The following is a 144179-nucleotide window of genomic DNA, read 5'->3' as shown; positions in this document are numbered from 1 at the left end:
TGGATCACCTCGTTCCTCACCGGAAGAACCCAGAGAGTCCGCCTCCCACCATTCAAGTCCGAGGCCTCTGAAATCATCTGCGGCGTACCACAAGGATCCTCACTCAGTCCCACCCTCTTCAACGTATACATGAGCCCCCTCGCGGCCATCGCCCGCCAACACAACCTCAACATCATCTCTTACGCGGATGACACTCAACTGATCCTATCTCTCACCAAGGACCCCAGCACCGCCAAAACTAACCTACACGAAGGAATGAAAGAAGTCACCGAATGGATGAAAGAAAGCCGTCTGAAACTGAACTCAGACAAAACAGAGGTCCTCATCTTAGGTAAATCCCCCTCTGCATGGGACGACTCCTGGTGGCCGGAAGCCCTCGGAAAAGCACCCATCCCGACAGACCACGCACGGAACCTTGGCGTCATCCTGGATTCTTCACTCTCAATGAACAGACAAGTCAACGCCGTATCCTCTTCCTGCTTTAACATTCTTCGCATGCTCAGAAAAACATTTCGCTGGATCCCCTCCGAATCAAGGAAAACAGTCACCCACGCGCTAGTCACGAGCCGACTGGACTACGGAAACACCCTCTACGCAGGTACCACCGCTAAACTCCAGAAGAAATTACAACGAATCCAAAACGCCTCAGCCAGGCTCATATTAGACATCCCACGCAACGAACACATCTCTGGTCACCTTAAAGACCTCCACTGGCTACCCGTCAATAAGAGGATTACTTTCCGACTGCTTACCCACGCACACAAATCACTCTACGACATCGGACCAGATTGCCTCAACTCTCGACTGTCCTTCTACACCCCCTCCCGCCAACTGCGCTCTTCCAGCCAAGCCTTCGCCACTGTACCTCGCATCAACAAGACCACCATGGGAGGCAGATCCTTCTCATACCTGGCTGCCAAAACATGGAACTCACTCCCCGCTTACCTTCGCCTCACCCAGAATCACCTAGCGTTCAGAAAGCAGCTTAAAACGTGGATATTTGACAAATAATCCACCTCCCCTTCCTAAGCGCCTTGAAACCCTCTGGGTATGTAGTGCGCTATATAAGTGTTATGACTTGACTTGACTTGACATTGATTCCTATGGGCTTCAAGGCCCATAGGAATCAATGGGGGATACCGATTCGGTGTTTACAGAATCGGTAAACACCGAATCTTACAGATTCGGTATTTACCGATTCTGAAATACCCACATCTCCCCCCCCCTCCAATTTACCACTTCTGAAATACCGAATCGGTATGATTCGGTATTTAAGAAGTGGTAAATTGGAGTTTACCTACATCGGGCCCTCAGTCAGAAAATTAATTCATGCACTCAAAGACTGAACTTCAGACCAACTGTTTTTGAATCAAAATATTCTTTTAGGTATTTTATTTCTTAGAACCAAGCAAGCCTGCCACAGGTAAGTGATAAATAATTTGCAGTAAATATACAGGTGTAATACAGTTTGGATTGTAATTTATATGCACTTTGTTTTAACTTACAGTATTGTTACTGAGAAATGCAATGCTTTGTAAATACAGTACATATATGTTGAATGGGCTTTTTAGTAAAATTACAGGTAAGTTACTTTTGAGATTACTTTTCTTACACTGTGTAATATACCTGGATACTACACTGGGACATTTCCTGTAAACAGGTATGTAAAACCGTTTTTGTTAGTTAGGGCAATTTTAAAGAATTTCTTTAGGTTTCTAACTCCAAACTTTTCATGGAAAAACAGTCAATGTTATCCTATGGGGGAAAATAGTGTTAACGGTTCAAAGGTAAGAACTTTGTTGTTGGAGGTGGTATTCTGGAGTTAGACTCAGGGGACCCCCAGGGTCAAGGATGCACTCTTGTTACACCCTCAGCGGCACTAGGGCGGCCGGGTGCAGACTGCTGAGGCCCAATGTTATCCAATGGGGGATAGGAGGCATCCAGTTGGTGGCTGCTGACGAGCAGATCACTTAGTTGTGGGAGCAAAGCTCCTGGACTTAAGCTCAGGGCAAATGGGAGTTTGGTCCAGCACAAAAGATACACCCTCAGCGCCACTGGGGCGGCTGGGGTGCAGAGTGCTGTTTTGGCATTGGAAGCCATGGAGCTTTCAATGGGGAGTCTCCAGTTTGCAAAAGCACTGCAGGCTCGGGACAAAGGTCTTCTGGGTGCAACCACCACTTTGAGAGGTAAGTTGGGGATATTGGGGGTTGGCTAGGCACCGTAGGTTGGGCCACCCAAGGCCATGGGGCGTCCGGTGCAGCAGTGCCTTTTAGGGTCGGATCTTCTTACCAGCTGCTGGTCGCAGTTGGGGGGACCTTCTAGATTTAGGCTGCAGGCGTCAGCTGGAGACTTGAGGCAGGTCAAGGGTTGCCAGATCTTGGGCAGGATTGCTGGGAAGACCTCCTCATGGTGTTGGCGCACTTGAGCTGGGGCTGTGGACCGTGGGTGCAGAATGGTACGGATTTGTGGTTTCCAGCCGGGGTCAGAGGTTGTTGATGAACAAATCCATTGTTCAAGGGAGACACAGTTTTTGTGGTTGAAGCCAGGCAGGTCCTCCGGGGTTTTCTAGGTTGTAGGCTGCAGGACACACCGGGATTTCGCAGGAGCAGGTTCGAGGTGGAGACAGGCCGGTAGGGGTGGGGGCAAGTCAGTGGGTGACTTCCTTTTGTTAGTTTCGACACAACTGTTTGGCCTTCTTCTTCTCCTGTAGTTGGTTCTTGTCTGAGGAAGCAAGGTTCAGGGGTGCCCCTAAATACTAGATTTAGGGGTGTTACAGGTAGGTAAAAGGTTGGGGCCAATGGGTCCCTTCCCTGGGGTGGGTATACCCCCTATTATACCACCCTCCAGTGGGAGGGGGGCATAAGCCTCACCCTGGTTGGCTGGGTCTCCCCACCTGCAAGATGGCGGGGACTGATAGTTGTGCTTCACCTCACCTCCCCCATCTGAGGGGTGGAGTTGGGAGAGGTAGGTACACCTCTCTTCCTCCCTTGTTTTTCCCACCTGTCTCCCTCCCAAAGTGGGGGTAAGAACCAGTGGGGACCATTTGCTGAAAGCAGCAACTGGCCTAGGGAAGCTCACAAAGGCAGCAAGCCTTTGAAGCTTCCCCTTCGTGGACCCTGCCCATCCTGGAGGAAGAGGCTTGGCACCTTGTCCCAGGATGTGCATTGTTTCAGGCCCCTAAGAGCAGCAGGCTCTCAACCCAGGGGTCCGGAAACATGTCTGGTGGCGTCAGCTGGGGAACATCCACTCAGCATGGACACTAGTGGTAGGTCGTTTTTTAGGGGGCATCTCTAAGATGCCCTTGTGCGTATTTTTCATTAAATCCCACACTGACATCAGTTTATGGGAGCCATTATGGTGCTGTGGAGTTTGTAATGACAAACTCCCAGCACCATGCCTACCTCTGTAAATTCTAGTTTAGCTAGGGCAAAGCCCAGCTAACCCACAGCGGTTACCCACAGTGTGAGCAACCCCACCATGACCAATATGGTCAGTGGGCCTAACTTGCTATTTCGCAAGGGGTTAGGCCACCATTCCAAGGACAGTGCTGCCATGGAGGCTAACACCATGCAGAGGTTAGTGACAGCTGTCAGTGTCCAGAACCACATGTTTAGACCTTCACTGGTAGGTGAAGTTGCTAACTTACAGGGTTCTTTGGGTGCTAGTTTTAGCGTAGGGGGTCACTACCGTTGGTAGTGGACACCCTTTTTCCACCCTCTGCTCTGCCAGCTGAGGAACCACCACCTCAGGCTGGACAGTTGCCTGACTAGTCAGGTCTTTTTGTTGGCTAGGGGGGGCTTCACCAGTGCCAATTTTGGAGTTCTCCCTTACTGGAATAGAATCTCTTTGGCCCACTGGAACTGTGGCTAACAGTTGTCCACCTTTCCTACCTGTTTTATTTATTTTTCTTTTGGGGCTTAGCTGTACCAACTACAGGTTGAGCCACCACAGGTTTCTTGGGTGAGGTCTGGCATTGGACTAGTACCTCTCTTTGGCCCAGACCAACATCTGGGTGGTCATTCCCAAAGAGACAATCAAGGGTGAGGTCTCAACTGACTTCCACCTTTCTCAATCTAAGGGACCCAGCTATTTCTAGGAGCACTACAGCCACCGGCCTAGCAGTGACACCCCCCGGGACAGCCCTTACTCCTTTTGTTTCCCCTGGGACATACTGGTTTGAGAGAACCAACCTGTCATGCACCACAGTGTGACTGGCACAGGTATCTCTCCGGGCAGTGGCTGGGATTCCATTCACCAGTAGGTGGTGGAAGTGTGTACTCCCCCCTGGAATCTGAAAATCACCTTTTGGGTCCAGTTTCCAGTTGAAGGCTAAGAGGACTTCCTCATCTGAGGAATCAGCCTCCAAAGCTACACTGGCAACCCCTGGAGCTACACTAGGGGTTGTAATGTTTTTAGGACAGCTAGTGTTCTTGGTGTGGTATCCTGTCTTTTGACAGTTGTGACACCATACCTTGTTGGAATACCAACTCTTACCTTGGTAACCAGTTTTGTTTAGTGAGGTGTCTTTGGGCCCATCCTCCTGGACAGGTTTTTGGGGGGCACCCTGGGACTCCTTACGTTTATCTTTAAGAAGCTCAGTGTCTTTCCTCTGGGGAGGTTTTGTAAACCCTTTCTTTTGGTCACCCCCAGTGGATGTCCTCGTTACCCTTGTCTTATCCCAATGGTCCACCTTCTTTCCCAATTCTTTGGGAGGAATTGGACCTAGGTCTACCAGATACTGATGAAACTTTTCATCAATGCAATTACTTAATATGTAATCCTTCATGAACAAATTATAAAGACCGTCATAATCTTGCACTTCACTTTCAGCCAACTAGCCATCTATTGTCTTAACTGAGTAGTCTGCAAATTCCAGCCAGGGATGACTCTGGGTTTTCTGAGCCCCCCTGAATCTCATTCTTTACTGCTCAGTTGTGAGTACAAATCTCTCAATCAGAGTTTTCTTCATGAGGTCATAAGACCCAGCATCTTCCCCACTAAGGGTCAGAAGTCTGTCTCTGCACTTACCAGAGAACAGGTTCCAAAGGAGTGCACCCCAGTGAGTTTTCTTTACCCTTCTGGCTTCACAAGATCTCTCAAAGGCTGTGAAACGCTTGGAGATATCATCAGCCTCTTCAAATTTAGGGACAATCCATTTGGGGATTTGGGGATCAGAGGATCCTTCTTTTTCTATATTTTTTTAATTGCTGCCACAATTGATGGGTCCTAGGCCCATCTCTGCTCTTTCTTTTTCTAGACCCCGGAGTCTGGTCTCTAGGTCTAATCTCTTGGTCAACATGGCTAGCAGGATGTCCTCCTCATTGAGGCTGTCCTCAATGTCTTCAGTAGTACCTGATCCACATGTGTGGGTTCTAGCTAATGAGACATTTATTCTTGGAGTCAGGGGCACTTGGGCCCTTTTCTCCATATGAAGTTGGGGAGGAAGGCTAACATCCTCATCCCCTCCATCTTCTTCCTCATCTTCACCATTTTCAGATGGGTGGTCCTTATCTTACCCAGCCAACAGCTCCTGTAGCTTTTGTTTGGTGCGATGGGAACCTATGGTTATGCTTTTAATTTTACATAGGGACCTTACCTCCTTGAAAGACAAGTGAAGGTAAGGGGTGAGGTCAAGCTCCTCAACTTGGTCCTCTATGTCATTGTGGTTATCTTCACTAACAGCTGGGCTCTTATTAAGAGACATAGTTTAAATAAAGTTCTAACCCCTCGTATCCATAGCTAAAGTGACCTTTTATTTTTCTAACATTCCAAAGGGACTTAACCAAGGCCCTAACAAGACTTTTAGTAATTTTGCAAAAATGCCAATTGGAAAAAATCAGAATTCTAAAGAGAATTTAAGAGTTCTGTTGTGTAATCAGGTGGTAACCAAGTAGGCCAGCAAATGCAAAGTTGTATATCCCACCGCTGATCCACCAATGTAGGAACTTGGCTCTGTATATATTATTCCGAAGTGAGATATAGTGTGCACAGAGTCCAGTGGAACCCCAAAGGTAGGCAGAGGTAAAGCTAGATAGCACCTTACTCTCTATTTGTGGTAGTGTGGTCGAGCAGTAAGGCATTATCAGGGGACAGTATTAAGCATTTGTTGTACACATTCAGTCAGCAAACAAATTCACACACTCAAAGACTGAACTTCAGACCAATTGTTTTTGTATAAAAATAATAATTTAGTAATTTTATTTCCTAGAACCAAGCAAGCCTGGCACAGGTAAGTGATAAATACTTTGCAGTGAATACACAGTTGTAATACAGTTTGGATTGTAATTATATATGCACTTTGTTTTGGCTTACAGCGTTGTTGCTAAGAAATTCAATGCTTTGTAAATACAGTACATATACGTTGATTGGGCTTTTTGAGAGTACTTTTCTTCCACAGTGTAGTATACCTGGATACTACACTAGAACATTTCCTGTAAGCAGGTAACTAAAATCATTTTTGTTAGTACAATTTTTAAAAAAATCTTTAGGTTTTCCAACTCCAAGCGTAGAAACTTTTCATAGAAAAACAGTCAATGTTATCCTATGGGGTAAAATAGTGTTAAAGGTTCAAAGGTAAGTACTTTTTTGTGGGAGTTGGTATTCTGGGATTAGACTGAGAGGTCCCCCAGGGTCAAGGATGCACTCTTGTTACACCCTCAGCAGCACTAGGGCAGAGTGCTGAGGCCCAATGCTATCCAATGGGGGATAGGAGGCCTCCGGTTGGTGGCTGCTGGCGAGCAGCCTACTGGGTTGTGGGAGCAAAGCTCCTGGACATACGCTCAGGGCAAATGGGGGTTTAGTCCGGCACAAAACATGCACCCTCAGCTGCACTTGGGCGGCCAGGAGCAGAATGCTGTTTTTGCGTCAGACGACCTGTAGCTTTCAATGGGGAGTCTCCTGTTTGCAAAAGCACTGCAGGCTTGGGGACGAAGGTCTTCTGGGTGTGACCACCACTTCGAGAGGTAAGTTGGGATGTTGGGGGTTGGCTAGACACCTTCAGTTGGGCCACCCAAGGCCATGGGGTGTCGTGTGCAGGGGTGCCTTTTAGGGTCGGATCTTCTTACCAGCTCCTGGTCGCGGTTGGGGGAACCTTCCGGATTTAAGCTGCAGCCATTGGCTGGAGACTTGAGGTAGTGGAAGGGTTGCCAGATCGCGGGTCAGGATTGCTGATGAGACCTCCTCATGGTGTTTGCCCACTCGAGCTAGGGCCGTGGACTGCGGGTGCAGAGTGGTGCGAATTTGCTGTTTACGGCCCGGACCAGAGGTTGTTGATGAACAAATCCGGTGTTCATGCGAGACACAGTCTTTGTGCTTGAAGGCAGGCAGGTCCTCTGGAGTTTTTAAGGTTGCTGGCTGCAGTACACATCGGGATTTCACAGGAGCAGGTTCGAGGTGGAGACAGGCCGGTAGGGCTTGGGCCAAGTCAGTGGGCCTCTTCCTTTTGTTAGCTTTGGCACGGCTGTTCGCTCCATCTTCTTCTCTTGTATTTGGTTCTTGTCTGAGGAAGCAAGGATCATGGGTACCCCTAAATATTTGATTTAGGGGTGTTACAGGTAGGTAAAAGGTTGGGACCAATGGGTCCCATCCCTGGGAAGGGTATACCCCCTATTATTCCACCCTCCAGTGGCAGGGAGGCATAAACCTCACCCTGGTTGGCTGGGTCCCCCCATCTGCAAGATGGCGGGGACTGAGAGTTGTGCTTCACCTCACCTCCCCCATCTAAGGGGTCGGGTTGGGAGAGGTGGGCACACCTTTCTTCCTCACTTATTTTTCCCGCTGGTTCTCCCACCCAAAGTGGGGGTCAGAACCAGTGGGGACCAGTTGCTGAAAGCAGCGAGTGGCCTGGGGAAGCTCACAAAGTCGGCAAGCCTTTGAAGATTCCCCTTCATGGACCCTGCCCATCCTGAGGGAGGAGGCATGGCATCTTGTCCCAGAATGTATACTGTTTCAGGCCCCAGAGAGCAGCAGGCTCTCGACCTAGGGGTCCAGAAACATGTCTGGTGGTGGCAGCTTGGGAGCAGCCACTCAGCCTGGACACTAGTGTTAGGTCATTTTTGTAGGGGGCACTCTAGGATGCACTCTATTTTCATTTTTTATTAAATCCCACTCTGTCATCAGTGTGGGTTTAATGTGCTGAAAAGTTCGATTCCAAACTTCTCAGTTTGTGGTAGCCATTATGGTGCTGTGGAGTTCGTAATGACAAACTCCAAGCACCATATACTCGCAATGGCAGTGTTAGATCTGGAACCTTTGGCGTGGGTCTCCCTTCCATTTTTTGCTGTTGCCTCCTGTGTGTTTGCTATGTTTTTGCTGGCCTAGATTCTTTGGGCATTTTGCCACTGCTATTCACTGCCAAAGTGCAAGTGCTCCCTTTTGTAAATTGTTGTAATGGATTAGTGACACCATGATTGGCTTATTTGCTCCTGACGAGAGGCCTAGCACTTATTTTTTTTTATTACAAATTAAGTACTGCACATTTGCTACCTCTTAAGGCCTGCTCCCCTGCAGGTCTACCACTGGTGCAGGCAGGCACCACATGCTAGTCCACGCCCTGCCTGCATGTACACCAACCTCAATGACAACTCTCCACCCAACACGAAAGGGCCCAACCCCAAGATGCTTTGAAAAAGTTCTTCCTAAGGCAATCGCACCACATACACACATTTCAAATTCATAAAACACACAGAAGGTATACCACGTTACCAGCACAACAAGGTATAATGATCTCTCAGCACACCTTATCAAAACCCTGTCCGTGTGCACCCAAAGTCAGACGGTGGGGCACCTCTGTACAGAGACAAAAGCTGTGGTGTCACACTCTAAATGTTGCTAAACTTGTGTGTCAATGCACATTCCAGACAGCCCACATGACATTACCACAGGTTGTTCAGTTTTGTAACATATTGTTGCAGGGATTCTGCTCAGACACAGAACTGTGCACAAAGACTCAGGACCTCAGTGAATTAGGGTGTGCCAAAAACTCACCTTAGTACCCCAAATCCCCTACCAGACTAGCATCAGTGTCTCATTAGTTCTTTGTCCTATAGCAAAGTTACCAATGATTAGACAAAACAAAACAGACTTAGGATACCTCAGGTAAGGTGGGAAACATGAGCACTCTTTCATTATACTCTCACACTAGTCCAGAACAGGGAGTAAAGAGAGACACGAGCAAGTTTTAAATGTTTATTATAACGCCGTGTTCTCAGGTGCAGCATCTTGGCTAATACAAGCAGACATATGATAAGAAATAAGATTGTCAGCATAGTTACTATTCCATAAAATACAAAGGGATAAAGCATCTTATAATGCTAAATGGAAACAGGTTAAATATATACCTATATTTCACCCTCCCTTGCTAGTAGGTTATTTTATAACTAAAGAAGGTCTCTTAGGCTTGCATAGGCGACCTCATTCCTCAGATATTAGCAGGAGTGAATCACATCAAGTTCTGCACAAGCTCTCAGCATATTAATGTTCTCCAAGTGTGTTCAATCATGCCTACACAGTGTAATATTAAAGGCGCCAGTATCTGAGCTGTCCACAGCTGCATATAAGTTATGTCTAGAACGTGCGCTGATCAGTTCGAACAAGAGCAACAGTGTTGATATAACCTTGAAGGCCTCGGCACTCACTGTTCAGACTAAGCTTACAAAGCAAATCTAGCAATGTAGAAAAACAAGTTAGTCTCATGTAAAGCAAAACTCTCAGTCTAACTCGAAACAATATCTGATGTGTGTGCCGTGTGCAAAAGAAAGCAAAAGGTAACATGTTGTTTAAACTTTTAATAAGCTCATGCTAACTTAACACTGTATAAATGCAAGGCTCAGCCCCACTACAATATATGTAGTGCTTACTATTGCTTTGTGGACTCTGAAGCTCTCTCTTACATGGGTAACATGGTACAGTGTGTAGTGTGTGGTTGGAAGTGTGTTGTCTGTTTTGATCCTAAAAGGGAAGCTTTTCCGCGTTGTGAGTGAAGAACTTCAAGGTGCGTGATGGTGTTATGAATTGCAGTGCTTAGCAGTGTGAGGGGTGAAGGTCTGTGACAGGCCCATAGTGTATGGTTTTCTGTAAGGTGGCAGCTTGGACAGCTTTGCAGGCCCCTTAGGATCAGAGTCCACTTGGCTGGTTACTGCACTGCTTGCCCATTCTTAGATTTCTAGTTTAAAGTTCATGGTTCTGAGCAGGCATTGGCCGGAGCGAGAGATGGAGGGGGAGGGGGCTGTTGGGGTTGACATTGTTATTATCAGCCCATATATGACTGTCATTATGAGATGCCCTGAAGTGGTCATAATATTCAGCTGCAGTGAGGCGCTAAGCAACTGCGTACAGCCCCACGCCAGGTCTGTGTGGAGGGGAGACTTTCCAAAATAGAAACTTTTGGAAGTGGGCTTGCTTCATATTTTAATTCTGGGGTCAGAGGTCGCCTTGACTGCCAATTCAGACACTAAGACAGGCATTGAACAGACGAGGTTGGAGAGCTGCAGTGTACCTTTGTGCAGGGCTTTAAGTGGGCCGGGTCTCAACGGTGCTGAGCATCGGCAGCTTTTTAAAGGGGGCCTCGAAACGGGCTCTGTTTTGTGCCCTGGCACAGACAGTCTGTTTTTTCCAGACTGCGGTAACAGCAGGTACATGGATGTGAGCGTGCTCACACTTCTCACAAGCATTGTACGCGAAGGGAAATCCTTTAAAGATAGTCATTTTCTCTCTGGATTTCCCTTCTCTTTTTGAAACTCGGGTGCAGCAACAATGTGTGGTGTCACCAGGGCTTTAAGTGGAAGCTTTTTCAATATTATATACAAGCCATATTTTCTGCTTATTTATCTGATGCAACTGACAACCATTGACAAAGCCAATAGTCCTGACTTGTTGTAGGTATGATGTAACTGGTTGTATCAAGATTCAAGATTGTTTATTGTTTCAGTTAGTTAAAACCACTACAATACAATTTGTATAATAAAACTACAGTAAAAGTATTTTGTCTATAAAACCTAAAAAGTCGTAAAAGAATCTTTTGACAGTTATTAACACTCAGTTTTGCATGGAGATGTTGTAATTCAATTAGTAAGTCTCTTAATAAAATACACATATTTTCTAGATGCATTATTAATAAGTCTTTACAAGAGTGAATATTTCTCTAAATGTTCTTGCCTTATTCACCATTGTATCCCAGAAGCGAGTGCAATCTCAGGGACGGTCAGTCTTGTTTGATATTAACGAGCAATGCTCCACAATCATTTCCCCTTTTTTTTTTAATTATTTTAATGCTTGCATATGTACGGAAAGGAACTTTGCTAGTTTACAGTTCAGTGTAACGTCTATTGGGTCCAAAGCCACTATAATTGCAGATCTGCAAGTCCTTATACCTCTGGTGTACATCGCTTGTTTTAATAAAGAGATTTGGAGCATATGCAGACTAGGTGGACAAAATCTTCTTTACTACTTCCACATAGTCTACAATCTTTCAGCCCTTTGTGAACCCATTTTGGCTGATCGGCAGTAGACGGCAGATTGCCTAATCGCAAAGCCATTAGTTGCAACTTTTTGTAGACCGAGAACGAGATGTTTAGGTATGGCGCTGGGGTAAGTGTTTTATAATTAGTTATTACCATCCAGGCGTGTTTTCTCTTACTGAAGATGTTTTTATCGACTAACAAGGAATGAAAGTTAGCTGATTTATTTATGGCTTGCTTAACCCCTTAGCTGCGGCGGCTATTCCGCCGCAGCGCTAAGGGGGAGGCGGGGCCGCGCGGCGCTCCCGTACTAATGACGGAACCGCTCCGTCACGGCCTTCGGGTGGGCTGTACTTGTGACGGAAAACTTTTATTGCAACATTCAGAAAGTACAAGTATGGGCCTACAACCGCTGGGGCCAGCCGCTAGTCATAGTTGGAACCAAACCTATAACAGCATAACACAGCTCATCAGCCAACATCCCTGAGGTCCGGCAGCGAAACAGAATTAAACTTGTACTGGAGCGCAGGAGTAGGTCACAGGATATATTAAAGGTTTGATTTTTTTGTTTTTATGATATATATTTTCAGTAAAGAGTCGAGAGTGGCATTACAAATACAGGTGTCACACATAAGATACAGTACAATAGTTGGTGGGGGAAGGTAGCTTCGCAAACCATCAATTATGGGGAGACATGCGACGTCATCATAATTACGCAGTAGTAACGCATACGAAAAAGGATAAGCAACTTGTAGGCGATATAAAGCGAGTACCATCCACAAGTCCCACCCATCGAGATACAGAAGAATGAAATCCTGTGTAGACACCAGGAGGGTAAAGAAATCAGTGAGGATAAACAGCCCACCTCCCGAAGAGAGAAAAAGGAAAGAAAAAAGGAGCCATAGAACAAAACAAAGGCAAAATAATAAACCCCCCCTAGTCCCCCACCCTGCACCCCTGCAATAGCTATGGCCTACCCCACTAACAGCGTGCCTGTCACCCAGAAACTTACCCTAAAAGAAAGAAAGAAAGTCAGTGGAGGAGGAGAATAAAAACACACTCCCGGTCTCCCTTACCCCCCGTCATAAGCGACCTCCCCATAATATATCCAATACAGTATGAGGCAAAGTACGGAATCCAACCGGGGGAGGACATTAAAACCACCCAACTCCCGTTACGTTATAGGACACAATCCCGGCATCAGATCAAGATATTCTATCAAGCCCTAACAATCAGATTCAACCCTGGCCAGTACGATTCTTTATAAGAGCCCTTATAAAGGGAGAAGTGTGGCTCAATGCTTAGAGCGGCAGACCTTGATGCAGAACGCTGGCCAGGGACCAGGGTTCGATTCCCGCCTCGGCGGGTTTCGGGCTTAAATTCCTCTGACCGGATATTCTCGCCTCAGTGCCGATTCTAAGCATGGGTCCCACGCTGCAACTCTGGGCAATAGCTTGCTTAGTCTCCACAAAGGCCCCCTGATACACAGGGGATGCCTGGTTTCACCATGGGATGCCCAGGAGTGGACACCCCACAAGGAAAAGCCAGGAGGGGTTCCCTTGTGGTAGGAGTACAAGCGCCGGGATGCCTCCGGGTCACTGTTCGCGCTATACAAATACGCCACATTTACATTTACATTTACATAATCCAGACCACAATCACAATGGGGGAATTGAAGCGTTCATAGAAGTTCAAGTCAAAGGAATCAGATCGAAAATAGGATAAAAGTTCACAATATCTACAAAGTAGGCAAAGAAAGGTGAAAAAGGATGGCAAATCTCTCCGATAGTCACTGAGGAACTTGTTGTGGCACTTGAGACTGTCCATGGCGATATTCTGCAGGATAGGGTTCGAGCAGGGAAAGCTGATGATGATCACAGGCGTGCTATCTGTTACGCGAGAGTCAACAAAGCATATGAAATCAGGCTTCCGCACAGGGACCTCAAATTCAAGCGTACAATACTCCACGGGTACCACAGCTTGCTGAAAACGTGTTGAGGCGTTGTCGTCTGGTCTCAGACAGATATTGTCCACTGTTACAGACAGTTTCTGGAGCGATGGTGTGCCGTCCGCCCCCTCCATCCCCTCTCATGAAGCAACAAAGCAGGACCTGAACCCCGGAGGTCGACTACTCCGAGGTACCAGGCACACACGGAGCCGATGACAACAGTGGGCGCTCTCCGCCTTGCAATATTAACACCGTCACCGCTAGCGGGGGCCAAGCCCGACCACCAGGGTAACGGAGTCTCCGGGCGTCGTACCCCCGACCACAGCAACCGGTGCGTCACTCTGTTGCGTCCTCGATGTAAACAGTTCACAGAGTAGCCAATCAGAGAAATAATTGTATCCCAGTCCGGGAGACAGGACGCAGCTCAGGTCCCGCAGCCGATGTTGATCAACTCTAACCCGGATGGGCTAGAAATCGAGGCCCCGGCTTCCACACTGAGTTAGGCCGAGAATGGAACACGGCATATCTTCGTGACCCGAGAAGCTTGAAGTTTTGGGATTGCACCTTAAGAATCAGGAACGCCTCATGTGCACGGGAGTCCGGTGCGAGGTCAGGATAGATTGCAGGATATACGAGCTGCTGGCGGAGGTCGGCAGAGCCTGGAGCTTATGCGGCCATCTTGCTTGGTAGCGTAGCTCCTCCCCCCCCACGCCCGCTCTTTAGAACGTCAGCGCAGGTGCAAAATTCATGCCGCGCAGGCGCGGCGAGCGGGCCGTGATGGAACCGTTCTGTCACCAGCACAGCCCACCCGAGGCTCGTGATGGAACAATTCCGTCACGAGCACACAAAGGGTTAAAGGATGAGTAGGGCAAATTGGCAGTATCATATATCTGGATGCAATGACAAAAACAGCAAAATACAAGTTGGGTGGCTCACTATGCTAAGCACAGGTTTTTAGCATAAGTGTTTTAAGCCACGCCCTTAATTACACTGACCACGCCCCTTTGAGAGATCCCCCAGTTTTTTCAGCCCACTTTAAACCCTGCCTTTGTGTGAGGTGGTTTCAAGTTAGTAAACCCCAGTGAGGTGGGGTAAACTATCCATACCTCCTAACGGAGGTGATGACGGGCGGACTGCTCAGTGGGAGGCGTTACTATTTAGAATTAGTTCCACGTAGTCTAGCCACGCCCCTATTCTAAGACTAAAGCGGAAGTGGTGAGATTTACAGACCAGGCCTATAGGAAGCGAGGAGAAGAGGAAACGATATCGCTTCCGGCCTTCTCTGAATGGTGCTCTCACACCAGCCTATCTCTGGCCACTTCCGGACTCTTTATCGGGGCCTCACGTCGTTTCTTCTGCGCCTCAATTCTTTCTCTGCATCGTCCTGACTCTGTGCGTGTTTACAGAGCTGCAATTATTGATGAAAAATCAAAGGAAGTTGTTTTGACAATAATGAAGCTCATCTTTTTCCTCGAGCTGAAGATGGGCTGGAGGAGACATCAGGGTCATTTACACCAGGACAGGTCGTTTAGGCTCTCGTTTTTCACAGGGTTCTACATGTTTACAACCATGTCAAAAGCGTCACACTAGGTCACCTTGCACTTTTGTTCACTTTTCTTTCTTTTCTTTTTTTCCGTGGTTCATATAGTACCTTTCACATCACATTTTTGTAAAGCCGCATGTCTGGTCATAGCATGCATGAATGTAAAATAATTAATACTTCCCTGCTCATTGAACTTATGTTATATTAAGATTGTCTGTGTTAAATTTTAGATACTACCCCTGAAGAAGGGCTCACGGGCCAAAAATGCATTGGGCACAAGCAAGAAATGGATTACCTGCATTGTATTGAACTGTATGTTCAGTGTTGATAACAGTTTTAATGACTTTTTCATTCAGCAACAATTTGTGTAATATACTCCATGTATTTTGTTAAGTCAATGAATGATGTGTATATATTGGAATAAAAAACAGAGGTTTAACGTTGTAGTAGGAGCACAGGCACCACAGATACAGTGCACAGAGGTCAGTATTGTACTCGAAGGGAGGTGCGCATTAAGTAGACATCATTGACAGTATGTCAGCCTCGGTTGCACGCTGAATTAAACAGATTACCACGTTAGTCACAAACCAAAGAAAAGGGAGTGATCCACCTTTTCACATTATTGTCATTTTCACCAGTGCCAGGCAGTCGTGCACTGTCACTGGGGACTGTTGCACCAGTCTCCACCCAACATTTGCACCGATTGGCCAGTACTAAACGAGTTTTTGAGAGTGGCCAGTCTGCTCACATGTTGTGTTTGAACGTGTCAGTGAAAATGCCACTCTCACATTACCGACACGGTGCAACGTTGCCCAAACACAGTTCAAATCTGCTCGTCACGACGGAATTTACACGATCTGTTCTCATACCCTAAGCCGGAAGTGACTCGTGACAGCGCCGCAGATTCTGATTCGAGGCGTAGATTCGCCCTCCAGGACACGCATGTGCTCAGCACTATTGAGCGATAAGATCACTTGCTTCGGAGGCACGTGGCGGGCGTGAAGCGCTGCGGCAAAGGCCTCGATGCGCTGTAACAACAGATGTGCACTGAAGTGCACATAGCGCTCCTGTCTCACAGGTGCAATCCGAGCCTCGTCTTCTAGCGCCTTAAAGTAAGCTGTGGCTAAACTAAAGTCTAGCTCTGTACGCAGCCCGAGAGCCATGAGGGTACCCGTGCCAGGGAGAGTCACACCTCCCACGGCAGGCAGGTCCTGCACAAACTATCCCAAGTGGCACCAGGCCGAAGCAAAGTGGATTATTGCAATCAGGAAGTGCTGCAGGGGCTGGTTCTGGAAAGAGTGGAGGCGGAAGCGCACGGTGTGTGCTTCCGGTGCCAGAAAGCGCCTAAGACACAGTCACGAGGCGCTGGCAGAGGCTACCTGCAGAGCCTCCGCAGACACGTCACTGGAGGCCTCAACAGATGGGTCGGCCGGCAGGAGGGACAGAAGTGGTAGAAACAGCCTCATAGTACGTGCACACGTGCAACTCGCCCCACATTCGCTCACTGCAGTGCTCAAGAACAGTGATTAGAACTAGTTTTTTTTTGGGGGGGGGGGGTTTCACGGCTTAGCCTTTTCTTTATTCAAATCAACATTTAAAATGGCTTGTAAGCGAAGTCCAGAAGGACAGGTATTCATCTAGAAAGCATTCATTTCATAGATATCAAAGCAAGGTGGAAGATGAATGCACAATTCAAATGTCATATTTCACATTCCAAGAACACGCAGAACACAGAGTCTCGAGATCCACTATGCGCAGTGTGCCAGCAGGCCCCACCTTGCAACAACCCCCCCAGGTTCCACCCAGGGGTCCATGCACCATTCATAAAGGAATTTATAGAAAACACCAATGGGGCCACTTCACCCCATCTCCATCTCCTCCAACCCCAGAGGAGAACCACAATCTTGAAACCAGGGCACCACATAGGACATCGGCCCACCAGGATACCGGAACACAGGCGTAATGCCCAATTTATTTATTTATTAATTTTATTATTTATTTGTGCATTTTTATATAGGGCGGACTTTACCCGAAGGTGTCAGAGCGCTTCACAATAGGAACAGGGGGATAGGGTGTGAGAGTCCAGGGCCGCCAGCAGGTCAGTCCCCCCTCCCGCCTGCCCAGTGCCTACACAAACCATACATACCCCAACAAGGGGTCAGTCCATTCCCAGAATCAGAATTCTTGTGTATCCCCCTTTATTATCTGTCAGGGACACCGCCAGCGCAGGGGTGGGTCAAGTACAAGTTCAAGAATTTATATAGCTCACTACTCACCCACAGGGTCTCAAGGCGCTTGGGGAGGGGGGATTAATATTGGAAAGGGGCGACCAACTCGGTCCCCCCGAACTTATGGCAGAGTGCCTCGATCCCCCCGGGAAGCCATTTTTGGGCGGGGGGCGCGTCTCGGCTGGTATGCCCGAAGCGGCGTAGCTGGGGCGCGCCCGTTCCCGCCCTAGAGTGGGCTGGCCTAGACACTGACGCAGCCAGCCACGCCCTCGGGGCAGGCAGGGGCGGGTATACGCCCGCCCTGAAGACGGATAAAAAGGGACGCAAGACCAGAAGACATCCTCTTGTTCTTGTGCCCTGAAGCTGCACCTCCTCGCTGCACGTGAGCTCGGGACAGAACGAAGAGCCAATTTTGAGCGTTTTAATCTTTCTTTTTGTCTTCTAGATACTTCGTTTGGAAGATGCCCAAGAAAGGCGCGAAGAGAATGACGACTGACCAGATGGTTCGGGTCCTCATGAAGGAGATGTCCGAAATAAAGAAGCGGTTGGCGGAGCGAGACGGGGAGGAGGGATCGGGGCATCCACCGGCTGGAGGGAAGCCAAAGAGGCCGAGAAGGGGGCCAGCCGGGGGAGATGTCCCGGTCCCCTGTTCCCCGCTCGAGGCGCCAGCCCCGGTACCGGCCCCGGTACCGAAGGAAGGGAATCCGATTCCCGTCGTAGTCACCCCGACATCCACTGAGGATATGCCTCCTGAGTTGGCGGCACAGTTAGCAGCGTGGTTGGGGGACAGTAGCGAGGGCGCCACGGCTGCTGAAGCGCAAGCACTGATGAAACAGTTGCGCGAGAAACGTGATACAGCCAAGGTACCCGCGCCGGCTGCGGTGATAGACAAACCACGAGTGGCGGAAGCAGCGTTCGGTGCAGGTAAGCGGCCATTGCCGATCGCGAGGGATGAGTCAGCACCCTCTCGTAGAGAAAAATTGGGGCAACATGTTCCTTTGGCAATAAAGGAGAAGATTTGGGCGGGGGAATATGTAAACATTTTCTCCTTGCTTGTCGATCATTATGAGGTTGAAACTGTTAAGAGTCAAAAGGATCTGATGCATCCAAGTGTTTGGCGCGCAAAAATGGCCGCCTTTAAAGTAAATGAGAATATTGGCAACTGGGGCAATGCATGGGGAATTTTTACGTCAATTCTGGGGGAACGTAGGCCTGAATTGCTCCCTGAGTTTCCAGTATATCAGTCACGAATTATGGGGTACTCGACATCACACCAAGGTAACCAATGGTTCTGTTATGACAACCTTTTCAGGAAAGCGATGGAGCATAACAAAAGTTTAACCTGGGACTGTTATGATTCTTTGACATGGGATAAAATGAAAGAGTCAGGGATGTTGAAAATGCCGTTGGTGGGGAGTACTGTTGGTGAATCCTCCCGCCAATATGGGGGGACGCCCTTTCGGTCGGGTACGGGTACCGACGATTACCCGAGACCCGCCGGCAATGCAGGGAAGAAGGGTTTCTGTTTCAATTTCAACAAAGGTAAATGTACTAGGCCCCCGGGATCGTGTAAGTTCAAGCACGAATGTAGTGGTTGCGGGGCACCCCATCCTGAGTCCTCGTGCAGAGCCAAAACGGGTGAGAATGGGGGTAGAGGAGGCGCCAAACAGGTCTAATGTAGTCCGAGGGGCGCCTTTACCAACCCCGATTGATACCTTGGCGATGATTCCTTGGCTCAGCGAGTACCCAGATCGTACTTCTGCTGGGGTGCTGCGGAACGGTTTTTCATATGGTTTCCGCATCCCGGTGGGGGACTTTCAGGGTGTCGGGACGTGCAAAAATCAACTTTCCGTCTTGCAGTATACAACTGTAGTGCAGGATAAGATCCGGAAAGAGGTTATCCGAGGTCGGGTTGCCGGCCCGTTTAGTGTTCCCCCGGTACAGAATTTTGTCTGTTCTCCTTTAGGGGTGGTCCCCAAGAAGGACCCAGGTGAGTTTCGATTGATCCACAATTTATCAGCTCCTCATGGCCTTTCTGTGAATGATGCAATTGATCCAGAGGTATGTTCGGTGCGGTACGCATCATTTGATGAGGCCGTAGCCATTTTGAATCGCTTGGGGCCCGGGACGCTGATGGCGAAATCAGATATCGAGTCAGCGTTCCGTTTGCTCCCGGTACACCCGGACGACCAACGTCTTCTGGGATTCATGTTTCAAGGTTCGTATTACATGGATAGGTGTATGCCGATGGGGTGCTCTATATCTTGTGCATATTTCGAGAAATTCAGTAGTTTTCTACAATGGGTTTACACGAAGGAAACAGGTTTTCGAAATGTGATGCATTACCTTGATGACTTTCTGTTCCTTGGGGCCGCTGGGGATGACGAATGTGCCCGGGCCTTGACTGAATTTTGTGTATTAATGGATCGATTTGGCGTGCCATTGGCACCAGGAAAGACTGTGGGTCCCACGACTTGCCTCGAGTTTCTGGGGATCGAGTTGGACTCTAGTGAGGGTTGTTTTCGTTTACCAGCTGCCAAAGTGTCGAAATTCAGGGCAGCCCTGCAAATGTGTATAAATGCATCTAAAGTTACGCTGCATCAATTGCAGCAATTGGTGGGGAAGTTGAATTTTGCCCTGAGGGTGATCCCAATGGCCCGCCCCTTTTCCCGTTCAATTGCTCAGGCGATGGTCGGCCTAACCGAGGGTCATCATCGCACGAGACTATCGGCTGAGGTCCGCCAAGACATGCGTATTTGGTTAGCATTTTTGGCGGATTTCAATGGTCGAGTCGTCTGGAACAAACCAGCCTTGTCCTCTGAAGAGCTTGGTCTATGGACGGATTCAGCGGGAAGCATGGGCTTTGGCGCCATCTTCGGTACAAAATGGTCGGCACAAAGGTGGCCAACATGGTGGCATGAAGAGGGGCTGACGAGTAATATTGCTTTCCTTGAACTGTTTCCCATTTTGGTGGCCCTCAGAACCTGGCCCGATGGATTCAAAAATCACTCTGTCATATTTTGGTCTGACAATATGACCGTTGTAGAATGCATCAATAGTCAGGCAGCACGTTGTAAAATGATTTTAAGGCTGCTTAAAGAAATTGTCTTACTGTGTATGCAACTGAACGTGGTATTCAGAGCGAAGCATGTCCCAGGGGTGATGAATCAGGCAGCTGATGCACTGTCTCGTTTTCAAATGCAGGCTTTCTCGGGTTTCCTTCCCTCAGCGGACCCAGAGCCGGCACCCTTTCCCGAAGCTCTCTGGTCTCTCGGTGCCCCGAACTTCGTTACCTCGTGGGAGAGAGTCTAGCACCAAGGACGAGGAAGGCATACGAAGGGGCGTTTCGGGCCTATTTAGCCTTTTTGGGGACTGAGAGAGGGGGGTTTTGGGGGCATGAGGATTGGGTAGTGCATTTTCTGATGTCCTTGCGTAGGGCTGGGAAGTCGGTGGCTACAGCCCAGAGGCATCGTGCTGCCATTTCCTTTGTTGCCAGGGCTCATAATATCCAGGACCCGACAGCGTCTTTTGTGGTACAGAAAGCGCTGCGTGGGTGGCAACGCCTTGAGGGTCGCAGAGTAGATGAGAGGCGCCCGATAGGTCTGGATAGGTTGTCCCAGTTGCTGGCCACACTCCCCGCCACATGCTCGTCTCAGTTCGAGGCCTGTTTGTTCCGAGCTGCTTTTACGCTTGCATTTCACGGGGCGATGAGGATAAGTGAGCTGGTGGCAAGGAACAAACACGATGTGGTGGGGGGTTTGTGCCGGGAACACGTTCAGATCCGGGGTGAGACGATGACTGTATCCTTTGTCAAGTCCAAAACCGATCAAGGTGGGGTAGGGGACTGCATAGTCATTCGCAGGATTCCAGGGTCCTCCATGTGTCCGGTAAAGTGTTTAGAAGACTACCTAGCACGAAGGGTGGCATCATGGGGAGGGACATTGTTGAGACACGCGGACGCCACCCCACTGACGAAATTTCAGTTTCAGCGGGTGCTCGTGATGTCAATTACCGCAGCGGGCTTGGACCCGGGCGAGTTTGGGACCGATTCCTTTCGGATAGGGGCTGCCACTGAAGCTACAGCCAGGGGTCTCAATGTGGAACAAGTGAAACGTGTGGGGCGTTGGTCCTCCAATTGTTATAAGAGGTATGTGCGGTTGCACATGTTGTGAAGCCATGATAATGTACTCACGCTTCTTGTCTTTTGTTTGGTTTTCAGTTACGCAAGCCTTCGAGGCGGGGCGGACTATGCAGTCGACCCAACACCAGGCCAGCGGTCAGACATCACCGGCTGTGAGGAAAGAGGTGTGGGTCGTGGGCCACTCATACGTGAGGCGTGCCGCTGACGTATTCAAAGCAGGTGACATGATTCACGTAGCTGGGGAATACGGGTACAGGGTGTCCTTCCACGGAAGGGGCGGTCTCTGTATTGACCAGTTTCAGGCATTCTTTGAGGGTTTGTTAGGGCGGACGAGGTCACCGCCGTCTATAGTCATAGTACATTTAGGGGGCAATGATTTGGTCACCACCGGTAGACGACTTCTCCTGGAGGCAATGCTTTCCACTGTAAGTTGGTTGGCGAGGAAAGTTCCGGGGTGCATAATTGCGTGGTCTCATATGATCCCACGAAAAGTGTGGCGGGGGGCTGTTTCGATTCCTGCTTTGAACCATTCTGTTAGAAAACTTAAGAACAAAGTGAGTAGGTTGTTCCGTTCCAAGACATTGCATTCTATCTCGCATGGTTGTATTAATGACGACAGTATGTATCTAGGGGATGGTGTGCATTTGTCTCGGGTGGGAAATGAGTTACTCATAGGAGACTTCTTGGCATGGTTAAAAAACGTTGAAACATGACCTTTAGGTAGGAGTTTTGTGGGGGTCCGGATAGCCGGTCAACTATCCGGCCTGTGGCGGTAAGGTCATGATCGGTGAGCACTAATTGGTAGATCCCTATGAGTGGGCGTCACCCAACACGGATGGGAGCGCTCGGGAGAGGTGGCCATTGGCCCCTCAATGGGGAGGCGGTCCCTTCTAAGGATGGGTCGCCGGAAGTAAGGGAAAAGGCGGTCAAGGCCCCTTCCTTTGTAGGAGGGGTTACAGCCCCCTCCTGGGGAATTTCCCGGGGCCAGTGACATCTGCGACGGCAGATGCGGTAAGTTGTGTGGGGTTGGGATAAGGTCTACGATACCTTCTAGATACCTCACACGAGTATTCGAACGACCTTTAACTGGCGTCGAGTCTTTAGGTGCCCCCGTCAAGTCAAGGGAAATTGGTAGTAGTTGCACTTGAGGTACGCCTCCGTGCTGTCGCCCCTCCCAAGTGGGAGGGGTAAGTCGGGTTAGGGATCTTGACACCGGTTATGACCTTGCCGTTGGCCCTTAAACGTTAGGATGTACAATTTCAATATGTCAAGAAAATGTTTGTAGGATGCTAGTTCGGCTAGGAGAACCTCTGTATTAGAGAATCTGTTAAGGATAGCCAAACATCGTAATGTGGTAATGAAATTGTACATAACATGAAACGTTTAATGTTTTAATTTTGTTTTAATAAATACGGCCGGGATGGTCACTCCATCCCACTTCCAAAAACTTCAAGAACTGTTTCCGGTTTCCCTCCTTTTGGGGATTGTGTTGAGAGGGGGTGGCGGGTATCTCGGCCATATGGAAAGGGGCGACCAACTCGGTCCCCCCGAACTTATGGCAGAGTGCGTCGATCCCCCCGGGAAGCCATTTTTGGGCGGGGGGCGCGTCTCGGCTGGTATGCCCGAAGCGGCGTAGCTGGGGCGCGCCCGTTCCCGCCCTAGAGTGGGCTGGCCTAGACACTGACGCAGCCAGCCACGCCCTCGGGGCAGGCAGGGGCGGGTATACGCCCGCCCTGAAGACGGATAAAAAGGGACGCAAGACCAGAAGACATCCTCTTGTTCTTGTGCCCTGAAGCTGCACCTCCTCGCTGCACGTGAGCTCGGGACAGAACGAAGAGCCAATTTTGACCCACCCACCAGCCCCTGAAGACAGCCAGTTGTTTGTAATAAAGTTGATTAATTTTGCTTCCATTTCGTTTGCAGGTTGTGGAGTCATGTTGATGTTGAGTATAATAAAGAATAGTCGGTTTGAGTACGTTTTGCCATTAAAGAGATGCAGATATAGTGTTGAATCTTAAGCATGCTTTTTCGGTCATAGTGGCCAATGTATTCTTAGGTTTTGTTAGCACTGTCTTTGTTAGCACTGTCGTATTTAGTTTGGTAGGCTGTAAGGTCATGATCGGTGAGCACTAATTGGTAGATCCCTATGAGTGGGCGTCACCCAACACGGATGGGAGCGCTCGGGAGAGGTGGCCATTGGCCCCTCAATGGGGAGGCGGTCCCTTCTAAGGATGGGTCGCCGGAAGTAAGGGAAAAGGCGGTCAAGGCCCCTTCCTTTGTAGGAGGGGTTACAGCCCCCTCCTGGGGAATTTCCCGGGGCCAGTGACATCTGCGACGGCAGATGCGGTAAGTTGTGTGGGGTTGGGATAAGGTCTACGATACCTTCTAGATACCTAACACGAGTATTCGAACGACCTTTAACTGGCGTCGAGTCTTTAGGTGCCCCCGTCAAGTCAAGGGAAATTGGTAGTAGTTGCACTTGAGGTACGCCTCCGTGCTGTCGCCCCTCCCAAGTGGGAGGGGTAAGTCGGGTTAGGGATCTTGACACCGGTTATGACCTTGCCGTTGGCCCTTAAACGTTAGGATGTACAATTTCAATATGTCAAGAAAATGTTTGTAGGATGCTAGTTCGGCTAGGAGAACCTCTGTATTAGAGAATCTGTTAAGGATAGCCAAACATCGTAATGTGGTAATGAAATTGTACATAACATGAAACGTTTAATGTTTTAATTTTGTTTTAATAAATACGGCCGGGATGGTCACTCCATCCCACTTCCAAAAACTTCAAGAACTGTTTCCGGTTTCCCTCCTTTTGGGGATTGTGTTGAGAGGGGGTGGCGGGTATCTCGGCCATATTATCGAATAGCCAGGTTTTAAGTTCTTTTCTGAAGGAGATGTGGTTCTGTGTAAGACGGAGGTGAGTGGGGAGTGAGTTCCAGGTCTTGGCCGTGAAGTAGGAGAAGGATCTACCTCCCATCGTGGATCTTTGGATACGCGGAACTGCGGCGAGGCCTTGATTGGAGGATCTTAGTTGGCGGGTGGGTGTGTAGAAGGATAGTCGAGTGTTGAGGCATTCGGGTCCTAGTTTGTAGAGGGCCTTGTGTGCATGGGTGAGGAGACGGAATGTTATTCTCTTGTTGACGGGAAGCCAGTGGAGGTCTTTCAGGTGGCCGGTAATGTGATCTTGGCGAGGGATGTCCAAAATGAGTCTCGCTGATGCGTTTTGGATGCGTTGGAGTTTTTTCTGTAATTTGGCTGTAATTCCGGCATAGAGGGTGTTTCCGTAGTCTAGTTGACTCGTAACCAGTGCGTGGGCGACAGTCTTTCTTGTTTCGGCGGGGATCCAATGGAAGATTTTTTGGAGCATACGAAGTACGTTGAAGCAGGAGGATGAGACGGCGTTGACTTGTTTGGTTATCGAGAGTGAGGAGTCTAGGATGAAGCCAAGGTTACGTGCGTGGTCTGTGGATATGGGTGCTGAGCCCAGATCCGAAGGCCACCATGAGTCGTCCCAGGCAGAGGGGGATAAACCGAGGATGAGCACTTCCGTTTTGTCTGAGTTAAGTTTTAGGCGGCTGTTTTTCATCCATACGGCTACTTCTTTCATGCCTTCGCGAAGTTTCGTTTTGGCGGTGTTGGGGTCTTTGGTGAGGGAAAGGATCAGCTGGGTGTCGTCAGCATAGGAGATGATGTTAAGGTTGTGTTGACGCGCGATGGAAGCGAGTGGACTCATGTAAACGTTGAAGAGGTTGGGACTGAGTGATGGTCCTTGTGGTACACCGCAGATGACTTCGGTGGCTTCTGATTTGAACGGGGGAAGTCGGACTCTCTGAGTTCTCCCAGCTAGGAACGAGATGATCCAGTCCAAGGCTTTTTCTTTTATGCCGATGTTGCTGAGGCGTTGTATGAGGGTGCTGTGACAGACAGTGTCGAAGGCGGCAGAGAGGTCGAGTAGAATGAGGGCCACTGTTTCTCCGTTGTCCAGTAGTGTTCGGATGTCGTCTGTTGTTGCGATGAGGGCGGTTTCAGTGCTGTGTTTGGCTCGAAAGCCGGACTGTGAGGGATCGAGGGAGTTGTTGGATTCAAGGAAGGCGGCGAGATGGCTATTGACAGCTTTCTCAATGACTTTGGCCGGGAATGGGAGGAGGGATATGGGGCGGTAGTTTTTAAGTTCAGAGGGGTCTGCAGTGGGTTTCTTCAGGAGGGCGCTGACTTCGGCATGTTTCCAGCTTTCTGGGAAGGTAGCAGAGTTGAAGGAGCAGTAGATGACATCACGGAGATGGGGTGCGATGATGGAGTCAGCTTTGTTGAAGATGTGGTGGGGGCATGGGTCGGTTGGCGAGCCAGAATGGATGGAGTTCATTAGGTGGATGGTGTCTTCAGTGGTGATTGGGTTCCAGGCACTGAGGTTGTTAGAGGGCGGTTTAGGTTCTGAGGGGGGTAGAGAGGATTGTTCGTTGGAGCTGTTTTCGAAACTGTTATGTATGTCTGCAATTTTGTTGTAGAAGAAGGAGGATAACAAATCGCAGAGGTCTTGGGAGGGAGTGATGTCGTTTGAGGCTGCGGTGGGGTTGGTGAATTCTTTGACGATGTTGAATAGTTCCTTGCTGTTATGGGCGTTGTTGTCGAGTCGGTTCTTGAATGCTGATTTCTTGGTGGATCGAATCAACTGGTGGTGTTTGCGGGTGGCTGCCTTGAAGGTGGTCATGTTGTCGGTGGTTGGGTTTTTTCTCCATGTTTTCTCGAGAGTACGGCATAGCTTCTTGGATTTCTTAAGGTCATCGTTGAACCAGGGGGCCTTTTTGCTGTCTTGTTTGGTGTGATGGTTTTTCAAGGGTGCTAATTCGTCAGCGCTGTGAGTGATCCATTGTTTGAATTTGATGGCCGCTTGGTTTGGGTCCGAAGAGAGGGCGGGAGGGTTTTGGTTGAGCGATGTGAGGAGTTGGTCGGTGGTGATTTTGTTCCATTTTCTTCGGGGAATAGGCTGTGGGGGTTGTGGGTCAAGGTGGTTTTGTAGCTGAAGTGAACACAACTGTGGTCCGTCCAATGGAGAGCTGTGGTGTGATCAAAGGAGATGTGTTTGCTGGAGGTGAAGATTGGGTCGAGCGTATGTCCGGCTAAATGGGTGGGGGTGTCGACAAGTTGTTTGAGGCCGAGATTGGCCAGGTTGTCAAGAAGGGTGGTGGTGTTGCTGTTGTTTTTCTTTTCCAGGTGGAAGTTGAGGTCTCCTAGTAGAATGTAGTTCTCGGAGGCGAGGGCATGTGGACTGATGAAGTCAGTGATGTCTTCGCTGAATTGTTTACGGGTTCCTGGAGGCCTGTAGATGAGGGTGCCTCTGAGTGTGGTCCTAGGGTTGGTGTGGATCTGGAAGTGGAGGTGTTCGGCGGTTGTAAGGATATCGTTGGAGCTGGTCGTGATTTTGATGGTGTTCTTATGGACGATGGCGATGCCTCCTCCTGTTTGGATGGTGCGGTCTTTTCGGATGATCTTGTAGTTGTCCGGGATGGCTATGGCGATGTCGGGTGTTGATGATGCGTTCATCCATGTTTCAGTGAGGAAGGCGACGTCCGGTGATGTAGTGTCCAGTAGATCCCAGAGTTCAGAGGCGTGTCTGTGGACCGAGCGGGTGTTTAGCAGAATGCACTTGAGGTGGTTAGAGTCGGAGCTGTTTTTGGGGTTAGTGGATGTGGTATGGGTCTTGATGCTGGTAAATTTGCAGGAGTGGCAGGTGAAGGGACCGTGGGTACGTCCCGGGGCAGCTTCGTAGCAATGGGGTGTGCTTCTGCTGCAACTGCCCTTTCCAACGCTGTATTGGGTGTTGTGATTGGTGCTGTGGTTCCTGAGATTACCCGCCTCAGAGGTTTGGGCTCTCTCTTTATTATATTAGTATAGATTGGATTTCTTTTTGTGTTTTGTCAGTCATTGTCATGTGCGTGGCAGTCAATATATTGGGTAGTTCCTGTGTATTGGTTTGTTGATTTTTTTTTGTGTGTGTGGGTGTGCTGTTTCTGTCAACTGATATGTCTTTGCCTTGCCTGTGAGTGTGGGCTACATGTCTGTGGATATGTTGGTGTAGAGTCTGTGTGCCTGTCTGTTGCCAGTTTGTATATTTATATGTTGGTGTGCTGTTTGTACCTTGTCTGTCAGTGTGCTGTTCCTGTGAGTACATCCGTGTATCTTGCTTTGGTTGTGTTTATCTATATGTGTGATATCTAGTCTGTCGGTGTGGTGTGCCTGTCTATCAATATGTTGATGTAATGTCTGTGTATTGGTTTGTTGATTTGTTGTGTCTGTATGTGGGTGGATTTTTTATGTCACCTAATAAGATTGGCAGTCAGTGTGGTGTGCGTGTTTGTCAATATGTGGTGTCTTCCTTGGGTGTCAGCGTGTCTGTCGAGGGCTGTGTGGTGTGCATGTCTGTACACTGTTGATGTCTAGTCAGTCTTATTCGTATTATTTGTGTTTTGCATGTCATTGTGGTGTGCGTGGCTGTCAATATGTTGGTGTTGTGCCTGTGTGTCGGTTTTTTATTTATTCGTAAATGTACATGGGTGTGTGATTTCTGTCAACTGATAAGTTTGTCAGTCAGTGTGGTGTGAGTCTCTGTGAATGTGTTGATGTAGTGTCTGTGTATTGATTTGTTGATTTATTTGTGTCTGTATGTGGGTGGGTGGTTTCTGTCACCCAATAAGTTTGTCAGTCAGTGTGGTGTGCGTGTTTGTCAATATGTGGTGTCTTCCTTGGGTGTTGGGGTGTCTGTTGAGGGCTGTGTGGTGTGCTTGTCTGTACGCTGTTGAAGTCTAGTCGGTCGTATTGGTATTGTTTGTGTTTTGTATGTCAGCGTGGTGTGCCTGGCTGTCAATATGTTGGTGTTGTGCCTGTGTGTCGGTTTTTAATTTATTCGTGAATGTACGTGGGTGAGTGATTTCTAGCAACTGATATGTCTGACTGTCAGTGTGGTGTGCGTGTCTGTGAATGTGTTGATGTAGTGTTTGTGTATTGGTTTGTTGATTTGTTTGTGTCTGTATGTGGGTGGGTAGTTTCTGTCACCTAATAAGTTTATCTGTCAGAGTGGTGTGCGTGTTTGTCAATATGTGGTGTCTTCCTTGGGTGTCGGTGTGTCTGTGTGGTGTGCTTGTCTGTACACTTTTGTTGTCTAATCTGTCGTGTTGGTATTGTTTGTGTCTTGTCTGTCATCGTAGTGTGCCTATCTGTCAAATTGTCAAAATGTTGGTGTAGTGTGTGTGTCGGTTTTTGTGTATTTGTGAATGTGCGTGGGTGAGTAGTTTCTGTCCACTGATATGTCTGTCTGTCAGTTTGCCAATATGTGGGTGTGTTCGTGTGGCTGTCGGGGGCCGTGTGGTGTGATTGTCTATCGTTGTCGGTCTGTCTCTCTGAGACTACCACGAGCCCAGCTTACCATCAGACTGCCTCGGCCACGCCGCCGGAAGAGAGAACCCGGCGCGGTTGTGTTTTTTTTATTGCTTCCCCTTTCCCTCCTCCTCCTTCATTCGAGTTTCTCCCTGGCTCGCACCCAGGGCCTCTTGAAGCGCAGTCACCGCGGCGCGGAGCCCAGTCCGGGGAGGGAGAGGCGCTGTGACTGCCAGGACGAGGTCAGCTCAGCCCGGACCGGGGCTACTCCTCCGCCAGGTAAATGACCACACGCCGTTTATCGCTCTCCTGTGCTGGGGGGAGAGGGGCGGGGTTAGCAGGGCAGGGGCTTAATTTTCAACCCACGGGTCATACTCTGGCAGTACCGCAGCAGGTGCATTGTGTGACCTTGTACAGGTATGACTCTTGTACTGTGTTTAATGTCCGAAAATACCTTACTTTGCTATCTGTCAGAGTACTTTGCTTAACTTACTCTGACTTCTGAATTCTCCATTACATTTGGCGTTAGGCTGCCTCTGACACTCTTAAGCAGAGAACCCCTCAAAGTGATAAAAGTGTCACTGCCCATAAGCGGCGGCAGCTGCTGCTCTTTCTATCTGCCCAGCCCTCGCTTCTAACACATGATGGGTTCTGGGACGCACGGCATATATTGTTCTTGGGCTGCACTTCAATCATCTATTTGCCCTCTGGATTCGCTCTCTTGTCAAAGTCTCACGCGCGTTCCTACTCTTTCATCAATAATGCAGCCAAACGCGAAATCCGCACAGGTGCATCCTGGGATGAATGCATTATGCAAATGACGGTCAACAGGGTGGGATTAGGTTCCCGTATGATTGGACAGATTATAAACTTTTTGATTTTCCAGTGAAAGCTCACTGGGCTCTAGTGGGTGGAGAGTGGCTCGGAAAGGCTGGCAGGGCTGGGGCGCAGTGAGTTTCATGGTCGGACGCCTCTGACAGGTTGCAGGCTAATACATCTTGACGACCAGCAGGGAGCCGGGCTGGTATCGTGGGAGCCTGTCTCCTTAATATTGGGCTGGGTCAGAGCAAGTGATGCAGCAAGCTCTCTAAAGGACAGCGGGTCTGGGACAGTGGCCAGTGCCTCGGCAGGCTGGCCGGGATGGGTCAGGGTGAGCCACGCGCCAGGCTGGTGCCCGAGAAACGCTGGGGGACGGGTAGCCACATGCCAGGTTTACCTGTGGATGGACACGTGTGTCCTGTCAGGCAGTCACGTCGGGCTCGTATTGAAAAGACAAGTGGGTTGGGGTAAAGTCAGTCAAATTGGAAGGGCGTCAGAGGAGCTGACTGATACCTTTACAAGGCCGAGAGGGGTGGACTCGAGCCAGGCACGTTTCAGGGGGATGGCCGCCCCCAGAGACTCAACAGGGCGGACGGGTTGAAGCAGAGCCAGAGACCCGAAGGGCGTCAGTGCGAAACACGTTTCTAATCCCGCGCACTGCCGCACCTGTGGAAGACCACACTCGCCGACGCAGGAGCGCCACGAAGCAAAGCGCCCGCCTCTCAGCACAAAACACGCACGTTTAGTTCACACCAGTAACAGGCATTGGTAATGCATCGGGTTCGCCTATGTGAGGAATAAGGAGCTGGGTCGGAGTCCGGGCCGAAGGGACGAAGAAAGGGGCCGCTCCTGCCATTTTGGTGCGTTGACACCCATGGATGAAAGGCTGAGTCAACCCTGCTCAGACGAAGATGACCGTTGTTAACAGGTCATTATCTGTAGAGGGCAGACTTACTGACACGTCCATCTTACCGGGACCCTTGCAAAGTTGTACAAACATTGAGCCCATGCATTATATGGGTGCAACGCTCCGCCTCTCCAACTCTGCAAGTGGCCCGCTCCATGCGTGAGAAAACCACAAAGAGACAGTTCCCTGTTCACATGAAACAGCAGCGATAACAAAGCGCGTACGGTATGGGTGTTCTATAACAAAGCGTACATCATGGATGCTCTGAACGGATTGATCCTTGTTGTAACTGTTAAGGGTCTGTGTTTGGAATCCCGACTCTACTCTGACGCATGCCTGATCTTGAGCAGATGCACAGATCTCCTTACCTATAAGGCTCCTGTGGTTGGTTCGGATCATACCACTGCCGCTCGTGATACCGGCTGGGCGGATTCATCTCTCTGTGTGTTTCAGAAGTGTGCATTTTCACACATCTGAATAATTGGATTTTTCCTGGCTCTCCCCTCGGCCCCACCCAGATAAGTGTACCTTCCCCCTGAAGCCGCTGCTTCCAGGAATGCACAGCTCCTACAACACCCACCGTCTGGATATTAGATAAACTCATAAACACGTCACCATTTTTGGATAAAAGAAACCGTATCCCGCCCACTCTAGAGTGCTCATGAACAGCCCAGCTGTTCTTGAGAGAAACATTTTTGACCAAGTTCCAAAAATTGGGAACGATACCCTGAAACAGCCTGCGCGAGGATAGGAAGCTAGCAACAAATCTGACCATTTCATAAAGTGCCCGCGAAACATTTACTGTCTGTTGAGGCGCTCGAGACACTTACTTAATACACTGCGGATGGAACGCAGAGCTCAGATGGCCGTGACAGCATGTCACACAAGCATTGGCAAGCATTGGTTTTGACTATGTGATCGATAATGAGCTGTTTTTATCAATCATCCTCCGGGACGAAAGAAGGCGCTCAATGTAGAGGATGGGGCGCAGTGGCCAGAGCTGCTAACAGCGAGCTGGGGATCCGGTTCGAGTCTCTGTGCGCAACATCCTGTGATTCTATGCAAATCACTTAGGGCCAGATGTAGGTAGGCATTTACCAGTCGGTAACGGCCGAATTCGGCCGTTACCGACCGGTAAATGCAATTTGAGATGTAGGGCCCTGTATTTTACAGAATCGGTAAATTTACCGATCGGTAAATTTACCGATTCTGTAAAATACCGAATCTGTATTTTTTCCGATTCGGTAAAATTGATATGTAGGTGGGACTCTTCTGAGTCCCACAAGCATTACAGAATCGGTATTTTACCATCAAATACTATTTGATGGTAAAATACCGATTCTGGTGTGCATGCACATGTGTGCATGCACACCTGTGCCATATGACAGGCAGACCTGCCCCTAGGGCTTGTATGCCTGCCACATGGCACCCAATCCTGTTTAGGGGGTGTCAAAGTGACACCCCCTGCACCCTTGTGAAATTCGGTATTTACCGATTCGGTAAATACCGAATCGGTAAAGCCTATTGATTTCTATGGGCTTTGAAGCCCATAGGAATCAATAGGCATTACCGATTCGGTATTTACCGATTCGGTAATTAAAGAATTGTTAAGGATTCGGTAACGAATCCAGATTTTGGGACCTACATACCATTTACCGATTTTGAAATACCGAATCGGTAGGATTCGGTATTTCAAAATCGGTAAATGGGATTTACCTACATCGGGCCCTAAATCTCTCTGGGTGGTAAATTGTTATATACATATTGTGCAAGAGTAAAAGGCAAAACTTAAGGAGTAAACGCTGATGTTAAAAGTATTTCGCAGTGGAAATTGATGAGAAAAGCAGAGGGGTAACAATCATTGGTAAATGCAGTAAAATATGCTACAGCCATTAGAAATCTTGGGAAGTTAAGTGGCACTCTCAGGAACCAATGAGAGCCAGGAAAGAGAGGAGGTGGGACGTAAGTCCCTTTAAAGTTTATATTAAAAACAATAGATTTGTCGAGCACAGAGCAAACCCTGTGCAAGCAAAACCTAAAAACACAGATTGAAAAGGCAGCCCACAATTAGAGGTGGCCCCTGCCACTGAAAGCTCGAGCTAGGCTCGAGCCTGAAGCCTGGCTCTGGCTGAGCTCGAGGTCCTGCTGGAACCTCCAGCCCATAGCGAGCCCAGCTTTCATGTGGCTGCTGACTGCCACCCTCTGCTCTCCCCAGGATGTGGCGTTGAGTCCTGAGCTGCAATGTTCCGCAACAGGGGAACCAGGTTTGAGCCGTTGTGGGCTCAACATCCTGTGATTCTGGGCAAATCACTTCACTTGCCAGTGCCTTTAAAAGATGAATGTGCCCCTGCGTAATCTAACTTGTGCGTATGTAAAGCGCTCCAATACCTACGGGTCGATTTCGCACTAGGTAAAAACTGTGGAAAATGCACAAATGGATAAAAACAAAGAGTTAAAATAAAAAGGAGAGAGACAGAGTTACCCATTTAGAGGATAGTTTTTACAAAGTGAAACTAGAAAACCAGGATATATCGCGGATTTTCCGCTTGCTTAAATGGTGTTATTTTAGCCAAGTATTTTATTTCACCAGAATTAAGGTTTCTTCATAATCCCGCCTGAAATCCTTTCAAACACAAGTCCAGAACACCAGCTGTACCAAACCCACCGAGTCTGGTTTAATAGACAGGGGTGCATGGGCGTCCGCAGGGGGGGGCAAGGAGTGGCGCTTGCCCCCCCCTGGTGCGACCCTCCTTGCCCCCTCTGCGGACGCCCATGAAAACCGTGACTTCAAGACGGGGTTCTCACTCTCTTTCTTCTCCTTTATTTTATTTGCTTCCCTGTGAAATGGATCCAAAAAAGAAACACGCTTTTGCTGGAAATGTAGTATTTTTCTGACATTTCAATTCCAAAATGCAGCATTGGGAATAAAAGACTAAAAATATGATAAATAACTAAATAAAGTAAGACCGAGTGGTAGCAAACTGGCCAAACTGATTTTATTCACACCGAAACACATTAGCGCCACTTTTACAGAGTTTGCCAGTGAAGCGCTATTTTTGTTTTCTTGTCTTTGTTTTCCCTGGACTTGGAACTAGTGCACCAATGACCACCTCTGCCCATGGACTCCCTCACTACCACCCTTTAACTGTGCCCCCAAAGTCTCCATAACCACTCTCTCTCAGATGCATTTAATTTGATTTACAGCACCACTCATACCATTGCAGGGTGTCAGAGCACTTTACATCAAAATGTGTGGATTGGAAAACAAAATGTGTGCTGCGGCTCTGCGTCCAGGGATGTGGTCTTTTTACCATACTGCTTACGTTTTGTAGGATATAAGCAATGGCCATTGAAATGGGTCCATTCAGGGCCCTGTAGTTGTGTCCTTAACTTTTCAGGCAAAAGCACTCACTGATTTTCTCATTAGTGAGTGTAAAAGCATTAAGGTAACCATGTTCCTGCTTACATTTCCCATGGTTTGCTAAATTTTGCATTCCCTATAAGTGTTTGCTTCTTTCAGGATGTTGTTCCTTTTTTTTTGTAGGCCGCATGTTGATCTTGTCTAGTGCGTACTTTAAATTGCGCATCCAGGTGTTTATAGCTGACAACAATTGGGTTGTAGTTGAAAACAGTGGGAGTTTTTCTCAGTGGGGCAGTACGGTGTTTAGTGGGGGAGAGGATGTGGCACTATGGTCAGAGCTGCTGAATATGGAACTGGTAACCAGGTTCAGCCTTAATAACCAGCCCACCAGACCACTCTCCTGCGAGAGCGCCATCACATGCTAGACCTTAAAAGGCTTCACAACACCTTAGAAGTCCTGGTGTCTTCGTACCAGCAGGTGGACCCTAGCATGACAAATGTAGGTTAACCTTCGAGGCTTGTCCACCACTATCCATACTGCAAAGAACATGCGCCATGCAGATCACAAAGTGCACATAATGTAAATAGGTCAGTGGGCTACTGCTTTTGTCAGAGATTCTTTTGTTACTTGCAATTTATAAGTTAAAATCCTAACTTAGAACAGTGAGCTATTAACTGTCATCTAAGAGCTGCAAACAAACTGCAAGGTATAAATTTGAGTGTTATGTTCCCCCCCTATCCCCCATTCTTTGATTATTCTAATGTCCCAAAAAGTGTTCTTTTGGACAGAAATCAATTCTGATTATTAAGGAGAACCCCCAACCATGGTATTACGTTTTAAATTCCGGGTATTGTGTTTCTCCAGACCAATCGCTATAAAACTATTCGGGCTACTAGTATGGTTGTCATGTGACTCCTACACCTTGTAGTCCTTAGTCTTATGTAACATTTTCTATACAGTGATTTACACATATTGATTGTCTCTGTGTAATGTGTGTGATGTAAAGTGCTCTGACACCCTACAATGGTATGAGTGGCGCTGTAAATCAAATTAAATGCATCTTAGAGAGAGTGGTTATGGAGACTTGGGGGCACAGTTAAAGGGTGGTAGTGAGGGAATCCATGGCAGAGGTGGTCATTGGGGGGCACTAACAAACATTAATGCACAGGACACCACCACTGCTATGGCTGGCCCTGCCCTTGAGGCCAGTCTGCCTCACCTAATAGTACCTCCATTGGCCTTGTTTCAGCAGCAGTAGCTGCAATTCACCAGGGATTGGCAATGCAGGATTTTCACATACCAAACTAAGTTTGCAACCTTCACAGTCTCCCTGCTTCATTCACAAGCACTTTTAACATGTGGTGCCTGCTGTGGGGCCACTGGAATTAATTATGCAGCAAAGGATGACAACATTGTGCCGTAGTGTTGACTAAATTATGCATTAAAAAAAAGTCTGCAGCGTAACGCAGTATATTTTCAGATATTTTATTATTTTGACGTGTGTACACATGCTAACAGTCTCTGGAAAGATTTTGCCTTATTAGTACCAGTGTAACATACAAATGCAGAAGTGAGAAAGGTGACCAGTCAACCTTTGCAATAGGCCATCCACTCTGCAGCAACACAAGTAACATTTTATATTAACTTTTGATATGTTTGAGCTGCAAACAATTTATTAGTTTAAATGGTCAGATCATGCAGCAGATCTTGCATTATGAGGCAAATATGACAGAGCCATAATTTTAGAGAAAACATTTGCAAACTAGGATATTTTGCCATTCACGTTTGAACTGCTGTTGTTGAAAAAGGGTGAACTGCTGATGACAGAAACTCCATGGTTCTGAGACAAAGTGCTTGTGTTTCCACATTTTATCATATAATTGAATGTGTGTAAAATTTAGCAATGCCTGGGGAATTCTAGTAAAGGGGGCACCCACTGTCAAATCACTAGCGTGTGTGATTGCTGCATTATTTATTACTAACTTTGACGTTGTGCTTTAACTTTGGATAAAAGTTATTATGAATTCTAGCACCAAGAAGCCAATATTGGTAAATATGTGTGCTACAAATTATCCCTAACACACACTGTCCATACAGTATATTTAATCTGGTGCTTTAATCATAGGCTGTTTAAAAGTATTCTGATAAAAATCGAATCGTGCTGAAGACAGCCTTGATTGGTGTTGGATCGAGGACCCAGAAGTCTGCACACCTAGCAGACAGAGATAAAGCACCTTGTCAGAAAGTTTAGCGTTTTCCCTACAGGTGGTGTTTGTTGGCCCGTGGCAGGGTCAGTCACATGTCCTGGATTCCTGGCAGTTAATTGAGTCTATCCTAGTTCTGCACCCCAGTGTTTCGTGTGCCCCACTTGGCACACATCATATCGGAGGATGGTGATGACGTTAACATTTTGCCCCCCCTGGAAAAATTTCTGCGGACGCCCATGCAGGGGTGCGCTGGATCATGACCTGGCCACATACATGGTGCAGGTGACAGCTGTCCTGCCTCTTAGTTCACTAATAGCCCTGTCACTAGTGTGTGTGGGGAGGAAGGGGGGACAAGACTGGTACTAACTTCATGCTTAAACCGATCACTTTTTATTAGATACTTCTCAGTGGATTTTTATATTATGACGTGTTATTGTAAAAAGAAATACATTTTTAAATACATTTTGAAGAGACTTTGTCATATTTTATGTTTTTTACGTTAGTTGTGTGCTTCACATAGCTAACATCTCCAGGGCTCGGCTGCTGCGCGGGCTCTAAGAGCCGAGACAGACCCTCGGGCCGGCTCTGGCTCGGCTCTCCCATGAATGTGACGCTCGCCCACATCTACACAGCTCCTTAGAGCAGCAACAAGGTCTCAAATGAGCTTTGGCCACGGGTCCTAGTGCAGGGGGTCTTGACTGCTGTATATTACGTCATTTCACGCCGCTTTCCGTTTTGTGTGTGTGTCTTATGCTGTACATACTTTATTTCTGAAGTTGTATAAAGTGCAGACTGGGCCCATTGAAAGGGCAGCAGCGCGGTGTGCTTGGTACACACAAAGCCTTAAAGTTCACCTTGTCCACAAAAGACACAATAGACAAAAAAATCAGTACAAACCCCTCAGGAGCAAAGTGAGAGTCAAGTTCTGTATTGCAGCCAGTAATGAAGCACGTTTGTAACTAGAACACGGGGTAAGGCGCTGTATACTACTCTTACGTTTGGGCATACTCCCGTTAGCAACATTTTTAGGTAGCTAGCTAATTTTGGGGTTGGTACAAATAACCCCAAAGGTATATGTGAATTATGCAAAGGTGACCGCCAAGATTTGCTTCACGTTTTACTAATCTGTCCTAATGTGAGTGTAGTAGTTGCACAACAACGTTATATAATCCCAATTCAATTAAAGTGGAATGCCCTTTTGGCCCAAGATGTAATTATGTTGTGTAACTCTCCAGCAAAGGAATTTGAATGCCATAACTTGTAGACGTTTTTAAAAAGCTTTCTGAAGCTGTTCTAAAGGTAAAATGCACAATTATAAGATTTTATCTTATTCTATTCAATGTTGTATGGGTAGGCACACTGTTACTTTTTCATTTAATAGTATGTTTTAAAAGTAAACGTTTTACCATCTGAATCATTTTAAACTCAATAATAATAATTTTATATCTGTATTTGTTGATCTCAGTCGAGGTCTAAATCAAAAAAAATATCCAGATTTACTGAAGCACGGAGCTTAGATTGGGGGATTGGGAGGGTGGGCGAGGGACTAAGGGGGTGCGGATCACTCCAGGTTGGAAGCAGGGGATAAGGATATTTTCATCGGGGGTGCGTGGTTAGGAGGGGATCTCTCAGTGAGTGCCTGGAAGCGGCCAGAGATGCTGCAAGGCCTTCCAGGCACTGTGAGCTGCCCTGGGGCATGTGGGTGAGGTGAACCGGAAGGCCTTGGATGCCAGGCACGTTGTGTTACAGAGGAGTGACCAAAGGGGTGCTGGGGTTACACCAGGCCTGCTGCAGGGGTGGGGCACCACCGTTCGGGTACTGTTCGTTCTTGGTGGGGTGGTCACTTGACTTACCTGATTTTATATGTTAAGTTATATGTTACTCTTGATATATATTGATGCAGTATCTGTTTCAGGACACACTGTCACGAGTAAAGCAAAACACAAGATGGTGCGTGGATTGCTAGAATTAATCTCAACCATTAGTAATTACTCGGGGTTCAATTCCTGTCGATCGTTTTTCTGCCCACTTGGCTACTCCAGACACAAACTACCATCATGAAATCAGAGTTGGTTCTGTTACAATAGAAACAACCCAACTAAAGTGTGTGAGGGGGCACCGCAAAGGCCCTTTGTGTCACTTCACCAAATCGGGAGAAGGTTTTGTCTCTGTCAGTTCACCAACCCAGGAGAAGATTTTGTATCACTTCACCGACACAGGAGAAGATTTTGTGTCACTTCACCGACACAGGAGAAGATTTTGTGTCACTTCACCGACACAGGAGAAGGTTTTGTGTCACTTCACCGACACAGGAGAAGGTTTTGTGTCATTTCACCGACACAGGAGAAGATTTTTGGCACACTTTACTAACCCAGGAGAAGATTTTGTGTCACTTCACCGACACAGGAGAAGGTTTTTGGCACACTTTACTAACCCAGGAGAAGATTTTGTGTCACTTCACCGACACAGGAGAAGGTTTTGTGTCACTTCACCGACACAGGAGAAGATTTTGTGTCACTTCACCGACACAGGAGAAGATTTTGTGTCACTTCACCGACACAGGAGAAGGTTTTTGGCTCACTTTACTAACCCAGGAGAAGATTTTGTGTCACTTCACCGACACAGGAGAAGGTTTTTGGCTCACTTTACTAACCCAGGAGAAGGTTTTGTGTCACTTCACCGGCCCAGGAGAAGGTTTTGTGCTAGTTCACTAACCCAGGAGAAGGTTTTGTCTGTGTCAGTTGACCAACCCAGGAGAGGCGCTACACTACACTTTTTCATCCATTTCCTGGGTTTGTGTTTTTAAACATTTTATATCGTGTTCATTTTAAAAATGTCGTAGTCTCTCTGCTCTTCGTATGCAAGACAACAGTTACCTTTAATGATGACACTAGCATCCGCCAGATACAAAACACGGATTGCTGCTGACCCTCATGCGCAGTAACAACAGGTCTCACATTTAGCTGTAATGGCCGCGCCCCGGTCACCTGAAGCACGCGCATGTGGCCAAAGTGAAAAGTCTCTCTTGATGTCAGGGCCCTGTACATTGGGTACATTGCGAAATCTCATCTTTACAGTAACCCCACAATACTGTGGCGTTGCTTGGCTTGCCTCTCAGCAGAATACAGCTGGCTATAATATTGATTTTCTGGTTTTTGTAATGGTTCTATAGGCTATTCATTAATAACTATTAATTTTCCACACTACTCTCAAATACCAGACTTGTTCATAGTTATCCAATATGAATAATCGCTGACATTGTATTCTAAGCATGAGCAAATACAACCTCGTGGAAAAACCCAACACTTCAGGGAATGCAAGAGTATATGAAACATGTGAAATCTAAAGGGGAACTAAACTGCTGATGTGGATCACTGTAACGTTCTTTACTTTCATTTTTCATAAACAGATCAGTGTTTTTAATCACTACCGGGTGTAAGGCCCGGAGGGACCCTGCTCACTTAAAGCTTTGAAAAGCAGGACCGTAAACAATTGGCAAAGCTACTAAGTCTGGCGTTGGTTTCCAACCTTTTTCGCTTTGACAATACTTCATTTGTTTCGAGGTGCTTTTTTGTAAAACTTTACTGTTGTGGATCTAGACGGCTAACACCAATAAGCATTGGCAAAGGCAGTAGGCTTGAGCTGGTTAAAGTGAATGTTTTGTGTGATTCGTGTTGATGCAGGTTGGAATATGGAAACAGAGAGCAGCTGGAACTCAGAAATTGAGTGAGGGTGGGAGTGGGGAGGGGCGGGGCTAGGGTGGGCGGAGCCAGTGACAGTTTGTGCCTGGCCTGCCAGTACATATGCCTTCATTACAGAAACCGTTGGCGAAAGAAATTGATAAGGACAATATTGATAAGGAAAAATGTGGAGAGAAAATCTATTCTACCTGTGCTAATTGGTCAAATGATAGATTTTAATATAGCTTAATAGGTAAAGGACCCTACTGCAAGCATCTCTGTGTGTGTCCAGTACGCCTTAGTATGTACGTGAGGCTGGTAAGGACGCTCATGTAAGTAATGCAATGCTGGAGACATCTGTGCGTAATCCCTGCTCACAGGTCTGAGTCATAAAGGAAGTCAGAAGCACAATCTACTCATTGCAAAGCACTGCATCTCATGCTTGCTTCACCAGTGCGTATTTTAATTCAGAATAGTGTGGTGGCGCCGGCGGACTGTGGTAATTACAGAGTCTTATGTAACACAAGTTGAGTCTGGGTAAAGTAGCTCGGTAGGTTGTGCACTTGCTGCCAACGTGTGAATTTATCCTGCAAGGCAAGTCGATCCTTAGATATTGTAAGGCTCGTAAAACGGCTTCTCATTGGGGGTATCAACACTTCCTATTAAGTGGTTTGAAAGGCTCCATGGCTCAGTGAGTTAAATCCTTGATTCCATAACACGCAGGTCACAACTTCAATACTTTAGACTCTGTCTTCCATCCTTCCCAGGGCAGGAAATAAAGTATCTTTAATTTAAAAACGTTAATATGTGCTATATTATTATTATCACAATTCACATCTTCCATTTTGAACAAATTAGCAAGTGGACAGTTGGTACGTTAATTATTTAAGAAGTAAAATAAAATGTTCTCAAATGTCGTTGGAAACGGCAAGCATCGGGGGTGTGCTCTGAAAATGTTTACATGTGACGACTGCATTCATGGAGTTTTGAGGTGCACAGTATTCGATCCAGACACCCACCCAGCTTCCTGCAGTGGCTCAGAACTTCAGACACCCTATCACTAATAATTAATACAGTAAGAACACTGTAGTAGTGTGTGGACCATATTTGACATACAGAAGCCCCCGAGTGTCAAGGGCAAGACCTTGGAGACAGCCACAGCTTGGCTGACATGCGGTGTGTGTCTCGTGTGGTAATTCTTGTCATACATCCTGCAACGAGATGATGGACGTTTTAACTCCACCCTCAACGGGGTTCCGGACGTCTGGCATTTCAAACAGTGCGCCTAGCAATTATTACAAAAACTGTGAAGGGTAAATTAAATATTCACTTTCAAAATATAAGGATACACACTTACATTAATGTGACAAAAACATATAATTTTGACGTGGCAGTACAAAAATAGGAATGTTCATAATATAATGTTTAATGGCCGCATGGAAAGTTAACATGTTATTTATAGCGCGTGGGGAACAAAGTCAGCATGCACGTCTGCTTTCTCCACAATTATTAACGTTTCAAAAACCCGTGTACAAGTTCTGTCCGGAGCAGAAACTCGTGAAGTTTATTTCTGTAAATGTTTGATGCTAAAAGAGAGGGGCGCGTGCGTTGCCGCAGAAACAAACACTCCATCATCAGCTGGTGTCAGTCGCAGCCAATCAAGACGGGGGCCGCAGACACAGCACCACGCACTCCTGGCAGATTTACAGCTTGTTTTTAGCATCAGCTGATTCAGTTGGAAAGAGAGAGCAGGCGAGATCCTTCCACCCGACAGAGGCTACAGCACTGACAGTGTTTGCTGCACGCTCCGTGGCAGGGGCGGGGCCTCGCTGTGAAAAGTAAAGAAGGACTTGTGGGTTGCCATCATGAATGCCATACCTTTCAGAGTGATACATTCGTTTTAATTGTGGATTCTGTGTTCGAAGAAAAATCAATAAATTAATGACATCTGATCTCCATCATCTAGGGGACAATGCCTGCAGCCTGGCTGTCCGTGCTGCACGCACAACTTGACAGGCCCATCAATATAATGTGGTCAGAGAGGATGCTGAGTGAAAGCGGACTACTTTGCATCGCGGCGGCACATTTGCACTGAGTACTGACGAAGCACTAAACGGTGAAAGTCACCACTGAACTTTTGAGCATCCAGTGGCCTTGAGGTGGACTGATCTACAAATTGACTGATACGGCTAGTAGGGCACTGGCTGAAGTGGGCTGGCCTAGTACCCCTACTGTAGGCTGTAGTGGGCGGAAGAAATATGTAAATGACACAAAAACTCAAAAATAATGGAAAAGATCAGGCTAAAAACTGGCCTAGATTTACTAAGCCTTTGAGTAAGCCCGGACGGAGCTGGCGTAGTGTCTCTACGCGGAGTTCCACGGAGTTGGAAAAAAATTCAGTTGAAATCTGCTCCGCTCCCTCCCCCCTCCCTATTTAATTATAAGTTTTTTAAAAAGGCACTTACCTGTTGTGGCTGCCTCCTCCTCACCACGGCTGCTCTCCTTTCTCGTCCTCACCGTCCTTGTCTATTGAAAACCCCTACGTTGTTGATCTTGCGCATGCTCAAGACCAACAACCTAGGGGTTTTCAATAGACAATAGACTACACTCGACGTTCGCAATGGAGTGCGGAGTAGGCAAAACTCTGTAAACTCCACTGGCGGAGCAGAGTTACCCGCCCGGGGTTACCTTTGAGTCACCCTTGCATCGTGCAAGTTGATGCAAAGCAAAGGCTTATTTGTAATTTATGAAGCCACACAAGACCTGCTTTGTGTACCCCTTAATGGCTTTGTAATTGTGTTATGTTACATTTTGACTTGGGAGGCGTTCCATGGGTGGATATCAGGTGTCCCGATGCAGCCACCCGCAGATTTTGGTGCATTCTCCGATTTGCTAAAGAAAGACTTGGGAATGTGTCAAAATGCTATTCCTTCTCCAGTAAGACATAACAAGGAGAAATATTTTTATTTCTTCTTGTTATTTCCTCTTTCCACATGTGCTGCACTCTAGCAGCACACATAGAAGGAGAAAAATGCCTTTAAGGATTGTTTTTGTTCAGGAAAATGAAAGAGTACTAGAAATACCTACTTTAGGAGTTTAAAATATGGGAATGTGGAGCTGTCCATGGTCCTGTAAGGGTATACTATAGGAGTCTAGAATATGGATTTTATGGAGCTACACAGAGGGCTGTACACACAGACTATGGGAGTCTAGAATATGTGTGTTTAGGGTCTGATCTGAGTGCTGTACACACAGGCTATGGGAGTCTAGAATATGTGTGATTCTTGACTGACCAGAGTGCAGTACTCACAGACTATGGGAGTCTATAATATGTGTGGTTAGGGTCTGATCTGAGTGCTGTACACACAGACTATGGGAGTCTAGAATATATGTGGTCTGGTTCTGACCAGAGTGCTGTACGCACAGACTGTGGAAGTTTAGCATATGTGTGGTCTGGGTCTCACCTGAGTGAGGTACACACAGACTTTGGATGTCTAGAATATGTGTGGTCTGGGTCTGACCAGAGTGCTGTACACACAGACTATGGGAGTCTAGAATATGAGTCTAGAATATGGGTGGTCTGGGTCTGACCAGAGTGCTGTACACACAGACCATGGGTGTCTAGAATATCAGTCTAGAATATGTGTGGGCTGGGTCTGACCAGAGTGCTGTACACACAGACTATGGGTGTCTGGAATATGAGTCTAGAATATGTGTGGTCTGGGTCTGACCAAAGTGTTGTACACACAGACTATGGGAGTCTAGAATACGTGTGGACTGGGACTGACCAGAGTGCTGAACACACAGACTATACACACAGACTATGGGAGTCTAGAAAACGTGTGGACTGGAACTGACCACATTACTGTACACACAGACTATGGGTGTCTAGAATATGAGTCTAGAATATATGTGGGCTGGGTCTGACCAGAGTGCTGTACACACAGACTATGGTAGTCTAGAATATGTGTGCTCCTCGTCTGACCAGAGTGCAGTACACACAGACTATGGGAGTCTAGAATATGTGTGGTTAGGGTCTGATCTGAGTGCTGTACACACAGACTATAAGAGTCTACGAGTCTAGAATATGGGTGGTTACGGTCTGATCTGAGTGCTGTACACACAGACTATGATAATCTAGAATATGTGTGGTCTGGGTCTAACCGGAGTGCTTTACACACAGACTATGGGAGTCTAGAATATATGTGGTCTGGTTCTGACCAGAGTGATGTACGCACAGACTGTGGAAGTCTAGCATATGTGTGGTGTGGGTCTCACCTGAGTGCTGTACACACAGACTATGGAAGTCTAGTATATGAGTCTAGAATATGGGTGGTCTGGGTCTGACCAGAGTGCTTTTTCACACAGACTATGGGTGTCTAGAATATGAGTCTAGAATATGTGTGGGCTGGGTCTGACCAGAGTGCTGTACACACAGACTATGGGTGTCTTGAATATGAGTCTAGAATATGTGTGGTCTGGGTCTGACCAGAGTGTTGTTCACACAGACTATGGGAGTCTAGAATACGTGTGGACCAGGACTGACCAGAGTGCTGTACACACAGACTAGGGGTGTCTAGAATATGAGTCTAGAATATGTGTGGTCTGGGTCTGACCAGAGTGTTGTTCACACAGACTATGGGAGTCCAGAATACTTGTGGACTGGGACTGACCAGAGTGCTGTACACACAGACTATGGGTGTCTATAATATGAGTCTAGAATATTTGTGGCCTGGGTCTGACCAGAGTGTTGTTCACACAGACTATGGGAGTCTAGAATACGTGTGGACTGGGTCTGACCAGGGTGCTGTGTGCAATTACTACAGGACTCTCCAATTTTGGGCGTTCTTGAACTTCACGTAGAGCAGTGAGGGTTCTGGGTCAAAAATCACAATTGAAAATGTCTGACCCCACTTTATGGGTGGTGACTCCCTGATATCTTTTGAATGAGTGTTCACAATTGTAGAGGGTCGCTGGTGCTGTGCTTCAGCGGTGGCACAGCTGTGCCTATGTGAAGGTCAGGCGCTGTGTAAATCCAAGGACTGTCGCAGCACCGGTACCGGGGTCACAGGCTCCACAGACCCAAAGCCCCGGGGGCAAAGGGACCTTGGCCAAGGAAGGAGATGAAGGGGTTTGAAGTCCGTTTAACACCTAACAAGATATTCGTCATCAGAGCCCGGGTGGGCCAAAGTGGCCCCACAGTCCAGGCTATGTACCTCAGATGCAGGTCATTGCCCATATGGCAGCAGGGTCAGGCACACCCCCGGGGCAGTTCGAGGGTACTGCTCCTGGGGGGTCTTCACCTCCTCGCCTTTGAGTACCTTTCTTCTGTCTCTGCTGGGATGCTTGCAGGAGGGCTGCAGCCTGGTCTGGAGGTTGTCCCTAGGCCCCCCTTCTCTGGGTGGCATTCCTCTGCCTCCTCCTCCTCCTCTTCCTCCTCCTCTTCCTCCTCCTCCACCTCCTCTTCCTCCTCCTCCTCCTCCCCATACCTGCCACCGTGTGATGTCTGCTCTTCACTGGGTGACCGTGTGATGAAAAACCATCTTGTGTGATAATCGAAGACAGTGAGTGGGCGGGTCTATTAAATTATAGTCTTTGGACTATTAGAGAATCAAGAATATTGTTTACTGGTTCTGGGCCGGATTCAAGATGGGGGCCTGAGTCTCCTCTCCTCTCCCACTTACCATGAACTAATGGCATAAAACATTGGTAGCAGGAATGGGAAAATGCTTAAATGTTAATGAAGAAGTGTAGTAGATGTAGCACACTACTCCGGCAGGGAGAGTAAAATGGATGTCGGACCCTTTTATGCACACTGAGGACCGCCACCTGCACGGAGGGCTTATAGCTCAATGGGGATTTGAGGGACAGATGAACAGGGAGAAATATGCCCACTCCCACATCCCACCGAGTTTAGGGGGGTGTAAACTTAGTAGACCGTAGGCGTGTTTTCTTAGCCTACTAGAAGGTGGGGCAACAGATATATTCCTAAGTGCCTTAGGCGACCGGCCACCATTTTATGGGTAGTTACGTGGTGGCTGGTAGCAGGCAAGAGGTTGGATGGGATCAAAGTTTCAGGCGGTTGTTTGGACCAAGTGCACAAGGGAAAGAGGGGTTTGTGTATTGGGGGTTGTCACTGTTGAGCAGGTGCAATTGGCAGCTAGCCAGATGTTTCCATGGTTGAAAAGGTTTTATTGCTGTCTGGGGGGGTTGAAGCAGTTTGAAGGGGAGAGTGGGAGTGAGTTAATAATTACAGAAGGCAAGAAGTTAAAGGTTTACAGTTATTGGAAGTTAAAGTTCAGGAGGTGGAGTGTAAGTACAGTGACAGGCAGTCTGGCTGGGATAATGGTTGGGGGGATTTTGAGGTGGTTGTAGGACAAGTGGCAAGGGAATGCTAATGTATAGTGAGACTGTTAGTTTTGTAAGGCAATTTGCCAAGAGTAATATGTTGTGATGTGAACCTGCCTCAAAAAAGCATTCAGTCGCTCCTTCTCCTTCCTCACGGCCAGAGCATGAAATGCCCTCCCTCTCCACCTCAGACAGACAACATCTCTCCCCATCTTCACAAGAAACCTCAAAACCTGGCTCTTCGATAGACCCCCTCCTTGATGGACTGGAACCTGCGAAACACCCTTCCCTCAGCGCCTTGAGACCCTCACGGGTAAGTAGTAGCGCTTAACAAACGCATGATTGATTGATTTCCACACAACAACATGTCAGTAGTCTGTGCTGTGCCTTCTCTCCCAACAAAGATGGTGGCAGCGTTTTCCTGGCCCGTATGATAGCAGAGAAAGGCAGCATTGAGCTGCAGCCCTGGCCCAAGGGAGAGTGGCTCCCTAAGATAAAGAGGGTGAGGGGCCCGAGGGAGTTGACAGAGGAGAAGCCTTCAGTGCTGTTCGAAGAAAGGAGCATTAGACGCTCATCTAAAGGCAGCATACCATAAGGAAAGTGGCCTGATTATAAAAAGCGATTGAAGCAATACAAGTGCCTGGATATTCTCTCAGGTGATTAGTGCACTATACAAATCAATATATCATAGCATAACAAGTAATGACCCACTTGGAGAACAAAACACAACAAATAGAGAGAAGTCAGAGAGGGCACAGCGATGCCCCATCATAAAAGGAATTCTCAGACAAGAAGGCAAAAAGCTTAGTGCGGGTAAAAATGAGGCACCCCTGAGAAGGGAGAATTAACGAAGGAAAAGAGGATTCACACAGCAACCCCGCATGTACACGTGAAGTGACCGCACACAGGGTCCCTGCATGGACAGCAATAATGTGTCAGGGTGCACTTGGGCCAGAATAGTATCTGCCTTAAACACTAACAGAACACATCTGTTTTAGGCTGCTGTAAACACTGCTGAGAATCTGCGACATATGAGAAACTCTCGAGCTATGACAGAGAGCAAAATATTATTCTTTCTGAAATCAGGGACCTGTGAACACAATGGAAGTCGCCTATGAAGGGGACACAAAACAGCGGCATAGCATATCTATGGAACATCCACCACAGCTTGAACCCTCAAGCATCAACGCAAGACACTCGTCTTGCCTCAACATTTATGATTTTAATTAATCGAGTGAAGTGGTTTGACTGACTGACTGCCTCAACTTTTACAAGAGATTGAATCATGTCCATGTCAAAAGCAGACTTTCACAGCTCCCTTCAAGTTCTTGGATGTGAACTTAAAGAAGACCTAAAATAATATCTTATAGAAGTATTCAAGGAGTAAAAACAATATTGGGGTCCAAAATTGATGAACTTCAGCAGGAAGCAGTATGTTTTAAGATATTGTATATGTTGCACCCTTTTATTTTTCTCTTCGCTTCCTTGTGATTTGGTGCATGTTCACCCTCACGCACTGTTGGAGATAGAATTGTGGTTGACAGGTGTCATTTAAGGCATTATGTGTGGAAGTGTCTGATTGTGTGCAATGAAGGCCTTGTGTCCTTACTTTGTGGCTCCTATCATCATTACATCTTTGCTTTTGGCGACGAGGATGGCATCCCCTCCCTGGGCTGGAATCAGCTGTGACCCTTCCTGTGTGTTCGGTCTCTGTGCGGGTAACCGTCCATCTTGCTTGTGCCCCGCTTCCTGCGTCATGCCCTCCTTGCCCTGTCTGCTCCTCTGATCGACCAGCATTGCTTGGCCTCTTCATGCCTGCTCCACTCTCCTTTCCACGGTATTCCTCACTTATAGGCTGGTGACCCACAACTCATTACCCCGGTGTTTCTACTTGCGCTACACCCTTGAAGTGGGTCACGTTCAAGGAGGCCATGGGTGCCACTACGACAGCGGTCATCTTTCACCCATTCGATGTTAGGAGGTGTTTTCCAATGAATGCATTCCAAGTGTTACTCCATAGAGCCACACCCTGAGAAAGGGACATTCCTCCATGAATTTTTGGTGCTACCACTGTGGTTGTTAACCCTTCATTGCCTATGTAGAAGAATTCACTATTTAGTGGCAAGACACCTTTTCCACCTCCAGTGTATGATACAAACGCCTCTGCATATTTGATGAGTCAATGTTTGCATTATTGTTCAGTTGCCTATTGAATGCAACACGCAGTCAAGTACCATAGTACTGATTTCCCTAAACCTTCACTTTTCCTACACTTATTCAGAGGGAGCATCTACGACCCTTTCATCCCTGACACAAATTAAATTCGGAAATTTGAATGACACATTCACGGCTGATGTGTTCCCTATTAATGTCCTAGAAGATCATGTCAGAAGTCACAGCACTGTAATGATGACAAATGCCTTCGAGAGAAGGGTGGGAGCAATTATTATTATTACTATTATTATTACTATTAATTATTATTATTATTATTATTATTATTAGTAGTAGTAGTAGTAGTAGTAGTTGTAGTTTGAACAAGTGCATGGCTACCTAAAATAGGTTTCCATTCACTAGGCTCAAATAAGGAAAAAGGGTCACACCAGACTGTCATGTAAGAGGTATGGAATTTGAGAGATTTCGAAGGTTGAAAGAACAATGTTTTTAAATAGATTAAAAGGGTCAGAATGAACTTGGTCGCTATCAATGGAACTGAACCCAGCACCAGAAGGAAACGAGCGATGTTTTACAGTTGCCTGGGAACTGAAGGCATAACATAACATCAATGAAGAAACAACAAGGAGAGGTGGCGGTCAGGGACACTTACACTGAGGCAAAAAGAGGATGGAGGAAGACTTTGATACTGCTGTCGGCTTAATCATGGAGTGCCACAGTTTATATTACAAGTATCATGCTCCAGGATAGTGATTCCTATGGGCCTAGAGGCCCATAGGAATGAATGGGAAGACATTCTCAATTTGCGATTCTCAATTAGAGAATCACAAATTGAGAATGCAATTTCAAGGGTGCCAGGGTGTCAAAAGGACACCCTGTTGCACCCCTGAAATCTGCATATGAGTACATCTTGCACACACACATGCGCAAAGGGCATGTGTGTGTGTAAAATGGAACTTTGAAAAGTGCACTTTAGTGCATTTTTCAAAGTTTTTAGCAAATTACCATGTAATTTAGCGAAATTGCAATTTTTTTTACTTTAATGCATTGTATTTAAGGAATCTCAATTTGAGATGCCTTAAATGCAATCGCAATTTAAGTAATCGGGTCAAGTTTGCGCTACATAAATTTTCGTAAAATAAAAACTTGTAACGACCAGAAGCTCAGTTTCTGAACAAAAAAGCTAATTTACTGAAAAACAAGTCCAAGTCTGATCAGCCAAAAAAAAGTGCATGCTCTTGCTGTGGGTCTAGTAACCATCTACCATCATAGAGATACACTTCTACTTTGGGAAAAGACTTTCACAATTGTGGTAAGAAAGATAATTTCTCCAAGATATGCAAGGTGGGTAAATGCTCAAAGAGGACCTTCGCCATTCAGGAAGATAAAAATTATACAATGGAATTTGAGGAGCACATGAAATACTTTGTCTTGTTGGTAGCAATCCTGGACAAGTACGATGAAAAAAGACAACTTAGGTGTGCGTTACAAGTCAATTAATCCAGTGTGCAGGTCCTTGTGAACATGGGTTTGAGGATCACCATCATCGCTAAAGAATCATATGACAACACTCTTATTAAGGAGAGGCCATGCCATATTCACATTGAACTAGGTACTTAAGGAGAACACAAAATCAAACTCAAGCGCATCGTCAAAGCAGATCGATGCTTTGATGCTAGAACTTCTTCCACCAGAGTTTATGGTGTCATCCAATGAACAGATATTCTGAGATACAGCAGAAAAATCTGCTCTTTGATAAATTCATGCAAAGCACCATATACATTCAGTGAGAATCATTTTGATGGTGTTCTACAAGGATTATGGAAGTGTTTTTTCAATATGAACTGGGTCGACTCAAGGGGTTCGAGCACTGCATTGAACTCAAAGATCCCTACCAATGAAGCAAAGGCTACACAATGTTCCACTTTCTGCTCACAAGGATGTGAAGAAGGTTTTGGAAAAATAGCAAGCTGATGGAATACTCAAACCGATCTCTGCACTCTAATGGCTATCTCTCATGGTTGTGGCTAAAATGTAATGAGGAGAAATAAGATTGTTAACTGACCTATGCCAATTGAATCATCAGGTGGCTGTGGAGACTCAATCACTTCCTCTCATGCACGTAATTGTGGCCACGCTTGATGAGAGAATCTTTTCTTCACTTGATTTTATCATTGCATAACACCTACTTGTTTTGCAAAAGGAGTCTTGAGACCACACATCATGTATCACACCAACAGAAGGGTTCCAATTTTGTGATCTGCCTCTGCTGTGTTCCAGAACATCATGAACACTCTTTGAAGACATGGATGGTGTCCATGTCTTCCAAGATGATGTGCTAAATTACTACAACACTCAAAAGAAACATAATAAAACATTCTATGAGGTGCTAAGAAGAATCCAAGATAGTGGCTTAATGCTCTATAGGGGCAGTTATTGGAAATTCTAAAGAACCAGTGTGGAGTATTTGTGGCATGTCATCAGTGGTAATGGAGCTGTCCCCAAACCAAGTTTGGTCTCTGCCATAACCAAGTCACCACAACCTTGTAACAAGGATGACCTTGCATCCTTTTTTGGACTCGGCGAGTTCTGCTTGAGGTTCATAACAACTATGCAGATAAAGTGGAACCAATTAGAACGTTGATTAAGGATACAGATCTTGTGTGGTGAGAGGATTGCAACAAAAGTATGCAGGACCTGAAATGATAATTACAAAGTGCTTTCTCCTTAAATTCATTCAACAAATCTCTGAATTCTGGTATACCTGTTGATGCAAGTCAGGTAGGTGTGAGGAAGATGAGGATGTTGCAACTGCAAGCTAGTATGATGGCAGGGTTGTGAGTCAAAGGGAGTGATTGAGTGCCAATCAAGATGATCTGGAGTATGTCATTCTCACAAAGTTTATCATAGAAGGTTGGCCAAAATAGTTAAGATAATAGCCTATGACCCTCGTAGAACGTTAGAGAGGAACTAAGCTTTGATGACAAGGTTATCGGAGGGTATGACATTTTGATTCTTTCAGTTTTTTTCAGACCACGTCTCATAGCTCTGGCTTATGAGGGGCACATGGAAATGGCAGGCACCAAGAAAAAACTCTATTGGTAGCCTGCCTTGGACCAGGGTGCTGACATGTACATGCAAAAGTACTTGAAGGCCAGTGGTAAAAGGTGGGCATAGATTTCAGAGGATCCATGAAACAAGTTACCATTGTCCATTCACTCTGCTATATTCATGGTGGATAATTACAGCAAGTGGATCGACTTAAAATTATTATTATTATATTATCCAGCTTCTAAGGAAATTCTCGAGTTCTGTAAGCAAACATTTTCTAGAAAATGATTTCCTGAGCAAGTTGGCATGAAGCAATTATTTTCTGCTGAATCAGTAGTTTTTTTACTTGTATGGTATCACCCACTAAAAAGCAGCATGATGCCACCCTCAGAATAATGGGCAAATTGAACGTGCCAACTAGATGATCGAGGAAACTATAAAGTTAGCTATTAAGTGGAACTTACCTGTTAAGAATGCCTTGAGACATGTTTGTGGGCATATCGCACACTCCTCACAGTGTAACTGATGGAACCCCACTTGAGTTGTTGAGAGGTTGGTTATCTGTGACCAAATTTTGTCCCTGGTGGTTTAAAAGGGTGGGCGTTGGAGGGTCTTAATACACCAGACCAAGCATGATTGATTATTTGTGTAGACATGTGTTAGAAAAAGTGGAAGATAGTATCTGTATGTGGTGAAATGGTCATAAACTTCTCAGGATTTGGACAGAAGTAGCTACAGCAAAGCAGGAAAAACTAGTATTTCCACTACTGTTTGGGGTGATCAGGAGCCTTTACACTGGGACTGAAGGTGGCAGGATATGAGCATGGCACACAAGTGAAGTGGCATGTGTAGCTGCAGTGTTTTGGAGCTGCAAAGTTAGCAATCCCATCCCAATGGAAACAAGGATTGGCAACGCCAACAGGTCTTGTTTTTTAAAAGTCGATGCCACTTTTTTGAAAATTGCTGGTGAGAGGGCAGGGCTTGAGGCATCTTGAAGATAGAGAGGGATGCAAAACGGAGGATGTAATGCCTCCCACCGGCAATATAAAAAAGTGTTATTACACAGCCACTGCTGTCCACTTTCTAGCAATTATTTTTAAACCCTTTCAACCATGCTGTAATCCAGCCACACTGCCAATGTGCTTATTTTTTTCTGGAGGGATGAGAGGGTGGGAGGGCGATGTAATAATGTGGGGTGGCATGGGGCAAGCAACAACAGGGGCAAGCAACAACGTGGGATGGGATATTGCAATTAAAAACGCGGGATGGAAAGTGGGAAGGGTCAAACAACAACTGGGCAAGAACAAGCAAAACAACACAGAAGAGTCAGAGGTGGAAGCAACAATGCGAGCAAGCAAAATGCAGGATGGGAGAGGGCAAGCAATAACATGGGATGGAAGGGCAGGTGTGGGCAACAGCTGATTCAAGCAAAGGATGGGAAGAGGAAGTAGCAACACGAGCAAGGTTTGGAGGGGGCAAGCAGTGGAGTGAGACAGTAGGGGAGGGAAACGGCATGCAAACACATGCACGCTTATGGAGTGCTGCAACTAAAAGAAAAAAAGTAGCTCCGACAGCGCAAGCACTGAAGGACATTGGGCATGGAAGAAGTACTTGGACCTTGCTCCAGGGGAGGGACAAACACACGAGGAAGAAGCGATGCTGGTACTGATGACCAAAAAGAAGCAAGGAAATTCGAGTGATGATGAAGTCACCCACTAGAAAGAAATGGGCCTCTTCTAAAAAACAATACAAAAAACGAGGTGTTATCATGCAGGGCAGTGTGAAAGGAAGAAAAGAGGAAGTAAAACTGAACTTATTAGCATAATCGTCATAACCACCCCTTTTGGAGTAATAGAAGACTGTGGACCAGAAGTTTGAATCAATTGTATTCATTTCTTATTCAAAAAAGGGCAGCACAAAATAAAATATGTGAGATGTGGAACACCGATATAGTAGCGGTTATTAAATGTGCAAGACTGTCATTGCTTTATAATGTACTGTGATTTATTTTCTTATTACAGGTGTGTTTGGATGTCAGAATGTGCATTAACAAAATTATGTACTATCTTCTTCTAATAACGTATTGCATGCAAGCAGTGATGTTACAGTGCTCAGTTCTATAGTCTAGCTTTGAGCGAGCTTCTGTCTTTACTCAGAAAGTATGAGAGAAGAAGGTGCACACTCCCAAAGCACAGTAAAAAATACAAACTAATGCCTCTCCCTGTATGCAGAGACTGTGCTTGGCCATATAACTGCGAAAATATCCATAACCAGGCAAGAAAAGTATATTCAAGTTTACTGAAGTTCTGTGACATTATAATGCCACTCGACCTGCAACCTTCTGCCTCAATATGGTCTCCGAACCTGTGGCAGTGACATACGATATCCTTATAATGTACAGCTGGCGGTACTAGAACCAAAAAAGAAATTCTATAAAAAAATTCTGTGCTTATTGCCCAGGCAGGCATCAACCATCTTAAATACATCAGTGAAAGCATTATGAGAAAGTGACAGATCCAGAAAAATGGTTAAAAAAATACTTTCAAGATTAAATAAATAGAACCATCTCCACCAGAAGTGGACTGAGTCCGTGGGATAAAGTGCCAGAGAGCACGCGTCGACAGGAGAAAGCAGCCCACGTAATGACACCAATGTAGCCGACCGGCTGGCCATAATGTCTACCTGGAGCCTCAGCAGGGGAAACAAGCCCTGTGATGACACCAGTGTAGCCAACCCGCTGGTTTTGTGCCGACCTGGAGCCTCGACAGGAGGAAGCAGCCCCGTGATGATACCAGTGTAGCCGACCATCTGTGTTAATGTCTACCTGGAGCCTCAACAGGAGAAAGCAGCCCTGTGATGACACCAGTGTAGCCAACCCGCTGGTTTTGTGCCGACCTGGAGCCTCAACAGGAAGAAGCAGCCCCATGATGATACCAGTGTAGCCAACCCGCTGGTTTTGTGCCGACCTGGAGCCTCGACAGGAAGAAGCAGCCCTGTGATGATACCAGTGTAGCCAACCCGCTGTTTTTGTGCCGACCTGGAGCCTAGACACGAGGAAGCAGCTCCGTGATGATACCAGTGTAGCCGACCATCTGGCGGTGATGCCTACCTGGAGCCTCGACAGGAGGAAGCCGCCCCATGATGATACCAGTGTAGCCAACCCGCTGGTTTTGTGCCGACCTGGAGCCACGACAGGAAGAAGCAGCCCCGTGATAATACCAGTGTAGCCGACCATCTGTGTTAATGTCTACCTGGAGCCTCAACAGGAGAAAGCAGCCCCGTGATGATACCATTGTAGCCAACCCGCTGGTTTTGTGCCGACCTGTAACCTCGACGGGAGGAAGCAGCCCTGTGATGATACTATTGTAGCCGACCCGCTGGTGTTGATGCCTTCCTGGAGCCTCAACAGGTGGAAGCCGCCCCGTGATTATGCCAGTGTAGCCGACCCGCTGGTATTGATGCCGACCTGGAGCCTCAACAGGTGGAAGCCGCCCCGTGATGATGCCAGTGTAGCCGACCCGCTGGTATTGATGCCGACCTGGAGCCTCGACAGCATCGATGGAAGTCACCTTTCAGACTCCTAGGTACGGATGCTTTTACAAAGGTTGCAAGAAATTCTCTTTTAAGGGCTTTAGAAACAACAGTTGTGGATCTTTCTTTGTCGGTCATCTGAGGGGATCCAAGAAAGCTATGGTTGAGGAGGGGGCATTCAAAAGTATATTCTGTGATCAGCTATAGTCCACAATCACCCAAATATGTACTACCCCTATCGCTACTCTGGCCGAAGATCATGGCATGAGTGTTATGCGGATCTACCACCAATTAATTCTGGGATGCGTATGTTTGCAAAGCATCCAAAGAACAATATAATCCAGTGGCAACAGGGCACGAGATCGTCAACATAATCAAATACACTGGTTTTACAAGAACCAAAAACAGGTGCAAAATTGTGCACTGATTTCAATATAGGGACACTTAAATATATTTTAGAAAGAGGAGACGCTAACAGGCAACATTAGCATAGCTGGGTCAAAATGGCTGCAGTAGACTAGGGCATAGCAAGCACTGTAGAGTCTCCACCAACATTTGAGATGCAATGTTAGAAGTCCTTATACAATCGGTACGCCCCCTGAAGATTGAGCCAACAATATCGATGAGGCAGAATATTGAGGATAGATTATGGAAACCAAAATATTGACAGATACATAGATTTTCGTTACCTAACTCCAAATGTGGACCTACGTGGAGCATATATCTTCAAGGTTCGTAGATGTGGAGTTAGGAATAATAATTCAATTCTTCGCTATTGGCACTTACCTTTCGATGTTTTGTCCCTTGATATTCCCTTAATATTAGCATGCCGCAATATTGTTGTTGTCGATATGCGGTAGTACAATCTATACAATCTGTTTATTCAGTAAGCACCAATTGATCAAGAACTTTGCAGAAGTGTATGGATACGCAGGGAAGCAGCATCGCTTCCCCCAGTCGGAGCTGTATTGGTCAGGAGGACACTGCATTGTGCACCATGGACATCCCCAGGCAAATTTAGGTAGGTTACTTAAGACTGAGAGTGGGATGAAGGCTGCAGGGATGGGGTAATATGCACAGCTGTATTACCATGCACACACGCAACCAGCACACAGCGCCATGGACGTCATTTAGGGGTCACCAGGTGTCACAGCTGCAACCCCTGGCTTGACCCGTGCAACCCCTGGCACTGTCTTTGTGACTCCTGGTCTCAAAGAGAGAAGAGTCAGTACCAAAAAGACAGAGAAGGTTTGCTTTTATCGGCAGCACCCTTGTTTTATACCTATCTTTTATTACGCTAATACTAAATAATAGTTTATTACTCTCTAGTAGTTTGAATTAAAAAATGGAGGATCAGGAGCTCCGGTTGCGGTCGATGTAAATAAAATGAAATATGTTTTAAAATGTATGTTGTGTGGGGGCTTGTGGGTGAGAGTGTGTTTGTCATCATGTGTCTGTCTGTAAGCACATGTGAGTGACAGTGAGAGAGAACACTGGTATCTAGTCAACATAGGCAATTCTTAGCATGACAAGCACCTCTGAAAACCTTTTGGCACTGGCATGCTTGAGTTAATTCTTGGCTTAATGGTCACCCTTTCCAAAATGCTGGCACTGCCATACCAGAAGCAAATTCTTGGAAAACCGGGAACTCGCGGAAAAATGCTGTCACTGGTAACCTGGCGGGGCAGGGGTAGTGCATCTACGTGGAGTTCCACGGAGTTGGAAAAAAACTCTGTCAAACCCCGCTCCCTCCCCTCTCCCAAGTAATTAAAAAGTAAGAAAAAAAGCACTTACCTGTCGTGGCTGTCTCCTCCTCGCTGTAATGTTCTCCTTTCCCCCACACCAAGCACAGAGCCTCTGTATATGTGTAGAGTCTTTAATACACAAAGTTACCAAGTTATATGAACACAGGGCGCCGAGCGTCTACCTAGTTCCAGCTCCGGTCGCTAGCTGCCGTTTTTCCCGTTCGCGCCTTTCTCTCGCGTCTATCCGCGCATGCGCGCGCCTCGCGCTCCAGTCTATGGCGTGACGCGTCATCGCGTCTACGCTCATAGACTAGAGCGCATACTACATATCTCCCCTTTTTAATATAAACAACAATTAACATACCCCAACTCTAAATGTGTCCAAATCCCCAATGTGTGTCTCTGGAGGGCGCCCGGGGACGGGCAAGCCTGTGGCTAATGTCCACTCATTTCAAAGTCTCTATATCGAGAGGGTACGGTGACTGCCCTGCCACTGCGGGTGTGTCTTACCGGCATGTTCTCTTCCACCTCTCGCTCTCCTCGTGCTCTCTCTCCATCTCTGTGATCTTCACTCTGTACTACACCGGCCGGTGTATCGTCTCTGTCTATAGGCTCTGTGTTGGGATTGTCCGCTTCACTGTTCTCTCCACTTCCATCCGACAGGCCTCCAGTGTTGTGCCCCGTTTGAGATCTAGCTTCCTGGGAGTCCAGCTGTATCTCTTCCTCCTCGGACTTGGGCCACACTACTATCTTGTTGACTCTGGCCATGCGGTCTTGGGACCACACCTTGCCGTCGCTCAGAAGAGCCGCCCTGCCTCGCACTTCTTTGACCTGTAAGGGCTGGCTGTATTTGCTTTCACCTTTCTTTTGGATGGTAGGGAGTTTGACCCTGACCCATTCTCCTTCCTCCAGCTCTGTTCCCTTCGCATTGCGACGTTTGTCGTAGTGTGCAGCATAAATCCTCTGGGCCTTCTCCAGGTTGTGCTGGACCACCGCGGGGGACCATTTGCTGGTGATGGTCTTCTCCCTCCACACTACGTTGTCCCTGGTGAACGGATGTCGTCCTCTTAGCACTTGGAATGGACTGTACCCCACCACCGTGGGGGTGATCCTATAGGCCCACAGCATACTCATCACTTCGGTCTCCCAGTCCTTTCCCTGCGTGATGGCTGCCTGTATGGAGCCCATTAGCACGCGGTTGAACCGCTCCACTTGGCCATTGCCGGCCGGATGATAGACTGCCGTGTGCTTTGACTCAATCCCGTTCCTCCTCATAAACCTAATCCATTTGTCCGAGACAAACTGTGGTCCGTTGTCACTGAGGATACATTTGGGTATACCTTCTCTTAGGAACAAAGATGTCAGGAATTTCAGTATCGTGTCCGTGTCCATGGATTCTTGTATGTCCACTTCAGGCCATTTGGAATATTTCTCTATCACCACACACAAATACTTGTTCACGCCTCTGCTGTCCAGGACCGGCCCCAGTATGTCGATGGCCACATTCTCCCAGGGGCTTTGTGGTGTGTCAAACTTCCCCAAAGCTGGTCTGAGTGGTCGTAGCACCTTGTCCGCTCCTTGGCACTGCCCACACTCCCTCACTTGTCTTTCTATGTGGACATCCATGCCTGGCCACCAATACATTTGCTTGACTCGTGCTTTGGTCTTTACAATACCCAGGTGTCCTTCATGCAGTTGTGTTAACAATCGGGGTATTAGTGATTCTGGTGGTACGACCCTTTCTCCTCTGTAAATGAAAATCCCTGAATCACTCAGGGACAGCTCCTCTCTTATTTCATAGAATCTCCGTATCCCTTCAGTGAGCTTCCTTTTGTCAGGCCAGCCAGATGTTAGATGTCTCTTTATCTCTACCTTCTCGGCATCCTTCTCGTAAACTGCCGCCCATTCCTGGCCGCTTATCGTCGTCTCATGGTCCTCCATGCTGGCCACCATCTCTTCTCTGTCCGGGGCTTCCTCCGGCGCATCTTCCATCGCTGCCGCCCTGCTGAGGTAATCTGCAACCCTGTTTTGCGTACCTGGTAAGTACTCCACGTCATAGGTGTAATCAAGAAGCTTCAGAGTCATCTTTGCTATTCTCGGGGTCGCTGTCTCATGGCCCGAAGATGTCAAAACGTTGATTAGGGGTTTGTGATCGGTTCGAAGCTTGAATCTTGTGCCCCACACAAACTGCCGAAACTTGCCCATGGCCCAAGTGACCGCCAACATCTCTTTTTCAATGACGCTGTACCTTTGTTCCGTCGGGGACAGCGCGCGTGAAGCAAAGCTGATGGTTTCAGTGGATCCGTCTTCCCTTTCCTGCGCCAAAACCGCCCCTAAGCCCTTGTCGCTTGCATCTGTTGTCACTATGGTCTTTCCCGTGGGGACATACCCTTGCAGTGGAACAGCTTGGCTGATGCAGTCCTTTATTGTGTCAAATTCCAATTGCGCTTCTGAGTCCCAATCAAATTTAGTTTTGTCTCTGATGAGTTGCCTCATTCTGTAGGTTCTGGTAGCGAAGTGTCTCACAAACTTGCTATAATACTCGGCCATCCCGAGGAATGACCGCACTTCTTCCCTGGTGCTAGGAGCTTTGGCATTCCTGATGGCCTTCACATTTTGTTCCTTGGGGGATATACCCAGCGTACCGATTTCGTGACCCAAGTAGGTCACTGAGTGAGTTTCAATTTTGCATTTGCTCCATTCCGCAGTTAACCCTTTGCTTTGTAGCACTCCCAGTACTCTATGTAGCTTCCTGTCATGATCTTCCTTGGAGGAGCCCATCACCAAGATGTCATCCTGAAAGTACTGTACCCCCAAGATGTCCTTGAACAGCCGATGCATCAGCTTCTGAAATACTGCCGCTGCAGATGCCAGGCCAAAGGGCATCCTCCTGAACTGGTAGCACCCAAAGGGCGTAATGAAGGCGGTGTACTTCCTACTCAAGGGATGCAGCTCAATCTGATGGTACGCTGACGTGAGATCTATGGTGGAGAAGTGGGTCACGCCTTTCGTCCTAGCCAGCATCTCCTCGATCCTGGGAAGAGGAAACCTCTCCACTATGAGGTTTTTGTTGAGCTCGCGGAGGTCGACACAGAGACGAACCTTTCCGTTAGGTTTCTTGACCACCACCAAGGGTGATAGCCACTCCGCACTGTCCACCGGCTCTATGATGCCTTGCTCCTCCAGCCTCAGAAGTTCTTGTTGTACTGCCCCGCTTGTGGATATTGGTATGTTCCTGACTTTGTGTACTACTGGTACTGCACCCTCCTTGAGGACTATTTTGTGGATGAACTTGTCCAGTTTACCGACTGTGCCATCGAAGACTTTGGGGTATGCAGATTTCCAATCTTCTTCTTTCGTGAGGGGCCACTCATCCGTCAGCAGTATCTGCTCTCTCCCGCCTGGGTTGAGTATGATTCCTAGATCCCCTGCGTCTCCCCATCCCAGCACTGATGGGCCCTTCTCCGCCACGTACAGGGTGCATGTGGCCGACCTTCCTCTGAATTCAAACGTGAAGTCTCGGCACCCCACCAGTGGAATGGCATTCTCTGTGTACGAGATGGGTTTGATATCCGGCTGCCATAAGTCTGGCCCCACTACCGGAGCGAAGTCTTCTTCCCATATGGATCTTTGTACGATGGTCCAGGGAGATCCTGAATCGACAGCCACGTGTACCTTCACTCCCCCTATCAGCATGTCCGTGCGAGGCTTATCTCTTCGCTTCCCAGCCACCTCTAGCACTTGGTCTTCGATGCATAGCACCAGATCGCCATCTTCCAGGTCGTCTTCCTCACTGATGTCCGCGGTGGCTGATTCGACGCACTTGACCGTGGACTTCTTCCCCCTCTTGCGGCATACCTTTTCAAAATGGCCGACCAGGCCACAAAACGCGCATCTGGCACGGAACGCGGGACAGCGTTTATCCTCGGCCGAGTGTGCCGTGCTGCCACATCTGTAACACGAGAACTTATTGTCCGTGCTGGGGCGGACCGTCTGTTTCCCAGTCCATCTCGAATCCTTCCTCTGGTCTCCATACGTCCCCTTGGGTCTACTGGACTGTGAAGCCTCATCGATCTTGTTAATCATCTGCCTCGGTGCGCTCTCCCGTTTGGCCGCATCTGCACCGCGTTTCGACATTTCCGCCTTTTTGACCATCGCCACGACTTCCTTGAGTGATGTCTCGTTCTGCGCCCATAATTTGTCTTGGACCGCCCTGCTGGTGGTATGCATGACGATCTGGTCTTTTATGTACTCATCCTGTAGAGTACCATACTGGCACGTGATGGCCAGACGTCGGAGCGCTGCCACATAGTCATCAATGGATTCGCCTGCCTCTTGTTTCCTCTGTTGAAAGTTATAACGGTCTATGGAGACACAAACTGCTGGGCGGTAATGGCTGTCCAAGTCATCTAGTGCGTTTTTTGAAGACATCTGTCTCCGTCGCGTCCCTTTCCTTGGGCACCAGGTTTTTGAATACTCTCACCCCTTCCGGGCCTAAGTTGTGTAGTAGCAGTCTCTTTTTCCTTTCCGGGGTGTATGCTCCATCATTTTCATCCTCTAGTGCCTCTATGTAGTTTTGAAAGTATTCCTTCCAATCCTCCCATTTTAACTGGGGTTCCCCTGGTCTGGGCAAGAATGGGACGGGGGCCATCAGGGCCGACGCTTGATTCGCCATCTTAGCCTCGCCTCTGGGGTCTACTGCCTGGGCACTGTGTTGGACGAGTACTCCGGATGCTCCTGCACTCCCTGCCGTGTCACTTTGCCCTCTTGGACTACCTGGGGTATTGTCCCTTATAGCCTGCGTGGGGTTGTCCGTCTGCGCCCCTTCCTCTGGCTTGGGGGTGGTGCCTTTGGCTGCCAGGGTGCTGGCTGTGGGCTCTGTTCCTTGGGGCAGCACTGACCTGAGTGTTAGGGCTTGTCCTCGTTTATACTCGTGCTGTTGCGCTGCTGCCACGCCCTCTGCTCATCCTGTTGCTGTTCTGTCCTTCTGGCTGGTGTGGGGCTGTTGAAGGGTGCCTGCTCCCGTCCCTTGTGCTCAATGGTGGTTTTACTCCCAGCCTCGTCGCCACTGTAATGTTCTCCTTTCCCCCACACCAAGCACAGAGCCTCTGTATATGTGTAGAGTCTTTATTACACAAAGTTACCAAGTTATATGAACACAGGGCGCCGAGCGTCTACCTAGTTCCAGCTCCGGTCGCCAGCTGCCGTTTTTCCCGTTCGCGCCTTTCTCTCGCGTCTATCCGCGCATGCGCGCGCCTCGCGCTCCAGTCTATGGCGTGACGCGTCATCGCGTCTACGCTCATAGACTAGAGCGCATACTACACTCGCCATGGCCGCTCTCCTTGCTCGTCCTCGCCATCCTTCTTCTTTGATAACCATTACGTGGTCCATCTTGCGGGTGCAAATGCGCACTCGCAAGACGTACATTGTAGGGGTTATCAGAGACGAAGGACGGCGAGGACGACTAAGGAGAGCGGCCATGGCGAGTAGGAGACAGCCACGACAGGTAAGTGCCTTTTTTCTTACTTTATAATTTCTTTGTTAGGGGCTGGCTAACTACGCTCTGCCACTGAGTCGTAGTTTTGACGAAACTCTACGTTCGCAGCGGAACGTGGAGTATGCAAAACTAAGTAAACTCTGCTGGCGGAGCGTAGTTACCCGCCCGGACTTAGTCACCGGCATTCTTGAGGATTTGTTTATGGCACTTTGGCAACAAATCATTGGAGATGCTTCTTGACAGAAGAGAGATAAACCATGGCATATGGGAGGGGCACAACCATAACAAACTACTGGACCTGGCAGACGAGAGGTAATTTTGACATAAGATGTTTGGATAGAACTAATTGCAAAATTCTGGCATATTGTAACTAATTTTAGCACAAGGACGCAGCCATGACATGTGAGGGGTTGATAAAATGTTGGCCCTGGCACAATGGAGGTCGTTTTTGACATATGGGGGCACGCCATAGCACACTCTGAAAACAATAGGGTCAACTCGGGGGGAGCATCAGGTTTCATTGGCTCGGCACCCCATGAAAGGACATGAGTAGGAATGAGTTTTCTTTCAGAGCCTATGCTATTTTGCAAACTTATGTGAAAAGTGCGTATTTAAATACATTTGTTTTACATTTTCTTTCTTTGATAACTTATGGTGATGCCATTGTTTTGGTTCCCGGTTTTTTAGATTTCATTTTATATTTTATCTCAGATATCAACTTATGATGTATTCATACTTTTTATTTTCTCTTATGTATCACCTCTATGCTATTCAAATGTTTATATACTCTTTTAAATTCTAATAAACTTATTGAACAGTACCTTTAAAAAAAAATAAAAAAAAAAAATTCTCAGGTGAAGAACCCCTCAAGGCCTCTTAGAAGAGGGCTGGCTTGCCACAATTCAGGGTGAGTATTATGTCCCACCACTTTCAAATTTCATCTCAGTGCCCTAATGTAGGTGGTTTTTAAAAACAGACATTTGTCTGTGTTGTGTTATAGCAAGCATGTAGTTATGATACTTATGTCAAATATTGTGATGTCTTCAGGGTTAAGGTCATGTGACATCACTTCCTGAGGATACTTGGGGTCAAAGGTCAAATTATGTCTTTTCTTGTACCTGTCATGCCATTATGGTCAAAAGGTGTGTGATGTCACTTCCGCTACACCTGGCATTTTGGTGAATGGACGTCCATGCACAGCCCTCTTCTAAAGAAGACATCCCTCACACACTCAGTGTTTGTGATTTTGGGCCCCTGCATAGGTACATTATACCCTCAGAAATCAATAAACCACTTCCACCAATCAGCAGCCTTTGCATTAGTTACTTGTGGGCTATCCTCTAAGAGAACCTTTTTATGGAATTCCTTATAGTATACATTCTTCTTCCAGAAAAATCCTGGAGTCGCAGCTGGTTGAGTACTGGAGTCGGGACCCAAGTAGACGCTTGGATTAGGAACCGCTACGCCATCAAAAATAAGGTTAAATTAAAAGATGGGTGTCGGAGAATGCTGTTACCAACGGCAGTGCACTTGCTGCAAATATTGTTCCATGAGAGAATCGCCTCTGACTGACATGAACCTATGTTTTTATTGAATGACTGTAATTAGCCCGAAAAGGTGTTAAATTTGCCCAGATCATGTTAATGAATGAATGAGGGGAGACTTATACCGCGCAACTTAGCCCAAGGGCATCAGTGGCGCCAAATCAATTGATCAATTTTACAGTGTGCGTGGACCCAAAGGCAGTAGTGACGTCAGATTTCAGATATTCTGCAAGTTCAGAAGATATGAGATGAAACAAAGATTCTTCTTGTGCTCACCCTCTGTGCATGCCACTGACAGACACATTTGTATCCACACCTGTGCACACTGACCTCTCTGTACCAGCTCGTTAGAAAGGGGTCTCTCGGGTTGCAGTGAGGAGTTGCTGGGGACCTGGGTCCTTGTTGGTGTCATTTTCTGTGGTCAGCTCACGCCAATGGAGAGCCCTGCACAGCTGAGGCCCGGTGCTAGAAACCTGGGGGCTGATTTACGAACTTGGCATGCAAGTCACCTTGCTGCACTGCGTGACAGGGAAAGGGCAGGAATGCATCATATTTAACCCCTTCGCTGCGGGATTAATCCCCCGGTGTGCTGGTGGCGGGGGGGCGCGCACAGCGCCCCCATGCTCATGACGAGCTGAGCTCGTCATGAGGCACGGCACTCCTGTGCTCATGACGACCTCAGCTCGTCACGACCACACCCGTTCCCGTGGAACGCACACCACAGCAGGGGAATTATCCCCGCATGCGAGCGTTCCACGGCTCATGACGAGCTGAGCTCGTCATGAGCACCGGAGCGTTGTGGCTCTAAGACAATACGGCGCATTTCTGCCTTTTGCTCTGCCACCATTTTGGCAGCCTAGCCCTAACGCAGGGCCAGGGTGCCTGCCTTGCATGCAGGATTGTTTTTGTGAAGGAAGCCACATCGTCCTCACAAAAGCTATCCTGGGAGGTATATTGTCCTTTCTATGTGTGCTGCAGAATGCATCACACAGAAGAGGAAGTAAAGAGCAGAATGAAGATATTTCTCCTTATTACACCTCTCTAGGGAAGGCATAATATTTTTGGCGCATTCCCATGCTTACCATCTCTGGTAAGTCTGTGAATGCGTCAGAAACCATGGGAATTTCGTGGGAACACCCATGCAATGCCTTCCCAGGGCAGAGTAAGGCAACGCAAGAATTTGCCTTACGCCAGATTTATGGAGCCACTCAGGGCCACGCAAAGTGGCCTTGCGTGGCTTTCTAAATCTCACTTAAGATTTTCATCATTCTTGCACCATGTTGCGCGGTGCAAGAGTGACACAAACCAGCTCGTAACTAGGACCCTTGGTGGGTGGAGCTTTGCGGCAGATTTGCTATCACAATGCACGTTCCCGTAACAGGAGGTGTGTCCCACTGTCACCGATGTATTTGTGTTGGAGTACTGTTATTAGGCCTCGTTTGGGCAACATCACCAATAGTAAACTCGTTCCTTTTAAAAAATGTTGCAGAGACTGCAAGGAGCAGAAAAAGACCTCTCTGCTGACAAGAACTCTTAACAAGAGGCATAAGGCCAGTGGGAAGAGTTGTCCAGGGGCTTCTTGAAATTGTGCTTCCACGCGTGTCTTCAGACTTCAGGAGCATTTGTACTTTTCTCCTAAGAGAGTAGCTGCCTGAACTGGGTGGAGCCTGCTGGTCGGAAGAGCTGTCCTGGTGACAGGAAGTTGCAGTGAGAAGCTCGAATGCTGTGGTCTGTTGACGGAAGCTGAGATTAGAGTGAGCTGATCAGAGAAACTGACAAGGGACATATCACTTGTGGACCTGGGCACGAGGAAACATGCGACTGATACCGAAGTCGATTCCTGGAGCTCAGGAAACCTCTGTGGTATTTTATGTTTTTTATTTGTTTTCAAATTAAGCATGGCATATATTTAACCTCTTCGATGCATCGAACGACGTCACAGTGGGCGTGTGCAGAGGACGGCCGGGGGCAGTCCGAACCGCGCACACATCATTTTTTTCAGCACCACGGCAGAATGTCCGCCGCTGCGAAGAGGTTACAATACCAATTGGCTTGGCCTGAATGGCACTGAGGCTAGCTTAAAGCCAAACCGAAAACGTACATATTAATCAAACAGAGTAATAGTAAAACTAGTATTTGAACAGAGCTCAGCAGACATAAACCATGTAGGATACTTGAAAAAAAAAACGAAGCCCACGCCCAGACCCAGATGCTCTAATAGGTGTTATTTATGATATTTATATGTTTTCCTCCTCTTCATTGCTTAATTTTGCTTGTGTGAAAGTGTCACTCACAGTCTTTGAAATGTCACTCATAATTACACTGAAACTATGAAAATGTTACACATGGCAATTTGAAACCTTGGCAGCTGAATATATGATGTTACAATGCAAACAATTACAAAGCATGCTTTTACAGCATGGTTTTTACATCGCAATTACCATTATATTGCATGATTTTACAATGCAAGTCATTACAACACATTTTTTAAAACTACTGTTACAACACATAATACTTTTAGGGCAACAGTAGCGTAAGTGTTGGATAGTGTAGGGATCAAAATTACTATTCCCACTCCAGTGAGTGAAACAGTAGGGTGAGTGTTGGATAGTGTAGGGACTAAAAATACTATCCCCACGCCAGTGAGTGCAACAGTAGAGAAAGTGTTGGAAAATGTTGGGATAAAAATTACTATTCCCATTTATCCCAAAACCCATACCCCCAAACTACAAATTCTCCATTACTTACCTTATAACGTGTTATAATGGCATGAGTTTTAATGGCATGCATTGTAGTGACATGCGTTGTAATGGCATGCGTTGTAATGGCATGCAGTGTAATGGCATGCGGTGTAAAGGCAGTTGCGTTGTAAAAGCAGTGTGATGTAATAACTGCGTTGTAATGGATGTTTCCCTTGGCAGCTTTGTCTTTGCATTTGAGCTAAGCCAAGCTTATTACACCAGAATCAACAGTTCCGAACAATGTCTCTGGGTTGGTGGGAGCTCACAGCTTGCATCAGGCGTGCAAAGCCCATAGGGCTCAAAGGGCTTCAGCCCCCTCCCCAGTTGTGTTTGTCAGCCCGCTTCCTGGGCACACACACAGGCTGGCTATGTACTTCACGGGTCTTCAAAAGACCTTTTAATTGTTAACGGGGCTTTGTTGTTTTTTTCACTCCTTCTTAGAGCCCCTGCATCTCCACTCTGCCTATTGCTGGAAGAATTAGCCACCCCCGAAATTTGTATCAGCCCCTACCACCGAAATTTGGCTCTAGTTGCGCCTCTGGCTTACACCAAGACTGCGGCCTCTCTCCCACAGACTTCACAATTCCCTCCTGTGAGATCCTTTCTTAATAAGGTTCTTCTGGATGTCTGGCGTGACCTTTTAGGATCAACAAAGAACAACCATGAACGAGAAAGAGCTTTGAGGCACAGCATTTATCACCAGAAGATTGTTTGCTTTTAGCACAATGAGAGCGAGAGAGAGAGAAAGAAAGGGAGAGAGAGAAATAGAGAGAGAGATTATTATATTTAATATGTTTTAAACATAAGTTCTCATTTTTGAATAGTTCACCCTGCATTTTAAAGGACTGCGTTGCATCGCTTTATCACACTGTGCCACGAGAGCATACGTGCAACCTTTAGTAAATAAGGGGCGTAACAATTTTACTGTTGTAAGCAGTGGTCGAAGTGGGGGGGAAAAGTAGGGGGACTGTGGACGGAGACTCGGAGGGCGCGAATAACCAGAGAATGGGATCAGTGGGCGGAGTCAGAAGCATGGCCAGAATGCGCACAACATTCCAATTTTTAGTATTTGTTTGGCATTTCACTGACCAGTTACAGCTTATTATGTTATTTAATTCAACCAATGAATACAAATGAATATTTAAGGTTTAATATGAGTTATTGACTTTAAAAAATACATTCACAAAGTGGGATATGTTTCCATTCATAGAATGTTCCAAATGCTCTTAAAAGTGGAAGCACAAACCATTTGTCTCCGAGCCATGGAGTTTCTGTCATCAGCACTTCTCCTCCCTTTTTTCCACAAGAGCAGTTCAAACAAGAATGGCAAAATATCCTAGTTTCCAAATGTTTTCTATATAATTATAGCTCTGCCATATTTGCAACATAATACAACATCTGCTGCATAATCTGACAATTTAACTAATACATTGTTTGTAGCTCAAACGGATCAAAAGTTACTAAAAAATGTGACTTGTGTAGCTGCGAAATGGACACCCCTTTGCAAAGGTTGGCTGATCACCTTTCTCACTGCTGCATTTTTATGTTACACTGGTACTAATAAGGCAAAATCTTTGCAGAGACTGTCAGCATGTGTAAAAATAATAAAGTATCAGAAAATATACCGCATTAAGCTGCAGCCTTTTTTTTGCTGCATAATTTAGTCAACACAGCTGCATAATTGTGTGTTTTTTTGGTGCATAATTCTAGTAGCCCCAAAAGATAGCACATGTTAAAAGTGCTTGTGCATGAAGCAGAGAGACTGTGGAGTTTGCAAACTTAGTTTTGTGTGTGTGCAAATCCTGCATTGCCGATCCCTGGTGAGCTGCAGCTACTACTATTGAAACAAGGCCAATGGATTTACCAATGGGTGAGGCGGACTGGCCTCAAGGGCAGGGCTGGCTTTAGCTCTGATGGCACCCTGTGCAACACTGCCTGTTGGTGCCCCCAATGACCACCTCCGCCACGAATTCCCTCACTACCACACTTTAACAGTGCCCCTCAAGTCTCCATAACCACACTCGCTCTCCGATGCATTTAATTTGATTTACAGCACCATTGTAGGGTGGCAGAGCACTTTACATCACACCAGTCGTGGCGGCTCCCGTGAAGCAGTAGTGGGGTGGGGAGGGAGGCGAAGGAGGTGAGATGTTTTTTTAAAAAAAACATTACTTACTGACAGGCCAGTAGGCTGGTCGGCTGCTGCCTCTCTTCTATCCTCTCCGTCCTCTTCCTGGCTTCTGTTCGAACAGGAAGCAGGATAGTCTCCCCTAAGCCAATCACAAGGCTGCAATGCACTGTTGTGATTGTTCTGAGTGCCGTGGTTCGGCACTCAGGTTGGAGAATGGAAGCCTGGGCATGTTCTCTACCCAGGCTGTAATGGAGATCGTGTGGAGAACATACAAAGTGCACATGAATGATTCGCCGGCCCCAGAGGTCCGGCCAAACTTTCATGCACACTTAGGAGGTTGCCACCTCTTCTCTCCCCTGTGCAGCCTAGCCTGCCCCACAAAACTGGCCCAACACAGAAAAATAAAATGATGGAAACATTGTGTTAGTATAATTTAATTTTTCCTTTCTTGCTGTACTGAAAGGCAGTGGGGCAAAGCTCCTCTGCCTTAGCAGAGGGGCGGCCTCTCCATCACACATATCACACATAGTTAAACAATTATACATGTGTAAATCACTGTATAGGAAATGTTGCATAAGACTAATGGCTACAAGATGTAGGAGTCACATGACAACCATACTAATAGGCAGCACAGTTTAATAATGATTGATCTGGGGAAACACAAACTCACAATTTAAAACGTAGTACCGTGGTTGGGGATTGTCTTTAATAATTACAAATGATTTTTATCCAAATGAACCCTTTTTGCAACATTAAGATAATCAAAGACTGGGGAAAACTAAACATATGACTCTAATGTATACCTTGCAGTTTGCATGCAGCTCTTAGATGACAGTTAATATCTCTCTGTACTATGTTAGGATTTTAACTTATGAACTGCAAGTAACAAAAGAATTTCTCTGACAAAAGCAGTAACCCACTGACCTAGTTCCTTTATGTGCACTTTGTGATCTGCATGCTAAATGTTCTTTGCAGCAGGCACATTAGCCCTCTGTGCTACCTTTCTATGAGTCAAAACTTTCAGTAGACAAAACTCCGATCCCACTCTAGGAAGAACTGCAATTATCATGACACTTTTATTGTTGCTGAGGCCCACTCACAAAGTCGCTGCCTGGTGCTGTCACACTGGTTGCACCGCCCTAGAGTCAACTTGCTCAAGGGTCCTGTGACCTCAGTGACAGAGTCACTGTCACGCTTGGGTGTGCTGCTTCATAGGTCTGCCCACAAGACTGGAGGTGAACTTCAGAATGGATTGTGGCAGACAGGCCTTCCAGGTTAACCCACACTTGCCACTGCTAGGGTCCACATGCTGGTGCTAAGACACCAGGCGGCAGATTTACAAGCCCCTCGCGTCATCTTTATGACACTGTTTTGCCACTTCTGTGATGCAGCGGCATCGTAAACCATGCGCTACTATGTGACAGATTTACAACGTGACGCATCAAGTGAGATGTGCCACGTTGTAAAGCCCTGCGCTACATTATACCTGCATCAGGTATAATGTATGCAGGGTGGGCGTTCCGTCGCAAGGAAGCCCCGTAAAAGTGACCCAGTGAAATCTACAAGATTTCACTGAGTCACTTTTACGTCTATGCTGCATCAAAACCTTACACCTGCTTGTAGCAGGCGTAAGGAGTGACGCAGCATTGCAAGTATAGGATGGCCCTGAGCAGTGCTGGAGTTGCGTCGCGCTTGCGACACGACTCTAGCACTGTGTTACCTATACGCTGACAGATGAGTCACGCATCTGCCTCTCCATGTGCCACGGTGCGCCGCATTGTAAATGCGGCACATCCATGGTGGCGCAAGGGGCTCCTAATGTCACGCAAGATAACTGGCGCATCCCTGCTGATCTGCAGGGTTGCGCCAGTTATTGTAAATCTGTCCCCAGGGCTTCTAAGGTCTTGCGGGGACTTCTAAGGTCCAGCATGGGAATGTGCTCCCTCAGGGGGAGTGGTCTGGTGGACTGGTCATGAAGGTTAGTCCTGATTCCCCAGTTCTAAATTCAGCAGCTCTGGCCATAGTGCCACATCCTCTCCCCCACTGAACACCATAGTGCCTCACTGAGAGAAACTCACACTGCCTTCAACTACAACCCAATTGCACCCCGCTATAAACACCTGGATGTGACTCAATCAAAATTGCGCACTAGACAAAAGCAATATGCCGCCTAAAAAAACAGTAACATCATTCTGGAAAAAGTTAACACTCCTAGGGAATGCAAGATTAAGTAAAGCATGTGAAATGTAAGCAGGAACAACATGATTACCTTAACGCTTTTACACTCACTATTCAGAAATCAGTGATTGCTTTAGCCCAAAAAGTTAAGGACATGAATACAGGACCCGGAAGGGACCCATTTCAATGTCCATTGCGTATATCCTTGCAAAACGTAAGGTTTAAAAAGACCACATCCCTGAACATGGAACCGTAGTACACATATTGTTTTCTAATTCACCCATCAATCAGGCGCTTCATGGCAAACTCTGTAAAGTGACGCTAATGTGTTTGGGAGTAAATAAAACAAATCTGGCCATTTTGCAACCACTTTGTCTTGCTTTATTTAGCTGTTTATTTTTTTTTCATATTTTGAAACGTATTCCCGAGGCTGCTCTGTGCAATAGAAAAATGTCAAAGATGATATTTCGAGAAAAAGTGTTTTTTTGATCCATTTGACAAGGTAACAAATACATGATAGGAGAAAAGAGAGGGTGAGAACCCTGTTTGTGGAAGTCAAGATTTTCAGTAAGTGAGGAGGAGCTAGAGAGAAAGAGAGGGAGTAAGTAAGAGGAAGAAAGAGAGAGGGGGACAGCTGCCAGTGGCAGAGCTGAAGTGGACACTGTCAATGTCTTCTCTGGGAAAGAAGGAAAAGACAGGGGGCTTATTTCTGAGCCCTTGCGTCACTTTTGCACCGCCTGTGCGTCACTTTTTGTGACGCACCAGCAGTGTAAAAATGCGCTTAGTTGCGCCATATTTACAAAGTGAAGCATCTAGGTAGATGCTTCACTTTGTAAACCCCTGCACCACATTATACCTGCGCCAGGTATAATGTATGCAGGGGGCGTTCCGCCGCAAGAAAGGCTCGTAGAAGTGATGCAGTGAAACCTATGAGATTTCACGGCGCCAATTCTAGGACGAAATAGCATCAATATCTTACGCCTGCCATGAGTCAGGCACATTTCACATGGGGCTTACCCATGTGTAATGACCTATTGATGGAGTTGTGTCACTTTTGTGACACACACCAGCAATACGTCATTTTTGCGCCTACAGATACGTCCGAAATACTGATGTATCTGTAACTCCTTGCGACATGATGCGTCATACTGTAAATATGACGCATCATAGGTGTCGCAAGGAGGGTGCAATGAAAAGTTATGCATTGTTGTTTCTCGCAGCGATGCACCGCTTTTCATAACTGAGGTCCAGAGTCCTTTTCCTTCTCTCCCCACCTGCCCGTCACCTAACGTCCTCGAACGTTGAGCCTTATCTGTAGGCCTTGGCTACTTCTGCAGTCCTGGTTCACATGTTGAAAATAAAAAAGTAGAGGAATGGAATCTAGAAGGAGGGGCATGCCGTGCCCTGCCGATCCCGCCCACTTTGACCACTGGTTGTGGGTGGAAAGAATATTATATATACTTGGGTCCGGTGCTACCTGTTAACACCTGTTCATTCATTGTTAGCGAATAACATTCATTGTATTTTTTTTCTTAAGAAATCTCTTTGCCCGATTCACAGAACTAACTTAAGACAAAATCTTAAACTTGCTTCCATTTTGGTTTTCACACAAGGCACTTACTCATGTTGGTATTCACAGAAGTTAGGAGTCCTAACTTTAGGACTCCTAAATGCCTTCTGTGAATACCAAAAGTCTTAAAGTTAGGATTTTTCTCAGTTTAGGAGTAGTAAAGTTAGGCCTCCTTTACTACTAAACTGAGAACAATCCTAATTTTAAGACTTTCGGTATTCACAGAAGGCATTTAGGAGTCCTAAAGATAGGAGTCCTAACTTTACTACTCCTAAACTGAGAAAATCCTAAGTTTAAGACTTTCAGTATTCACAGAAGGCATTTAGGATTCCTAAAGTTAGGACTCCTAACTTCTGTGAATACCGAAATGAGTAAGTGCATTCTGTGAATAGCAAAATGGTAGTAAGTTTAGGATTTTGTCTTAAGTTAGTTCTGTGAATCGGGCCCTCTGTTTTTAAATAGGGGTAGGATCCGTTCTTATATCAACAAGAATGTATGTTTAATTTTCGAAATAGATAGCTAACGATACCAAAACTGTGACACAAATGTTTCCATTAATTGTGCAATATCTACATAATTTACATTTCCTTAAGCATGATATACTAATGTTTAATAAACTTTATTCGGCTGAAAAGCCATAAAAGCACAAATTAATAAATACACATAATACTATATTAGATCATTGCTTAAAACCGAATTCCAAAAATAAAAATAAAACATCCTTTACAAAATAATCCATGTATTACAAAAAAAATTAAGATCTCAGAAATTTACAAATATATAGATATTCTATAATTCAGGTGTTTTTTTTCCAATATATGATCACAGAGCCGTTTAGGAAGGGCTGAAAACCAGATTCCATGCATTGAAAATGCGGTGAGAAAATGGATAGTATTATGCATAGTCAGTGAGATAAAATCAATATTGGGAGTTAAGAAATGCAATCGATAGGGCTCTGGTCCTAATGACAAATTTAGAAGTGAATGGAGAACAACAGACGGCAACCAGCTGGGGTCTTCACAGCACGAGCCTTGTCAAAATTATGCAGAGATACCTGGAACCTAGTCTTTTCATTGTGTTACAACATTCTCTGGACTAGTAAAAACCTCAGAGTCCACCATGGTCATACAGAAGCCAGGGAATGGCTACCTTGTCTGATAAGAAGCAGCCATTAATAATCACCCCCCTTAAGCTGGCTTCTGGCTTCCCCCAAATGCCCACCTTAACACCGTGAGCTTTCTATATTGACATCTTACAGGTAGCCCACCCCCGCCAAGGAGTGACAAGTGAACGTGGCTGGGGATTGTGGCAAGGTTAGCAATCTGTGTACAAGACCATTCTCCACCTTTGGCCACATCTCTGCATTGGTGCACCCCATACCCTAGCACCGCATCGACCCGCTGAGATGGTGGGCCTGATTCACAGAACTAACTTAAGACAAAATCCTAAACTTACTAACATTTTGGTATTCACAGAAGGCACTTACTCATTTCGGTATTCACCCAAGTTAGGACTCCTAAACTGAGAAAAATCCTAACTTTAAGACTTTTGGTATTTACAGAAGGCATTTAGGAGTCCTCACTTTACTATTCCTAAACTGAGAACAATCCTAACTTTAAGGCTTTTGGTATTCACAGAAGGCATTCAGGAGTCCTAAAGTTAGGGCTCCCAACTTCAATGAATACCCAAATGAGTAAGTGCCTTCCGTGAATACCAAAATGAGAAAGTGCATTCTGTGAATACCAAAATGGTAGTACATTTAGGATTTTGCCTTAAGTTAGTTCTGTGAATCTGGCCCTCTGTTTTTAAATAGGGGTAGGATCCGTTCTTATATCAACAAGAATGTATGTTTAATTTTCGAAATGGATAGCTAACGATACCAAAACTGTGACACAAATGTTTCCATTAATTGTGCAATATCTTTCATAATTTGCATTTCCTTAACCGCATGCGCGCTATATGAATTCAGCACCTATGCTGAGATTTTAAAAAACCCATGTTACATGACGAGCTGGGCTCGTCATCAGCGTGCGAGGAGGCTACACCATGACGAGCCCAGCTCGTCATGAGCGTGGAAGGGGTTAAGCATAATATACTAATGTTTAATACATTTTATTCGGCTGAAAAGCCATAAAAGCACAAAAATAATAAATACACATAATACTATATTAGATAATTGCTTAAAACCGAATTCCAAAAATAAAAATAATACATTCTGTACAAAATATTCCATGTATAACAAAAAAAACTTAAGATTTCAGAAATTTACGAATAAATAGATACTCTATAATTCAGGTGTTTTTTCCATTTAGGAAGGACTGAAAACCAGATTCCATGCATTGAAAATGGGGTGAGAAAATGGATAGTATTATGCATAGTCAGTGAGATAAAATCAATATTGGGAGTTAAGAATTGCAATCGATAGGGCTCTGGTCCTAATGACAAATTAAAAGTGAATGAAGAACAACAGACGGCAACAGCTGGGGTCTTCACAGTACGAGCCTTGTCAAAATTATGCAGAGATACCTGGAACCCGGTCTTTTCATTGTGTTACAACATTCTCTGGACTAGTAAAAACCTCAGAGTCCACCATGGTCATACAGAAGCCAGAGAATGGATAACTTGTCTGATAAGAAGCAGCCATTAATAATCACCCCCCTTAAGCTGGCTTCTGGCTTCCCCCAAATGCCGACCTTTATGCCGTGAGCTTTCTTTATTGACATCTTACAGGTAGCCCACCCCCGCCTCGGAGTGACAAGTGAACGTGGCTGGGGATTGTGGCAAGGCTAGCAATCTGCGTACAAGACCATTCTCCACCTTTGGCCACATCTCTTCATTGGTGCACCCCCATACCCTAGCACCGCATCGACCCGCTGAGATGGTGGGCCTGATTCACAGAACTAATTTAAGACAAAATCCTAAACTTACTACCATTTTGGTATTCACAGAAGGCACTTACTCATTTCGGTATTCACCGAAGTTAGACTTTTGGTATTCACAGAAGGCATTTAGGAGTCCTAAAGTTAGGACTCCTAACTTCTATGAATACCCAAATGAGTAAGTGCCTTCTGTGAATACCAAAATGGTAGTAAGTTTAAGATTTTGCATAGCGTTTCCTTCACCGGCTTGTGGCCCACCTTGGAGGCAAAGTGAAAGGCAGACTCAGTAGGGCTTTGTAGTTCATGCTCTCTTAGATTGAGTTAAAAAGGCCCAGTTGGAGTGGAATCAAATGGTATGTCCAAATGTGTGACATTTTCAACTTTGTCTATTGTAACTCCCCCTAAGAGATGGGTCTTTCATTTAATATATTTAGGTCTATGTCTCATGAAAAATGCTTTTGATACATTTGTTTGAAGACCTAATTCGTTCATGAAGGTAGTAAAAGCTTCTGAACCAGTTTGTAGCCGGTTCACAGTCCTTGCAATGAGGATTGTGTCGTCCACATATAGACCACCTGGAACGGGGCGATTCCCTAGCCGAGGCTAGGCCTTTCGAGCAGTGCGAAGAGGATTCTCCAGTCCGTTCATGCTGATCAAGAACCAAAAGGGAGGTATAACACATCCTGGTGGACTCTGTGTGTAGTTTAATTTTAGGGGCGAGTTCACCCTTTGGCCCGTAGCGTACCCTAGCCGAAGTGCCCCAGTGTATTCATCTCAGCAAGTAAATCAGTGTTCTTTCCGCTCCCATCACCACAAAAATCTCCCACAGTTTTTAACTATGCAGCATGTGAAAAGCACAGGAGTGGTCCATGACCGCCATATGCAAGGCCCCCTCCTGGCTTTGAAGTACTTCCCTATTATGTGGTAAAGCTTAAGGCATTCCTTGTCGGTTCCTACTTCTGTGCGGAAGCCAAACTGCAGTACTGGCAGACTATTGTTTTTTTCCACCCATGCCTCCATTCTTGAAAGAAGAACTCTACTTAAGATCTTAGAGGTACAGCCTAGCAGGTGATAGCAGCTTGGAAGTTCCCGTCCCCTTTCTTAAAAGTTGGTACTATAGATGCTACCATTCCATCTACCATAGCAGCTCTTAAAACTTTTGTTAACTGGGGGCCTAGAAGGTAATTTTTTTTTATTTTTTAAATAAGTCTATAGGTACCACATCCGGGCCTGAGTCTTTTCCATGGGGGCTCTTGTTAATTACTAGGATAACATCCAGTTGAACGGCTCAGAACCAGCGGAGCGCCCTGGTCGTATGTGGCATCACCCAGCTCTGAATCTACCACGGTGTAGGCCGGGCGAAAGATTTTAGTAACATTTTTGACCCAGATTTTTACTGGAATTAAGGACTCAAACACCAGCCTTTCATAGTCAGAGACATAAGGGTGATTTACCTTTTTCCGAAATGCTGTGCTGTCCTCCAACTTGCCTGATACTTCCAAGTGCTCACATGCCTTGCATTTGGGATCTACCGTCCTCTGTTTAGTGCCTCCACATAGGACCGTCTAGCATCAGTTACATCATCCTTGGCACGCAGACGTTTACTAAGGGGCAGGTTAAGGTTTTTATGTACTGCCCCTCTACATGCATGATCCATCCATTGGCATGGCTGATCCATCTCTGAGGAACTCAATGGGCCCGATTCACAGAAATAATTTAAGACAAAATCCTAAGCTTACTACTTTTGGTATTCCCAGAAGTTAGGATTTTGTCTTAAGTTTGTCTTAACTCTGTCTTAAGTCTCAATTAATCAATCAAGAATTTGTATAGCGCGCTACTCACCCGGAGGGTCTCAAGGCGCTTGGGGCGGAGGGGTCCACTACTGCTTGAACAGCCAGGTCTTGAGTTGCTTCCTGAAGGAGAGGTGGTCTTGGGTACGGCGGAGGTGGATGGGGAGGGAGTTCCAAGTCTTGACTGCCAGGTAGGAGAAGGATCTTCCTCCCATGGTGGCTCTTCAAATGCGTGGAACGGCGGCGAGGGCGTGGCTGGTCGATCGCAGCTGGCGGGTGGGAGTGTAGAAGGTCAGGCGGTTGTTGAGGTACCTGGGGCCCAGGTCGTGGAGGGCCTTGTGTGAGTGGGTGAGGAGTCTGAACGTGATTCTCTTGCTGACGGGGAGCCAGTGCAGGTCTCTCAGGTGTCCGGAGATGTGGCTGTGTCGGGGGATGTCCAGGATGAGTCGTGCGGAGGCGTTCTGGATGCATTGTAGTCTTTTCTGCAGTTTGGCTGTGGTTCCAGTGTAGAGGGTGTTTCCGTAGTCCAGTCGGCTGGTGACGAGAGCCTGGGTGACCGTCTTCCTGGTTTCGGGGGGGATCCATCGGAAGATCTTTCGGAGCATGCGTAGGATGTTGAAACACGATGATGAGACGGCGTTGACTTGTCTGGTCATCGAGAGGGAGGAGTCCAGGATGAAGCCCAGGTTGCGTGCGCGGTCCGTTGGTTTGGGTGCGCTGCCCTGGGCAGAGGGACACCAGGAGTCATCCCAGGTAGAGGGTGATGATCCAAGGATGAGGACTTCCGTCTTGTCCGAGTTCAGTTTCAGGCTGTTCATCATCCACTCGGCTACGTCTTTCATCCCTTCGTGTAGGTTGGTTCTGGCGGTGGCTGGGTAGTTGGTGAGGGAGAGGATCAGCTGGGTGTCGTCGGCGTAGGAGATGATGTTGAGGTTGTGTTGGCGTGCGATGGCTGCGAGGGGGCTCATGTAGATGTTGAAGAGGGTGGGGCTGAGTGATGATCCTTGTGGTACGCCGCAGATGACTTCGGTGGGCTCGGATCTGAACGGGGGAGGCGGACTCTCTGGGTTCTTCCGGCGAGGAACGAGATGATCCACTCCAGTGCCTTCTCTTGGATTCCGATGTTGCTGATGCGTTGAATTAGGGTGCGGTGGCAGACAGTATCGAACGCTGCGGAGAGGTCCAGGAAGATCAGGGCCGCTGTTTCCCCGTTGTCGAGTAGGGCTCGGATGTCGTCAGTAGCTGCGATGAGGGCTGTCTCGGTGCTGTGGTTGGCTCGGAAGCCAGACTGCGAGTGGTCGAGGGATCCGTTCGTCTCAAGGAAGGCGGCAAGCTGTCTGTTGACGGTCTTCTCAATGGCTTTGGCAGGAAACGGGAGGAGTGAGTTGGGGCGGTATTTCTTGAGGTCGGTGGGGTCTGCTGATGGTTTCTTCAGGAGGGCGGTGAGTTCAGCATGCTTCCAGCTCTCCGGGAAGGTGGCGGTGTTGAAGGAGCAGTTGATGATGTCCCGGAGTTGGGGTGCGATGACGGAGTCGGCCTTGTTGAAGACGTGGTGGGGGCACGGGTCACTTGGCGATCCGGAGTGGATGGTGTTCATCGTGTGGATGGTGTCTTCGGTGCTGACCGGGGTCCAGGCGCGGGGGTGGTGGTGGAGGGCGTTGGTTCTGTGGTTGGGTGCGTGGTCTGTGCGCCGAAGCTGTTGTGTATGTCTGCGATCTTGCTGTGGAAGAACGAGGCGAGCGAGTCGCAGAGGTCTTGTAAGGGGGTGATGTCGTTGTTTCCGGCGCTGGGGTTGGAGAGCTCTTTGACGATGCTGAAGAGTTCCTTGCTGTTGTGTGCGTTGTTGTCTAGTCGATCTTTGAATGCTGTCTTCTTGGTGGTGTGGTGTTTGCGGGTGGCGTGCTTGAGAGCGGTCATGTTGTCTGTGGTCGGGTTGTTTCGCCAGGCTCTCTCGAGGGTACAGCAGTTCTTCTTGGAGTTCTTGAGCTCATCGTTGAACAATGAGGCTTTCTTGGTGCCGGCCCTGCTGGGATGGTTTTTCAGGGGTACGAGGTCGTCAGCGCAGTTGCTGATCCACTGTGTGAGGCTGTTGGCTGCTTGGTTGGGGTCCGTTGATCTGGCGGGGGGGGTTCTGGTTCAGTGCTGTGGTGAGCTGGTCGGTGGTGATCTTGTTCCAGCTCCTGCGGGGAACCTGTTGTGGTTGGTGGTGCGTCGTGGTCCTTCTGAAGCTGAAGTGGACACAGCTGTGGTCTGTCCAGTGGAGTCCGGTGGAGTGGCTGAAGGGGATGTACTTGCTGGAGGAGAAGACTGGGTCAAGCATTTGTCCGGCATAGTGGGTGAGGGTGTTCACCAGTTGCTTGAGTCCGAGGTTGGCGAGGTTGTCCAGCAGGGTGGTTGTTGTTCTCCAGGTGGAAGTTGAGGTCCCCTAGGAGGATGTAGTCGGCGGAGGTAAGGGCGTGTGGGCTGATGAAGTCTGCGAAATCTTCGCTGAATTGTGTGCGGGGTCCTGGGGGTCTGTAGATGAGGGTGCCTCTGAGTGTGGTCTTGGGATCGGTGTGTATCTGGAAGTGGAGATGTTCGGCGGCTGTGAAGGTGTTGTCCGAGTAGGTCGTGATGCGGATGGTGTTTTTGTGGACGATGGCGATGCCTCCTCCAGTCTGGTTGACGCGGTCCCTCCGGGCGATCTTGTATCCGTCCGGGATGGCGATGGCGATGTCGGGCGCTAAGGAGGCATTCATCCAGGTTTCCGTGAGGAAGGCGACGTCTGGAGATGTGGTGTCGAGCAGGTTCCATAGTTCCACGGCGTGTCTGTGGATGGAGCGGGTGTTGAGCAGGATGCACTTCAGGTGGTTGCTGCTGGTGCTTGGCTTGGCTGGTGCGGTGCAGGTCCGGATGCAGGAGAACATGCAGGATTGGCAGGAGAAGGGTCCGTGGGTGCGTCCTGGGGTGGCTCGGTGGCAACCGGGGGTCCGGCCGGTGTTGAGTGCGTTGAGGGTGGCGGCGTCGACGTCCGGTGGGTGGGATGGCCTCTGCGGGGACCAGGGGGTCTGGTGCTGGGCGCGGTCCAGGCACGGACGGGCGTAGACGGGCTTGCCTTTGGCGGGCCTTCGGCGCACCATTGGCGCACCCTCTGCGTGTACGTGCAGACTCTGCCATAAATGGAGAATGGGGAGGCGGAGCAAGGGAGGAGCAGGTGGGAGGCGAGAGCGGGGTGGCGAATGGGTGAGCGTAGAGGGAAAGAGAAGGAGAGGGGGTGGGGCCACGGGGGAGCAACGGCAGGGAGCGGGGTGGACCAGCGAGGCAAGGGGCCAGAAGAGTCCGCTAGGCAGAGGACAAAATCAGGGGCAGAGCGCAGATGCGAAAAAACACAATCAGGGGCACAGCAGCAGGGCCAGACACAGCGGGGGAAATGCACTATGACACTACGAGGACACACTCGGGAAACAGAGACACAGCGGGAAAAAGGCGGAAATCACAGCAGGGGAAGGCAACTACGAGGGCACAATCAGGGCAACAGGACCAAGATACAGCGGGAAACAAGGCGGCAAATGCTAGCAGGCGGCGGCAGCAGGGGACCGGGTGACTTCCAGGAGGGGCCACGCGGCGGGTTGAGCGACCGGCACTGACGAGGTCAGGCTAGGTCACCCTAAGACTAAGTCTGTCTTAAGTCTGTCTTAAGTTTGTCTTAAGGCAAACTTAAGACAAAATGCTAACTTCTGTGAATACCAAAAGAAGTAAGTTTAGAATTTTGTCTTAAGGTAGTTCTGTGAATCGGCCTCAATGAGTTGAAGGCTTCTAAGATCGTCCATGGTTCCTCATTGTGGCTTGTGCTTACTGTTGTTGCGTGCTTGTCGGCTCTTATAAAATCACCCCTGAATAGCTCTTTGTTAACCTTATCCTACTTCACTCTGGTCCCTTTGTTTGGAGAGTATTCAGGATCTTGGCCCTCAGTCTGTTAATCTCACCGCTTGGATTTAAGTTGATGGACCGGTGAGCGGATTATGATCACTATTGAAGTTCACTATCACATTGAACTTGGACCGTAGTGGTGAGAACAACAGAATAAACAAATCTGAGGAAAGAGAATAAAATCAACCCTGCTGCAGTTTCTGTTCCCCTTACTATGTTTGAGCTAACTTCTCATCTGATGGTTCAGAACGAAACCCAGATTCTTGGACATTCGGATCCGGTTAAGTGCATCACCACGCGGCACATGTCTAAAGTGAGTCATTTCTACCCCTTCCTTGTCTCTAATATGCTACAGGTTGGAATATTGCCTAAATTACAAAAACAGGAAATAACATCTCCTACCATAAACACAGAACCTCTTTTTTATGCTTTTCTTGGAAATTAACCAGAAAGGCATCATATTCAGCAATCGCCTGTGTACAGCTATTGACAAAAATATTATAGAAGAAATTCGTCAGCATATGTTGTGAACTTCAGGAGACCTGAAAAAGAATTGATCAAAAGAGAGCGCATGTGATCTGATTGGTAATGAGATCAGAGAGTCTATCTGAAGTCATGGTGGCTAGCGCTAGCCCGCCCTTGGCTCCACCTGGAATTGATGGAGTTGCGGGGTTACAGAATGTGTGGGATCCATTCTAGGGAGAACGCGTCTATATCCCATGTCTCTTGGGATCAGATGATGTTATAATCATTTATAAGGACAGACAGCCAGTCTGGAGTGGATCCTTTCGAGCGGATCCCTGCAATGTTCCAGGAGCGGATCCCAGGGACCAGGTATGCTGAAGCACCCGCGTCAGATGGTGATGCAGCCCGACACCGGGGGAGGTTGGCGGCTCTACCGCCCTGGGTGCTGCAACTTGAGGTTCCATCAGAGAACAGAGTGACAGTCTCCAGCAGACAATCCATCTGTTCCAGTGAATCCAGAACTTCATAAGAGTGCTTTGTCTCAATGCTATATTCAATTAGAGGGTTATCTTCCATACTGGTGTTTAAAATAGGGTGTTATTCAGTGGCCAGATCAGCTGGTCTATAAAAGTGCCCACGCGCTTGGGCCTTGATTGTGCCGGGGTTACAGGCTGATGGGTGTCGGCAGGCCTTTAAGTGGGATGAAAAAACTGGGGGGTCTCTCAAAGGGGAGTGACAGACTTAATTAAGGGAGTGGGTTAAAAACACATAAACAAAAAATCTGTGGTTAGCATAGTGTGCCGCTGACTGTTGTTTTTCTGTTTCTGTCATTGATACTCAGATATATGATACAGCAATTGACATTACTATACCTACAACATTTCAGGACTATTGGCTGTGTCAATGGTTGTTAGTTACATAAGATAAATAAGCAGCAACTATTTATTTATTTATTTATTTATTTATTTATTTATTTAATGGTTTTGTAAAGCGCGTAGTAACTCAAAGAGCATCCCAGCGCTGACCTGCTTCTCCAGGGGTTTCTGCCGTCTGATGAACTTATGAACTATTGCTTTGTTTTATACAATATTAAAAATGCTTCAGTTCTGAATATGATGAGACTGTGAAAGAACTTTAACTAGTCTCTAAAGTTATCCCAAAGGCATTGAAGGGTGGCACTGCTGCAGAGTTGGGATTTTTATTTCTTCACCGTAAGGGTGAGGGCAAAAATGGCAAGCCCGATAGGAATCCGTCTCAACGCCTGCTTCTGCACCGGCAGGACCCGGCCCACATTAAGCCCTGGCCGTGCCAGCGATGAGAGAGGTATATTCCAACAAAAAGGTTAATCTATGTACTCGTTTGGGCGACTGCCAAATCATGCAATCCTTATCGCAGGTAAAGTTTCAGCTGACAAATCTTTTCCCCATCCTAAGTACGTTTTTAGCCGACGGGCTGGCTTAATGTTTAAAGCAAGCCGGACACTAGAATTAGGTTTGAGTCTCGACATAAACTCAGCATGCTGTGATTCTGGGCAAATCTCAATCTCCCCATGCCTGAAAAATGAGGAAATAGAAATACTCTGACCTTGTGTAATGTGGCCGGCGTTCCTGTAAGGTTCTCCGAGGTTGCACTATATATATAGGTGTTCAGAGATCTGACCTGAAAGGGACCGTGACTTCACGGGGAGGCTCGGAGTATTGCCACGGGCGGCGCCTCATAGATTACGCACACACTGGAGGCTGCAGAAGGCATTGGGTGGTGCAAGAAGGTGGTTACAGCCCGGAGGAATTTTTTCCAAATTAATGGCAGCTTCTACTGGGATCTAACAAGAGGGATGCTGGGACATGCAGTCCGATGGTGTCCTCCAATGGGAAGGGAGCATTTAACTTCAAAAGCGGGACTGCATCTAGCACCAGTACAGGGAGTGAAGGAACCTGAAGAGGGACGATTTCCTGAAACGCATCATGCCATACATGAATTGCTGCAATTAACCTACCGGAAGCACTGCCCGCTGAGTCCCTGGTTGTTTTCTCTTGGAGGCAACTTTTATATATATATATGTGTGTGTATATATATATATATATATATATATATATATATATATATATATATATATATATATTACCTACTGGCGGTCGCCAGTAGGTATATATAGTTAGGATTTTTTCTCTATGGGATTTTTGAAAATTCTATGTCTAATAACTTTGGCGTTTGTGGATGGAATTGGCTGAAATTTTCAGGAAAATTGAACATTTTGTTTCTGAGCAGCCCCTGACAATTTGGGGGGGTTTCATCAAGGGGGGCCGAGAAAAAAGGGGGGTCCCAAAATGCATTTTTCCCATGTTAATTTCCATAGGGCGGTTGGCCTCACTTTTAGCTCGAACGGCTGAATGGATTTGCACGAAACTTGGCAAAATTGTAGGGACTGTTAGCCCGATGTGCCTTTGCTAGGTCTCAATATATGTGCTCCAGTGGATTTTGAGTAATTTAGGTTCAAAAAAAGATATATATCTGGGCGGAGCCTAACCACACATCTGATCTGATTGGCTGTCAGCACTTCATCCAAGAAGTGTTGGCAGCCATCTTGGGACCAATATACATGATAGCACCTCATTAAAAAGCATTGTAGTTAATAGAGGGCTTTAGGACTTTAGTTACATTATAAATCATTTGTTGATGGTACCATACTCGTTTTAGGAATTGTGGTGGGTTCTAAGGTGATTTTACCATGTGAAAAAACCTTCTACTGTGATATCATGAATATTGTTTGAAAGAAAACTAATATCTCATGATTTTCCCACAGTGGTTTGGAAGGGGATCTATAAGCTAAACTGAAAGCATATTTTCTGTAAATTCACATTATCTTTCTCAGTCATGTGAAAATGAAGTCTGACATTCTCAGTAAAACATGTACATCCAACAAGGACAGAGACTGTCAGTTGATTCCTTTGTGTTCTACTGCAGCCTCCTAGAGTGTTCTAAAGAACAACTAGAGCGCTAACAGTCCTACTTATTACAAAGGTATGGCACACCTGAAGCCATCTTGATTGGAATAAAGTGGTAACTCTTAAAACATTTAATTTAAAAAGAAACAACATGAGGGGGTATATTTTGCCATAGAAAGTATGATTAGTGCTGCAGAATGAAAAATTAGGGCACATTTTGAGTGACTTCTCAAATCCTTTTCTATTTCATTAAAACATTCTGACATGCAGTCTCCCAAAATGGCCACCAGAGACAAAAGAGCCCAAATGTAGCCCAAATATCACCCAGATGTAGCCCAAGTATAGCCCAATGACAGAATGTCCCAGAGTGTTCTAAAGAACAACTAGAGCGCTAACAGTCCTACTTATTACAAAGGTATGGCACACCTGAAGCCATCTTGATTGGAATAAAGTGGTAACTCTTAAAACATTTAATTTAAAAAGAAACAACATGAGGGGGTATATTTTGCCATAGAAAGTATGATTAGTGCTGCAGAATGAAAAATTAGGGCACATTTTGAGTGACTTTTCAAATCCTCTTCTATTTCATTAAAAAATTCTGACATGCAGTCTCCCAAAATGGCCACCAGAGACAAAAGAGCCCAAATGTAGCCCAAATATCACCCAGATGTAGCCCAAGTATAGCCCAATGACAGAATGTCCCAGAGTGTTCTAAAGAACAACTAGAGCGCTAACAGTCCTACGTATTACAAAGGTATGGCACACCTGAAGCCATCTTGATTGGAATAAAGTGGTAACTCTTAAAACATTTAATTTAAAAAGGAACAAAATGAGGGGGTATATTTTGCCATATGAATTATGATTAGTGCTGCAGAAAGAAAAATTAGGGCACATTTTGAGTGACTTCTCAAACCCTCTTCAATTTCATTAAAAAATTCTGACATACAGTCTCCCTAGATGGCCACCAGAGACAAAAGAGCCTAAATGTAGCCCAAATATCACCCAGATGTATCCCAAGTATAGCCCAATGACAGAATGTCCCAGAGTGTTCTAAAGAACAACTAGAGCACTAACAGTCTTACTTATGACAAAAGTATGGCACACCAGAAGCCATCTTGATTGGAATGAAGTGGTAAGTCTGAAAACACTCAATTTAAAAAGGAACAACATGAGGGGGTTAATTTTGCCATAGAAAGTATGATTAGTGCTTCAGAAAGAAAAATTAGGGATCATTTTGAGTGACTTCTCAAATCCTCTTCTATTTCATTAAAAAAAATTCTGACATGCAGACTGAAACATGCACTTTGAATACCAGCAGCAGACGTCCCTGGTGAGCAGTAGCTTTACTACAGTGATCTAATGTGCAACTAGAGTGCTAACATTCAGAATTTATGGCAAATGTGTGACACATCTGAATGCCTTCTTGATGGAACCAAAGTAAACAAGCATTGAAAATGCAATAGATCTCGCCCTCGTTTAAGTTAAAGCCATTCTGTTTGTAATGAGGTGGCTTTTTAGCTTTGCTTTTATTAGTGTTTTTTCAAATTTCATGTAAATAACATGCATCTGTATGCATATAAGTATATGTATGCATGCATTTATGTTTGTATTTATATAGATATACAGATGATATATGTTTATATATGTATGTATATATATATATATTCACTGAAAAAACCATAGGCTATAGACCATATATAGTTAGGAATTAGCATTTACAAAACCTTGAAAATTCACTGAAAAAACCATAGGTTATAGACCATATATAGTTAGGAATTAGCATTTACAAAACCTTGAAAATTCACTGAAAAAACCATAGGTTATAGACCATATATAGTTAGGAATTCGCATTTACAAAACCTTATTTTACTCACACAAAACCATTGAAATTCCATATATAGTTAGTTGCACTAACTATATATCGCGCACCCGCAATCCACTGCTGATGATGTCACATATTACATCATTCATGACATGGTCAGTGACATCACTGATGACATCACTGATGACATCTCAAATGACATCACTGATGACATCACTGATGACAACATCCAGTGACTGTATGTTTCTGTAAAGTTAAAATATGTCTTACATATTGAAGAATGAGTGGATGTATAAGTGTCTGGATGAAGGATTTAGTAGGTGCATGACTGACTGTATGAGTGAGTGATTAAATGTGTCTCACTGAGTGCATGGGTTAGTGACTAAACTGTCTTAATGTGTGCATCATTATGTCTGTTGTTCTGTAAACTGTTGCAAGTGTTGATAAGTAGCTATATGAGTAACTATATGGGTTATTGATTGGTTGCCCAAGTATTTGTATGGGAGACTGAGTGTGTGTGTGGGTGGCTGGGAGGTGTATGACTCTGTGCATAGATGTGTGAGCAGTTGATTCACTAGATGTATGGTTTCAAAAGTGCATGTGGAAACAGCTGTATGGGCGGTAGACTGTGTGCATCAGTGTATTGGTGAGTGAATGGATATCTCAGTGCTACATGTCAAAGTAAGTACATATGTAAAACACAGTACATGTGAGAGTTGACATATATAAATAACTGTGCATAAGAGCCAGTGAATGTGTAAGTGGCTGTATGGATCATTGTGAACTTGTATCAGGGATTGTATAAGAGAGTAAATATGTGTTAGTATATGTTTGAATAAGTAAAGTTTGTATAACTGTATAGTTGAGGAAATGGAGGTGTGATTGATTCTTTGCATGACTGACTAGGTGTGTGAGTAACTCCATGGATGAGTGACAGTCTGTGAGTGTCTGTTTACACTAATTGTATCTAAGGTTATATTAGAGTCTGAAGAGGTTCATCGTATTATCACATGAATGATATCATCAGTGATGTGATCAGTAATGTCACATGAGATGTCATCAGTGATGTCATCAGTGATGTCATTTGAGATGTCATCAGTGATGTCATCAGTGATGTCATTTGAGATGTCATCAGTGATGTCATCAGTGATGTCACTGACCATGTCATGAATGATGTAATATGTGACATCATCAGCAGTGGATTGCGGGTGCGCGATCTATAGTTATTGCAACTAACTATATATGCGAATTTCTATGGTTTTGTGCGAGTAAATTAAGGTTTTGTAAATGCTAATCCCTAACTATATATAGTCTATAACCTATGGTTTTTTCAGTGAATATAGATATATATATATATATATATATATATATATATATATATATATATATATATATATATATTAAAAGCAGGTATGAGCTGGAGATAGTCCTTACGTGTTGGACAAATAGCTCTTCTGTCACAACTAATTATGTTTCTTTATTTTTGAATGTGTTTTTTTATTGGAGAATGAAAACAGTAAATCATAACGTAAGCCAGTATGTTGTATAGTCAACAACATGATAAGATGTTAACACTATATCAAAATAAAGAGAATTAAAACATTTTAAAATGAATAAATGACAAAAAGGCAGTGGGATCGGTCAGGCTGGAAAGGGTTAGAACATTTCAGTACTTGGGGGTAACCTTACACGAAATTCTATCTTGGGGTCCACAGATAGCAAGATCCCGTCTAAAGTTATCCCAAATGGTGGGGGCAATTTTGAAGGTCTCGAACTCATCAACCTTCAAACCAGTCAGTCCAGCCCTGGAGATGTATAAAACCCAAGCCAGAGCAGCTTCAACCTATGGTGCCGAGTTGTGGGGTCACAATGCTGGGACAGATCTTGTTAAGGTGGAAAACAAGTTCCTTAGGCGCTTGCTGGCCCTACCACAAGGCACGCCCCTGCTACCATTGAGATTTGACTTGGGGCTCTCTTCGATAGGAGATGAACTGGCTCTAAAGCCGCTGAGGTTTTGGCACAGACTGTGGTCCACTAGTGAACTATCCCACTACAGGCAAGATCTGAAGCACGTTTTGAGTCTTAACACCTGCGATAGAATTCCATGGGAGGCACACGTGAAACGGGAATTCTATCGACTGGGTTTGTCTGAACTGTGGGATAACCCTGAAGGAGGTTGTTTAGGCTTGTCCCGCAAAAGGCTCACCAAGATTTTTAAAGACAAGAGCCTGATTTCGCTCGTGTCCGCCCCGAAAATTGGTACCCTTACCAAACAATTCTTGGTCACCAAAAGTTCCTTCTGCTTTGAAGGATACATGGACATTATATTCTCCATCACCACAAGGAAACTCTTTATCCAGTGGAGATTCGGCACACTGCCCCTCAAATCCTTTACAAGCAAATGGACAACCTTGGCCGACAATATCTGCCCTGGGTGTAACCTGAATGTGGAGGACGATCTACACGTGCTGTTTTTCTGCCCTGCCTACAGCAAGCCGAGAAAGTACTGGCTAGTCCCATTATGCAGGAATCTGGTCTTCAGAAACTTTTTAGAATCGTATAGAATCCTGAAGACAAGCACTTTGCACTTTATTGTCTTTGCTGTAGCCAAGTACCTAATGGCCATGTGGCAGATAAGGGGAAAAATACTGAAAGGGTAACTTTTAACTCTCAACTGTGGAATGAACTGCACTGAACTGTAGCGAACTGGGTTTTATTTTCAGAGTCCAATATGAACTGATTTAAATAGTCCTTTGTTACCCCGCATTGTGTTTTTTCCCATATATTGTATGTTTTTATCTGTTTTAAATGTTTTTATTGTATCTTTTATGGTCTAAAGGGCCGAAATAAAGAAATTTTGGATTGGATTGGATAGTATAATAGAAAAGAAGAAAGAACGATAGAAGGAGAAAAAAAGGAAGTAAAAAGAAGAGTGCAGAGAAGAAAGCATGACCTATTCTTAGCGGCTTTCTGTAAGTGAATCCTGCCCGCTAGCAGCACTCACAGTTAATATAAATTCACTCCTCTCTGCCGCGTAATGTGGTTCCGTTGTGACGTCATTTTAGTAGGCGTTACTTCTGAACCCATCCTCCTCGGGGTGAGCCTTGGCTGCTCCTGCCACCCCTGAGACCTTCCCAGGGGGGGCCCGGGAGGGGCAGTGGGAGAGCAGTTTCACCGCTGGTACTGTGCATCCACGGAGAGTGGGTACACTCAGCAGACACCACCAGGGGGCGCCAGACTGAGAAAATCACTCTGTGTAAGTCCATGTCACGGGGACATACGACAGTTCAGACCTGGAAGGTCCTTTAATAGACCTCTGCTTTTTGCAACACATTCCTTTATCTCTTTGATCACTTTGCAGGCAGAGCCTCGGAACATAACCCTTCCCTCTTTATTACATGTGTGTGCTGCATTGTAAATGACAGGAGAAGGTGTCTCACTCTCTCAGCAATATGACTGAGCGCAAGTCGAGATGAATCTTTAGAGACCACCTGAAGAGCATGTGGGTGATGCACCGGAAATAACACTTTGTGGCAGAGGGGACCTATTTGTGGTCAGTCTATATGTTCATCTTATGCGAGACAGGAACAGACACTCTTTCCAAAGATAAGGTCACAGCAATAACAACTGACCACACCATTTCCTGTAAGTGTAAAGCTTTACTTTTTTTTCATTTAACCTAAACAGGAAACTGAAAATACAGAACACGATCTTTACTGGATCAAAACCTTATTTACAAAATGCCTTTTCTCCTTCTGTGTTCATCTTTGATACTTGTAGCGCCTGTCCCCGCATCACTATTAAAATGAGGCCTGAGAACTTGTTTTGAGTTTAATCTCTTCACTTTACTTTGTAATAAAGTGAACCTCTACTAAAAAAAAGTAAAAAAGAAAATAAAAAGAAATGACTATGTGGCTCGGGTAGTGGGAGCACCTAGACGGCACAATCTCATGTTGCCCCCTGTTCCGATATCCTTTGCACTGGAGCTGCATTCAGCTCTCACAACTACCCCAAGATCTGGAGAAAACTCCGAACAGAGGCGTTTTGGGAGAGGAGGCATGTGAGATGCGTCTCAACGCGGAAGGGTGGGTCAGTGTTAAGGGGGCTGCTCAGTGGGAGAGGTCCCTGCGCCTGTTCTCCCGAGAGCAGGTTTCGGGTCAGGGAGAGGACGGGTCTGGGCTCCGCGTTGTTACACATCTCAGGACGAGTCATGGCGGGGGTGTGAGAAGTTCCCAGCAGCGCCCACGTCCCGTCCTCTCACAGACAGCGCCTCCTGCTCCTGGCCTCTCTTCAGGGAGTGCTGCCTGTGGAGCTCTTGAACGGGAGCGATGAGACGTCTGCCCTCCAGCTGAGCCCTGCGGTCTGCGGCCGGGCTGAGCGTGGAACACTCCCGGGCCTTAATCCCGGCTTCAACCCTTGACTGGAAACACATGTGGTTCTCGGCAAATCACATTGTGTCCTTGTGACTCAAACTGAAAATAAGTTTAGTGGAAAAACCAAGTAAATGCCAACCGCACGGTGAGGTGTACAATGCTGAAATGCCCTGCCCCTCCCGGGCACTAGCTTGCAGGTTGCTCGCAGCTAAACCCCATACCCTCTACTTTCTATCTAGAACATCTCATGTTTGAGGCGCTTCAACCGTAGCGCCCTCTGCAAAGCGCTCTCTGCTCCCTGAGCTAGCTGTGCGCTATACAAATCCCCAAAGTGAAGGAGGCTCGGAAAGGGTGCTATTGAGATGCACGCGACCTCTCAGTGCCCCCCGGCGGGGGTCAGGCCGCACCCCGGTCACTGGGACCGCACTGCATCAATCCGAGATTACATCACTACAGAAGTTACTTCGAAGGCGCTACATCGACATTACCACTGCAGTGAATAAGGTAAGTCCAAATGTAGGGTTATTATGAATACAGTATTAAAGGTTATGTTTTGGGCTGGGGAAGGTATGGTTAGGGTTACACTTAGGTCAGGGTACAGACAGTGCTTTAAGTGGGCGGGTACTCTCCGGTACTGTGAGTACCTGCACTACTTATATTTGAAAGGGCGAGTTCTCAGCGCTGTTGCACTATATTCAGTGGAGGAGTCCCAGCGCTTCACAGGCGCAGACGGGTACTGGTGAGTGCCCGTGCTAGAGCGCGCAGTTTTCCCCAGGTCTCCCGGGATACCAATTCTCTAACACGCACTGGGCCCTTGGCGTGAAGAACTCATTAATTTCGTTTGGGTAAAACTGGGTGAGGATTTCTCCTCCTGCACGCTGCTAGGAGTAATCAAGTTTGGATTTACCTCTGCTTACCATGCACCCGACTTACCACAGGCGCAATTCTTTGACGGACCTGGAGCTGTTAAGGAAAAGTAGACAGGCCTAACATCCAATACACCTTAAAATCCACAATATACTTTCCACAGTTTTGTAAAATGACCACAGACACCTGATTAAGTTCTAGTTTTTATATAAGAATTCAAAGTGAAGAAGCCAAAATAATAAGCGATACACAGAGTAATATATCAAACATCAAAATCAATACCAAAAGATAACTTTGCACAAACAATATGACCATTTAGAATATATGGGAAACTACAGGGAGAAGTTTAGCACATACTATTCACTGCAATTTTACACTAGAACATAGGATGGGAATGGGACCTAGAACATGTACTTAACCTAAGTATTGAACTATTCTTGCTACTTTCACTGCAATCCACTAAAGGAAAGGGAAAAACGGGAACATGCTATGGATTATAAAATCAATGAATTTCTAAAGGAAAGGGGAGAGAAGGAACCAACTAAAATTCAGGCACATATAAGTTCAATGGCAATAAGGCAATAACATAGGTAAGAATGCTTTAATAGATCAGAGAGAGAGAGAGAAAGAAAGAGATAAAAGATACGCAAACCCACAATCTATATTTACCTAATTCAGACTGAAAACCAACCCTGGCCACGGGTCAGTTGGGAAGACGGGGACAGGGACCCTCAGAAAAGGAATGCCAGACTGTGAGCAGGTACAGCTCACGGAGAATAAGGACAGGATACCCCTCAGGTTCGGATCAAGGACTGGCCTCCCAGGGTACGACCAACACCCACAGCTTCGGACAGCAACGCCTGCGTTACCCCCTCCTGCAAGTAATCCGCCAGAAACCCCGATTGGATTTTCGAATTCCCCAGCAAAGTGCTTCGCCAGCACTTAGGATTTTCCACCCCTTGGGAGTTTGTGGAAAGTATGGACAAAGTGCTCCGCAGCACTTTCAGAATGAACACCTATTGAGATCGTAGGGTCAGTGACAGGTCTGCTACTCGGACAAGTCGGACAATTTTCCTAAGCTAAACTAGGGTAATTATACAATTTTGGGGACCCTCAGACCACCCCCTAATGTTGCAAGTGACAGTTTCCCATATGGTGATTGGTCAGGAGAGGTGGTGTGGTCTTTACCACCTCCTAGAATTCAGTTTCCCATGATAAATATGCAATTTTGAATACCCGCCCCTCAGGTTCACGTTCCCATGCATAGAATACAGCAGTACAGAATAGTTTTCAATAGGTAGCAACAGAATTGCTATTTCCAAGGTGAGGCGCCGTATTCCCAGCGTCGTTCCCAAGCGCATTGTGCTTCAGGTGCCAGCTGGCTAGGCTTAGCTTCTGCGCAGATGGAACTTTCTCCGGTCACGTGACAGTGCCCAGCAGAGCTTCAAGCATGGCTCCGCTCATGATTACCCAGCCCACAAAGACGCGGTACATGAAAAGTAAGCGAAAACAAATTAGAATCATACATAAAAATGATCGCACTGTATACCACGATAAGAGATAACCAACCCTTACTTTTATAATAACTATAGCATTAGGGATTAATGCAAAAGAATAGATAGGCTAAAGCTGCTGCAGTAAGCAGAGAGCGTGGTGAGAGACAAGCGGCCATATTCAGCATCAATGCGCATGAGCACAGAATCCCTCCAGAATGCGAGTGCGTCACATCACATGGGTATGACCGACGCATGCGCAGACTGAATTGCGGCAAAGCAGCCATTTTCAGTGCAAGCTTCGTTAGTACGTGAAAAGACAAACAAGCAAGCATCCTAGGGACACCCGCGTGTAGGGAAAACACTTTACAAATGACGAACAATGGTGTTAATATTATTATGCCATTTAGATAAGGGTTTTGCATACGAGCAAGGCGCTATACGTGCGAATCCTTGCTCCATCAATCCCCTCTTTGATGATATTTACTATCATCACTACACGAAGGAAACAGATGCCAACTTTTCTCATTCATTCATATCGTCCATTTCGATTTCAATAAACTTATTGTTTAGTTTTCTTTCAGCTTCCTTATGAGAGTGGTGATTTTTCGCCTTTTTATAAATTGCACTTTTCAGTTCTTCTAATTCTAATTCATCAATGTTTCTTTTCACCCCCCTCGGATTGACTGTATATTTCTTCTTACACTTCTGACATTTGCAGCAGATAAAAATGATCAATACAATCACACCTATTATGACTATTGGCATCAGTATTTTCCATAGAATATTTCTACCTAGATTAGTAAACCAACTACCTATAGAGGAGAGACCTCCAGTCAGTCTCGTCCAGGCACTGTCAACCTCCAATGGTTTGAGTTCCTTTTCCAAATTAGTTATGTTCCTCACATATTGTTTTAATTCAATACTTTTATCAGGAATGTAGGTGCAACAATGTTGCGCTCTCAGCATTCTACAGACTCCGCCCTCTTTTGCTAATAGGGTGTCAAGGGCAAGACGGTTTTGTAAAACCATTGATCTGATCGCAACCATTTCAGTATTGACCAGCAGGAAACCAGCAGCAGTGTCCGTTGATAACCGGTCCACTACTGTAGACAATTTGCAGATTCTATGGGTGTTCAGAACTACCCCCATTCCAGGTATCAGTGCACTAAAAATATCACCTACAATTTCGCCTACACTTTCGCGTCTACTACGCACTAAGCCATTAGTTTCATCATCGCTTCCAGCTGCATTGTTCACATGGTATATTTTCGGGAAAACAATGCCAAAGTAGCAGCTCCCATACCAGTGATCCGGCAATTTGAAATAAGCCTTGTTCCCACATATATAATATATTCCGGGAAACACAGGTTCTGACCCATTTTTGAAACCCCAACCTCCAATTACCTTATAATTATGTTCACACTCGCTGGAACCGATGAATACATTGTTATAGTACTCTGTCTTTTCCCTATGAATACAAAGTTTCCCCTTTCTTTCAAAATCCAGCAACAAGGCAGGACTGGCTTCGCCTTCTGAGGTGTTATTCATGTGCTCAGCCCACTTAGGGATTCTATCCTTCTCGTCATTTGCCTTCTTCTGAAACCTTTCTCTCCTTCTGTCTGCCATTTTTATAAACATCTTTTCCTGCTCTTGCAGTGAACAGGTCAGATTGTCTTCTCTTGCTTGATCTAAGTCTATGTTACCTATAGTCAGGAAATATTCTCCCATATAGCGGGTCACGTCACTTGTAGTATGTACACGGTTCAAATGTCCTCTAACAGGAAGTTCAGAAAATACTACGTCATCATTTGAATAATAGTACTGCAAGGTGCTTCTATAGAACAAGCTAGCTAATATACTACAGGATATTCCATAGGTCAAAGGTAGGTGGTGGTATGTCACGCCTTCAGCCACTGAAGTTGGCAGCTTCATGCAGACATAACAGTCCTCTATTTCCATAGCTTCTACATAATGCACTAACAAGTTAGCAAAAACATTTAAGTGCGTCCTGTTCTTCATTTTGTGAAAATGTAGTCCATCCTCATCTGGTGCTTCTAAATCAGGTCGTGTGTGTGTCAGTCCTACTCTTTTGTCGCGTCTCTCTAGTCTTCGTGGTGTTTCTGCAGTCGGTACAACCCCTACATCTACTGCTTCGGGTTCAGTAGGGGACAAGTTAGGATTCTTACTTATCATAAAAGGTAGAAAAACTGTTAGTCCTATCCACATTACTATTAGCATAGCTACACTACACAAGCATATCTTACAACAGGTTTTGAGACACCCACAGCGGGATCTCCCAGAGACACTCGGATCAGACATATTTAGCTTACAGGTGGCCTTTGCTACCCCTCTTCGTTTCTCTGCACCAAAGGCTCACTTCGGCTCTCTTAAGGAGGGTCTTCGTCCGAACTCCGATCAGCAATGGACTCGTGGTCACTGTTGCCACTGTGGTGAGGCTCGTCAATTTCTTCCAACACAAAGTACGTCCACTCAGGGCTCCGATACAGTCGGTTCTGTTTCTTTATTCTGTCGCTCTTTCTCAGCGATTTGCCTTGGGCTGCACTCCTTTCACTTAAAGCCCTTTTTCGGTCTTTATCGTTTTCTTCGACTGTTTTTAGTCTGAGCCTTAGTCTCTTGACGTATCGAGGTGTACTTCTTCCTCCGTGCCTCCCAGTGGTTGAGGAGACTTCTCCTTCTCCGTGCACTCTTTTCACCTTTTGTTGTGGCACTTCTGTTGTCCTGCCTGTCTGACTAGTTCCAGGTCTTTCGTCTATTTCTTCTGCCTGGTCGCTAATCTGTTCCTGCTCAGATTCAAATCGCACTTTCTTCTTACCTTTTTTTACTGTTGTTTCCGTTGTCTGAGCACTTTGATCTAGTTCTATCTGTTCCTGTTCATGCTCTTCGACCTCTTCTCTTTCTTCTGCATGAACGTCAGCCCTAATTTCTAACTGTCCCTCTCCCTTCTCGGGAGTTTCAGGAGGAGTGTCGATGTCCTGGTCTGACCCTACTTGGCCTACTTCCTGATCAGGTGGGTTAAGGCTTTCGTTGACCTGACCTGCTTCTTCTATTTCTGACTCACCTGGACTATCCCACTCACTGTCTAAGTAAGAATATTTCCGGGTTCGTATTGGATCATGAACCGGTTCGTCGGCGGGATACCATTCAACGTCTCGACTCGTGCTCGGCAGTTCGATGTCAGCTAGCTCCGGACTCTCTTCCTCGGAGGTCCCTTCAGCTGTGCTGCCTTCAGCTCCAGTCGCGTTTTCTCCAGATACCCGCTTTGTGTGGCTGGCGTGGATCCACTTCGGTACACCAGCGCACTTTACAGCAGTGGTAGTGACGAGGATCACTTGTCGTCGCTTTCCCCACCTTGGCTTCAAGCAGCTGCTCCGGGTGTGTTTCTTTAACACCACCCAGTCTCCTGGCTGCAGGTTGTGTGCTGGAGTCTTTGGCCACTCGTCTTCAGTCTCTCCAATCTGCTGAGAGAGAGAACGCACTTGGTCACCCAACTGCTTGCAGTATTCTAGCACCATATCATCAGAAATGCTTAGCAGTTTGTTTCCGGGTACCCATGCCTGGCGCATCACTCTTCCCATCAACACTTCATGGGGACTCAGGCCAGTCTTTCGATTTGGGATACTCCTCAAACTCATCAGTACCAGGGGTAAAGCTTCTATCCAGTTCATTTTTGTGGAATCACACATTTTTCCCAGTCTGGACTTCAGAGTGCCATTTATTTGTTCCACTACCCCAGAAGCCTCTGGGTGGTAGGCGCAGTGAAATTTTTGCTTCATTTTGAATGCTCTACAGAGTTCCAATAGGACATCGTTGGCAAAATGCCCACCTTGGTCCGTTTCGATTGTCTCTGGGATCCCATACCTAGGTATCAACTCCCTGAGCAATAGCTTGGCTGTGGTGATAGCGTCATTTTTCTTAGCTGGATATGCTTCCACCCACCTAGAGAATAGACAAACTATGACTAAAACATATCTGTATCCGTTGCATCTGGGCATGGTTATGAAGTCTGCCTGTATTCTTACGAAGGGACCTACTGCCTTTCCAATAGTACTCTGTTTCACTACAGTCTTCTTTCCTGCATTGAATTGCTGACACACTAGGCACCTCTGGCAAAACCTGTCCGCCTGGTCCCTGAACCTTGAATTGCAGAACACTTGTTCAAACACCCGACACATCGCATCTCTTCCCATATGTGTTGGCTCATGTATCATTCTGACCATGGGGTCGATCAAGCTATCAGGCAGTACAGGCACTCCATCCGGATTTACCACCACACCATCTTCTCGCAACTCGCATTCCTTTGCGGCCCACCTGCCTTTTTCTTGCCTGTCTGTGGCTTGTTGTATCTCTCTTAATTCTTCCCACGTTGACACATTATCAAACAACATAAGTTGGCAGCTGGTTCCATCCCACCGGGCAATTTGTAGGGACATCTGGTGTCGGGCACAAAACTGTGCAATTTTGTCAGCGTACCTATTACCGGCAGTCACGTCGTCATTTCCAGACCTGTGAGCCGCACACTTGACCACAGCCAATTCTTTGGGCAATTGGATAGCTTCCAGTAAGTTATGCACTACTTTCCCATTTCGGATAGGTGTGCCGGAGGAAGTCATGAATTCTCTTTGCAACCACAATTGGCCGAAGTCATGAACCACCCCGAAACAGTACTGACTGTCGGTGTAAACAGTAATTCTTTTGTTTTTTCCCCTCTTGCATGCTCGAGTTAACGCTATAAGCTCCGCCACTTGTGCAGATTTCACCTCGCGCATGTAAGATGCCTCGATGACTCCTGTCAGAGTAACCACAGCATAGGCAGCACTCAGACTCCCACTCTCATGTCTCAAACACGAGCCATCCACAAACATTGTTTTATCCCCGTCCCGTAGTGCTATTTCACGAATGTCAGGACGGGGCTTGGTGCTGTATTCAGTCAGATCAATGCAATTATGTTCCCCACCCTCATCCGATTCTGCGTCCAGAGGGACAGGTAACAGTGTCGCAGGATTTAGGACATTGCACCGGGAGATGGTTATATTTTCAGCACCAATCAAAATTCTCTCATACTTAGTCAGCCGACTAGGAGTGAGGTACTGGGTCCTAGTTCTAGTCAGTAGGATGACAACAGAGTGAGGAACATAGACAGTGACGGGATGTCCCATGACAATGCTCTCGCTCTGTTCCAGACTGACGCAGGTAGCAGCAACGGCTTTTAAGCAGCCAGGCAGTCCAGCCGCCACTGGATCTAGGGTGGCCGAAAAGTAGGCGACTGGCCTTCTGACTGATCCGTGCTCCTGGGTTAGGACTGAAAGAGCACAATTTTCTCTAGTGTCACAGAACAGTTCGAATGGTCTATTGTACTCAGGCATACCCAATGCAGGTGCGGTACACAGACAGTTTCTCAGAGTTACCCAAGCATTCATACTTTCACTGTCCCAATGGACGGGGTCCTCCACTCCTTTCTTTGTCATATTTATCAGGGGTCGGGCTAGAGCCGCAAATCCTGCAATCCATTGCCTGCAGTAACCCACAACTCCCAAGAACATTCTCACTTCTTTCTGTGTTTTGGGCAGTTCCATTGCTCTAATTATTTTGATTCTTTCAGTAGTTACTTTCCTGATTCCTTTTTCTATCTGGTGCCCCAGATACTTCACTGAGTTTTTACAAAACTGCAATTTGTCAGGCGACACTTTATGTCCTCCCTTTCCTAGGTGATTCAGCAAGGCAATTGTGTCAGTGACACAGTCAGACTGGGTTTTAGATGCCACTAACAGGTCATCTATGTACTGCACCAAAACAGACTCTCTTGGCAGCACTAGGGATTCAAGGCACTTTTTCAGTATCTGGTTGAAAATCGATGGACTCTCAGTGTACCCCTGGGGGACACGATTCCAGACATAGATATGGCTGTCGAATTCAAAACTGAAAAGGAATTTGCTTTCAGGGTGCAATGGGATGGAAAAGAATGCGTGGCACAGATCAATGACAGTGAACCATTCTGCATTCCAGGGAATCTGGTAGAGAATGACTGCAGGGTTGGGTACAATAGGACAGCAAGGCACAACAATTTGGTTTACCTTGCGCAAATCTTGCACCACCCGGTACTTCCCACTAGGCTTTTTGATCCCAATGATAGGCGAATTACAGGGGCTGCTCAACACTTCTTCTATTATTTCTGCTTCTAGCAGCCTCGTTATTTCAGTCGCTACTCCTGCCTTCACTTCTGCACTCATCTTGTACTGTCTTGTTTTGGGGTATACAGCATTTGTTTTTATTGCTATTTTAACCGGGTCCACATTTGCCATCAGGCCTACATCTTTTCCCGTGAAATCCCACACTTCAGGTACTACTCTTAGCTGGAGTTCCTCAGGTAAATCCTCAATTGTCAAAGGCTTGATATCAGCATCTTGTCTGACCAACATTAGTTTGTACAGGCCATCTTCATCGGGGGTCTGAATTTCAACGCCATTTGGTGTGCAGTAAATGGTACAACGCATCTTGCACAACAAATCACGTCCCAGTAGGTTTACAGGACTGGAATCACAGACCACAAATCTGTGCATTTCCTTGAAATTTCCTATGGAAATCTCCATTGGTTCAGTTACAGGGGTACTTATTATCTGATTTGATACGCCCACTACTTGGATCGCTTCTCCCGAGAGGGGTAGGTTAGGAACATCCACTGTTCTTACAGTAGATCTGGTAGCACCAGTGTCCAACAGAAAGGTGACATCTCTGCCTTCAACCTTTCCTTCAATGTATGGTCCAGTCTGGTCTACCGGTAAGGAGGCGCCAAGTACGCACTCCTCATCCTCCCCTCTCAGGCCCCGTCAATCTTGATCTTCACAAAGGAAGGTATCACTTAGCAGGTACTGTGGAATGACTGCATTTCTTTCACTCTCAACCTCCCATACTTCCGCCCTCTCATTCTGCTGACCCTGATTCTTAAAATTCTGTCTAGGAGCGCGAGGTACTGGAGGTAATTTTACCTGTTGCTGGGTTTTCCTTGTCCCCTCTTTCGGCACCTGTGGATTTAAACCATTTACAGGGGCATTACCAGCCTGTAGGTGTGGACACTCGTCTCTCCAATGCCCCATCTGGCCGCACCCATGGCACGGAAACTTTTTCATGGCCTCCTCACGACTCATTTTAGGTCTGGGCTTTCCTCCCCCCCCAGAATTGGTATTCTGAACATTATTATCAGAAGGCATTTTACTTAACTGTTTTTCTTGCTGTTCAGCTAATTTCACCTGTGCCCACATCACTTTCTCCTTGAGGGCTTTCTTTTTATTTTCGATCTCATCTTCGCAGTATTTTGCATATTTCAGGACATCATCTATGGGCTTTCCCTGCCAACTGATTTTGTTATCTCGAATCCACTGTGATATTTCAGGCCTTAATCCTAGCACAAATCTGTAACTGAAATGGGTCATGTCTTTCATGTCCACATTATCAATACCACTGTAAGTTTTGAATACCTGTAGTAACCTTTCGTAAAATGAATGCACTGTCTCATCACGTTCTTGGGTGGTTCTATCTATTCGGGTCCAATCTGTCTCTTTGGCTGGCACCTTTTTCTTAAGATACTGTATGACCTGGTCATATTTCCTCATCACATCCGGTGAAGGGGCTCCCGTTCTCTCATCTCTGGGGTATTCATCATTAGGCCAATCAATTTCTATCTTACACTCCGTCCACAGATCCACAGGGACCGCAATATCGAAAAACCCATCCAGGTCTTTCAACAGGCATTTCTGAACCTTTATGAACCGCTCTACCTGTCGGTACCAGTCAACTGGTTTCTCACGTAATTTCGGGAAGTCATTTGTAAATGACACAATGTCTTGTCTGGACCAAGGGACATGGACATACTTTCCTCCCGGGACCTCCCTCATGGGACACAACTTTTCTGTTGGGGTTACTTCCTTTAATACAAATTCTGAGGTTACTGACCCAGCCCTGCTGCCTTCCTTTTTCTTTGCCCACCTTGTTCTCCACTTCCCCACTTCGCCCCATTTCTGCAGGAGTTTCAATAATTCCTTTACTTGGATCTGTTTCCCCATCACATTCAGGCTTTCTAGGTCTTTGTCTGTGAAGTCTACTCTGTAAGGTTTCTGAAGAACTTTGGAGCGACTAACATCAACTCCCATCTCTGTAGCGGCATCCATTATCCTTTCGTGGAGCACCCTAGCACTCCGGGTAAGATTTTTACTGATGAATAGTAACTCTTCTTCGTTATACGAGCTCAGGCGCTCAACTCCCACGTTCCCAGCCATCATTTCTTCTATTTCTATTCTTAATTTATATATTTCCAATGGTTTAGGTTGAGAAGTGGTCTCTTTCTCTATCTCCTTTGTCCACCTGTCTAATTCTTCAGGGGAAACTAAAGAGGCGTTCCTAATTCCAGATGCACTTTCAATCACCACTTCCTTTTGTCTGGGCTGACTCCTTGTCCCTATTACACTGGCCCTCGACTCCCTTATGGGCAAATCCATTAAACTTCCAGATTCACACTCACTTTCCTGATCCTCATCTATGAATACTTCTTTCCTCGGGGTCTGGCAGCTAGGAGTAGGCAGTATTGGGGTGATGACAGGAGGAAGGGGACTAATCAAGTCATTCTTATACATCGGGATGGCAGGACCAATAGTTACCGGAATGGTCAAGGCCTCAGGATGGGGATGCATCTGTGCAATGGTTCTGGCTAAATCCTCTCGTTGTTTACAGAGGACTTCTCTCTCCTTTTCCTGCAACCCCCTTTCAACAGTATTGCCATGTAATACCTGGGGTACTAAGGATGGATAAATACTCGGGGCAGTCGGGGTAACCAATCGAGGGGGACTTTCCCCGAATGGCTGATAATTCGGGACTGTGGACTTAGGTCTGCAAAACTCATCCCTTCCACTAGGTTTACTGCTTGTAGCTATCCCGTCTGTATCACTTTCCCTCCTACTCCGGGGGTAAGTGGTAACAGAGCTTTGAGAATGCATCGAATCTGATTCTGCTACATAGGGAGGTGGATCCTTCATTAACAAGTCTTCCAGGTGTTCATCTTCTATATCCCCCATAGGTGCTAGGTGATGGGTTTTTGCTTTACATTTTCCTTTTTTCTCCTCTAATACTCCCATCATGGGAAACAGTCCTTCAGTTAACATAGACTGCCTCCACTGTTTCATTTTCTGCTCTTTGGTCGGCGTGGGAAGTCTGGGATACCACTTACTCACTCCTTTATCCATTCTGGGTTTATCTCGCTCTGCAGCCTCAATCTCCCATTCCTCCAAAGCTTCGTACTGGGTCAACCTAGGTCTAGGGTGTAATTCATTCATGCGGGTCCTTAAGTTAAACAGGATCCGACCATTAAATGTACCTTCAACAGGGAATGCCAGGACTCCGTCATCTATAGTATATTTTGCCCAATTTTCTAGCCAGACACAAGTATGATACCCTTTATCAAACAGCATAAAAGAAGCAGGGGTATTTGGCGGGGGAATGAGTACACCTTCTCTCGTTCTAATGGGCTTGTCAGTTTTGAAAAAATTCTTTACTTTATCCGAAAATGACAATTTTCTCTTTATTCCATACATCATGTGCGGTCTACCTCGTCTAAGCTGATCCTTATAAAATCCTAGGTATTTGGGATGAGGTATAAAATCTGGATACCACATATAATCTTCGGGATTCTCTTTGAACTCGGCTTGATCAATTTTGTTTACTTTTGTACTTCCAATGCTAGCGCGACTTTTATTTCGCGCCACCCAATCAGGTCAGAGAATACAACTACAGTCAACCAATGGGTGCGCGGCCTTTTCGCAAGACAGAGTCTCCTGCTTCGGCGCTCACCCCTCCTTCTCAAATTCAGCTTCACTACACGCCCGTTGTCCTGACCAATACCAGCGCGGCACGGAGTGACGTCAGAGCAGCTCTCCGACTGACTCCCGCCTTCACAAGGTAACGGAAACTTTTTACTCTCTCTAAAGTGCGAGTGCAAGTTTTAGTTAATAACACGCAACGTTTGCCACTATGTCTGAGTGTTCTAAAAAGAGAAAAGATTTTTCTTTCGCTACTAGTAAACCACTTCTGTCTACTTTTCATTCACTCTGGATAGACTTCTTTGCCTGTCCCTTCACACTAGTAACATAGAACCCGTTATTCTTCTGGCTCATCCACCTTAGTCGGGGATATGTACTGAGCCAGGATTTCACCAGCGAACTATTTTACTTACCAGACAAGCCTCGGAGACCCTACTACTCCTTCCGTATGCGACCCTTACTAGGTGATATCGCAATGAAAGTTTTATAACGGACTCGTAGCTATCATTCACTCCAGAAACAAAGGTCCTAATTAGTGCTTCCAGTTATCCTTAACCCTGCACTAATTATTCAAACTTAGTGACTTCAACAGCTAACCGGATTCTACTCACCGTTAGCTAAAATACTTCCCCGGGGATTCAGACTACACTGAACATTTACAAACAATTCTGGGTTAATTCAACATACAGTATTTATAACAGCAATGCAAATTCATGAACATTTACATATAAAAACATATTTCAAAAATATTGTAAAAATACAGTAACAATCAGCAGCACGTTTTTGTATTCACGGTTTGTTTATGACTATCCTGTCTACCTAATCTAACTAGTCCAAACCATCCTCTGCTAGCCAGAAATTACTGCTAGAGCGCGCAGTTTTCCCCAGGTCTCCCGGGATACCAATTCTCTAACACGCACTGGGCCCTTGGCGTGAAGAACTCATTAATTTCGTTTGGGTAAAACTGGGTGAGGATTTCTCCTCCTGCACGCTGCTAGGAGTAATCAAGTTTGGATTTACCTCTGCTTACCATGCACCCGACTTACCACAGGCGCAATTCTTTGACGGACCTGGAGCTGTTAAGGAAAAGTAGACAGGCCTAACATCCAATACACCTTAAAATCCACAATATACTTTCCACAGTTTTGTAAAATGACCACAGACACCTGATTAAGTTCTAGTTTTTATATAAGAATTCAAAGTGAAGAAGCCAAAATAATAAGCGATACACAGAGTAATATATCAAACATCAAAATCAATACCAAAAGATAACTTTGCACAAACAATATGACCATTTAGAATATATGGGAAACTACAGGGAGAAGTTTAGCACATACTATTCACTGCAATTTTACACTAGAACATAGGATGGGAATGGGACCTAGAACATGTACTTAACCTAAGTATTGAACTATTCTTGCTACTTTCACTGCAATCCACTAAAGGAAAGGGAAAAACGGGAACATGCTATGGATTATAAAATCAATGAATTTCTAAAGGAAAGGGGAGAGAAGGAACCAACTAAAATTCAGGCACATATAAGTTCAATGGCAATAAGGCAATAACATAGGTAAGAATGCTTTAATAGATCAGAGAGAGAGAGAGAAAGAAAGAGATAAAAGATACGCAAACCCACAATCTATATTTACCTAATTCAGACTGAAAACCAACCCTGGCCACGGGTCAGTTGGGAAGACGGGGACAGGGACCCTCAGAAAAGGAATGCCAGACTGTGAGCAGGTACAGCTCACGGAGAATAAGGACAGGATACCCCTCAGGTTCGGATCAAGGACTGGCCTCCCAGGGTACGACCAACACCCACAGCTTCGGACAGCAACGCCTGCGTTACCCCCTCCTGCAAGTAATCCGCCAGAAACCCCGATTGGATTTTCGAATTCCCCAGCAAAGTGCTTCGCCAGCACTTAGGATTTTCCACCCCTTGGGAGTTTGTGGAAAGTATGGACAAAGTGCTCCGCAGCACTTTCAGAATGAACACCTATTGAGATCGTAGGGTCAGTGACAGGTCTGCTACTCGGACAAGTCGGACAATTTTCCTAAGCTAAACTAGGGTAATTATACAATTTTGGGGACCCTCAGACCACCCCCTAATGTTGCAAGTGACAGTTTCCCATATGGTGATTGGTCAGGAGAGGTGGTGTGGTCTTTACCACCTCCTAGAATTCAGTTTCCCATGATAAATATGCAATTTTGAATACCCGCCCCTCAGGTTCACGTTCCCATGCATAGAATACAGCAGTACAGAATAGTTTTCAATAGGTAGCAACAGAATTGCTATTTCCAAGGTGAGGCGCCGTATTCCCAGCGTCGTTCCCAAGCGCATTGTGCTTCAGGTGCCAGCTGGCTAGGCTTAGCTTCTGCGCAGATGGAACTTTCTCCGGTCACGTGACAGTGCCCAGCAGAGCTTCAAGCATGGCTCCGCTCATGATTACCCAGCCCACAAAGACGCGGTACATGAAAAGTAAGCGAAAACAAATTAGAATCATACATAAAAATGATCGCACTGTATACCACGATAAGAGATAACCAACCCTTACTTTTATAATAACTATAGCATTAGGGATTAATGCAAAAGAATAGATAGGCTAAAGCTGCTGCAGTAAGCAGAGAGCGTGGTGAGAGACAAGCGGCCATATTCAGCATCAATGCGCATGAGCACAGAATCCCTCCAGAATGCGAGTGCGTCACATCACATGGGTATGACCGACGCATGCGCAGACTGAATTGCGGCAAAGCAGCCATTTTCAGTGCAAGCTTCGTTAGTACGTGAAAAGACAAACAAGCAAGCATCCTAGGGACACCCGCGTGTAGGGAAAACACTTTACAAATGACGAACAATGGTGTTAATATTATTATGCCATTTAGATAAGGGTTTTGCATACGAGCAAGGCGCTATACGTGCGAATCCTTGCTCCATCACCCGCACTGCCGCATTCCCATTCAAATAACTCGTTAAAGGCTTAACTCAGTGTACCCGGAACCCATAAACGGGGGTGAATGAGTGCAGAACGTGGGTGCAGACGCGATCATGGGAGCAACGTGGCGCCCGTCACGAGGGGCGTCAATCAGTGAACCTATTCATTTATTTTTTACAAACACGTCCCACAAAGAAATTGGCAACTTTGAAAGAAGTGTCAGGAATGTTGGTTTGCGGAATATCATCACATATTCCCGGGGGAGGGATAGTCCCTTTCTTGCTATTTCCGTGGAGGCGGGCCTTGTGTCCGGTTGTGCGTGGCGCGAGGCCTGTCCGCAACAGAAGTGGAAAATCTCCAGTGTGCGCTTCACACGTCACCGGAAGTTAAGGCGAGATTACATTTCCTGCACAATGGCCCCTGTTTGCGCTCCTTCCGGCCCTTGGGAATAGCGCCATGCCTGACCTCCATACAGTAAAGCAGGTGCACGTCACTGGGAGCGCGGGGCAAGCACACCCGGAGCTGGAATGTACAGAACCTGGGAAGAAAAAACAATGAAATATTGGGCACAACGCTCGCTTTTTTTCCCCGTAATCCCGTGCCCCGCACACGCCTACGCCCCAGCACACGCCCACAGCACACGATATGAGACATGGCATGAAGGGCGCAATGTACCACACGCCCCCAGCGTTTGTCACGCCCCCAGCACACGCCCACAGCACAACGCAGACACGCCCACAAGGGACTACTCTGCTGGCATGGTTCTTTTTCCTTTTAAATGTATATGGTGGGCGTCTGCATAACCTATGTCCTTCTGCTGCAACTGCCCTTTCCAACGCTGTATTCGGTGTTGTGATTGGTGCTGTGGTTCCTGTGATTACCCGCCTCAAAGGTTTGGGCTCTCTCTTTATTATATTAGTATAGATATGTGCATATATAAATATGTATGTATATATATATATATATATATATATATATATATGTACAATTGTGTAACAAAATAACTTTGCAGTGCGCTGAAAGTTTTCAGACACTCACCCCCAGTCACAGATCTGGGTTGAATCCATCGTCATTTCTTAGCTCACTTCACCTCCCCAGTTCAGATCCAGCTACATGCAAAAAAGTCTTGACCCTGTGCTTCATGGGAAGAGTCCAGCCCAAACTGCCAAGCCAGGTCTTCTCTGAACCAGAAACACCACTCTCTATTACACAAACACTACAACAGTACCATAAACCCTAAAACGCTACCCCCTGCACGACCCTCCCCTTACCCCCGCTCCGGTTCCTACATTAAAACACTACCCTGCACAACCCCCTAACACTTCCCTAAATCCTAAAACACTACCCTACACTACACAAACACCACAACACTACCCTAAATCCTAAAACACTACCCTACACTACACAAACACCACACCACTACCCTAAACCCTAAAACACTACCCTCCACCTTCCCCAGTCCGTTCCCTACACTGTAACACTACCCTGCACGACCCCCCAACACTACCCTAAACCCTAAAAGTCTACAATCACTACACAAACACCACACCACTACCCTATATCATAAAACACTACCCCCCCCAACACTGCCCTAAACCCAAGAACACTACCCTACACAAACACCACAACACTACCCTAAACCCTAAAACACTACCCTCCAACTTCCCCAGTCCGTTCCCTACACTCTAACACTACCCTGCACGACCCCCCAACACTACCCTAAACCCTAAAAGTCTACAATCACTACACAAACACCACACCACTACCCTAAATCCTAAAACACTATCCCCCAACACCGCCCTAAACCCAAGAACACTACCCTACACTACATAAACACCACAACACTACCCTAAAACACTACCCTGCATGACCCTCGAGACACTACCCTAAATCCTAAAACACAACCCTACTATACACCAATGATACAACATTACTTCAACACTACCCTTAACCATAAAAAAGTAATCCCCGCCCCAAGACCCTTACCTCTCTCTCCTCGTGGTTCCTCTATTCTGGTTCCAGCGTGGTCTAAGGGGCGATGCACGTCGTTGCGAGGAAACGGAACAGCCTCAGTTTCCTCATAACTATGTGGATAGCCATTACATCGCATGCGTTGTAAAAAGTGCATGCGATGTAATGATATGTGTAGTAATGGCTACGCGTTGTTACATCGCATGCGTTGTAACGCATGCAATGTAATGACTTGCGGGATAACAGCCTCGTTGTAATGGCTGTTTACCAACTGTAATTACATCAACCAATCCACCCACACATCACATTTGATTGCGCTCTTGTTTTAGATACTCCTACTTGGAGCTCACATTTTAACCCCAAAGCTGTTCTTGGACCATTTCCACTGTCTAGAATATTGATATACAGATGGGACATATATCCTCACATTTTGTTCCAGTGCTAAGTTGTTCTTGATGGAGGGGATTGAGTGCTGCGTCGAATACTCAAAGACAGAATTGAATCCAAGGCTGGTGTCTGTCCAGCAGCTTTTCTCCCAGAGGTGTGGGGCCATCGCTTGAAATCTGCACAGAACCTAGAAACCTGCTCAGAGAGGGAAGGAGCATGTCTGATCCCGCAGGAGGAGCGACTGTCCAGGGGAAGCCGAGCCATGTTTCTGGAGTGCGGGCACACAGAAGAAAAGACTTGTTAAAGGGAGAGTCACTCGCACCGTCACAACTCTTCCTTTGAGATATTGTATTGTATTGTATTGTAATTGCATTTATAAAGCGCTTACTACCCCTGAGGCGTCAAAGCACTTTTTCGGCGAGTAGCACGCTACTCCGGAACCCATAAAGGATTAGTGTCGAGTTAGTATAGTGAAATATGAAAGTAATGTGAGTGTTGGATAGGTTGGTCAGTTATTTGGATTCAGTAGGACAGCAGAGGGATAGAAGAGGGAAAAAGTTTTGCATTTATAGTGGCGCTTGCTGTCCCTAAAGGGGTGTTGAAGCACTCAGTTGGCTAGTAGCACGCTACTCTGGAACCCATAAGGATTAGTGATGAATTAGTATAGTGAAATTGGAAAGTAGTTTGAGTGTACTTTACAGTGCACACCCACCTGAAAGTCAGAAAAATGTGTAATTTATCCAACACCTGAACTCATCGTTTCAAGTTGAATGGACCTTTGGGAAATCTAAGTACACAAAGAAGACACCAAAATACTTGTGGTAATATAATATACCTTGAATCTCATCCCTTTCATGTATGGATCCTGAAGATTCCTCCACAGAGATGTTTTCAAAGGACCGACTTATGAGAGGTCCCCCGGAGTCCCTGTGGGCCTCATTTATGAAAAATTACGAATCGCTGCGTGAAAGCAGTGATGCGTCACTTTTCACTGCGCCCTCCTTGTAACACCAATGATGCGTCATATTCACAGTATGACCCATCATGGCGCAAGGAGTTACAGATACGTCAGTATTTCTGACGTATCTGTAAGCGCAAAAGTGACGCAACTCCAGCAATGTGTCCTTTCACATAGGGCAAGCCCCATGTGAAAGGGCCTGCATCAGTCTTACGTCTGCTGTGAGGCAGGCGTAAGAAATTGACGCGTTTGTGTCCTAGAAGTGGCGCAGTGAAATCTTATAGATTTCACTGCGTCACTTATATGACCCTTTCTAGCGCCAGAACGCCCCCCCCTGCATACATTATACCTGGCGTAGGTATAATGTAGTGCAGGGGTTTACAAAGTGACGCATCTACCTAGATGCGCCACTTTGTAAATATGGTGCAACAAGGCACATTTTTTACGCTGCTGGTGCGTCACAAAAAAAGTGACGCACCGGCGGCATAAAAGTGACTCACGGCCTCATAAATGACGCCCTGAGTCTTTATGTGCCAAACTATATGAATCGTCATCAATCCTAAGTGCCAATGAGCCCATCCTACATCTCCACCATGTGACGCGTGGGATCTGTTGTGGCGCTGCCTTCGAAGTGCTGCAACTCCTAGGAAGGCCAACAACACTGCTGTAGCAGAGGAACACCACTGGGCTGGGGCTGTGGCTTCCAAAGAGGAAGGACTGATGCAGAGGCCCGTTAGCTGTTCTGGATTCAGCGTCAAGATCCAAGAGGGAGGGCCACTGCCTGCAGCACCGAGCCAGATGCCATTGACTGGTGCAACCAGAAGGGGCGCACAACCAACCCTTACACTGGACTGCATCGAAGTGAACAGGTGACATGAAGGTTAAATCTAGAAAACAAAGGACTGTGTCTTGGAAACAGAAATATAATTCTGCAAATTAGAGAGATTAATGATTACCTCCAGGAACCTTTCGTTGCTCAAGAGGCGATATAAACTGATCTACAAGTTTCTTTTTTTTAAGTTTAAAGTTATTGAAAGAACGTATTTTAGCATATAAACGTAATAGCATCATATAAGAGAAATCACAATAGGTGAACGTTGTAAATGTAAATTTAAATTTAAACTAAACAAAAACCTATTTGTTATAAAAGAAGGGAAAGAGAGGGAAAGGGAAGGAGAGGGGGGAATAAAAATCAAGAACTCCAATGCAATATTATTTTCAAGCAACAGTAATAGTAAAAGTATTAGCAAAAACCTGAATCTCTAATGTATGCAACAAGAACATATTTGAATATACTGTATATAAAATACACTACTTAAAAGAAAAAGGAGAAGGATCGAAATATATAAATGGATCTAAGTTAAAAAAGACAACAAAAATTCATGGGGTTTCCTTACTTCATCTGGAGTAGTAACTATATTGGCGGACTTTGTAGCTATATTAGTTAGGTAAGAGGATAAGGGAAGCCATAAATGGTCTCTTTTAATGGAGAGGGATATAGGAGAAACATTGCTTGTGTCCAGTCTATGATGAAAGCAAACAGCATTCCACCAAGCTCTGAAAGTAACTTTGTCAGCTTGTTTCCAATAGGAAGTTATTAAATGAAGAGCTATTGCTAATAACAAGTCAATTAATGAGGGATTGGGAGCTGGGTGTGACCAAGAGAGTGATAAGGAGCCTAAAAAGATGTTGGATAAGGAAAAAGGGACTTGAACATTTTATTAATAATCTACAAATTTCTAAACAGAGCAGTTGCTCGACAGCGCAATTCTGAACACACAGCTGTTGCATATTCCTGCCTAGGATATTTTCCATTGCTGGTAGAACTTTATAGTCTGGTGTGCAACTTTGGCAGAACCGATAGATGTTTATTTATTTATTTATTTATTTTTAGAGTTTTCTATAGCGCGAACATGAACCGATAAGGTTATCAGAGCGCTTTACATAGCACCAGTTCCGTTACATGTTGTCATAGCAGTTTACATAGAATCAGTTACGTTGCACATTTCAGGATCTTGAACCGTTTAGGTTATCAGAGCGCTTCACATAAGACAGCATTCGATGTCCAGTGCCCTCCTCCGCCGTGTAGCGGGGGACCTCATCCAGCCCTCCGAAAGTCGTCGAGCTGTCGGGACTAGGCTCCTGGAATTTCAGCTGACCTAGGATCACACGCGTTACAAAAGGTGCAAATAGAAAAGAAAAAAAAAAAATGCCTCACCCTGCAGAGGCCACCACGCCACATACTACAGCCAACGCCTCGCCCTGCAGAGTCCACCACGCCACATACTACAGCCAACGCCTCACCCTGCAGAGTCCACCACGCCACATACTACAGCCAAAGCCTCGCCCTGCAGAGTCCACCACGCCACATACTACAGCCAACGCCTCGCCCTGCAGAGGCCACCACGCCACATACTACAGCCAACGCCTCACCCTGCAGAGTCCACCACGCCACATACTACAGCCAAAGCCTCGCCCTACAGGGTCCACCACGCCACATACTACAGAAGAAGCCTCGTCCTGCAGAGCCCACCACGCCACATACTACAGGCTACGATGAACTCCCCCCGGAGCACAGCCAAGCGGTCAGTGCAACCTCCCCTGGGCCCCCAAGCGCCGCAGACGCTGTCCGAACAGCGGCCCCCCGTCCCGCTCTGATTGTTGGAGACCCCGGCCCCCGCGACACCTCCGCCGTCCGTCTCCCTCGCGCAGCTCGCCGCCAACCGCTGTCAGCCGTGCGCCGCCGTCCAGGCGCGCGGGACTCCTCCTCCTCCGCGGTGTTTTGTAGAACCCTGTAGCAGAACCTCCCCCTATCCACCCCTTCACCCCCAATAATGTGTGTTGGATCTCATTTTGATGTGAGATTTAAGTACATCTCTTTTTAATATGACAATCACTGGACTGGACAATGAATTATTGTGTCTGTCTGATGAGTTCTGGGTCTCGAGTTTTGGGTCTTTCGCCGAATCGCCCCACACACAATACTGCCCTGAGAACCCTTGGACACATTTTCAACGTTACCCTGAGAGTCTAGTGCAGAAGTGGTGTCATCAGTCCTGTTAATAGGGTCACAGTAGGACAGATCCAAGCAGCGGCAGCCGGCACAGATCAGAGGTAAAATAAAAATATTACCTTCTCGCCGCGTCTCTCCTCTATAGTTCTCCCTCGCTCGGCAACAGGAAGAATACCCAAGCTCCCAGGCAGCCAATCAGAAAGCAGCGTTGTGATGGGTCTGAACGCCGTGTTTCAGTGCTCAGCTGCTCACTGGAGGTGGGCATGCTTTCCACGTAGGCTGCGATGCATCGTGCATGTAGAACATGCGAAGTGCGCAAGACTGTTGTGGGAGGGCCGAGAGGTCCGGCCGTGCACTCTCCCCTCCCCGCCCCCTCACACAAAGCTGCGTAAGTAGGAGAAAATAAAATTATAATAATGCGAGTCATGATCATTTTATTTTCCCTTTGTTTCACTGCAAAAATGCTGTGGGGCGACCCTTTTCCACCTTAGTGGAGGTGCTGCCAGTTTTCTCAAGACACCAAAGGCCAATGACCCCAACCATCACTGCAGTGGCCCACTTGCTCCTGCTTGCCCTTCGGGCCCCAAAACTGGGTCTGGCACGTGCATTACTTGGCAATTCATTTAACTTCATTGAGGATATCGTGAATTGAAAATGTATCCACCAGCTGGGACAGTGGTCACAGAAAGGATCATTTTGTTTGTGATTGCATTGTGGGTAATGAGGTGGCTAATAACACCAAGAAAAAGAAATCATCAAAAATGAAACTGATATTGATTTTCGAAATAAAGGGGTATTGTTGGAGACTCTGGGTCGCCATTGGTGATTATCTGTGAGATTTTGGGATCCCTTGGATGAAGAGCTAGATGATTGGAAAAGTTAGGTTTACCAGAAGCACGAGACCCAGGATTCAACCCAACTTCCCCACTTAAGCAAACTGTGTGAATCTGGATAACACATGTTTTTAGCTCCTGGGGCTAAGTTTCCTTGTCAGCAAAAAATGGGAGAGTTTTTCGAGGTACATTTTGTTGATAAGATGCGCTATGTGATCTTTACACGAAAATATATTTACTGATATTGACCCAGTGGAATCTCCTGAACCCTGGATGTGGGCGGTCTGTCTCCATAGCGATGACCCCTTTGCTCCCAGATGTGCAATTAGGCCATTTGCAGCACATATTTGCCCTTCGGATGTGTGTTGCTTGTGTTCTCAATGTATAACATCTGTTTAGCTACTAACGTGTTGTTAGAAAGACATTCATTTTAGGGCAACCATCCTATCACAAGAGGCAATTTACCCAGCAAAGGTACTCTGTCAGTACAAGTGGGGTACCACTGCACTGGGCAACATGTACCTGACTCTGCAACTCCAGCTGTGCCCCGCTTCCTCCTGCCCTGCTTCCTCCTATTCCCACCCCAGGTCTTGCTATGTTAGCTCCCTCCATCTTCCCCCTGCTCCTTGCTCCCCTGTGCAGAAGGCGAGTTTAGCTTTATCGATGGAACTTGGTGACGTCTGTCTCTTTGATCTATCTACATCTCTAATAACGTAATTGTTTACTTTCTGCATTTGCCTTTCTTGCTTTGTTCTGCGTTGATCTTCATTCATTCACTTACTTGTGTCTCTTCCTCTCTCTCATGTCTATCTTCATCTCCTCTCTTCCTGCAGGTATCTGTTACCCACTCGTGTACATAGTCTCTCTTTTGCCTCAGTCTCTCTTGGACTTTATCTTGCTTTGCTTTTCTATTGCCCACTGTCTCTTTGACTTGAGCGACTGATGGGGACATAGTGAACAGCAAGATAGAGAAATAGAGAAAGGGGCAAAATGTAAAGTGATGTAGAAAGACAGGACAGATAAAGAGAGTAGTGAGGCGCGGAGTAAAGTGTAAAGAGGAAGATGGCAGGAAGAAAAATGTGGTGAAGATAAAGAGGTGGACCAGAAAGAGATGGGTGAAGTACAGAAAGAGGGAATGTGAATAAAGGCATTGTGCAAGAGAAGATGAGGTAGAGAAAGAAGCAGACTGAGAGATGGAAAGTAGAGAGATATAGAAAGAGCTGCAGAGACTGTTAAGGAAGATACATTAATTGAAGAACTTGATTACTTTACACCTGAGCACACATTATCATTATTTCTATGATCCATTATATCATTGTATTGCTCTTCAAATAGTACCGCAGTGTCTCTACAGTCTATTGTCCAAAGTTCATAATTTCTCAAAAAAGGACCCAGTAGTCCAATCACAGTCTTCTTTCGATGAATGCTTTTAATTTCAAATACACATTGAGTAGCACCACAGCAGCCGACGCGCGTTTCACCCACAGGGCTTTTTCAAGGCTTTATTGATTTTCTTGTGAGCTCATATTTTAGTAACTCGGGAAAGGAACCCGTCCTTCTTTCACGTTAGTATTAGCCCGGTCAATGGCGTCCACAATTTCAAGCAAAAATAGGTAGTGACGCCTTGGAAAGTTCCTTAAAAGTATCTTGTGGCTCAAGCAATGTTAGGTTCTTTGGTGTCGAATTTTCCTGTCGCTCCAGGCAGTAACTATTCCAATTTATTTCACCTTGTCGTATATTTACGGGGTCATGATAAGTCCCTACGCCTTCACGCACTCTCTCGTGGTGCGCTCCGGCAAGTACCCTCGTGGGTGTCTCTGTTTACTCTAAGCAGTGTAAACAGAGACACCCACAAGGGTACTTGACGGAGCGCACCACGAGAGAGTGCGTGAAGGCGTAGGGACTTATCATGACCCCGTAAATATACGACAAGGTGAAATACATTGGAATAGTTACTGCCTGGAGCGACAGGAAAATTCGACACCAAAGAACCTAACATTGCTTGAGCCACAAGATACTTTTAAGGAACTTTCCAAGGCGTCACTACCTATTACTGCTTGAAATTGCGGCCGCCATTGACCGGTCTAATACTAACGTGAAAGAAGGACGGGTTCCTTTCCTGAGTTACTAAAATATGAGCTCACAAGAAAATCAATAAAGTCTTGAAAAAGCCCTGTGGGCGAAACGCGCGTCGGCTGCTGTGGTGCTACTCAATGTGTATTTGAAATTAAAAGCATTCATCGAAAGAAGACTGTGATTGGACTACTGCATCCTTTTATGAGAAATTATGAACTTTGGACAATAGACTATAGAGACACTGCGGTACTATTTGAAGAGCAATACAATGATATAATGGATCATAGAAATAATGATAATGTGTGCTCAGGTGTAAAGTAATCAAGTTGGTGACTAGGGTTCAGCTGAATCCGAGGACATATTGACATTTTGGTGGGTAGGTGTCACACACCTTGTAGAGCACCTAGGCCTGAGTTGCCTATAATATTGACTAGTTTTCTCAGAGGACAAGGACAACAATCGGATGTGCGAACTGAACCAGGCAAAACCCATACCTGAGTATTGTATACATTAATTGAAAATGGTGCAGAGCTCAATGTGAGGGGGAGATGATGTAATTAGAGAGGTTGTTGTGGAAGAGGAGTCAATTGAAGGGAGAAGGAAGTGCAGAGAGTGATGTGAGAGAGATGAGGTAATGATAGATAAAGCAAAAGAGGTAGTGGTAGAGAAATAGAAGAAGCGAGAAGAGAATAAGGAAGTGGAGAGGTAAATAGAGAGATCCGGCAGTAATAGAGTGGAAGGGTAAAGAGACAAAGAAAGATGAGGTAATAAGAGATGTAACGCAAAGAAGGAAATGATAATAATGAGGTAGAGAGATGAGGAGAAGGGAGCTGCGGTTTTAACGAAGCGCGATAGGGAGTGGCGTTAAGAAAGAAGAGATTGACAGAAGTAAAGTAGAAGGAGGATAAAAACGGATGTATGACGTTACATCGCATACATTTACATCGCACACCATTACAACGCAATTTTAACAACGCAGATTCCTTTACAACAAATGCCTTTACAACGCATGACATTACATAGCAGATGCTATTACAACGCATGCCATTACAACGTAAGTATAGGTAAGTATATTATTTTATAAAAAAATGTAATTAATAAATATTTAATTAATATAATAAATTACATTATTTTTAAATTAATTTATTTGTAAATATGTATATTTATTTAAAAAAATAGTTTAGGTGTTTATAAATAATATTCTAACTCCAGGGGAGTGTAATAGTAGGGTAAGTGCTGGATAGTGTAGGGAAAAAAATTACTTTAATTTTATTTTTTAAAGAACTATTATTAATAAAGAACTATTATTAATAAATAATAAAATTATTAAAATTAATGTTTTAATTTATTTAAATTATTTATTTAAAAACTTAACCCTAAAAATACCCCAGTTCCCCAAAACCCTAAAAATACCCCAGTACCCCAAAACCCAAACCTAGCCCTGAACCCTAAAAATACCCCTGTACCCCAAAACCCAAACCCAGCCCTGAACCCTAAAAATACCCCTGTACCCAAAACCCAAACCCATCCCTGAACCCTAAAAATACCCCTGTACCCCAAAACCCAAACCCAGCCCTGAACCGTAAAAATACCCCTGTACCCCAAAACCCAACCCAGCCCTGAACCCTAATAATACCCCTGTACCCCATAACCCAAACCCAGCCCTGAACACTAAAAATACCCCTGTACCCTATAACCCAAACCCAGCCCTGAACCCTAAAAATACCCCTGTACCCCATAACCCAAACTATATATATAAAATTACTTAAATTAATTTATTTAATTTATTTTTAATATTTTTTTAATTAATTAAAAAAAATTGTAATTAAAAAATGTTTAAATAAAATGATATACTTACCTATACTTGCGTTGTAATGGCATGCGTTGTAATAGCATCTGCTATGTAGTGTCATGCGTTGTAAAGGCATTCGTTGTAAAGGATCCTGCGTTGTAATGGTGTGCGTTAAAACCGTATGCGTTGTAAAAGTTGCGATGAAACGGTTGTATACCGAGTGGGTAGAGTGGGAGACGGACAGAGGTGGACCCAGAGAGAGACAGGGAGGTGTGGGACCAGCGAGAAGTAGAGAGAGACAGAGAGGTGTGGGCCCAGAGAGTGGTAGAGAGAGGTAAGGTTAAGGGAGGGAGGCAGGGAGATGTGGGTCAGAGAGAGGTATATTGAGAGGGAGCCTGGTTAGACATAGGTGAGGTACAGAAATGAGGAAGGGAGGTAGAGTGGGAGACACACAGAGGTGGGCCCAGAGAGAAGTAGAGAAAGCAATGTGATGGGAGAGAGGCAGGGAGATGAGGGGCTAGAGAGAGGTTTATTGAGTGTTGGGGGTGAGTTAGACATAGGTTAGGTGCGTAGATGAGGAAGAGGAGGTAGTTTGAGAGACATACAGAGGCGGCTCCAGAGAGAGGAAGGGAGCGGTAAGGTGATGGTTGAGAGTCAGAGAGATGTGGACTAGAGAGAGGTGTATTGAGAGGGAGGGTGAGAGGAAGATTTAGATGTAGGGGAGTTAGACATACATGAGGTATAGAGATGAGTAAGAGGGGTAGAGTGGGGACATACAGAGGTAGGCCCAGTCTCTCGGTTGTTCAGGAGTTAGAGTGGGGTAAAGGATTACTACCTCCAAAGGCTTTTCCTTCTCCTTGGAATCTAAGAGGCGAGGGAGAGATTCACTCTCCTCTTCCTCTTCTCCATCTGTCACCATCAGCATGGTGAGCTCAGACATTTCAAAGTGGGGTTTGAGGCGATTTATATGTAGCACCCTGTGAGGTCACATAGGGGTGTTGAGGTCCACCAATTATGTGGCCTCATCCTTTCTTTCAATCACCTCATATGGCCAATTCCAGCAGCTCTGAAATTCCATCACCCACACTTTCTGACCAGGGTGAATTTCCACAGTGGTAGAATTTTTGTTGTACCACCCCTTCATGACTTCCTGGCTGGCTTCAAGGTTACTGAAAGCTTGTTTCCATGACCTAGCCATTTAGCTTCTGAAGGCCAGAAGCTTACTACATCCTGGGGTACTTTTGTGCAGCTTGGTTCCGACCCTTCTTTTACCAGACTCAGAGGTCCTCTTACTGGGTGCTCATACAATAGCTCAAATGGGATGAAACCCACTCCTCTCTGTGGCATTTCACAATAAGCAAACGTGTATGGTAAGAGGATATCCCACTTTTTCCTCAAGGCCTCGGGCAGGCCTTTGATCATGTGTTGCAGGATCTTGTTGAACTTTTCAACAAGCCCATTGGTTTGTGACATTGACTGCATATAAGCAGACATGAAGTTTGTTTCACTGTCAGAAACAACTTCCTTGGGGAAACCCATTCGGGTGAAAATTCCGATCAGGGCATTTGCCACCGCAGGTGCAGTTTTAGCCCTCACAGAGATTGGTACCTAGTGGCATGATCTACCCGAACAGGATAAACCCGTTGGCTGATGCTGTCTGGGAGTACATAGGGTCTACAATGTTAATGCCTACACTCTAAAATGGGGTGCTAATGACAGGCAAAGGATTAAGGGGGGATTTATGCATCTGCCCTCTAATTCCACTAGCCAGGCAGGTCACACAAGTCACCAGAACACATCTGAGGAATTTTTGATCCTAGGACAATAGGAGTGGGGGACATGGACCTTGTCTTAGCCTAGGTATCCGGCCAGGGGAATCTCATTAGCCAGCTCCAGTAGCAAGGCCCTGTAGCATTGGGAGACCACCGGGGCTCTTTATGTCCGATACCCAGGAGCCTTAGGCTCACTGTTCAGGAGGTTCTCCTCCCAGTAAATGTGTTGACCACCAGAGGCCTCTCCTGCGGCTTGGGCCTCAGCCTGTTGTCACAGACCAACAAGGGTGGGGTACTCCCCCTGTGTCATGCAGAACTCCTCCTTGGTGGGTCCTCCTTCTACAACCCATCCAGCAAGCTCCGACAGGTTACCAAGGAGAGCAATGCCCTCATTAGTGGGCTCCATGGCGGCCACCGTAAGTGCCCCATCCAATAGCTTGGAAGATAGTCTGGGGCTGGTCTCCCACATTCTATATATTTCCCCTTCTTAGCAGCTGACTGGGCCATTGTTCCAGGCTCCAGCACTTCTTGACTCCCTTCCCGGGCAGCCATGAACCATGTTGTGGCACAAATCCACTCAGGTAACCCTAACATATCCAAATAAGCCTGAAGCGCCACTTCATTCCAGATAGTATGCTCCAGGTCCTTATCTAACAAACAGTCCATAGGCATGGAAGGGCTCACTGCAACTTTTAGAAGGCTTGAACCCACCCCTCACTCAAATGGAACCAGAGCCACAAGATAGTAACCCTCTCTGTTGTCGGACACCACAGTTGACTACATTAGGAACTACCTGCTCTGGGGAAACCAACTGACTCCTTAACCTACTCATACTGGCTCCTGCATCCCTCAGAAACTCCACACCATTCCCTTTGATGGTGACCCATTGACTATACTTCTACATGGATCTCTGTCACCCAGGTAATACCTGTAAACACCCAACCCCCATTAACAAGGACAAACTCCTCCCCAAGCTCTACATTAGCTACCCCTGGAATCTCTCCTCCAGTTGGAGGTGGTGCTCTTTTTGGACATTCGGGATCTCCCTTGTAGTGTCCATACTCATTGCATTCCTAGCTCTGGGTAGTTCTGGGCTGCTCACTCTTGTCAGGGTAAGTTTTCTTCTGGTGCCCAGATTGGGTTTGTGAACTAGACCCTTTTCCCAGTGAATTGTATTGTGGCCTTTAGAGAACTCAGTTTTTTTTATCTCCCCCTCCATCTTCTGATTGGGACCCTGGCCACTCTTTTGGGAGTCCTTCCAGATACCTTTCTGGGCACTCTGGTTCTGTCCTGTTGTCAGGAAGCTTACTATCAACCAGGTGTTTGTGCAGCTCTGGAAAGTAATAAAAACGTACTTCTCCACAATTGAGTTGTATAACCCTTCATAATCATACCTTTGCTATCCCTCACCCAGCCCTTCAGTGCCATAGCAGCATAATCCAGAAAATCCACCCATGTTTGTGTAGAGAGTTTGTGACTTCCCCTGAATCTTTGTTGGTACCTCTCAGGTTCCAACCCAAAATACTAAAATGGTCTTCATGGCAGTGTAGTTGGTCCGGTCCCCCACTTCTACTGTTTGGCATGTGGTCCTCCCACCATAGACATGCACCTCCAAAGACTACCCCCAGATCTCCTATGGGACCCTGTACACTTTCAAAGCCACCTCATAGGCTGCCAACCATTTATCTAGATCATCCCCAACTATATTGTTTTGCACCATATCTTTTGGGATATGGATCCGGACTCGTATGAAGACACTGCAGGTGTGCTGCCATCAATATTGGTGGGGGGCTCTAATATCCAGCTCTCGGAGGCTTAGCTTGTGAGCCTTCTTCCTTTCCTCCATGGCTAGCCTGTTCTCCTCAAGAGCTTGATCCTTCTCAAGCTCAGCAAGGGTCTGCTCCTTGTCCATCTTCATCTTGGCAAGCTTTAGCCTTAGTTTCCTCTCCTCCTTTCTGTTCACCAGTTCCTCTGAGGACAGGCTCCTAGAAGACACACTGCTGCCTGCTCTAGAGTGGACTCTGTTAGATCTCATTCTGATCCTTCCTTAGGCACCTATTCCTTATCATCCGCTTCTCTTTCTGGGTTGGCAGCTGCCCACGTTCTCAAGGCTTTCTGAAGCTCTGCCTTCTTGGCACTTCCCTTGTGGAATACCCCTTTTCCTGGCAGAACCCTAGAGCAGAGGCAGTGTATATGCTTCCAGGTTGGCTAGTTCGAATTCTATCTTGCCAGGTAGGACCACAGACGTGGCAGAGAAATATGGGGATTGGGCAAAAGAACTTTGTAAAATCAAGATATCAGAAAAGGGAGATTTGAATAGAGTTGTAGTGAACAATGAGTTACTATATGTTATTGCACAAATACAAGTCCTATCCTCACCGCTGATCACCAATTTTAGAAATAGGGTTCAGGGTTGGCTGAGGTATGCATCCAGGCTAGACAGGAACCACCACTTTAGTCAGGGCAAACTCGATACACAATAGGATAACCTGTGTTCACCCTCTGGTAGCTTGGTACAGAGCAGCCAGGCTTATCTACAAAGAATTCTATTTGAGAAAAAGGTCAAAAGGTTCTCTTCCCGGGTAGTATTGCTGTTTTTCTTTTGTTGGGACAATGCTATCTCGATGTATTGGACCTAGTTATGCCTCAATTGTAACTGGTTGAGAATGTGTGAGTGCACCCTTCTCCTTGTTATATATTGGTAAATACAAAATGCTTCAAAATTTCTGGTTATGATTTTAGATTTTGCTTTTATTCCTTGTTTTGGAGTTTTCATCATTTTTCCAAGGTGTTACAATACATACGTACAATACATACGTCTGGGACACCAAATGCAGATCAGGATTATCCCCAGGATGAAGTCGCCACATAGACAAAAATCAAATATTCTCTTGTATGTATTGAATTGCTTGGAATAATAGATTTATCTGAAATGATAACAAAACACAAGGACTGCCAGTAACAAGCTTGAAAGTCTTGAGAAACCGTGGTCCACATAACCATGTAAGGGCAAAACATGTGTCGGCTGCTGAAATGTTTCAAATTGAATCCTGTAACACCTTGGAAAAATGATGAAAATTCCATAACCAGGAATAAAAGCAAAATCAAAAGTCATCACTGGATATTTTGAGGGTTATCTACAAAGGCAATGTGTGAAGTATTTGTACTAAAACACATGCACACAGTAACATGAATACACACAAATACTCCACAAAGCTTTAAAATTAGATCATATTTTTACAAAAAGACCAACATGACTAAAATCCAATAAGTAGAACCGGAGGTATGAATTTTTAAAGAAGAAACCAAAACAGTGCTAAGAAGTCAATAGTCCTAAAAGGTTACTTTAGGTCGCGTCTTAGACTAGGGTAAATCTAAAATTTAGGCTGACTTTGATGGAGCGCAAGTCAGATATAGTTCTAAACAGGTCCGTTGAAGTTTTTCCTTCCCAAGCTGATCCAAGAGCCCGGTTCACGGGGGGTAGGACGATTGCCAGGAGTAGGACATCACTAGCAAGGATACTGTGGGTGCTGAGAGTCAGCCGGGCATCACTGATTACAGACCAAGGCATACGGCTGGTGGTGGTGATGCTTGCTGTATGAGGAGATGATGCTGCAGTGGCTCTTCGTGATTCTTCAAGTGTGCGGCGCAGTTCCAATATAAACTGGCCCGTTCATGGTTGTGAAGAGCCCACAAGCTTGATCTCAGGGGCCCAGGAGCTGTAGGTTGGTGAAAGTAGCTGCACGACCCACTTCTGAGGTCCAGAGCTTGGTTAGGACTCACAGAAGTCAGAGTCCAGCAGCAACAGCAGAATTGTAGGAAGTCACTTCAGGCATTTCAGAAAGCTGGAGGCAAGCCACCAAGCCCTTGTAGATCACTTGGAGGAAAGGCAGAGTCTAATTCTCTTTCCAGCAGAGTCAGGGAGCAGCAGGCAACAGGGTAACAAGCAAAAAAACAGTCCTTTCAGAAAACATTCAGTTGAGTCCTTTAAGCAGCACAGCGGTCCTTCTTCCAGAGCTTCAGCTCAATATCCAGAAGTGTCTGATTTGTGGGGGTCAGAGACCCAGTACTTATACAAAAAAGTGTCTTTGATGTAGGGGGCACCTTCAAAAGAACTCTCTGAAGTGCACAAGGATCCCTTTCAAGCCAGTCAAGTCTGCAAGGCTAGCAATGAGGGGTAAATCAATGCTTTAAGTGAGGACAGGACCGGGCCTATTCAGATGTAAGTGTAAGCCACCTCTTCCCCTTCCTGCCCAGGAAGGCTGTCAGGATGTAGATGAAATGCAGATGAGTGTTCAGAATGCAGGTGAGCCCCACCTTCCTGTGTTTGTGCTTGTCTGGAGGGAATACACAAAGTATAGCTGTCACCCACCCCAGACGTGTATTGGAGACAGGCAAACAGGCACAAAATGAGTAAGTACAGAGAAATGTCCACTTTCTAAACAGTAATGGTAAATCCAACTTCACCAGTAAGGAAGCTACTCTTCGTTGATCAGGAATTACAGCATAAAAGTATATTAAGAAATTCCCAATGCTGGCCAATGAGAGGTAGTGAAAAGCAAAATAGGCTGTTTGTCACTGCCAGGACATGCAAAACATAAAAGAACACAGCCTACCTTTTATTTGCATAGCACCCTGCCCAGAGGGTTACTTGGGCACACCTTTGGAGTGACTATTTGTAATAAAAGGGGAGTTTAACGCTTGGCAAGAGGTTTGAAATACCAAGTCAAGGTGGCAGTAAACTGCACACACAGGCACTGCAGTAGCAGGCCTGAGATAGGTGTGAAAGGCTACTTCTGTGGGTGGCACAATAGTGCTGCAGTCCACGAGTAGCATTTGAAGTACAGACCCTGGGTATGTGGTATACCACTTTATAAGGAACATACTAGTACAACAAATATGCCAATCAGGTATACACCAATGTCATCATGCTTAGTATAGAAGCACATGCACTTTAGCAGTGGTTAGCAGTGGTAAAGTGCTCAGAGTCTTAAGGCCAATAAAAAGAATTAGCTCAAATGAGAGACAAAAGGCAAAAAGTTGGTAGAAAGACCACCTTAATGATGACGGGTATAACAGTGCCCAAAACTGATCATCCACTCTCCTGTCTTGGCTAGCAAGTGGATTCACAACCTAATTTTTCCCTGTAGTGAAATAAAGACAACCTTGCGCTTCACTTCCAAAGGCAGCTGCCAGTGGTACGTTTGTTCTAGAGGTGAACTAAGTTTTAAACTTCACCCTTAAAGTTTTGTAAAGATGGCAAACCTTACCCTTCATTCTGCTTCCCAACTTCACCCAACTCCCTTTGTGGGAGAGGTTTTGTTCATGATATTTTTGCAGAAGAACGCTTTTACTAAGCAATTTACCTAATTTTGCCCCCTCATACTCATATTCCCACCTAAGGTTTGTTTTTTCCAACTTCACAAACTTCTTGAAGTTCCCAAAGGATGCAAAGTTTTCAAAAGTTGCACATATTTGGGATAGAATCATTCAGCTTCACAAAACCCTAATACTTTGCAGTGCTACCAACCATTACTTGAGCAGTGTAAATGCCCCAATGGCAAATGTAGCAATTTTCTGCATGGTCCTTAATATATAGCGTACAAAATGAACCCATGGCCAGGCAGTTAAATATCACCAGTAGAATCCAGCACCTATTGTGCTATCCATTGAGTGGGCCTGGAAACATGCCTTCAGGTGTACCATGTGTAGCCTGACTGACAAAACCTATCAACCTCCTGCCAAGTCTGTTAAAATAACCCTTTTTTGACAGGTTGGAAAACCCTACTTTTAAATATTAGTACATCAACTTGTTGTCTCCAAGGTAGGGTGCCTGATATTTAAAAGTGGAATATGTCAGAAAGTTGGCAGTGATTAGTCCCCAAAAGCTGTTTTCACTGGCAGGGCCATAACGGGCTCCTAGTAAATGGTAGTATTGATTATAAACTTTAATCTGCAACCTTAACAGAAAACCACTACAAAAGTCATTCAAATGCTATTTTATTATTTATTAAAATCCCATTCAACGATAAGGTTGGACTTTTAATAAAGTTTTAAATAGCTCCTTTTTGCATGACTAAATCTCTAGTAGGGCAAATAGCAATACACTGGCTTCTAATGCACGTTTTGAATCTAAGCTGAGGGGCACCTGACATGCTAGAGTCTTGGTGGTGGTGCACCAGGCCTTGTCTAGTACCAGTACATCTTTCAATTGTGGGACACCTGATGCTGGCTACCACCTCTACATGCCTAGGTTCTTGGCTTGGGGGAATTTGGTGTTGGTTTACTCCTGGTACTGGCTTTGTGTCCCTGTTTGGAGACTTGGCTGTGGGATGTCTGGTGTTGGTCCCTGCCATATATGATTGGAGTCTTAGATGTGGGGATGTGTTTGTTGTCTTCTTCATACTTGCTTATTTTCTTGGCTGTGTTGGCTTCGTCCCCGCATATGTTTAGGATCTTTGCTCTGCAGTATCTGGCAATGCCTTACACTTTCAGAAGGCCATGAAAGGCTGCCAGATGAATCCATCTAATCAGGAACTTCATATTCCAGCGCAGGGTTTCGTTTTTAGAAGTCACTGCGACCTAGAACTTCAGTTCAATTGAATGGAGCAGAACTACAGCTCCCAGCATGCATTATGGAAATTGATGAAATCCGAAAAGATAAACTTATTGTTCCCGAAAGACATGCACTTGTCTAGTAAATTTACCAATAACTTATGCATACTCAAGCTCACATCCTTCAAGTTTTGCCAACTCCACAGGTGAGTGCCTTTCCAAATCAAGGTTTTTCTGTGCATTCTGAAACCTACAGCTCTGCAGTCGGAATTGGAAAAATAGGACTACACCTGCCCAAATGCTGAAGAAGACTTCTGCATGGATGAAGGCCTCTTGAGAGCTGCCATGATAATGCATGAGGTGCTGCCGCACCAAAATTACTCAGAACTTTTCTCCTTTTTACAGACCTTTTCGAGAAAACCTCTGGGCTGCCACACAATACATATTTATCAGATGCTCACACAACACTATCCTCTCTCTTGACGCTGTACATTGTGTAGTGGAGACTATGGGCCTCACCATGCTGATTTTGATGTGTGTGTTAATGTGGATAAAATCCATTTTTGGAGGCTGAAGTATTTACTTCAGAATCAGAATGCACATGCTATTAAGTTCTTTAAAAAAAATTCTTTAACCTGCCCACTACGCCAAACATATTGGAGGCAATTACATTTACTCCACCAACAGTTTATCTCCAAAAATCTGGAGATCCTTTCATGGTTACCACTGGTGTTGGTTTTTTGCCCAAATGAGTTGTTGTGAACCACAGTTTTCTAGTGTTATTTTTTGAGGTATTTTTCTCCAGTCTGCCTTCAGTAAAATATTGCAGCAAGTGCTCAGTGGTATGTTGAAACACATGCAATGTTTCATCAGCTTCCCTAAAACTGACTGCACGCTAACTAAAGCGGAGAATGCATGCTGTGGTGTTGCGGGTTTTCCAAACGTAGTTCGAGCCACTGATTGTGCAAACATTCGCATTGTTCCATCTCGTGCTCGAGAACAGATGGTTAGGAATCGAAAGCTTCACTACCCCGTCAATGCTCAAATGACTTGCACAGCTGACCTCATCGCCACACACTGCAATGCAATGCTCCCTGGATCTTCCTGACTCCTTTATCCTATGCAGAAGCAGTATTACCGGGGATATGACTGCTCTTCAACATGAAATAACCGGTTACTTGGGACTGCTTTTAGTTTTTGTATATTTCTTTTTGTCAATTATGTTTAATTATTGGCATTAGTTTATCATTATCATACAATAATAGGCATGAGAAGTATGGCACATAATATTCAAATCAGAAAAATGTTTGTGTTCTCTTCTTTTCCAACAAGGTTTTAGTAAGGTTCTCCAGCCTGAATATCGGTCGGCAAACACCAGCGGTTCGCTTTGCTTTTAACTCCACAAATCCAAGTCCGACACATTTGCAACTCTTTCTAATGGTTGCTAGGCAATCCCTTCTAAATGACCGACAGAACAGCAACTCTCTACCAAGGACTTAAGTAGAATCTTTAAAATAGGTTCATAAATAACACTTCACTTTGGATACTAAACTGTCAAAGAAGGAATGGAGAAAATTAATAGCACTTCACGTTGATCAAAATTGGCACCAGGAGTTTGGAGGAAACTGAGGGGCATATTACCAAGCAGGGCGATAGGCAATTATCGCCGGTTTAGCGGCCGTTTTCGGCCGCTAAGCGGCAATAATTCTATCGCTCTATTAGCAAGCTGTCGCTAAGAGTCGGTAGCGACAGCTTTAGGAGATAGCGAGCGGTTTGGGGCCCGCTTTGCATGTCAGCGATAAATATCGCTAATCGTTGGTAATATGCCCCTGAAAATCCTCAAATTTCTAGAGGAAACTCTAGATAAGGAGTAGAAATTCCCAGCTCCATTCCGTGTACCTTTGGGATATAATGGTAAAGGACCTTCTACTCTATTTGCTTTCTGCTGGAAACTGCAGACCCTTCCGTATTCATCAGGCTCGAAAGGAGGCCGTAAGTTTAAAACTGTACGGCTTGGATAGCTGGTCGTCAGATATTTTGTTGTAGAAATATGGAATGAGTGAGAAAATGCCCTTTGTTTCCATGGACGTGAGAGATATAAACAGTACATTATATAGACTCAAATCCCCAAATGCTAAACAGAGTCAAGACATAGAAAGTTCTTGCAGGTTTTTTTTTATCCTATTAGAATCTGGGGCAGATTTATGATTATTTGACGCAATACAGCACATCAACTTGCTGCACTGTGTCAAATGGATTGGGCATGAATGTGCACATTTACCAAGATATGGCGCATACCTGTCCTTTCCCTGCACTGGCGCACATTGTGCAGCATAGCACCTTTGCAGGCACCCTTGCACCATTGTGCAAGAGTAGCTGTGTTTCAGACAAGATTGTTTTTGTAAAGGGTCTTTCCTGCACTAAAACAATACCCTAGAGGTGTTTTCAGTCTTTCTAAGTGTGCTCCAGAATGCAGCACTTGTAGAAAGAAGAAACAACGAGGTGAAATAAAGATATTTCTCCTTGTTGCGCCTCTATCAGGAAGACTTGCAATTTTGACGCATTCTCCGGTTTACTAGTCTTGGTACATTTGGGAATGTGCCAAAAAGAATGGGTGGATGTTTGGGAACACCCATGTAACAACTGCCCACGGCAGACTTGTGCTGCCCTGTGCTACTCCAGAATTGCCAAGCCGTGTAGGGCCAAGCAAGGTGGCTTTACCTGGTTTGGCAAACCTGACTTAAGGGTTGTATTGCCCTTGCGTCACCTTGAGTGGTGCAAAGGCAACCCTATCCTTTGATATAGAGGAACCTTGAGGTCTAAGCCCCAAAAAAGTGATGGAACTCTGGAAGGACACCCTGAAATTGTCTTCCCTGCTCTAACATGTTGGCTAGATAAGCATCTCAGGCCTCAACCCAGCATCCCAAAATAGTGTTCTTTGTTGAGAAGCACAATGCCTCAAAATCTTACAGACATATTTGTAATTTCATGGTCAATGTCATCCTAATGTTTCCACTTTCTATTCCTCCTATTAGATTCAATGGATGTCAACATGCAGCTGTCTGGAATAAAAAATGATACTATATTGTCAAAGGACCGAGCCATGGTCAATGTCGAGAACATCATGGACTCTATCCAGGTTTTCTTCTACAGTGTGGTGTTCGTTCTTGGTGTCTTGGGCAATGGCCTGGTTATCTGGATCACCGGCTTTAAGATGTCAAAAACTGTCAACTCCATCTGGTTCCTGAATCTGGCAGTGGCAGACTTCTTGTTCGCAATCACTCGCTGTGTGCCCCTGGTGAAGAATGCATTTTTTGACTACTGGCCCTTTGGTGAGTTCCTGTGCCGGTCCAACAGTTTCATGAAGTACCTCAACATGTTCAGCAGTGTGTTCCTCCTGGCATTCATCAGCCTAGACCGCTGTGCTTTTGTGGTCCAACCGGTGTGGTCCAAGAACAACCGCCAGCCCCGGTTGGCATGGATTGTGAGCGGGATCTCCTGGATTAGTGCTGTGGTGGCCAGCTTACCGTTCTTCATTTTTCGTGGGCTCGTACTTGACTCGAAAAACAAAACAAAGTGTTCTGTCACTCTATCCATTGACCTTTACAAAGACAAGGAGACCAACAAGCAGGCGATCTACCTTCACCGCTTTATTTTGGGCTTCCTGATCCCTTTCCTCGTTATACTCACCTGCTACCTCATCATAGCGCTGAAGCTGAAGCTGAACCTGAGAAGCCGTGCCAGATCTAGGAAGCCCTTCCGGGTCATCATGGCTATCGTCATCACCTTCTTCCTCTGTTGGATGCCCTACCACATATTCCTTCTTCTCAAGCTCACGGGATTCAAAGGTTTGGGGATGACCATTGGGGTCCCCCTCGCCTCCTCCTTTGCCTACCTCAACAGCTGTCTCAACCCGGTCCTCTACTTCTTCATGGGTCTGAACTTCAAGAAGAAGCTGAACCAGTCTCTCCTGGCGATATTCAAGCGCTCCATGTGGGATGATCTGGCCATGTCGGGCTTGAGCGGCCGCCGCAAGGCTGAAACCTCCACCAACAATCACCTGGAAGACTGGACAGTGACTGGAAGCTGAAGCTGATAAGAATCCAGATGCGGCAAGCAGCATGGACAGTGGCATTTAGGGAGGATATACCAGTCTCATGTTCCTGCTCCATAAACAGAAGGTACCAGTCTTTGGCCGCACACTGGATTAACAATGTCAGAGACATAAGCATAACAAAACAGTGAGGAGACAACACATCCAATGTGAAAAAAACATGGTGGAGCAAAGACAAATGACCTCCCTTTGTTGCTGGGATTGCTGTTCCCTATGGTACAACGCTTGCACACCATCAAAGCGCTAGATAGCAGCATCTTCACCAGTATTTGTATAGTGCTTAAATCCTGGGAAAACCTCTGTTTAGATACAGCACCTGATCCAAAGAACGTGTCTCAAGGCACCAGGAGACCCATCAACAATGAAAACAGCACTGTGTCTGATCACGTCGTTTGGCGTGTGTGTGTATATGCACACATGTGTGTGTGTGTGTGTGTGTGTTTGCGCATGCACTTGTGGCTCATATTCTTAACCTATGTGGAAAATGTTTACTGCCATATAATTATTCCCATGAAACTGAATGTAGAACAGGAGACAGGGATCAGGAGTCCATTGGATGTCTGGATCACATGTTCTTTTGTCTCTTACTGACCTCAACCTGGGCAGCTCTGTTTTTAGCCACTGAGCTGCACCCCATCAATGTCTGCCTGCATCTGACCTGGATGAGTCTCTCATTTAGTTTTGCCTCTGGTGGGGAGGCCAAGGTAATGAGTGCCCATGTCCAGATGGCAGAGGGTGGACCTTGGTAAAGTGTCCCAAGTGTGAAAGTCCGAGTCCCAATTATGAGGACACTTGTTAATTCTGTGACATACAAAGTGCTGTGTGAAAACCAGATTGCATGGAGAGATTGTGCTTTAGTTCATATATGCAATTGAAGTTTAATACACCAGAATAACTGTTCTTAAGAGCTATGCATCAATCCTTCAGCTGAGTGGCTAATTTGTACAGAGTGCCTCAACTCCTGTGTACACTATTCGTGGCGCTTCTTGTTCATGAATGCTGTGTATTAGACCCATAGCTGGCACTAATACAACTTACATCTCTTTAACAGGGTCGGATTGGGACAAGAAATAGGTCAGGGCACCAAAATAAAGTGCCCCTCATTGGAAATGATTAGTAAAACAAATAGGTAAAAAAGTGGCCCTTGTTTGGAAAGTAGGGCAGTTTTGCCCTTGTAAAGAAATGCTGCATATATGCTTTGCAATGTATGAGAAAGAGAACACATATGTACTTGCTGCAGGCAATGTTTGTGGTAATTTCAGGTAAATCAACAGTGAAAACGGCTCCAAAGCCCATAGAACAGGGCCACACACAGCCAAAACAAGGCCACTCACTGGCCCGTCCTACCGGCCCTTCTGGCACTGCTTGATTGCCCTATAGACCTGTCCGACCTGCTCCTTGCCCTACAGGGTGTGGACAGGTACTGGACAGTGTCAGAACAGTGCTACCTTCAGCTGACCGCGTCCTCTGCATGCTGGAGACCCTATGCATCAGTGGCATTGTCTCTTTGTGGGGCCAATGAATGTATGTACACACAGCAGACTTTTATGCTTTTATACTTGGCAGGCACATGTAACTGTGGAGTGTCTATCTTTGATCTGATCTACTTTTAGATCTGTTAAGTCTGCGGTTGATGTTAAGTTTATTTTTGGACCGGTTCTTTTTGGTCGTTGGGTATCCGTATTTACCATCCAAAGATGAGACCCAACTCCAACATTCGTGCAGGGCAAAAGGAGAACCTTTTGTACCACAGGAATGAGGAAGGAAGAACTGCTAACATGTCTGGAGGACATACATACTGACACAATGATGGTGGAAACAGGAAGGGTATCTGGATGTGTTGTCTGCACTAGGACATTGACCTTAAATTGCTCAACAGAAGGTAATGCGTGGTCTGTAATGAGTTGGATGCGGTGACAGTCAGTTTGTAGAAGGACTTTAAACCCCACATTGGTGTGTGGTTAGAAAGGTGCAGGGTGTTTACGAGAGGTCAGAAACGTTTAATGCCTGTTTGTAACTGTGGATGAATTGCCACAGAACCAGTTTCCAGTGCACACTAACAGTTCAAGAGAAGTTGTTGGGTGTGAGGTCCCTGGTGTTGTGTTAGGCTTTCCCCACTGCCAGAAGATTGGAACAGGCTGTGAGTGAAGCTCAGAGTTAGAGGAAGCAGGTTCAGGTGTGCTCTGTGGTTGATAGGTGGACCAACCCTGAACATCTTAGAAGCGAGCGGGGTCAGGCCAATGTGTTATTGCAGCAGCAGCAGGCTGCATCTTGCTTCCTTCAAGAGATGTTCTGCTCTGGGAAAGATTGCAAGATGTGTGGTCAGATGCTGCTGAGGTGTGTTGTGGTAACAGAGCACCAGGGCTAAGATGCTCAGGTTTCTTGTAGATGGACTGGAGGACAAACAGCCTGGCGTCAGTGGTGAATCGCAGCAGAGTACTGACTGACTCCGTGTGTGCTCTGAGGGTGGCAGTGCAACATTTAGAGGTCACAGTGGATTCGAGTTTCCTCAAAACTGTCCTTACAAAAGATGTTTTTGGTAATATTTTAAAACACATGGTTGAAGAACAAACCTAGTTCAATGAAACGTTTGCAGAGGGAAACGTGTTTGTGTCACGCAGGGCTGTGTGTGTGTGGTGCGTTGGCAGGACCAGAGACATCTGTTGTAAAGATTGGAATGAGAGTAGCCTAAAACGCCTCTGAAGAATGATGGCCAAGAAGGTAAACAAAGGTTGTGGGACTCCAGATTAATTTGAAGAGCTAGTTATGATGCATTTTAGAAAAATGGTTCAGGGAGACTCTTTTGAGGAGGGTTAGTTATCAGAGTAGTTGTCAACAGTTATTTTAGAGACAGGATTACATGGTAATCTGCGGTTATGTATTGACCACAGACAAGCAAAGTCTACCACTGAAGTCGACTCCCGCTCTTTGCCTCAGATCAAACTGTGGCACTCATTATTTGTAACAACGCGATACCCCTGAATCCAATCCATGCGCAGTGCTAGTTTGTAGGGTTCTCTGAAGAGTCTGAACATGAAACAGCCTAAGTGAAAGAATGAATCAGCAAATGTACAAACCTAGGTATTCCAAAAACATTAAAACAATTACCCCATGGTGCAAACCAAACACAGAAATACAATTTTCAACAATAGTCATTAAATAGAAAGAGAGAACTTACTTGTGCAGTCCTCTCGAACCCTATCCCCCCTGAGCAGTTCAGTGTGGACATCACAGGCTGGTCTGGTGGAGGAGAGAACTTCTGCTGGTCTTCAGAGAGGGTCTCCAGTTCACAGACTTCATAGCAGTCCCTATAGGAGGGGCCCTCATTCTGTCACATAAGATGGGCCTCATGCTTGGGCTGGTGGTTTGAATTGAGGCGGCTTCCATCCATCTTACAGCGAAGCCTAGACCTACTTAGATTTCACGCCATGCGTGTAGGAGGAGGATGTTGCTAGAGCTAACCCTTGTGCCAGTGCACAATCAGGCTGCTCCCCCCCCCCAACAGAGTCGCACGATGGTGCAGAAGTGGATGCACACTGTCTAGCATAGGGTTTGTACTACAAGCATGTCCTTCCATTGAAATCTTCTATGCATCAGCTCCTGCCGAAGGGTCAGACACACTGCATGTGTGCTATCCATCGGGTTTCTGAGGAAAATCAATGCCTTCGCCAGTGTTTGTTCCTCCTTTACTAGGTGTTAATTTTTGACACAAAGTTTAGCCAGGCTACCATGGAAAATTTGGGTTTGCATCAAAATCTATGGACTTTTTGGCACTTGGCACTATGACAAGGCTGCCTTTCCATTTCAAAACACCATTTGCCCTGGAAAGTAAATCCCTAGCGCCCTTTGTGTTGCGAAGTGCAAACCATTAGTAAATCTGGCACAAAAATACTCGCCTCTGAGCAGGAAGCGAGTGCTTTCATCCATGTAAAGTGAACAGGGTCTGCTTTCTTGGAAATAAGGAAGGCTTGAGAAGTTGGCGTCGAACCACGTGGCATAGTGGGGGAATGCCCTCTAGTTAGTTGTCTAAGCTTCAGAGGCTGGTGACAACCCTACTAACATAATGGGGAGCCCATCGAGACAATAGACTCATTATATCTTAAAAAGTGTGAGTCTATCTGGTTTGAAAACCATATCCGCGTCTGTGCTACGAGGACCACCTCTAGTGCTGCAGAGGTCTGTGAGGTGTCTGGACAGTACGGAAAGGTTCTGAAGCCGACACTCCCTACCGTTTACCCTATCCATCAGAACGCCCTTCTCACCCTCTCAGGAGGCTCTCTGATGCTCTGCGGAGGGGACACTCTGCGGTGTCAAGGTATGGTTCTCCAGATCTTCTTCTTGTCCTCACAATGTGTCTGAAACGTATCACACCCCAGAAGGAAGGGAACACATACATAGGGGTAAAGAGTGAAATGAGGAGTGTCAAGGTTTGCCATCAAGAAGGAAACAAAAAAAATAATATCCTCAAATCAAAATCATGTAAAAACTGCCCACAGGCCTTCTGGAGAAGAACCCTGATTACCATATGCCTCATGGAGCACCAGCGTCTTCCAGCTAGACCAGCATTCATGGAACCCCACATGTGGAGTTTAAAGTCCTATGCTGGCGTAAGCTTCCAAGCACACAGGTATTGCGTGGAGCTGTGACATTTAGGAAATGGTGTTTCCTCTGCCCCATCTGCAAGGTGCATTCACACATCCAAGAAACAACACACATACACTATCTAAACTAAAATGGGGAAACTCATGATTACCCAGCAGCAGGTTGGCACTCTTGGCCCAGCCTGTTATGGGACAGGTACCCCAGAGTATGTGCTCAGCTGAGGGAGGAGTCAGTCCGCATGCGTCTTAAATTGTTAGGTATCCTTCAATGATGAAGTGCCTCCACAGAGGGTGAATTCCTGGAAGACAAAACTCTGTTTTATAGGGTGATCTAGATTTTTTAGGGAGTAAATCCAAAGAGCAATATTGGAGGAATTTGTGAGCAGGGTGTAGATTATTCCAAGCAGGGCTACACACCTCAATTTACAGTGAATTAAGATATAGCCCTGAGTCATCAATGGGAAGATACAATGGCAAAGTCAAAGGTCTGGCTATTTCATAAGTGAAACCGTTCTTTGCTGATTGGCCAGGTTGTGGGCGGTTGTGGCCTGGGTAGGTGAGTGGGTAAATGTGAAACGGTGTCAACTGTTTAATGAGGGGCTGGATAAATGAGTGAGGTCAAGGATAATGCATCAGTGAGTAAGGAAACAGTTAAATGAGTGTATTGGCGGATGTCTAGATGAGTGTATGAAAAAGTGAATGGAGACTGCTAACCCCAATCCTACAGTTCAGCAGTACTATATTACACAAATGACAATCATTAACAATTGTGTGCCAATGCATGCCTTACACCTAGGCAGGTAAAATATAGTGTATCTTAATGCATTACATTGTACTGCACTGATTTGCACTGAAATGCATTTCTCAGTATTGCATAGGTGTGTTGTATTGTCTAGTATTGTTGCATTGTATGGTTTTCTGCGTTACATAGTAATGCATTTCATAATAGGGTGCATACCATAATGATTTGTAATGTATAGTATTGCATTGCATAGTTGCATAGCGCTGTATAGAATTGAATTGTATAGTATTGTGTGTTGTTGTATACTGTTATATTGTACAATATGGTTGTATAATAATGTATTGTATAGTGTTGTTTTGTTGCTGAATCCAAGACACTGAGTGGCCCTTTACAACCACTTCCAATAGTATCAAACACAAGTGTTAATCAGCCATACCGAGCTGTACAAGACCACCACCAGCCAATGAAAAGTCACTCTACAGAATGCAACCAAGATGCAATACAAGCAAGGAATGTACATGTTTGCAAACAAACGTGTACTTCAAAGATGAAATCCATTACAGACTAAACTCAAAATAGGGTCATATGGTGAGCACTGTGGCTATGCATATACCTGTAAAGAATGTAGCTATTTTACAAAGGATTCTGGCTAAGAGACCAAACAGGTTCTCTATGTCAAGTATAGGCACGTAAAAAGTGTAAATTTTTGATGATTGTGATTTCCCACCCAAGCAAATAAATAAAGTATATTGATCATAATGGTGACTCTGTTTCATGCAGCAACATGCTTTCGACTTCGGGCAGTGCACCATTGCAAGATGGCTGACGCGTTTCCTCTTCTTATCTCTGCAGCAACAGATCGGGATGAAGTGGGGCGGCAGAGACTTTTCTTTATACACTTAAATCTTTCAAGAGTAAGCTTGCTGTGGTGACAGGAGACTTCTCACAAAAGCAACTTACAACATTAAAAGTGGCACCAGTAAAATAAGAAACACATATTTAACTATCATCAAGGAAAGAATGTAAATACACCATAATACTTGTCAGGTCTCATTAGGTTGCAGCCTATGGCTTGTTAAAGACATCTTGGGGACATTCCACTGTATTCCAACAGTTGCTTACCATTGACTGTGGATTGTAATTCACATTTTTTGGCTTTCTATGTGCTGGCTTTATTTGCTTTAGGCTGTCCAGTTTGAGTTTGTCCCTCCAGTTGCCCAAACCTTGTTTACTGTATTGTTCCATTAACTCGCTTTCTGTAAACAGGCCTTTAAATCTTGTTCTTATTTTATCACATTTGCTGTGCATTCAAAGACAGAGGCCAAATGTCAAGCTCTCTCTTCTGAGGGAGCTTGGTGTTTACATTTCTTTGTCAGACTTCAAAGAGAGAGAATTGATGTGACAATCCTTCTGAGTATCCATGTAAATGAAGAGGGTGCAGGATGTGTATATATTTGTATCTAGCACACACAAAAAAACTGTGCTGATGTTTCTGAATATATCAGAATTAGTACAAACGAAGGACATTTTTGTTGTAATTATGAAGAGTGGTGGAAACAAATATTTGGATACAATCAAAATACATAAATACACTAGGTCAGTGGTTCCCAAATGTTTTGACCCGTGGCTCCCTTGACCTAATTGGCAGTTGGCCTTGGCTCCCCACCACTTTTTTTACTGGTGGGCGAGAGGGGGTGGGGGGGTGTAAGTACGGCCTCCGGAGTACTTTCTGCCGGCTTCCTAAAGTAATTGAGTTTGTAACAAAATAAAAAGATAAAAGTTGTTTAATAAGAACGGATTAAATGAGAAACAATACTACAAGATTAATAGCCATATGTTTCCATGCACCTTTTTTTAACCACACAACAATTGTTAAATTAAGCTGCAGTTAAAAAACATATCTCTTTGCAATACTTTCACATCAGTGTGCCAAGCAAGCTGGATCTTATGATCTAATGTTTTTTTTTTTTTTTTTTTTGGTGTAAGAATTTTATTGCACTATTTTATCACACAGAGTACAAATCGTTTACCATCCATGGTGCCCTTGCCTACAACCACATCGGGCCGGCTCCCTGCAACCATGGTTACGAGCAACTGTTCCAGAACTACACAGCCCATCAGCCGACATCCAGCGGACCGGCGGCGCATTAGTAGATAGAAATCCGTCGCGTGGCAGTGCTATGGTCGCATCCTTATACATCAATAATCTTACGTTTTCTCGGTTTTTTTGTACATTTAACTGAAACTTAACTTAACTGTACAGTCCCCAACTTGTAGCTTCACCTCTGTAACCCTCCCTCTGCATCACAGCATCCTCCCCCCTAGGAGCTAGCACTGTACAACTGTTTGACTTTTGTTGTCATCAACATGCGTTCATTCATACAACTTCCGCTTCTGAATCTGCTGTGCCATGTACAAGTAAGTAGTCACGCAGGTATCCCCAGTAATCTTTGGGCCTAGAGCCGATCGGCAGTTCCTCCTCATATGTATTGAGCGTGTCTCGGCAGTACACCATGTCCTCAATCCAGCGTTTCACCTCTGGTGCTCTTTTACTGTTCCAGTGGATTGACACCCTTCTTTTAGCCAACAGGAGTGCGACCGCACAGAATTTACGCTTCAATGCTCTCAGGTGCGGAGTGATACCCAACAGGCAGATCTTTGCATCACAGGTCATGTTAATCCCCAACATTTCATTCAAAACCTGCACAACTTGTTCCCAATAACCCGCCACCTTTCTACAGTGCCATGCTAGATGCATGAAGTCAGCCCCTGCCTGGTTACACCTGCAGCAGTTGGAGTCTTCTCGTAACCCGTGTTTGTGTAGCCTGTGTGGGGTGTGGTATACCTGATGTAAATACTTGTAGTGTATTATTTTCAAGTTCCCGTTAGGGGTGAGCATGCCCGTTAGCATGCATGCGGAGTCCCATTCCTCCTCTGTCAGAGGCTCCACAAGCCCGGTGCTCCACCTGTCCCTGGCCTTGAGTGTGGTGTTCCCCACTGCCCCCTGCGCACTTGCATAAAGTTTAGATACCATGTGAGATGCCTTGGGTGTGGTCAGGAGTAGCTGTAAAGGTGCAAGTGTAGGCGGCTCTTCCGGATATGATGGGTAGTGTTCACGTATCGCTCTATGTAGCCTGAAAAAGTTGAAAGTGAACAGTTGAGACGGGTTTGTAATGTAATGCAGTTTATCGAGTGTCTGAAATTCACCATCCCTGTATAGGTCCCCCAATGTGTCTATTCCGGCCCGCCTGAACAGATCCATTCCCACCTTTTCCTGTGTCACCGAAAGGGCTGGGTGGTGCGCCAGTGGTAGAGTGGGTGCGTATAGTGGCAGACAGTTTGCCTCTTTGCCCAGGAGCCTCCATGCTTCAACGGTTGCGTCGACTGTGTTAATATCACGTTCATGTAGTTTGGTGCGTTTGTGTGTGAGTATATTAGCCAGAGGGATTGGGTCGGCGTCGCCCTCTTCTACCGCCACGTGTGTCAGAAAGGGCACTTCGTGATACCAGAAATGAGCATATTGTGCCTGCGCACATAAATAATAGAGATAAAAGTCTGGCACTTTGAACCCTCCCCTAGCGTAAGGCAAGGTCATGGTGCGTAGTTCCATTCTTGCTTGCTTGCCCGCCCATAACAGGTTGAGCACAAGGGTCTTGATGTTTCGGAAGACAGCAGCGGGAGGTTTTATAGGGATGTTGTTGAATAGATAGAGAAATTTTGGTAAGAGCACCATTTTCACTATCGCTGCCCTGTCAGCCAATGAGAGAGGAAGCCTGTTCCATTTTTTAATTCTATCCTCCAGGGTTGAATCGTCCGCCCATAATTTGTCCTGACGACTACCTCTGGGTCTCTGTGAAACCATATACCCAGATATTTCGTGGGTTCATCCTGCCACTCCAGCGGATAATCCAGGGGAGTTGGTTGCGTGCTGTCTGTTAGCGCTAGTATCAGGGATTTATCCCAGTTTATTTGCAAGCCGGCTTGGTGACCAAACTTGATATATTCCCTCAGGAGAGGATTTAGGTGTTGTTCCGGGTTTTTGACATATAGCACCATGTCGTCCGCGTAAAGTGAAATGTGTATGGGACGGGAGGGCATTTGAATCGCTGAGTGATGATAGTGCTGTTGGATTTTGCAGGCCAGAGGCTCCAGTACCAGAGCAAAAAGCATTGGGGAAAGCGGGCATCCCTGTCTAGTGCCTCTGCAGATAGGTATGGGCTCTGATATGTATCTGTTTACTCTGATGCGTGCCGTCAAGCTTGTGTAGAGCATCGCTATCCATCCCTGAAATATCCATGGGAATCCCATGCGTACCAGCACCGCGCGGATAAATGGCCAGCCAATGGTGTCGAACGCCTTAGCTGCGTCTAACAAGACAGCCACTGCCTTCGTTTCTGGTGCCAGATAGTGTGCTAACGCGAACAGCGTGCGGGTGTTGTGTGTGGTGGCCCTGTCCGGGATGAATCCCGATTGATCTGGTCGGATTAACATTGGCATGAGAGGTTTTAGCCTGTCTGCCAGCAGACTAGCTATGATTTTGGTGTCTACATTTAACAAGGACAGCGGGCGGTAGGAGTCACATTTATCTGCATCCTTGCCAGGCTTTAGCAATGTGATGAGCAGGGCCTCCCTTAGGGACGCCGGTAGAGTCTGGGCTTCGTGCGCCGCTCCATACATTTGTACTAAGTGTGGTGCAAGTGTGTCCGCGTATGCCTTATAGAATTCCGCCACAAATCCATCCGGCCCAGGTGCTTTGTTATTAGGTAAGCGTCTAATAGTGTCGGTGACTTCCTCTATCGTGATCGGGCGCTCTAGGTACTTTCTATGACCATCTGCTAGCCAAGCCATCTCGATGTCCTCCATATATTTCAATAGGTCCGTCTGCGACGGTGAGGGGTGCGCTTCGTACAGCGTTCCATATGTGTTCATAAATTCTCTTAGTATACCTTTAGTGTCAGTGATTACCTCCCCGGTGTTGGTGGTTATAGTTGTGACATTTTGCGGCGTTCTGCCTGCGCATATCTTAGCTGCTAGCTCCCTGCCCGGCCTACCCCCTTCGCCATACCTCCTTGCAGTTGCTCGTTTAGTCACATATTTCAATTCGTCTGCCGCAAAGCTGGCATGCTCCGTTAATAGCACTTGGATATCCCCCAAGAGTTTAGTGTCTCCTGTTTGTGTGTATGCCTGCTCTAGGGTTTGTATGGCTTGTTCACGCGTGCGTATTTGTTGCCTGATGTCTTTGAGGATACCAGATGCTGTACTGAGGCAGACTCCCCGGATGGTAGCCTTGAATGCTTCCCACAGCAAGCCTGGGTCCTCCGTTGTCGGGCTGTTAATATCGAAGTATTCCTTTATCGCATTATGTATGGTGTCAACATATACCGGGTCTTTCAATGCAGACGCTTGAAAGCGCCAGGTGAAGGGGGGTGGGTCGTAGTGAGGGATGTCTACTTCTAACAGTACCGGACTGTGATCTGAGAGTGTGCGTGGCAAGTGCGTAACATCCGACACCCATGAGAGTACATCTTGAGAGCCCAGCCAGTAATCGATCCTGGACCAACTATTGTTCGCCGCATTTATGTGTGTCGCTGCTGTCGCCCCGGGATTACGAACTCTCCAGAAGTCCACCAAATTTAAGTCTTCCATAGCGTCCCTCACCATTGTCCTAGCATTCCCATGTTGTTCTGATGTGTGCGCTGCTCTATCTAGTGCGTCCTGCATCGTGACATTGAAATCTCCTCCCCACAGTATTTGGGGTGTTGCCATGTTTGCAATATTGTGCCATACTTTGCTGTAAAACCCTGGGTCGTCTACATTAGGGCCATAAGTGTTCACCAGTAGGATCTGTTGGCGCCTAAGTCTGCCAGCCAGCATTACACATCGCCCTGCAGTGTCTCGCTGTATGTCAGTAACTTCCAGGCCCGTACCCTTCCTGATTAATATACTAACGCCCCTGGAATATGTCGAGTAGCTAGAGTGAACCACTGTTTCAGCCCATCGTGCCCCTAGTGTTGAGGAGCCATCCCGCTCTAAGTGCGTTTCCTGCAAAAAAACAATGTTAATGTGTAGTCTATCAAAATATGCAAATAGCCGCCTGATCTTTTTTGGGTTGCCTAGCCCCCTCACATTCCAAGTGACCAGTTTAAGCGTGCCCCTACGTGACATGTATACGTGCAAGGTAATAAATTAACCACAGCGGATAGCCCGTTTGCTTGTTGTATCGCATGTATGTGCCGCCGTATCTTATGTCATGTGGAATTGACAATGCTACACGTTTACATTGAACAGTATTCATTGGACAGTGCGCCCCAAAGGAGTTCGCCATGCTTCTCAGACACAGAGGTTTCATTCTATTAGGTCTTGGTTGTCTCAATCTCCCCCCACCCACTTTAGCGCCCAAACTTTGCCAAAGCCATCCCTGAATTAACATCAACTTTAACAGAAATGTCGTCATCCAACATAGTTCGGGGTACACCCTCCTGGGGGTGTCACCAGGTTCACACATCTCCATCCACATAGTGGATGTGGACGGTCGCATATGCGCTGTACTAGTGAATAACTTGCCTGCGATTTCTTCCAACCCCGTTTCCCCCGCCAGCATGTCCGGCATCGCTTAAATATCAGTTCTCCGTTACGCTGTCTTCCCCTTTGTCTCCAGTCCCAGCTCGCACTTGGGGTGACACACAGCAAAGTATGCAGTGTTCCTAGCTCAGCCAGTAGTCAAGTAACATGGCCGGTCAGGGCCATGGCCACCCACCCACTGCCACTCGGGCCAGTAGCCTGCCCAAACTGCCTGCAAGCGCACTGCATATATTCACGTCCGGAGCAGCACCTCCGTGGCATCACATACTCGGAGATAGTACTCACTGCAAGTCTGTAAGTGCTGTTCCGGTCCATTCGCTGCCACCCTTGCTGCTCGCACTGTCCAAGTGGTTGTCTGTAAGTGTCTATGCAAAGAAAAATCCGTGTCACGTCCATGTAGTACTAACTCGTCGCCGGCTTGATAATGGTTCATTTCACTCATTCCACATCGCTGGTCGGTTCAGTGTGGTCGTGTTGTTTCCTCCGCTTTCCTTGTAGCTTGACGAAGTCTTGTGCCGCCTGCACTGTTGGCAATATGACAGGTTTCCCGCCAGTGAGGACTTTGAGCTTCGCTGGATACAGCATGGCATATTCCATGCCCAGGTCTCTCAGCTTTTTCTTGACGGGGGCAAATTCTTTCCGAGCCAGTTGTACCGCCATGGTGTGGTCTGGGTAGAACTCCAGAGTGTTCCCCTGATGCGTAACTTTCCCCAGCTCTCTCGCCAGCCGCAGGACCGTGTCCCTGTCCCTGTAGTTTAGCATACGTGCGATGATCATTCGCGGGGTGGCTCCGGGTTTTGGCACTGGGGCCAGGGACCGGTGCGCGCGCTCCACCAGGAACACTGGGGATAGATTGTCAGCTCCAAACAGTTCTTTGAGTAGGTTTTCTATGTAGGTCTCCATTTTCCCTGTGTTCGTGGACTCCGGAAGGCCCGAAATCCGTACGTTGTTCCGCCTGGACCTAGCTTCCTGGTCCTCCACCCTTGCTCGCAGGACCTCCACTGTTTTCTCCAGGGCTCCGCATGTCTTGGCTGTGGTGCTCTGTTCATCCTCGAGCTTCGAGATTCGCTGTTCTGCTTCCGTGAGGCGCCCTTCGTGCTGCTCAATTTTCGCCGCCATGTTGTCGACCCTCTGCACCACGTTGTCCAGCTTGCCGTTCATCTCCTGTAAACTCTGCTGTATCGCCCTCAGCACTGACTCCATGCCCGTGCCCTCAGGTGTTTCCCGGCCCCCGTCCATCTCCGATTCTGCCGTATTATTTCTGCCTTGGTTCCGCTTCTCGAATTGGAGCTTGGGCTGGTTTCGGTCGGGCTTCCCCATTTCGAGATGTCGCTTGGTCTGGGGTCGCTCCGTTGTGCTGGGGGCTGCTGCCCTATGGTGTGCTTGAGTTGTGAACTGCACGAGTCACTGTTGTCACAGTCCCTCCTTTTACAGCGCGTGTGGGCACCAGCGGGCTCGCTCAAGTGTACTCAGGCCCTATGCAAGGCCTTAGATGTTAGGCGCAGCAGGTGTCCCTCTGTGCTGGACTCAGTCGGGTACCGTGAGGGCAAGGGTCCACACCAACACTCCCCACTGCTTGCTTGGTCGCCCTCGAGCTGTTGTATCGGTCAGCGTTGTGTTATGGATAGCCCGCGTGGATGTTAAGTGCCTCTGCACGTTGTGTATTGCGCCTGCATTCCGGCTGTTGTAGCGCGCTTAGTACTCACTCCGAGTCCTCGTGTGGTCGAGCTCTCCACATGTGCCCGCGTTCTGGTTGGGGAGACCCTGTTCAGGATCCACTCGCCTCCGCCTCGCCTCATGCGCAGGTGTCCCCACTGGTTTGCGATGAGCTCCGACCGGCAGAACTGTCCGTTGAAGCCGCCAGCGTTGTGCGTTCCACGGGTGCCGCCATCTTGCCCTCGGTGGAACGCACGCCGATTCTGAGCGGCGCGGAGGTCTGGGGATCTGCGGGGGCCCCCCCACGCCTTGGGGGGTGTCAAGCAGCCGTGCACCAAGCCGCGCCGAGAGTCTGCCGCAGTCCACACGCGCTAGGGGCCGTTAGTTGCCTTTGGTCTTCGAGCCTCCGGAGCGGCCATTTTGTGCGGCGTCCGCGAGGGCTCCGGTTTTCCGGCTGTACCTTCTGTTTTCCGCACTGCGGGTCGTGTCACCGGGTCTGGAGATGTCAGCCCTGCATTCCGATGCACAAATCTTTGTTCAGTACTTGGTCTGGCGGGGTTTTTAGGGGTCAGAAGTCGTTTGGAGCGCGACCGCCCGGCGGAGCTGACTCGCTAGCCAGCCATACCGCAGTGCGCCCTCTAGCGCCCCCCTCTTATGATCTAATGTTGAGGATTCACTCTCGCCACAAACACAAATCATGGTGGCAAAATGATACAATTCACAGTACAGTTTGCAGAAAGAAAGAAATCAATAAAATGTCCATAGGAACTTCAGTCACTTCAGAAAACTTTGACCATGCACTTTAAAATGGCCTATCTATTTAAAAAAAATCAATATAGCATCCTGCTTCACTTCTACATTCCTCTTTCTTTGACTGTTCCATCCTAATGTGTGCACAACTTTCCCCAGTCCAAAGAAGCTGGAAAATTAAAATACTATATATGTGGCATGGCACGCTGTTGCCAACATTTATAAAATGGAGTCCAACTATGTAATGAGCTCCGTGGAGCCCGCCTTTTTACAGTAAAATTATTATGCAAATACCTTGCTGATCTTCGCCCCAACCTTCGTTTTACACCCGTACCACCAGCATTATTTTTACTGTAAATTTCACAGTACAAATAATGCTGGCGATACGGGTGTAAAACTGAGGTTGGGTATTTGAATAATACGTTTACTGTAAAAGGGACAAGGCTGAACTCACAACTGGAAAACCTGATTCAAAAAGTGAATACATAGGATTTTAAAGATCCATAGTAAATATTTTGGATAATACTAATTATACATTCTAGAACAATCGCAAGCTCTGTGATACCATGTCAAGTAAAAACTGGCCAACTCCCCAATTCTCACAGACTACCCTCACCCTTCATTTCTAACCTCATGATTGAGGAGGAGAAGATGTTGCCTAATAGCTAAAGATGCCAACTCTCAACATCCTGTGATTCTGAGCTGGGAAAATCACGTACCCCCCTCTCCCCCCATGCCTAAAAAAGCAGCCTGTAATCTGGCACTCTTATAAAATGTCTGGTTCTCATGTGAAGCATGAGTAAAAAGGCGGACTCCACGGGGCTCATTAAATCGTTGGACTGCATTTTATAAATGTTGGCAACAGCGTGCCATGCCACATATATAGTATTTTAATTTTCCAGCT

At 46.2% G+C, this 144179-nt stretch overlaps 1 protein-coding gene across 1 annotated transcript; it reads left to right on the top strand.

Annotated features, from left to right (window-relative positions):
- The first annotated feature begins 28849 nt into the window (after window positions 1-28849).
- LOC147700975 (C3a anaphylatoxin chemotactic receptor-like) lies at window positions 28850-135040 on the top strand. Its single transcript, XM_086929807.1, has 2 exons — window positions 28850-28966; window positions 127866-135040. Exon 2 carries the CDS (start codon window positions 127871-127873, stop codon window positions 128918-128920), a length of 1050 nt encoding a protein of 349 aa, XP_086785933.1. The 5' UTR covers window positions 28850-28966; window positions 127866-127870; the 3' UTR covers window positions 128921-135040.
- Window positions 135041-144179: the final 9139 nt, after the last annotated feature.

This window comes from Lissotriton vulgaris, chromosome 7 (genome assembly GCF_964263255.1).
Source record: "Lissotriton vulgaris chromosome 7, aLisVul1.2, whole genome shotgun sequence".
In the NCBI taxonomy this organism is placed as follows: Eukaryota; Metazoa; Chordata; class Amphibia; order Caudata; family Salamandridae; genus Lissotriton; species Lissotriton vulgaris.
This window is presented reverse-complemented; position numbering and strand designations above follow the sequence as displayed.

Bases quoted from the DNA above. Each gene is read 5' to 3' on its own strand.
- LOC147700975 (XM_086929807.1), top strand. From the start codon at position 127,871: ATGGATGTCAACATGCAGCTGTCTGGAATAAAAAATGATACTATATTG.